General features: G+C 52.7%; 2 protein-coding genes across 13 annotated transcripts in view; one reads left to right on the top strand and one right to left on the bottom strand.

The window, feature by feature from the left end:
• Cck (cholecystokinin) overlaps nt 1–3494 on the top strand; it is a 6162-nt gene extending 2668 nt beyond the window's left edge. For both annotated transcript variants that reach the window (XM_051173646.1, XM_051173636.1), the window contains exon 3: nt 3324–3494. In XM_051173646.1, coding sequence (XP_051029603.1) covers nt 3324–3457 — 134 coding nt within the window. In that variant the 3' untranslated portion in view covers nt 3458–3494. The remainder of the gene's footprint in view (nt 1–3323) is intronic.
• An 18285-nt stretch (nt 3495–21779) lies between these two features.
• Nucleotides 21780–122971, bottom strand: Trak1 (trafficking kinesin protein 1). Of its 11 annotated transcripts, XM_051202594.1 has the most exons (17): nt 122707–122971; nt 96562–96756; nt 62713–62789; nt 54472–54588; nt 52653–52753; nt 52038–52146; nt 49054–49132; nt 48186–48316; nt 47493–47567; nt 46577–46714; nt 43017–43093; nt 41581–41817; nt 40586–40902; nt 35162–35380; nt 25641–25743; nt 24420–24509; nt 22509–22648 (listed from the first exon to the last, which is right to left on the bottom strand). In XM_051202594.1, exons 3-16 carry the CDS (start codon nt 62761–62763, stop codon nt 24440–24442), a joined length of 1824 nt encoding a protein of 607 aa, XP_051058551.1. In that variant the 5' UTR covers nt 62764–62789; nt 96562–96756; nt 122707–122971; the 3' UTR covers nt 22509–22648; nt 24420–24439. The 11 variants fall into 11 exon arrangements, with proteins under 11 accessions (XP_051058473.1, XP_051058481.1, XP_051058498.1 ...); XM_051202549.1 differs by lacking the exon at nt 24420–24509 and having other exon boundaries at nt 21781–22648; nt 35033–35380; XM_051202533.1 differs by lacking the exons at nt 24420–24509; nt 122707–122971 and adding an exon at nt 104916–105013 and having other exon boundaries at nt 21781–22648; nt 35033–35380.
• Between the last annotated feature and the right edge of the window lie 674 nt (nt 122972–123645).

Raw genomic sequence — 123645 nt, 5'->3', positions numbered from 1 at the left:
AAGCAGTTCTAGCAACAGAAAGCCTGGTTGCAGAATTATTTCCTAGAACCAGCATGTGCCAGTGATTTTCCCAGCAGAGGTCTTAGCTGGAAGCCACTCCAAGCTGAGCTGTCTCCTCAGCCCCCGTCTCCCCTCAGCCTGTTGGACACACCCAGCCCAGAAAGAGTTTGTTTGCTCACACCCAGGATCAGGGGCTAAGTATAGAAGAGTGATGCTCACTTATTTCACAAAAATAAACTCAGAATCAATATTGTCAATACTGTATGATTTATTTTAATATTTTATAAATTCTTTTTTATTCAACTCTAAAGCATATTACTCTTAAAGATTTTAGACAAGATACTTGTTGAGTGATTGGGGCTTGGTTTTAATTGGGAGACTGGCCTAGGATGCACAAAATCCCGAGTTCAACTCCAGCACCACATGATACCAGGTAGGCGTGATGCTGCAAACTTGTAATCCTAGCATCGGGAGGTGTCTGTGGGCGGATGAGTTCAAGGCCAGCCTCTGCTGTGCAGTAAGTTTGAGGCCAGCTTGGGCTTCAAGAGATCTTGTATTTAAAAAGAAAAACTAAAATATAAAATAAAACCAAGTTTATCTTTAGGGCTTGCCTGCAGAGCCGTTGGTGGTCCAGGAGGAAGCGTATTCATTCCTGTGGGAGGTGGGGGGGGGGCAGCAGTCAGTGGTCCAGGGGGAAGTGTGTCCTGTGGGAGGCATCAATAGCACTAAGCATCCAATACTATCTCCGTGCATCGCTCTCGAGCCTTAAAACCATTTTTCACAGTACATCTCACTCATGTTTTTCACTTATGGAAGCCTGTGCTAAAGAAAGCAAGTAACACCTGCGCACATGCTGGCGCATCTAGGACGCAGCAGAGAGAATCTGTACAGGTGTGACTTCCCCCAAGGCCTGGAGGCTGTGCAGCTTCCCCAGCTCACCTGTAACAGGAGTCAGATCCCTTTGTTTCTGAACTAAGCCCCTCCACTTCGTAGTGCTGGGGACGCATGCAGCATGAGAAGGCGGCCACACCTGATGACAGATCTGCGAAGGATCTGTGAGAGCCCAGGCATGTCCCAAACACAGCTCCCATGACTGAAATGTCCAGCCAGTGACCAGAAAGCTGCCTTGACGGAAGCATGGATTGTGCTCAGCCCTCACAGTGGACACCAGTCCCAAAGTGGGCCAGAGGACGGACTGAGTTTCCACGTGACTGTACAGGGGGCTGGGCTGCAAGTGTTACTGACTGTGTGTGTGTGTGTGTGTGTGTGTGTGTGTGTGTTTTGTTTTTTACCTGAGTGATACTGAGCAGTTAAGCAGCACGGCCTGTCCTACCCATAGAAAGCAGGGAGTGGACCCTGGGTCCCCAGACTGGGAAGGCGTGGGGTCAGGGAGAGGAGACGTGGGTTGCTAGTTCTTGTGGTGGTTTCAGTTTTAGGTTTCACTGGGTAAATTCACTGTGCAGTAAGTAAGGGTAGCTGCTTCTGTGGGGTCCTTTAAACGCTTTATTAATATGTATTAGTTACGCCGTAGTGGTGAGTTTCACTATGGCATTTAGTGCATCTACAGCACATCCTCATCACATCCACCCTGCGGCCCTCACTTGTCCCCCTCCCCCTCCCCATTCTCTTCCCAACAAACCCCTCTTCTACTCCGATGTCCCCCCCCCAGCGACCCTTAGGGTTGCTTACTGGAGCCAAGCATCCTACTCTGGCTGTGCTAGCCTGGGGGCCAAGAGCTGACAGGGAACAGGGAAGCCACCTGTAAACTTCCCAAAGGTGGGATCACTGGTCCCAGGCAGTGGGAGCCATTGAGAGGGTCCCAGGGCCTCCCTTTGCCCTTAGCCAGCCAGCACAGAAGGCTCTACACTGGTTACATGTCCAGGACGCCATTGCCAACCATCTGCGGGCTGGGACCATGTATCTGCCCGAAGAGGAAGGAATCATGTCACCACGCCCCTCCTTGCCCAGATCACACAGCTGCCACGGGCTGGACCTCATGCAGTTTCCATCATTGTATTTTGGTCAAAAAAGGCTGATTTAAGCTTCATCTTCTGTGACTTTTCATTCAGTTTCTTTGGATGTTGCCAAGCTGCTGGTGTTCCAATCTGACAGGCTGTAGCTTTCAAAATAATAATTTGTAAACAATATTCTTGCAGAAAGAGAACTTGCATTTTTTTAAACATTTATTTATGAGGAGGCATGCCGTGGTGGTCTTGTGGAGTTCAGAGGACAACACATAGGAATCTGCTCTCTCTTCCACTGTGTGGGTTCAGGGGCTCAAACTCCCATTGTCAAGCTCGGCAATAAGCATCTTTACCCACTGAGCTCGACTGGCTCTCATTCTAAAAGGAACCGTTATTTATTTGTGTGTGTGCGCACGCGCACATGCGTGTGTGCGGTTGGTCGGTTGGTTGGTCCTTACCCCCTACCTAGTTTTAGGCAGGGTCCTTTTTATTGTTTGTCAATGCCCTTTGTACTCTAGGCTCCCTGGTCCGCGAGCTTCTGGGGGGATTTTCCTGTCTCTGCCTCCCATCTCAGTCTAGGACAAGCATCAGTATGTCTAGCATGGATTCCAGGAATCTGAACTTAGGCTGTCAGGTTTATGCAGCAAGAGCTCTTACCTGCTGAGCCATCCATCTCCCTCGTGCCTTGATTCTATTTCTAAAAAACTTATCTGTGCATCACGGTGTCCCGGAAAGCTCCCTGATGAGCTAAGCATGCTGGGGTGATAAGTCACGACACCTAGAAACAGTGAGTGCTGGGAAGATCTCTGTGTGGTTTCTGGTGCGGGTTACATGCACTATGAATTGCTGTTTTGGGTAGGAAACCACAGGCAACTCCCAGGCTGAGCAAGGCAAGGAGAAGTGAACCCATCTAAATATTTCCACAGCAGCTCTTCCTCTTCTGTTTGTTTTGGCTTGGCAGCAGCTGTTTGATACCTGTAAGAAGGCCTGGTGAGGTGGCTGTGACAGTAAAGGGCTTATTGCACAAGCACAAAGACCCCAGTTCAATCCCCAAGACCCCACGGGGAAAAGTTGGTGTGCAGTAAGCCCACAACCCCAGGGCCAGGGAGGCAGACACAGGATCCCTGGGGCTTGCTGGCCAGCCGGTCTAGCACAGCCAGTGAGCTCCAGGTACAGCAAAGGGTTCCGTTGAGATGGAAAAGAGATCGAGGAAGACACAGGTGTCCATATGCATGTGTATGTACATGTATGTACACTGAACACACACAGATACACACACATGCACATGTACACGCACACACACCCTGGCTTTCTCCCGCTGACTACAGCCCTTGTCTCCTTCCTCTTTTCTACCTACAGCTCCTTCCGGCCGCATGTCTGTTCTTAAGTCCCTGCAGAGCCTGGACCCCAGCCACAGGATAAGTGACCGGGACTACATGGGCTGGATGGATTTTGGCCGGCGCAGCGCTGAGGACTACGAATACCCGTCCTAGTGGACCCAGCTTCGCAGCCCTGCCTGGAGGAGGCGGAGTGAGGGAACCATCACACAGACAACCCCTGGCCTCTGCTGTTTGACATTTGGAGTGTCTATTTATTAAGTTTCCGATGTTAAATCTGTCTGTCAAGAGTGTGCAGTGTAGCCACACACCTCGGCGCGGCTGTGCTTGGAAGACAGTGTTTTCTCCCGTGTATCCCAGACCTAATGTTGCTATGCTATTAAAGAGATTTCCCTCTGCCCCTCATTCATCATGTCCCACGAGGGTCCCCAGGTGTACAAGGAGGGAGCGTGGTGCATGGTGCCCACAGGGGAATGTGCAGTAGATGGTGCAGGCAAGGGCTTGGGACATGAGTTCAGAGCATGGAGCTGAGCTCCACACTCAATGCAAGTGGCTTGTAGAAGGGCCCTTTGCTCAGCTCCAGGGTCTAGCCCTGGCTACACTGATCCCTGATTTCTTCTCCCAGGCTCTCCCACCCCAAGATTTCTTTAGGGTCCTCTCAACCTTTAATAAGTTACAGGGCAGTGATTGCCGCACAGCCTGTGTTCTACAGACAAGGAGGTGAGCCCCGCCTGAAAGGTAGAAGTGGCTGACCCTGGTACCCCAGCTGCTGAGTCCCAGACTTGAAGGCTGATACACCTAGGACTCCATTACGCAGCATCCCTCAAACCATGGAGTGTAGGGAATCATGGTAAACTACACATTCTGACGTACTGAGATATTCACCCTGTCTCAGTCGGTAGGGCATGACTCTTGATCTCAGGGTCGTGGGTTCATGCCCCATGTTGGGTGCCAGATATGGGTGCACAGAATCAAGATTCATTAGACTCAGCACAGGTTAAGTGAGGTTTTTGGGGGAGAATGCACTTACACGAGAAACTGATGACCCGCAAGTTCTTGCTCCAAGATCCACACACAGGCTGCTCTCAGTGACTCGACCAGAACCCCAGACTTAGCCCCCCCCCCCGTCACATCTGCACCTGTGACCACGCCCAAACAGGCATGGTCAGTGCTACAGGTTGGGCGGGGTAGATATCTCTGACCCAAAAAAATCAGGGTTCAAGTCCAAGCAGATGCCTGGGGAATGCTGGTCTGCCGGCCCCAGACCTTTCTTGGACTTTGACTGACGTACCACATTGCCGATGTCTTCTCCCCGGGGAAACCAAGTAGAGTGGGCACTGATAGACCAAAGTAAGGCTTCCATCCACACCTGCCTTGGTGAATTTATCGGGGTTACTTAACGGAAGCATGGGTGAGTCGGGCAGCTGCATTGCCCAAAAGCATCCCCCAACATCGGGGGGGGCAATCATGAAAACTGCAACCCTCAAGCTCCCTGCACAACCACAGGCAACTCCATGGAAGAGGAAGAGTCTCCTCTCACCCGGAGGCAGTTTTCCATTTTTATAGCCGGGGGAAGGGCCTTTTGCGACTTGTTTCTTTCCAGTTTCATGGGCCTGACGAGCCTCTGTGACCCCTTGAGGAGGCAATGTATAGTCCAGAGGACAGAGTTACCCAACAGCCGGCGACACCTTTCCCTCACCCTGCCACAGTCAGTCAGAGGACACACTGGGGGTGGGGGCCTCTGTCATCCAGAACAGGGTCCAATGTGTTCATTCTCTGTGGGCGTGGGTGAAGGGGTCCAGTCCACACAGACATCCGGAGGTGATCTAGGAACAGCCACCTGCAGCATAGCTTCCCAGACCTCCTGACTGAGGCCTCCGGGACAGGGTGACACAAAGGGACCTACATGGAAAGCAACATGGCTCCATCTGTGTCATGCCTCAGCGGGCCCAACCCCGCCCACCATCACCCACTGGGATACTCAGTGTTTCTTCGGTGGTAGAGAAGGGACTGTTAGGAAGTCCTTCTGGTGACCTCGGGAGGCGTGGTCAGAGCAACCTTTAACCTGAGCAGAAGTTAGAATTCAGTGTAAAATTAAGACCCAAGGAGATACCACAATACACTGCCACACCCCCCCCCCCAGGGTTCCACCTCATTAAGTCCCAACAATTGCCGCTCGGAGACTGCCTCATGTGTTAGACATCCCGTCCCCATGTGTCACGTCTGTTTCCATTGATAACTTGGTCAGCTTTGGAATCACCTAGGAGACGCACCTCTGGGGAATGTCTGTGAAGTCACTTCCGGAGAAGGTTAACATGGGTAGCACCATCCCATGGGCTGGGATCCCAAACTGAATAAAAGGAGAAAGCCAGACGAGCACCATGGTACACCTCCCTCTTCCCGGGTGCTCTCTTCACTACCATCCTTTGCTCACCACGGCAGACTATATTCCTTTAAACCATGAGCCAAAATAAATCCTTTCTCCACGGAAGTTTCTTTGGTCACAGAGAGGGGAATGGTCACTAATGTACCGTGATTCATTCAAACATATGTGTAGGTCGTCTGTGTTTTCCAGCACACCAGCAAGCATGGGGTGGGGGTGGAGTGGGATCACAACCTGTGTGCAGATGTGTGTGTTGTGGGGATGGGCAAAGCACTCAGAAGTGAACACAACACCCACAATAGCCAGTGAATGCAGACCTAACCTGATGTAGCAGCTTTTGAGTCCCCAGGCATGTGAGCGTTAAGTTTCCAAAGAGAAAGGCACACACGACTCTCAGAAATGTAAGACCGAGACATTTCAGTGATGCCATTTAACTCTCCATTAAGAAAGAACCTGTGGGAAGTACAGTCACCTCAAAGGACATACAGACTTTATCAGGAGGACCCTGACCTGGTAAGGTACTCACGTGTGGCTCCAGTGTCAGTAAGACCAATAAAGTCAATGTTTGAAATAACCTGCCCCAGAACAGCAATTAGTTACATTTTAGGATGCTTTCCTTATGTTTCTATAGATGCATCAGCAGGGTCTCAAGAGCTGACAGAGATTATGAACTCTGACATGGGAGAGGTGTCACAGAAGGGCCCCGGTATACTGACTACTTTCCTCCCAGTTCAAGGGCCCAGTCCCTTGGGTGGAGTAACCATGGTGGTAGCAGAGAAGGTGGCTGGTCACATTGTATCTGTCCACAGGAAGCAGAGAGAGACAAGCGCTGGTGTTGAGCTTGCTTTCTCCTTTTCAGGGCCCGGGTCTGCTGGCTGCTGCCACCCACAGCTAGGGTGGATCTTCTCGCTAAGTTAAATATTTCTAGAACATCCTCACACACAGACCCAGAGTTGTCTCTTCTAGGTGGTTCTAAATATCACCTAATTGATAAGACCAGACATGGCATGTGCCAAAGGGGTGTGATCTCTCCTCCTCATTTCCAGGTACCTTCAATATTTTTTCCTGGCACCTTTAAATTTTTGCTCATCCTGGAGGTAAATACAGCGGAGACCAAGCAAAGAGAGGGCTGTGGCCTCACTGATTTCCCCTGGGCTCATGGTTCTGCGAATTTTTGTTACTGAATGTGAAAAGGATTTGCTGTCTCGTTCTGCTGCTGTGGGCTACAGACAGCGTCTGCCCCAGATTCCCAATCATGCCCTGATCCCACGGGACAGAGTCCCTCTCCCAGGGAGTATGGCCTCCACTCCACTCATCTCCTACCCCCCCATTACACCCTAGCCCCCAGCTCTCCTCTTTAGTCCTCGAGAACACTAACTTCAGCCCCGCCTAGGACCCCTCTCTGCCTCATCTTACCCCCAAAGCTTGGCTGAACTGTCCAGGTCCTTCAGCCCTACCTCACCAGCTGACCATCCCCACACCAAACCCCTCCCCCTCCCATGCTCTCTTCTGCTTCGCTTCCTCCCTCCTCAGAGTTACACTGTCTGTTAATTGACTGCTCCTTTCATCTTGTCAACTAGGGAGGGCACCAGTCCCATAAGGGCGGGGGTTTTTGTCTGTTTTCATTCATTTCCATCAATAAATATTTGTATAACGGATTAGTCAGCAATGAAAGGTTCTTAGGATCCCTTCCACTAAGGCTACAGACAGTTCTAGAAGCAATTTCATCAGAAAAGCAAAAGGGGGACTTGATCAATTCCTTCCAATTAGGCATAGGAAGCTGAAAGGCAGGCTGCTCACAGGGTTGATGTCAGGCACCAGGGACTGAGGGACGGGACGTGCAGAGTGACAGAGAACTCCAAAGTGCTCCCCCTCCCTCCTCCCCTCCCCTCTCCCCCCCTCCCCTCCCCTCCCCTCTCCTCCCCCTCCCCTCCTCCCCTCCCCATCACTTCTCCTCCCCTCTCCTCCCCTCCCCTCCCCCTCTCCTCCCCTCCCCTCCCCTCCCCCTCCCCCTTCCCTCCCCTCCCCTCCCCCTCCCCTCCCCATCACTTCTCCTCCCCCCTCTCCTCCCCTCCCCCTCTCCTCCCCTCCCCCTCTCCTCCCCTCCCCCTCCCCTCCCCCCTCCCCTCCTCCCCTCCCCATCACTTCTCCCCCCCTCTCCTCCCCTCCCCCTCTCCTCCCCTCCCCCTCCCCTCCCCATCACTTCTCCTCCCCCTCTCCTCCCCTCCCCCTCTCCTCCCCTCCCCCTCTCCTCCCCTCCCCCTCTCCTCCCCTCCCCCTCTCCTCCCCTCCTCCCCTCCCCATTACTTCTCCTCCCCTCCCCTCTCCTCTCCTCCCCCTCCCCCTCCCCTCTCCATCACTTCTTCTTCCCCTCTCCTCCCCTCCCCCTCCCCTTCTCCCCCTCCCCTCCCCCCCCTCCCCCCTCCCCTCCCCTCCCCCTCCCCTCCCCCCTCCCCTCCCCTCCCCCTCCCCTCTTCCCCTCCCCCTCCCCCTCCCTCTCACACATCCAGCCTTGTTTCTTTTATTCCAGTCAAAACTCAGAGCGGGTTGGTGGTGAGGCGGCTCAGGGAGGAAGGGTGCTTTTACCACCAAACCCGATGACGTGAGTTCAGTATCTGGAGCCCACGTGGTGGGCAGAGAGAATCGGCTCTCATGATTTGGTCTCCACATACACTCTGTGCCATGTGCACGCCCCCAAAATAAGCAAGTGGATTAATATTTTTCAATTGATTTTTTTAAAGTTCTAAGTATTGATAATATCAAGGGCAGAAGACGAATGCATTGGTGATTTTTCTCAGTGGGCTTACTCGGTCTACTAGAGATGTGGGAACTGTCTAACTGCTGACATAGGTCTGAAACCCTAGGTACTTGGGAAGCTGAGGCAGGAGGATTGTGAAGCCAAGACAACTTGTCAGTGCTGTGTCTCAAATTTAGAGAGCGGGGGGGGGGGGCAGCCAGAGATGTAGTTAAGTGATGGAGCATTTGCCTAGCCTGGGAGGCCCTGGGTTCTAGCCTCAGCAACACACACACACCCCTCACACACACACACACACCCCTCACACACACACACACACACCTCACACATACACACACACCCCTCACACACACACCCCTCACACACACACACCCCTTACACACACACACCCCTTACACACACACACCCCTCACACACACACACACCCCTCACACACACCTCACACACACACACCTCACACATACACACACACACCTGTCTCTCTCTCTCACACACACACACCCCTTACACACACAGCCCTCACACACACACACCCCTCACACATACACACACACCCCTTACACACACACACCCCTCACACACACACACACACCCCTCACACACACCTCACACACACACACCTCACACATACACACACCCCTCACACACACACAGTCCTCACACACACACACCCCTCACACACACACCCCCCTCACACACACACACACACCCCTCACACACACACACACCCCTCACACACACACACACCCCTCACACACACACAGTCCTCACACATACACCCCTCACACACACACACACCCCTCACACACACACAGTCCTCACACATACACACCCCTCACACACACACACCCCTCACACACACACACCCCTCACACACACACACCCCTCACACATACACACACCCCTCTCACACACACACACCCCTCACACACACACACCCTCACACACACACACCCCTTACACACACACACCCCTCACACACACAGCCCTCACACACACACACCCCTCACACATACACACACACCCCTTACACACACACACCCCTCTCACACACACACACCCCTCACACACACACACACCCCTCACACACACACACACACCTGTCTCTCTCTCACACACACACACCTCACATATATGAGCACACACAGAGACGCATGCTCATGCAGACACTCACACACAAACACACACAGGCACACACCCTCACATCTGTGCGTGCATAAGCACGAGGAGACCATCTGCTCATGCCATCACTTTAAAGTTCTCTAAAGGCCTCGAGAGTCCTGGCATCTGTGAAATCTGGCGGCGGCGTCTATTGATTGTCTTTTCCAAGGAGAACTGAACGTCTCACGGTACTTTGTCTGCTGTGGACATGGTGTGCGCCCGGAACAGCATGAGCATCCCATTACGAGGCCCTGAATCTTGATGACATCTTAGAACGCATTGGTATTTGTGAGTTATCAGCCTGGTGAAGTCTCCAGAGTTGCCACCCGCCTTCTTTTGTCCATTCCTACATCATTCTGCTTGCAAAGAACAAAGCTGTTCCTTGGCCTCTTTCCTGGCGCTCTGGCTCGTGCAGCAGTGGCCAGCCAGGGGACTGGTAGGGTTTATCCAAGGCCACCATCATCAGGGGCTTTGGTGGAGGAATGAGAGTCGGTAAACATCGTGTACGCACCCAAAATGATCTAGAAACAAACTTAAGTGACGCGGTAATAAGAGAGATGCCCAGGGCATTAGTGAAGCTCAGCGTTTCCAGAGGGCGTTAACTTGGGAGACCCTGCTTGAATGTTGTGTGTGTGACAGCACACACACTGGGAGTCCAGGCTGGATAGGAGGGAAAGACAAGAGCCACAGTCACCCCCCTTACCACCCACCCCACCACAGCACAGCACCACACCACACCACACAACACCCCACAGCACCACACCACACCACACCACACCACCACACACCACCACACCACACCACACCACACCCCACCACACTACACCACACCACACACCACCACACCACACCACACCACACACCACCACACCACACCACACCACACCCCGCCACACCACACCATACCACACCACACCACACCACACACCACACCACACACCACCACACCACACCACACCCCACACCACCACACCACAGCACAGCACCACACCACACCACACCACACCACATACCACACCCCACCACACCACACCACACCACCACAGCACCACCACACCACCACACCACCCCACACCACCCCACCACCACACCACACCACACACCACACCACACACCACCACACCACACCACACCCCGCCACACCACACCACACCACACACCACACCACACACCACCACACCACACCACACACCACACCACCACACCACACCATACCACACCCCACACCACCACACCACACCACCACACACCACCACACCACACCACACCACCACACCACACCATACCACACCCCACACCACCACACCACAGCACCACACACCACCACACCACACAGCACCACACCACACCACACCACATCACCCCACCACAGCACAGCACCACACCACACCCCACACCACCACACCACACCACACCACACCACACCCCGCCACACCACACCATACCACACCACACCACACCACACACCACACCACACACCACCACACCACACCACACCACACCACACCACCGCACCACCACAGCACAGCACACCACACCCCGCCACACCACACCATACCACACCACCACACCACACCACCACAGCACACCACACCCCACAGCACCACACCACACCACACCACCACACCACACCACACCACACCACACCACACCACCACACCACCCCACACCACACCCCGCCACACCACACCATACCACACCACACCACACCACACACCACACCACACCACACCACACCACACCACACACCACACCACCGCACCACCACAGCACAGCACACCACACCCCGCCACACCACACCATACCACACCACCACACCACACCACCACAGCACACCACACCACCACACCACCCCACCCCACCACAGCACAGCACCACACCACACACCACACCACACCCCACCCCACCACCACACACCACCACACCCCACACCACCCCACACCACAGCACACCACACCCCACAGCACCACACACCACACCACCATACCACACCACACCCCACACCACACCACACACCACACCCCACACCACACCACACCACAGCACACCACACCCCACAGCACCACACACCACACCACCATACCACACCACACCCCACACCCCACACCACACCACACACCACACCCCACACCACACCCCACACCACACCACACCACACCACCACCTTGCTTTCTTTCTTTCTTCACTGTGACAGACTGTGCCACCGAAATACATCCTTCCTTGTAAATCGGGCACGCTGTCAGGTTTGGTTACAGTATTGAGGAAAGTACCAGATGGTCTGAATAGGAAGGGCCCCTTGGGCTCGAAGATTGGAATCTTAGTCATCAGGGGGTGGCCTCCTGGAGGAAATGCACCACTGGGGTGGGGCGCTTTGGGGTTTCAAAAGCTCAAGCCAGTGCCCTGCCCCTTCTTGCTGCCTGCAGATTCAGATGTAGAACTCTCAGTTGCCATGTCTGCCTGTGTGCCGCCACATCCCCACCATGACGACAGGGACTGAACCTCTGAGCTGTAAGCCAGCCCCCGATTAAATGTTTCCTTCATAAGAGTTGCTGTGGTCACGGCGTCCGCACAGCAGTGAAACACCGGTTAGGAAAGTAACCAATTCAGCATCCAGAAACTTCTGCCGTGACTCACGACCCTGTCAGTGGAGCTCCAGAAAGGGACCTGGCTCCACTCCCGCAGAAGAACGCAGTAACCTTACCCACACTCCCCAGGTTGCTGGTGTCCTGGTGAGGCCGTGCTGAGGTCTCTCTTATCCAATCAACTGAACATCTTAGACAACCCAGTATGTGCAATTATATTTTCATTGTGTCATTTTTTAAAATTTTTTAAATTATGAGCATTTAACACGTTTGCTATTGCTAAAAGACCCCTGAATTTGGGGAGATCACCCAATAGCTGGGAAGGAAACAAAGATGGCTGTCAAATAAAATGCTTTTTGTAGAGTTAGAACCAAGAGGGGGAAAAAAAATTACCCAAACAACTCTTCAAGATATTTTGAAGGCAACTTGGTAACCATGGTTACCTCTAATTAGCGCGAACCAGTATCTCCTGCCTTCCAGATCCGAGAGGGGGAAACGTGAAAGGAAAAACAACTCCAAAAAAGTGACGACGTTAAGTTCTGTTGAGCTCATAACCCCGTGTTTAAAGCATAAAAACAGGGCAGAGAATTTGCTGCTGGCAAGATGGCTCCCGATTCACCTTCGCAGTCTGAGCTCCTTCTCCCTGCCCCACAGGGAGTCCTAACCGGGACCTGGGGCTTCTACAGTCTCCTTGGAAGAGGGGACACCAGGGGTCAGGGTGCAGGAGGAGAAGTGGCAAATACCAGAACTGCAACTGGCAAATCTGGGCTGCATTAGAACCAGTTTCAGGAGGCCACGTGTCATCAACCCAGAGTCACCTGGGGAGAGGGGCCCTCAAGGATCAGATAGGTCTGTGAGGCCCTTCTCAGTGATGCGGGAGGGCCCAGCCCACTGTGCTTGGTGGCCACCCCGGGCAGGTGGTCCTGGTATCTATAAAAAAGGTAACAAAGCATGTCCTGGGGAGCAATTCAGTCAGCAGAGTCTAATCGAGATTCCCTAAGAGGTGGAGGTCACACACGCATGCACGTGTGCACACACATGCATTCATACACACTCACACATGCACAGCACATGAATGCACATACACACATGCAAGTGAACATGCATACCATGTCCACACACAAAGGAGAAGGCACACCTGTCCTGGAGTCCTTCTGGCCCCCAGACCGTGTTAAAGTCTTTAATCTTTCAGCTGAACAAGCCCACAGCTGAGTCCAGGAAGGTGTAAGCCTTCTGAGTCTCTGTAGCTTTTCTGTTTCCAGGAAGACAGATTTCATTTACAGCTAATGTAAGAGCAAACCAGGTCTCTGGCCACAGCAGACAACATCGGTATTGTTTGCCTCTATTTGGGAAAGAAACATGGTTGTGGAAGCCAGGTAACATGATCCTTGGCCTGCCCTAGAACCTTCTGAGGCTGTTGTTTATTTTTCCATTATCTATTTAAATGCTCTTTACTGGGGAGATGATGGCTCCTTGGTACTGTACCTGCTGCATAAGTGTAAGGACCAGAGTTCAAGTCCCCAGCATCCATGTGCAAGCTGAGCGTGGCGGCATGAGTCTGTAAGCCCGGTGCTCTGAGGGTGGAGACAGGCAGATCCCATAGTGCTCTGGTCATCATACAGAACCAGTGAGCCTTACAGTGAGTAAAGAGACGGAAGGGTAAGATGGAAAGAAGACATCTGAGGTTGACCTCTGGCCTCCTGAGCATGTGGTCACCCTCCAGCATGGAGCACATAACAAAACAAACATACAAACCCACAGCTGTTTCCTGGGATGCCTGTGGTCCCGGCACGAGGTCTGGAGCCCACAGTCCTGACCCCTAGCTTCACCAAGCATCTGCATCATGCCAGGAAGTGCACAGGGCTTGGGCCTTTCTGAAATGGAAACTTCTCTAACCTGGTTTAATAAGCATCAGGAGAAACAGACAGGCTGAGTAGATGTTTATTCAGAGAGAAATAAAAATAACTTACAACCGAGACAGATGAACACCAGCAGGTTCCTGGTCCCAAGGATGTCTCCAGATGCTCTCCTGTCCCCGTGCTGCAAACAAGAGAGCACTCCTGGGGGGGGGCTTTCCTAAGACCTAGTCCCCCAGGCCACATCTGCCCCGTCCTCACCCCCAATGGGCGTGGTCAGTCCACAGGTGTGGACAAAGTGAGTATCTCTCTATACTCCCAACCAGGGAAGAGCCTGGGTCAGCTGAGGTGGTGTGCAGTGGGTGACAGTCATAACCAGTAACAAAGCTCTGTTTTTCAAAGGAGGGGATACAGAAAACTGTGGGTTATTACTGAGGATCGAACCTAGGACCTCATGCATGCTAGGTGGGCTCCATAGCACTGCGAGACTCCCCAGGCTGGAGAACATGGGTATCGTAAGACTGATGAGGAAAAGGGAATTCTGGGATAGCACAGTAATGGCAGGAATCAGAACCTCCTCTTCTGTGGGGCTCGGGGAGTAAAGGGAGCGGGTAGGGAGTTGATAAAACAGATATGGGTGATGGACACTACTGAGAAGGGCAGCCTGGGGTTGTAAGGAGAGCGCCCTGCTGGATGTTATTCCTGCAGCGAGGGCTGTAGTGGCTATTTTGAGGCACTACTCCTGGAGAGACATGATCAAATGTGCCCTCTCCTCCGACAGGAGATAGGGAATCACCAACAGACCAAATAGCACCCACAGTGCAACTTGGAGAGCCAGTGGATTTTAATGGGGTCAGTTACAGGAGCATAAACGAGTCAATGACAGCTGTGTCTCCAAAGCCCACCCAGCATGGGCTGGGAGCCTGGAGCACACTGCACAGTCTACAGGCAGCTCTGCGGGTTGGAGATTGTCCTTTCTGGGTGGCTCAGTCAGCCTGAGGCTTCTGCAGGCAGCTAAGCTTGTCTGGGAGTGACTCTTTTTTTCTTTTTCTTCGAGACAGGGTTTCTCTGTGTAGCCCTGGCTGTCCTGGAACTTGCTCTGTGGACCAGGCTGGCTTTGAACTCACAGAGACCCTGCCTCTGCCCGACAAGTGCTGGGATCAAGTTCAGGACACCCTGTTGCTTTTCCTCCTAACCCTAACCCGGTGCTGAGACACCCTGGCCTCCCTTCCCTTGCCTGAAGTGTCGCAACAGTGACACCGTGTGGTGAAGATTCAGGGAAATCTACACACTAGAGTGAGGTTGAAGGTGCCGGGATGGGGCTCATGGGACAAATCGGCGTGCAGGGAGAGGTGACCCCCCCCCAGGCGTCCCCAGACGCCCAGCTGTTACAAAGCAGAAAAGGTAAATGTGTAGCCGAGAGGCGACTGAATTCCCTAACTTCCCACACTGGGTGTGTCAGCGTGGGTCAAAGACCCGACGGGTGGCTGTGCACCCAGACAGGCTTCGGAAGGACCGGAACACCGGCTGGGCATCTCCCACGTGCCCCGGACTTCCCTTTGGAGGTCACACATGCAGTTTTGTTGGAGGTAAAACTCCCCCACCCACCCCTTCTCTTGCGGCTGAGCCATGGGTTTATTAAATGCCACCCCTCCCCAGCTCATGGTGTTGGACTCCGTTAACAGTGTGGGCTGCAAGGCTGTGGGCTCCCGGTGGTGGCGTCCTTTGCCCTGTTCCTTCCTCCCTGGCCACCAAGTCTGATTCTGTCTTCAGGGAGACTCTTCCGTGTAACCATTATCCCACAATAGGCCCTTTTAAAAATCTGCAACCCATCCTCAGGGGAGCGCTTACATTTGCAACTGTGAGGCCTCGCTCACGTAAATGGCAAGGACGTCCTGTCCCGTCTGTTGTTGTAGTCTCATCTTAAACTTTAAATGCTTCATGAAGATATTTTTTTTTTTTTGTAAGTGCAGGGAAGTAAAGGTAAAATAGGTGAAGCAAGAAGAAATCCACAGAATTCATGCAGAAACGGGTCAGAATCCGGACGGGTGGAGAACCTCCGGGACCCCAGCGTGGTGGATGGCACCGCCCACAATGGGGTGGGTCCTTCCATATAGATTAGCTTAATTAAGACACCGTCTCTTCACACACAGCCACGCCCCCAACACACACACACACACACACACACACACACACACACACACACGCACGCACACACACGCCCCTAGGCCTACCAAATGGAGACAATCGCCTCAACGAGATTGTAGTCCTGGGTGATTCCAGGTGGTGTCAAGTTGACAATTGAAGCCGACTTTAGCTAGGATCATGCCCCAGGGTGGGTGACACCTTAATATCATGTAACATTCTCGTAACTATTTTTAAGGTGTCTTCTGGGTGATCCAGGTGTGGCAGGAGGGTGTGTGAGGCGCTTCCTCCCACTGGATGCTGCTGTGATATTTTCCGCTTCTTAGGTGCCTCTCTCAAGCTCACTTGGGTAAATTTACACTGGTTTCGTGAGTTCCTGGTGCCCCACCCATGGGGATTCACTTAGCTGTACTCCTAACCACCCTCCGCTAGGAGTCACCTGGATCCCCAGAGCAGCCTGGGACTGAGAGCTAGGTGCATGGAGCTTCAGAACATCCCGAAAGAGCTGAGGAAGAGGCCAGTCCTCTCCCTGAGCAGTTCCTCCCAACCCTGAACGAACCCAGGCAAAGCCAATTTGCAGGTGATGACTTGAAGCGGGAGAACAGGCACCTGCCCTTCTTGATTGCAAACATCTGATTTTGGGCTCCAGCCAATGCCCGTGGGTCTTCTTTTGTCCCCGAGTGCCCTCTACTGGCAAGAGCAACAAAGTGCACTTGGCCCATGATGTCACCCAAGAGCTCAGATATACACATCTGTTTCTCCTCCAACCCCTTGTCTTAAATGAATCCCTCCTACACCCTCCCAGGAATTCCTGTTGGCGCATCCATCTGTCAGTCTTCCCCAGATGGTGTCTAGGTTCTGAGTGTCACTGTTAGAACTGTAAGGGAGCCCTGTGCATACTTCCTTTGGTCTCATCCCGGCTCCCAGGCAGTGTGTGGTAGTGAGTCCTCAGGTCTACATGAGACTGGACACTTCCCTCCTGGGATTCATCTGCTGTCATCTCTCCTTCCCCATTGCGCAGTGGAGCCCTGGCCTGTGAGGGAGGTGAATCCCGGGTGGGACTGTGTAACAGCCTTACCAGCCCCTGTTAAACCAGATCATCTGTCCCTGGAGCCCAGGCTTTTCCCGTAAGCTGGAACTCAGACGCCTCGAAAAGATGGGTGTGTCAGTATCCAATGCATAATATGTATTGGGTCCTTTCCTACCCTCTTCCATTCCTTGTCTGCCACACACACCTCTGCTCAGCTCCTGACATGGGTGATTGGCTAGTGAGCCTGGGAGGGAGAGGGTGGGGTATGTAAGGGACCAGCAGAGAGATACACAAAACAAAACAAAACCAAACATGGCCCAGCGAGCTTCCCCTCCACGTCTGGTTCCACAGCAACCGTGCTCAGCCTTTTCTTTCCTGGTAGATGAAAACCTTGAACTTGTCTTTCTTTCCTGGTTCTTGCCTTGGCTTCTTCGGGGTCATTTGTCCTCGGGCTGAACAATCTGGGCTGGGGGTAGGGCATGATTTGGGAGGTGGGTGTGGGCATGGGAGAAGTTGTGACGTTGCCAGTGAATATGATTAAAATATACTGTATGGAATTCTCAAAAGACCAAGATTTTTTTTTTCTTTTTCTGTTTTGATACAGACATGTGGGCCCAACTCAGAGTGTCCCCTGTGCTATCCAGAAACCATACTGACTTAACATGAGCATTTCTGTTCCCTCCAGGTTGCAGGTGCAGAGGGTTCCTGCTCCACACTTGAGAAGCTGAGCAAGCTCCCCTTGGCTTCCTCAGTCTGCTTTACTATTACGCTCTGATAATAAGCCCCTATTCCTACATCAGCATGGGGCTTGGTGCTTAATGTGAGGGGTGCTTAATGTGAGGCGGCACCCGGGGGGCATCAGGGCCCTTGCCATCCTTCCCATGGCGGCTCTCTGCGTGGTTTAAATGTGAGCTGTCCCCCATCCATCCGTCTGTGTTTGAACTCTTGGTCCCCAGGTTGTAGCTGTGTGGGGAGGTTGCAGAGGAGCCTTTTAGCACGTGAGGCCTTGCTGGAGGAAGTATGTCAACGGGGAGATGGGGACTGACCCTGTGGCTTGCTAGCCCAGCCTGACATGTGACCAAATGTCCCCCACAGTCCTGCCCCCCCCTGCTGTGATAGATGGATTGTATTCTCTTGAGGTGCAAGCTACAAGCTGACCCACCTTAAGCTGCTTCCTGTCTCTACTCACACACACACACACACACACACACACACACACACACACACACACACAGGCTGCCCCTCCCTAGCTGCTCCTTCTGCTCAAATAAGCCTCGGGCCACAGATCTCACCCGTAAAGACAATGTCCCTCCCTGGAGGGCTTTTGGGAACTGCTAGTGTGGAGCAGCCCTCACCCCAACCCTCCTGCTAGTGTGGAGCAGCCCTCACCCCAACCCTCCTGCTAGTGTGGAGCAGCCCTCACCCCAACCCTCCTGCTAGTGTGGAGCAGCCCTCACCCCAACCCTCCCCTAGGCTCCTTGTGCTCTGTGCATCCTTTCCTAAGCAGATCAGTCCTAAGAGAACAGAGATGTTCCTCACCAGCACCAAAGATGTTGCCTGTCTCAGCTAGGGCATCTATTGCTAGACTAAAACACCATGACCAATACCATGGGGAGGACAGGGTTTATGTGGCTCACTCGTCCACATCACTGTTCATCACCAAAGGAAGTCAGGACGGGAACTCAAGCAGGGCAGGATCCTGGGGGCAGGGGCTGATGCAGGGGCCATGGGGAGCTGCTTACTGGTTTGCTCCTCATGGTTTGCTCAGCCTGCCTTCTTGTAGAACCCAGGACCACCTGCCCAGAGATGGCACCACCTACAAATGGGTTGGGCCCTCCCCATTAACCACTAATTAAGAAAATGCCCTACAGGCTTGCCTACAGCCACATCTTATGGGGCCATTTTTCTTAATGAGGCTGGCTCCTCTCAGGTCAGCTTGTGTGAAACTGACATAAAACAGTCCAGCTCATTGCCCAACAGTAAGTGCTCAAAAACCGACCCCAGGACATCCGTTGTCCCTCCTCGCAGATTAAAAAGGTAAAGGCCTGCAAAGACAGCTAAGTGGTTTTCCTAAGGCCATCACTACCAAATGGTTGGACCTCGCACCCATGACGCTTGCCCCCCCCCCCGTCCCTGACTACCACTCATGACGTCACACCCCACAATGTCCCTGACACCCATGATGCTATGCCCCCAGACTCTAACACTCATGATGTCATTCCCTGTGTGTTCGCAATGTATATTCCACGGAGCAGCGTGCAGCCCTAAAAAGTGCATCAGGGTCTGGCTGGGAAAAGATGGAAGGGGGATAGTATGTAAAGGACATGCCTTTCACTTACTGTCCCCAAATAGAGAGACATCTGCAGCTCTCAAAGAGGCCAATCTCCTGAGTGAAAAGGTGGTGTCAAGGCAGCGTGAAGAACTCATACTGCTCTTGGAGAGGCCCTGAGTTTGGGTCCCAGCTCACAACCACCAGTCACTCCAGCTCCAGGGGATCCACTGCCCTCTTCTGGCCTCTAAGGGCAACTGCACTCTGCCTGTGCACAGACCCACACACAGGCTAAGTGAAAAGACAAAGTCTCCAGCTTTGAGCTTGTTTTATTGATACCCATTAGCGAATAAAATTTTGTTGTTGATCTTGATGCATTACAACATAGTTTTTGGTAGTGGTTGCTTAATGTTGATCACTGGTTTATTAACTACACTAAGCATCACCTCTGGCGTGCCGGTTTTCACACGGGTGTTTCCAGTGCAGGTGGGTGGCTCCTCTGGACACATCTGTTCAAAGGCGTGTTTGTCATCCTCCTTTGCTGTTCTACCTACTGCTTTAAAATACATTCAGATAAGAAAGGTACATCGCTCGGAGTGACTGCACACCCACAACAGCCGGGAGCCTGACCAACCAGCACCCTTGTGTTCCGAGAATAAATGGTTTGAAATAGCAGGACTACAGCTTGCTGTTTGGGGGACCTTCTTGATGCATCCTCAGTGGACGTGAAGTGAGTGTCTGTCACTCTGTCCAAGGACACACCTTTTGCTGGGGGGAGGGGAGGGTCCATGTGACAATTTCTTGTACACAGGATGCTATCCTTCCACAGATGTCTGGGGCAGGTGACACACAGGTCTACAGTCATATTCAGACAAAAGGAAATAAATATTATGCCTGGGGTGAGATCTCTCTCTCTCTCTCTCTCTCTCTCTCTCACACACACACACACACACACACACACACACTGGCTGGAGCTGGAAGGGGAGGAGTCGTCTGATTAAAATACATCAGACATCAGACACAGATAATAAATAAAAGCCCACAACTGAGTAAGTAACAGCAACAGGCCTAGGCCATTCCTCACGCCTTTTCCATTCATAAGCACCTCTGATTTTTTTTTTCTTTTCCTATGGGCAGAAACAGGATGAGGAGACAAAGGCCTTGGGGGACGGGGAGGAAACTTACTCCTGCTTTGAAAGGAGAGGATAAGAAAATGTGGCCCGTGCCTTTAATCCCAGCACTAGGGAGGCAGAGGCAGACAGGTCTCTGTGAGTTCAAGACAGCCTGGTCTACAGAGGGGGTTACAGGACAGCAAAGGATACACAGAGAAACCCTGTCTCAAAAAACCAAACAAAACAAAACAAAAAAACAAAAAAAAAAAAGGAAGATGTAGCCCCTGAATGGCATCAGAGCCCATCACACACGCTGCCTGAGCTCCCATCAGATTGGAGAGGGGCTAGCAGACAGCAAACCTGATCAATCTTGACCCAGGGTGCAATGAGGTGTGCTCTGGGCTCTCCCCTTTCCTCTACCGTGTGTAGATTTAACCATCTTGTCCCCTTGATCCTTTGACACAGTGATAACTGGTCATACATCAACCTGGCTGTGACACTGGGTCCCAGAAATAAGCTATGTTATTAGCAAATTAGTGTGTGTGTGCGCGCGCACGCCATTTTGGCATCAGAGAACCACCAAGAGAAACTGCCAGTACTGAGACTTCCCTGCTAATAAAATTCTTAAAAATGGAAAAGATAAAAATAAAACGATCACACAGAACACAGAGGGGCTGCCTGATGGTGCATCTGAGTGTAAATACATTCTTCTCAGGTCAGGCTCTGAGCCCGGCAGCTGACGACATCCCAAGAGTGGACAGTCCGTCAGGCCAGAACAGTGCAGGTCTTGAAGGAGTTGGACCACCCACACCAGGAGATGGTGAGCGGCCCTGTCGCTGTCACTGGAGGGCAAGAAGGCCCAGTGACACCCAGGCTGTTGATGCACTGTGACCCGTGCCATGTGGCAGCTGTGGCGTGCGACAGGGCAGTCTTTTGCAGAATTCACCAGATTCCTATCCATGGGATAAGAACACCCCTGGGAATTTCAGTGCTTCTTAAAAGTAAAGAAGAAAGGACGCCACCTTCCCCCCTCCCGGTGAGCTCGGGTGGCATCACGAGAGTGTGACCTCGTAGGGCTGTATCACTTCCTGCAGATTGGAAGAGAGCAGATGCAAGGTCCCCAAGGCCCGCGTACACACCGTGTGGAGTTCTCCTCCCCCCCCCCCCACGAGGCACACGGTTGATTTGTCTAGCTCGGGAGAAGTAGACCTCAGAGGGGAAACGGCTGTGGGTGCTCTGTGCGGGACAGGAGGCTTGGAGCTGCTCTCCTGCATGGCGGCCATCCCTGGGCTCACCGCAAGCTAGTCTGTTTGGGGAGCTTAGCACCCATCAAGATGCCAGAGGTGAGGATCACGGGGGCTCTCATCTGCACACTGGACCCGACCATGGTGGGGAAACTTCGATTCCGCCGGATGCCACTGGGGCACCCCAGAGGCAGGCCCTCAGGGACCAGGCCCCCAGGGACAAAAGCCTGTGCTGGTCCTGTGGCTCCACAGAGGAGAGGTCCCTGATCCTCAGTCAAGGTGGGGATATGTGGTCGTCCCAAGTTCACCGCTCTGGCCACCCCAAACCTCCTGACTTTGTCCACAAGGTTGAGGTTGGAGACAGACACGTCCGTCTGGCTCTCGCTGCTCCTCACCGGTTTCTTTTCCCTCACCTCCCTCAGGATGGAGCTGGCGGGCTTGGAAGCCAGGAAGTTGTTGTAGGGAGGGCTCGTGCACTTGAACTCGAAGGAGGGTGGCGAGGCCACAGGTGTCTGCATAGGGGAGTTTGGTGGGGTGGATGGGATCACAGCCATCCTAGGGGTGCAGGAGTGGAGGAGGGAGCCCCTGCCGGCTCTGTCCCAACTCTGGGGGTCGTACACAGCCGCTGAGATGCCTCGTTCCTTCAGCAACCATACCAGTCCGAGGGATGTGCTCATGGTGGTTGTGGACTCTCGGATGTTTGTGAAGGACTCGGCCAGGCTCAGTCTCCGGGGGGTGCATGGAGTGGCCACTGGCGTAGACTTCAAGTGGCTAGTGCTGCTACAAGCCGGAGCTGGGACTGAGTTAAGGCTGCAAGAGAAAGGGCTGGTTACTCATCAGAAAGGTCACAGGCTTCTTTGGGAGGATCAGCGGCCCTGCCTAGGGCAGAGTGTGCAGAAGGAGCTTGGGGTGGGAGAAGGCACCCCGTGCCCTCAGGGACTCTCTGTCTGCATCTGCCACTCATTTCTTATGGGGGGTATCCCCTTACATACGATTGTGCTCCAAGTTAACAGGAAACTGCCGTGGTCCCCTCTGTTTAGCCTTGGCTGGTGCTTGAGCTGCTCCCTCTCTCTGTACATAGTGACCTGGGTGACCTGGGCTCCAAGGTCAGCTGTGGGCTCACTCAGTGTGTCACACTGGGCCAGGAAGTGGACAGTCCTGGATTTGACCCCACTATCGTCAGGGCGGGAGGCGGACCCTTCAACAGCTAAATCACCCCAAACAGTTCTTTTCCCAGACATCTCGATCTTCCCGAGACATGAGCCAGAGCTCTGAGCATGAGAGCCCGCTACAGGACCAGCAGAAATGGCCACCCACGGCACAGCACTCACCCCCCGACCCGCCACTGTTCCAGCTCCTCTTTCCTGTTGCCCAAACTGCTCGGGATATGGTGGAGCAACACCTCCCACAATCAATTTGTCTGTAATGCTCGAAGCTCATCCACCGTGCCCTGCTGACCAGGGCCTCTGAGGTCTCAGCACCTGTCCTCCAGCCGAGCAGGCCACGGGGACAGGAAGAAGCAACAGGCTGCGCTGACGAAGAAGACTCTCAGGGGAGCACAGGGGCACAGAGGACATGCTGCCATCACTTCGTGGGACCCATGCCAGTGGCTGCCTGTTCCAGGCTTCAGGTGCAGTGGCCAGCTTCCCCTGGTAACAGGCCAGCTGAGTGGTCCCCAAGACTCTCCCTAGGAGGCCCAGGTACTCTGGGCAGGCACCAGCTGGCAGAAGGGAAGGAACAGGGCGCCCATTCTGGAGAAGGTCCTCCTCCCTAGACACAGGCAGCTCAAGGGCAGGTGCAGGAGGCCACACCTGTGGCTGGTCTCCCCAGCGGGTCGGTGGGCACAGGGTGGGAGTCAGGGGAAAGTTCATCTCACACTGGCTCAGCAGGGGGAGACTCTGCACTTGCAGAGACCACAGCAGCTCCTGGGATGGGAGAGGTGAGGTTTGCAGAAAGCACAGGGAGGGTGGTTTTTTTTTTTTTTTTTTTTTTAAACAAATGTTGATGGTTGCTTGAAGGTAAGCGTGCTCTAGACTAGAAGGCTTATTAACACAGCCATCCCCAGAAGGGCCTTCAGGGTTTTTGTCCTGCTGTGTTTTTTCCCAACTCAGGCAAGACAGCCCCCTCTTACTCCTCACCTTTTGGTCCCCAGTGCGGCCACATGGGACTTGTGGGGGAAGACATACTCGGGGGGGGGGGGGCACTCTGAGGCCGATAGCTTCAGCCAAAACTACAGTTACTCACAGCTTTTAACGAGGGACATCCTGTGACTTTAAGAATAACCTTTTATAAACAAAGTCAGGCCTGGAAGCCAGCATCTCCCTGGACAGCAAGGGGAGGGGGGGATGGAAACAAAGCAGAAATCCAGGGATCCCGACGGACGGGTGAGACCTTGGTTAGGCCTTCGTTAGTGTGGGCACTCAGCTGGGTTAGGAGGAATGATAGTCAAGGCCAAGTTAACCAGGCACAACCACAGAGACACATCAAAGCCTTTGTCCCCGGGTTAGTGGCAGCCACAGTTGCACACACAGCTCCTTGGGTGTGGCCCTGCAGGAGCAGGGTCTACTGGCCGTGTGCTCACCCCCTGCCTTTCCCGTGGGCTCAGACTCTCTGCCCTACATCTCTCAGATCAACGGGGCATATGGCTGCTTCGTCGGCATCCTCACAAGACCTGTGGAGAATTATTCACGGTTTAAGGTGCTCCTTGGGGTGGCTGCTCTCACCTCCCTCCCTACACCATACACTAACTCTGTGGTCTTGTTTGGCTGTGTCATGCACGAAGGGGTAATGGGGGAGGTTGCTCTCCTCTGCTGTGAGAGGCCATTCTCCTGGTTTTTTTTTTTTTCCCCCTGTAAGGCCACATGACTGCAATCTAGTCAGACATCTCTCCAGATGGTGTGCCCGAGCGAGGGATACAAGCCAGAGTGGACATGTGACTCCACCACAGAGTTTTTCCCATACTGGCCATTAGAGTTTGGCTGTGACGACTGTTTCCTGGAGTCTGCTCCAGGGGGTGAGGGTTTCCACAGAGCTCAGCAACTCTACCGTGACAAAAGCCCATGCTCCATTGGCAAGCTTTGGGTCAACACCATGCCGGGACATCCCCGGTGCTTGCCCAAATTCTGGCTTCAGCCAGGAAAGGGGAGTAGCATCCACAGGGGACAGTGGCAGTGGCTTTCCTAGGCACTGCCCCCCACCCCCACTCTGGATCTGAACAAACAAAGGCTCAGAAAGAAAGACAGGACCTAGAATGAGTGGCTCCATGTGCTTACACCTGCTGGGCTGGGTCTCCCTGAGCGTGCTTATGCATGCGAGTATCTGAGTGTGGGTGCAGGAGCATGCACAGAGGCCAGAGCTACTGTTTCTTAGCTACTGCCCCTCAGGTACCATCTACCTTGTGTTTGAGACAGGGTAAGTCTCTCTGGCCAAAGCCTCATCAAGTGGGCTAGGCTGGCTGGCCAGTAAACCCCAAGGGGCCATCCACCTAGGATTAGAAGCATGTAGGTGATGGAGATCAAACTCAGCCCCTCCCCCTTTTTCTTAATTGTTTCTCCTTGACAGGGTCTTACTATATACCTCTGGCTCACTTGGAACTTACAAAGTAGATCAGACTGTCTTCAAACTCACAAAAGACCCACCTGCCTCTGCCTGCTGGGATACTGGGATTAAAGGTGCGCAACACCATACCTGGCTTGGAGCTGGCCTTCGCACGAACCTCTTAACTTCCACCATCACACCTTGTGAGAAAGGCCATTCTCCAACTTGTATTGCTCCCACCCACCCCAGAGCCATAGTCCCTTACCTCGGCGTGACCCGCGTGAGCTCGTCTGAAGGGTGGAGGATTCGGCAGGTGGTGAAGGTGAAGGTGGAGTTGGTCTGGGACATGCACTTCCCAGGGTAGTGCGCTAGATCAGGAGAGGAAGAACAAACACATTCCTCGCACCCAGATAAACCACAATAGATGTTAGAATCCAGCACGACCCTCCACAGACGTGAGAGGCGATGGGCTACCTTGTGAACTGGATCTGGGCGAGGAAGTCAAGACACGATGTTCTGGACTGAAGGTGGTTCCTCAGAAATAACCATGTTTTTGAGCACTGGTCTGCAGAGCATCGAATCCCAGCTTCCGGCCCAATCCAGACAGGGTTCCTCATCAGAGTTCTTGGGCCAGTAGTGAATCCAGGTCCCAGGGGACGGGGGGGGGGGGGGGGGGCCAATGGGCCTTCATGGGTTAATTTAGATTTCCACTTCAGGGCTCGGGCCTGCTTTTTCATCCAGCATCATTTGCTGCGCATGTCTTTTCACTGACAAGTAGCTGCCAATGCCCTGCCCGGAGGGAGGGGTGGAGTGGGCAGGTAGAGGTGCTTGGTGCCTGGGATCAGGGTGCGGTTCACGAAGCTCCCTTTTCTGTTCATACAGAAAGGGTCTCAGGGAAGCTGGCTCCACTACTGACCCCGTGCCATGGTCAAGGTGGGAGGTGGCCTTAGCAGCCCCAACAACACCGTCCAGGAGAGATCCAGAACCCAGGCTGGTCTGACATACCCGCCACTGCTGCCCTACGCTCCTTCCCCATGGTCGCTACGAGCCCCCTTTTTACCAGAACTGAGACAAGGGTGGTCTCCTTTGATGTCTCTAAGCGTTGTTGTTAGGGCAGCTGATGACCAAGGCTGCAGCAAAGCAAATCATGTGAGTGTAAGGACCATGCACCAGAAGCCAGCGAAGGAATGGGTTGGGAGTCTACCAAAGACGTCATGATTGTCAAGGTCGTCCTAGCTCATAACCTGAGCGTCAGGGGGGAAGACAAAAACAAAAACAAAAACCCCCAAAACCAAGTGTGTGTCTGTGGAGGGGAGCATCAAACACATGCATGATGGACTCATGAGAGGTCACCCACCCCATTGCTCAGCCCTGCGGCAGCGCAGCCCCCAGAGGCCTCCTGGGAAAAGACTCCAGACTTCAGAGACCAAGAAACCCAAAGACTGTGTGTGAAGATTCGAACTACTAGAATCTTCTTGCAACAAGGGTTCTCTTGGATTTGAAAAAGGGGGGAGGGGGCAATCTGGCTTTGTCTTAAAAGAAAACCAGAAACCAAGTGAATCAAACATAAGAAAATTAATAATAATAATAATAATAGTAATAATAAAAAATAGGTGAGAATGGGTTGGAGACACAGATTGAGGCGGGACGGACAAATCCAGTGCACAAATATATAGATGATGGCTACAAGAATAGGGTAAATGTAGTTTCTGTTGGAAGCATGTCCCAGCTCTGTGTCCACGAGGGCCCAGTGACTCTAGGGTGGCAGCCAACTTTGAGCAGAGCTTCAGTGGAAGGCACAGAAGGGAACATAGCAACTAAGACACAGACACGGCCTTCGTGGGAGCTGGAGAGATGGCTCGGTGGTTAAGAGCACTGGCTGCTCTCCCAGAGGACTTGGGTTCAATTCCCAGGACCCACAACAGTGGCAACGGTGACTCCAATCCCAGGGGACCTGACACCGTCATGCAGGCAAAATGCCAATGCACATAAATTTAAATTAAAAAAAAGAAAGGAACAATGGCTTTAGCGTTGGGTGCAAGCAGAGGTTCCCGAGTTCAGGTAGCCGAGAACGTGCTACAGAGCGCCAACAAAAATGGACCGAGCTATAAAGAGGAGGCAACCAAACAATCACAAGTCTTGGACAGCAACAAAGTTCAGGAAAAAGAAGAACAGGAAGTCTGAGAAGAGGGTTATTGAGGAAAGACAGAGAGGGAAAGGGGTAAATAGATCATTAAGACAACATGGTAGTAGGAGATAACATTTAAAAAAAAATAAAGGAGTCAAGGAGGGATTAAATTTAGAAGTGCATCCCCATTTGAGCAAATGGTCAGAGTGTGCAACTGCCCCTCCCCAGCCCATTAGGTGTGCAGTTACCAAGAACATTTTAGAGAGGGAGTCAAATCATCAGAAGCAAAACCCATCACATCCAAATGAGATTGGGAGATAAGAAAAGGCTGCTAAAAATTCACGTCCCCCACTCCCCGGGAGCAATGGGCGGCTGTGAAGACCAAGGAGACTGATTATCTGAAGAGCCAAAGCCAGAGATTGGGCTCCTCCACAATACCACTGGGATGCCTGGGCTCTCGGGCTCTCGGTGTCACCACGGACTGCCGGGACGCAGCTGCGCCTCCCTTCCTTGGGACACAATACAGAGACAGTGAGTTTCTCTACGAAGGGGCTCTCCAGTAGCCCCTCCTGTCCGTCCCAGAGAAGCAAACATTGAGCCCTGATTGTTGGCTTCAGGATACAAACAAGCTAGACATGAAAACACACTTTGCTGAGCGGGAGCTTGGGTTCAAACCGGAGTTGCCAAGACCACACGCTGCACGCCACAGCCCAATGCCCAGCTGAACTGCAAGTCTGCTCGTTTGCCTCATGGGCCTCACTTGGGGGTGCAAAGGGCGGGGTTTCTTGGAATGGCTCCTGGTGCAATCCTTATTCTCATCTTAGCCACACGGGAGGGTTTCAAGCATCATGGGGCATGGACAGATGACTCATTTATTGCAGCCAAAGGCTGAGTGGCAGGTTGCAAGCAGGTTCAAGGTTACTGCTCCTATCCAAGCGAGCCAGGCACTCTCAGGGGTAGATTCCTGTGCTGATTTGGGCTTTGTGCTCACTAAGATGATAGCCCACTCTGGTTTTCTGACCACATCTTATATTTTACAATCCTAATCCTTATTGTCTAGCTGGTCTCTTGCTAGAGATTTTGATGCTGACTGGTAAGGTTTAAAATCAACTCAACCATAGCTGCGAGAGACCCACAGGGGTGAACTACAGATGACTGGCACACCACAGGCACCCACTCTATGCTGTGTTGGAGCGTGTGGGAAGGGCAAAGCCCACTCTGCTCCTGTTTGCTGACGTGGCCTGTGAGCTTCTGCTTGGAGTGGAGGTGCTTAGGAAATGACCCTACCTGCTTGCCTATGGCTAAGGACCCATGATGGGTCATCCCGGACACAGTTCTGGGTCTCCACAGAGCTGGGTGGTGGTGAGCGGTGCTACATAAACCAGGGTGGCTGTTGCCCTGCAGAGTGCCTAGCCTCCCAGCACGGCTGCTTCCCCACAGCCCCAAGTGCCGAGAAGAGAGGACCATGGCCAGACGCTCTGCTGCTCTCAGGGGTCCTACAGAGACTTAAAGATGACTGGGATTCTGCCCATCCTGGCAGACACATTCGGCCCTTCCTTCCGTGCGTCCTCTGGGGAGGGGCCAGTCCAAGCTGGCAATGCACCGGACTAACAGGTTTCCTCTCTGAACAGCACCCTAGAAGCCATCGGGCACACGCAGAGGCGCTGAAGCCTGTGGCTGCAACTGCAGTCTTGAGTTGCTGATACAAACCTAAGCTACTGCACAGACCTTCGAGAATGGGGAACGCTGGCTAGGCCAAACACTCATCTATACCTTCTTTTATTTTGAGATAGGGGCTCACGTGTCCCAGGCTGCCTGGAGCTCACTAGATAGCCTAGGATGATGACCCTGACCTTGATGCTCCTGACTCCACCTCCTAAGGGCTGAGACTACAGGTGTACATCACCTCCCCTAGTTTTACGGAGCTGGGGATGGGACCCAGGGCTTTGTGCTCTACCCACTGACCCTTGTCTTCAGCTCCAAGGCATGTCTGTCAAAGATTGCATAAATAACTCCTAAAAATGTCAAAAAACCTTTTTTTCAAGTGTATCTGAAAATCTTGAGAAAGGGACCCCATCTTCACAGGGCACAGAGCGCCTGCTACGCTCCCCCTGTGGGGAGTGGGCAACTTGGGTGAAGGATGGACCTAAGTGTACCTGCCCCCTTTCTTGACTTGGCCATGTGGGTGTGAGGCTGCTGGCATGTGATTCCAACCTGCTGTGCACTCTCTATGAACGCCTTCTACACACACGCACACATACACACACACCACAGACACACAGTCTCTCTCTCTTTCTCACACACACACACACACAGACACACAGTCTCTCTCTTTCTCACACACACACAGAAAGACACACAGACACACAGTCTCTCTTTATCACACATACACACCACACCACAAATACACACACACATACAGTCTCTCTCTCACACACACAGTCTCTCTCTCTCACACACACAGACACACAGTCTCTCTCTCACACACAGTCTCTCTCTCACACACACACCACACCACAAATACACACACAGTCTCTCTCTCTCTCACACACACACACAGTCTCTCTCTCTCTCTCACACACACACACAGTAGTCTCTCTCTCACACACAGACACACAGACACACACAGTCTCTCTCACACACACAGTCTCTCTCTCACACACACACAGACACACAGTCTCTCTCTCTCTCTCTCTCTCTCTCTCTCTCTCTCTCTCACACACACACACACAGAGGAGTGGCCACCACATCAACGAACAGTAGCACCCAGGGGCCTTTCCTACCAAACCAAACAAACTTGCTGAAAATAAAAGTTGTCATCTTCAAAAACGGCCTGCCTGGCGTGAGCTGAGCCTAAGCACATGGGCCAGGTTTTGCTTTTACAGAGCGCCCATCTTGTACGGCACTGTCCTGCCTGGGATGGAGAGGCTGCCTTGCCACGAGGCTCCTTTTCATGAGCCAAAAAAAAAAAAGGACATGAAAGCAATGTTTTAGAGCTCTTCCTACAAAGGCGAACATCAGGGCAGGGGTTCGAAAACGCTTCATAGCACAACAGTGCCTGGGAAAGATCATGTATGAAATCATGTGCCCAACTGCCATATTCATACAACACGGAGCAAAGGATGTTGCATTGTTAACCTGCACTTCCCTCCACAGGAGGTCATCGCCACACTGTTTTAAATGAGGCTATGCAAAACGTGTTGTTTTAACAGTCTATTTATGTAGCTCAGACTAGCCTCTGAATTCATAATCCCCCTGTCTCAGCCACCTGAGTGATGGGATACCAGATGTCTACCCCCACTCCCCCCTCCAAGATAAAAGTGGTTTTAGACCATTAATTGCTGTTCTTTTGCCAAAACTTTCTATCTAAGCGAGTAGCTTCTGGCTTCCCTTCCTTCTCATGTTCCTCTGCTTACACAGCCCTAGTCTTGGTCTCGTAACTCTGAAGGCCCCTGGCTCCCAGTCCATTATACCCCGGTCTGGTAGGTTTTCTGGAAGGTTCCATTGTGGAGACAGAAGAGAATCATAAGATCTTTTTCTGATTCTATACAATGGACATTTAGTTCTTGAGAACTTAAAAATTTTATTCTCACCATGGCAAACTGTCTGTTGTCTGTTTCGTCAAAAAAGTATGCATGAATTAGGAGATTAACTACTTTACAGCATCCTGCAGAGAGGGCAGGGTCAGTTTGAGTGCCTCTGAGGTACCCTCTGGAGGAAAAGGCAACTTTGGAATAACATAAACTATCAAAGGGAGTAAATGCAAAACTCTCTCCGGATCTCTTTCTACAACAAGGCCCAGACCCCATGCCACTGGCTCATCCTCCCTTCTGGGGCTCACACAGAGAGGCCAGGAAGAACCCTTGCCTGCTCGGGCAGGTTGGAGGGTAGTCCCCCATTCTCCCTGGGGTGGGGGGGCGGCTGCCTTGTCTGAACATCCCTGTGTGCTCATGAAGGCCTCTCCACATGAGCAGACTCACACAGATGCCTGGGCAGGCCACACGGCAGCTCCGGTGTCCTGGAGGAATGGATGCCAGAGAGAAGGCGTTCCGCAGTAGGCTCTGCTCTGAATGTTTTAGGCAGGGCCATGGCTGCCTGTCCATTTTTGAGGAATCGGCCCTTCCATTCGGTCAGCTGCTTCTGGGCTGCAGCTGACCTGTCCTGCTCAGTTCACCAGACGCTCTTAGAAAGGGTTCTAGGTCTTTTCTTAGCATGTCCTGACCCAGGTGGCTGTGAACAGACCATTCATTCAAGGACTCAAGGGTGAGAGCCAGGACTGGGGAAATGTCCCCTTCCCACGGGGAACACGGAAGGCACTTCCCTCTGCCAGAGATACCGGAAGGTCTGTGAGCCAATAGTGCCGGCATTCCCTTCCAGACCCTGGGCCACGGGGCCCAGCTTCTTCATACAAGCTATGCGGACCCTCTTGTGTGGGCAGAGGTGGGACAGACTTGCTCGAATGGGTTCCCGCTCTGTGACTGAGCTGAGGGAATGCTTCACTGACCACACTTCCTCCTCTCCGTGGGGGGCTATTATTTTCATTCCTTCGCTCTGCAGAGCTCCAGGGATAGCTTGGGTCTCTGTTCTAGATAAGGAAGCCGCAAAAAGGGTGTTTCCTGATGTCTGCCTCTGGTGGCCCTGGGGCTTTGGGATGTAGGGCATCTGTTTTAAATGAGTGTGATTTTAACGGTCTACACTGATGCCAGGATCTGGGGGCCCTGGCGAGTCATGTGCACTTCCGGTGGACACGGGTAGATAAGGCATGAGCCAGCCTCAGGGCATTATCTCCATGTATGTGAGTGACAGACTGATAAAAAACTGACTTTTGACTTCGTCTCTGGTGTTGGTTTAATCCCATCTTTTCCTACCCTTTGGGTCTTCAGGGGAATGCAACTGAGCCTGAGCAGTCCTGCAGCTCGGTCCACCGGACCAGCTGACAAGTGGGCTTAATTAACCCTTCCCTATGCAGGTCGTCCTCAACCACAAACTAAAACAGAGTCCTGGTAGGACTAGGCGTTGACTATCCTGGAAAAAAAAAATGTGCTTCCTCTGTTAATTCGGGACATCAAATACTCATTAAAATGAAGTAAAACTATGACCTAAAGGTTGTTTTCAATAGTCCATTTTAATCTCTAGACCATTTACAACACAACAACATGGAACCCGCCTTTAAGACATGGGATTAAGGGGGGGAGGAGTCAAAGGGTGCTTCAAGAGACACGTTAAAATGCACTAATAAAAATGTCTACCAGGTGAGTCTCTCCACTCTTCAGTCCTGCTGCCGCCTGCCTCCTGCTTCACACGTCTGCCCTCTGCCCTCTGAGATGTCCCCAGGCACACAGCCGCTTTGGGAGCTCAGGTGTCAGCGCTGGGCCAGCAGGGACCAGGCCGGTGGGATATAAATCCCGACAGCGTGGAACCCAGGCCTTCTCATGGAGACCCATCAGCCTTTACCCACCCTCGCCCGCTGTGCACCAGGAGCATTTGGGGCGCCCAGTGTGACTCGGGGTGGCAGAGTCCCAAACTCCACTCCTGCAGCAGAGCAGTCCTGCCATTTCAGTGGAGGAAAGCAGCCACGGCCTGCGCGGCTCTGCACACCTTCCCTCTGCACCCTGCTTCCAGAGAAGAGATTCCCACGGAGGAAGCAAGCTCTAGAGAACTCGCCCCCAAATGAGACACCTTTCCTGAATGACCCCGAGAAACTATCGATTCCTGGGGACACACACTGAGACCCAACTTTCTATTGTTTCTTCTCTACATGTGTTTGGCTACCCCAGATCAAGTTGCTGAGTGAACGTATGTTAAGGTTCAGCAAGGCCAGAAAGGCCACTGTCATGGAAGGGCAGAGGTCACTGTCACAGGAAGGAAGGGCAGAGGTCACTGTCACAGAAGGGCAGAGGTCACTGTCACAGAAGGGCAGAGGTCTCTGTCACAGGAAGGGCAGAGGTCTCTGTCACAGGAAGGGCAGAGGTCTCTGTCACAGGAAGGGCAGAGGTCACTGTCACAGAAGGGCAGAGGTCACTGTCACAGGAAGGGCAGAGGTCACTGTTACGGAAGGGCAGAGGTCATTGTCACGGAAGGGCAGAGGCTGGGCCTCTGGTCCTCATAACCAGGGCTTTTACCCTCTGACCTCTCACACAGCTCTTGGTGCAATGATTTTACTCTTTCTGGGGTGTGCCTTTCACCTCCCAGGATGGGCATTCCGGCTACAGGGAGCACCTACATGACCTCTCCCTTCAATACTTTCCCATGGTGGTTAGCCAGACGCTGGTGCTGTAGCTTGCTGTCCCTTCTTTGTTTTGTTGAAACAGAGTCTCACTCTGTAGCCCAGGCTGGATTTGAACTTGAGACCCTCCTGCCTCAGCTTCCTGGGATATAAGTGCCTGGATGGTAAATATGCACCACCAGGCCTAACTGAGTGTGCAGATCTCACCGGATGAACGGTTTCATTCCCTTTTAAAAACTCAAAACAAAATTTTTGTGATGGCGCCTCTAAAGTTGACAATTTAAAGAAACAACCGGATCAGGTCAAGCCCCTTGACCACCGCTGTCTACAATTAAACCTATGTACAGGCAACATTACCGAAACCCCGGCCTTGGCTTGGATTTCATGGCAAATGTGTGTCCTCTACAATTATAATTATGAACCAGAAAGAAGACTATCCTTGCTTTGCATTTAGTGATCTGGGGATGTCACAAGGTTGATGGCGCTGGGACCATTCATCTCTCCTCTCACACCCTGAGTTCTTTGTCTTCCCAGCTAACGGAGCACATGGATTAGCAGTAACCACCTAACACCCCAGAGGTCCCAGGAGCCCTGAGCATAAACTTCCCATCCCAGTGCGGGAGGTCTGTGGGTTACCCGGTAACCCGAGGTCACACTTCTGACACCTGGTGGTGGGACTTGTCTAGCCAGAGCACTTAGCTTCCTCTTTGTAAGAAGTTGATGCCATCTCTCAGGGTGTAACTGGTTAAAGAGCGTCGCTAAACACTTATAAAAAACTCCATTTTGAATACATGAAAGAGCACACGCCCCTTCACTGAAGTTGACGTGACCTTCCAGGCACCATCTACCCAGTCCCCAGACTTCAGCCTGATTTCCTCACATCCTACTGCACCATCATCTCCCTGAAACTGCCCAGCTTGCTCACTTTGGAAATCCCAAGGTGATAGGGAAATGGCCCATCAGAGAGGGTCGGGGCAGGCGCAGATCCCAGGAGCACCTGTTCTCGGGGACCCATGGATTACTTTTTAGCAGCCTCTCCTGCTCCCACACGCAGGGCCCTAGCGGGTCCTGCACCTCCAGGATGGACACAGGTGCCCACCCGTCACAAAGTGGAGGGTTTGGTCTCTACTTTAGAAGCAGAACCTGGCGATGGGAAAGGCTTTTTGCTATCACCCACACAGACGAGCGGAAGCTACAGACACAGAGTTACTACGGATGGTGCCAGGAACAGAGGTGAGCAAGGCCCAGAGCTCTGTCTCCGGTAAAGGTGTCAGGTTTACAGGACTAATTGAGGTGCCCTCACCAGACCCCTCCTCCTCCTCCTCCAGGCCCGCTGGCGCTGGCGGCTTGTGCATCTCCTCTGGGGAAGCCTGAGGCTGGCTGGAGTAACTTCTGCTGCCTGAGACAGTCACACGTGCTCGAGACCTCTCACCTGAGGTCTCCGGGTGCTGAATTGGCGTGGAGGTAGCTAGGCCGGTGAGAGAAATGTGGTCACCTGTGTCGTCTTCCTCAAAGTCGTTAAGGCAGTACACTTCATCCACGTCAACGTCCAGCGTGCGGAAGCCCTTGGTGACTACACCAGGACGAGGGTCCAGGATGCCCCCGAGATGAGGCTGGGCCAGCTGCTGCCAGTGGTGAAGTGTGGCTGAACCTTGTGGGAGAAAAGAAAGAGAGAAGAGAAGGGGAGAAGGAAGGTTAGGGTACCAGCTACAGTACAAGCTTCCCACACTCACACCTGAGCTTGCAGGAAGGAATACATGCCATACACGGCGTGTCAGTGATGCTTGCTTACAGAGTGTTCTAAAGCACCCAATGCCAAACTTAACACATTATCATTTCTCTGACAGAGGAGGGCGAGAAGGGTCAGACAAGAGTCACGGGAATCTTGTAACAACAGCACGGAACCAGAAAGCCATGGGATCCTCGGGTACAAGCCTGCAGACCCCCACAGCAGACACACCTGTGAACAGAATGTTACATAAGAGGAGGAGAGAACCAGGAAGGGAGGTAGGCAAGGACAGGGGTTCAAGAACCAGGTGAGGCGCCACAGAGGCCTAAAGCAGTGGAGCCATCTCCAAGGTGACACCAGACCCTAGGACTCAGGTGACAGACAGCCCGTGAGGTTTGTGATAACACCAGAGTGTGCATCTGATGACCTCAGGTGTCCTAGGCGGTTTTTTACCAAGAAGGTGTGCAGGAGTGTCTGGAAATGTGGGTGAAGATTAGCTAAGTGACATCTCTGACAGAAAACTGGAGTGGGTGAGGGGCAGCTGAGGCTTCCGTGAACCTGGGTGGAGACAACTTGCCAGGGAGGTCTTAGGAGGGTTCTGAAAATGGACAATTTCAGTCCCATTTAAATTGAAAACGAAAAGAACACATCACGAGCCCAATCCTCAACAACCCTTCAAGGTCCAGACCAGCTTTAAGGACACAGACTACATTCTCCTTAACAGACTTGGGCCTACTGAACAGAGAAAACAAAAACAAAAACAAAACAAACAAACAAAAAGCCAACAGGCCAGGCACTGGTGGCACATGCCTTTAATCCCAGCACTCAGGAGGTAAAGGCAGCAGATCTCTGTGAGTTCGAGGCCAGCCTGGTTTACAACGCAAGTTCCAGGACAGCCAAGGCTGTTACACAGAGAAATCCTATTCTCAAAAAACCAACCAACCAATCAAACAAACAAAAAAACCCAAAACAAAACAACAAGCGGTTTAAACAAAACAAAATGGTATTCGAACCTGTAAGAACTTCAGAAATCCTCAGCTTGGGACAAAAATACAAGTATGGGAGAAGACAAGGATGCTATTGCCATCTAGTGGCAGGAATGAGGGTGTGCACTTAAATATTCCAGTGATGCTCAGAGTCCCCAAAGGCAGAAGATGCAGGTTCCAATGTCATCTGATGCTGAGACCCGAAAACCATCCTTAAGGACCACATCTGTTGAGGACCTGAGGGAAGCCGCTGACCATAAAGGGAAATGCTTGTGCCAGGGGCACACAGGACTTGTGGAGTCCCAAGGTGCTACTGTGTCATAAATCTAACTTACACCAGAAGTGCAGTGTGGTGTGCCTGCCTGACTTACATGTGCGGTGTTGACAGAGGATGGCAGAACAGAGGCACGTTTACTGTCTATACTCTTCTGTTTATTGTTTCTCCGTGTAACAGCCCTGGCTATCCTGTAAATCATTCTGTAGACCAGGCTGGCCTCTAATTCAGATCCACCCGCCTCTGCCTCCCGAACCCGTGAAAGTCGCATCCCAACTTTATATTGTAGCATTATCTGCAGGGTACATTGTAAGCAGCCCTGCGTGCACACACTCACGCACACACGCACGCGCACACACACACTGTAAGGGTTTCTTCGGCCTAGCTGCAAAGACCCTCACTACACAGATATAACGTAGGAAGAGCATCACTAGCAACGGGAACACACCAGCACTGCGAAACACAGAGACAAAGCCGACTCTCTGGCCAGAGGAGCCAAGGCACCAGAATGATTGGCTGCCTCAGTTTGCCCTCCTTGTATAACTTGCTGGCTGGAGATGAGGTGGACGACAAATCCCTGGTGGGTTAATCTGCTGTCCTCTCTACTTTAGGCTCTCTGAATAATGACAGCTTGAAGCCTCTGCTCCTGCCTCTGCTCACTGGCATTTGATTGACATGATGGCAGTGCGAACTCCACATTCCAACAAACGCTCACCGAGCTCTACACGGAGGCAGAGGAGTGCATGCCTCCAACTCCCCAGCAGGGGCTCTCGCTCACTGTACAAATGAGGTTCCTGAAGCTGAGTGACTTGACTAGTGCTGTGTGAGAGTCAGAACATGAGCGTGTGGACCGGGAATGTGCCTGGGTGGCAGCGGGGAGGGGCTGGCCACCAGCTAGCTGTACAGGTGGTGTCAGTGACCCACAGCAGAACTTCCAGCAGGGTGAGCCTATCTCAACTCTGCTACCTCTGGCAATCCTCATCACAATGTCCGTGTGCGTCCTCACAGGTCAGGGGGAGAGCCCTCTACAAGCCATCATCATGGCATCCCCTACATCAGCATCAGCGTACCGTTTGATCAGGCGCTTACTGAGTGCCGGCTGCTCTATATGCCCAACCCAGCCCCTCCAGTTTTCAGGACCACCCTGCTATCTCCGGTGAGCACGGGGAAAGAGAGGGACACTCGCCAGAGGTCGTAGTATGCAGCAAGCAGCCCATCTGGGATTAAAATGAAGTCCTCTGGCGCCATTCCCTGAAGCTCTCGGCAGAGAGACACCCCCCCCCCGAACCCCCACAAGTCCAGGCAATAGCAAGCCCAGGTGGTGGCTGTGATGTCAGCCTCAGCTGTGATTTTAGTTATGGTAACGGTACTTTCTCTCCCTGGCTGGTCCTGAGGCCCCAGGTATTGAAGGAGCCCAGGACCCGAGAGGAGGAACATTTCCTCCCCCTCCCCTTCCCCCTCCCCTCCCAGCTCTGTCAGTCATATATGAAATCTTTCCTTTGACATAGGGAGCAGGGTGGAAAGTTACCCTTACCCAGAAGCACACCTTACCCAGAGGCGAGCACAAGCCACCTCTCCCTCTCCTTTATCCCTGCCTCCCTCCCCAACCTGGCTTCTTTTCCTTACCCAGCAGGAAAAGCACTGTGCTGCTGGCTACCATCCATCTGAGACCCTCCTCCCACGTGACAGCAGGCTGGGACAGGCAGAATGTGGAGAGGCCCTACTGCCCGCCCAGTCTTTTTCAGACGGGTATCTTTCTTGAATATCCTGTTCTTTGCTGGCAAGGTGGTTGAAAGCAGAAAGGGGGTAGTAGATGGAGAATGCTGATTGGCCTCTGTGATTGGCCCCGACAATGGTCTCCAGGGACCTCACCCCAGGTGCCTTTACCTGGACGCCTAGAGATCAAGGATATTCTATCGGGGTCTCACCGGGCCAATGGAAGCACATGTTAGAACATGACCCCAGCATAATGAAGGGTCTAGGTGTCAACTGCCTGCCGTAACTGGGCCCTTTAGACCCAGGGGGCTGAATCTGGGACGAATTTGATATGCTTGTTGGACAGCTATCGGGAGACAGCTCAAAAGGAGGGCTACCTCACCCAATACAAGTACAGAAGTTGTAATTGGGGACACAAGCCCGCTAAAGTCCCATCTTAGAGCAAACACGGAGATGCAAATATTGACTGTAGAGGGAAAGAAGGAAAGAACATATTGGTTGTCTGCTAAACATCCAAGAAAGAAGTCTGAGACACACAAAATGAAGCCAAGGGATCCGTATCACAGGGTGTGTTACAGAACACGTCGGTAAGACATGACTTTTTAATGGGAGGACTTGAACTTCCTGGGGAGTACTGATGCCACAGGTGGAATTCATCTTACAAACGTTGTCAGAAAAGTAAGGGCACAGATAAAGAAATAATGATGAAGTGGTCAAAATAAAGCTTTCAAAATCTCACCCTGCAGCGCACTTGAAAAAAACGAACCCAAAACGAATCATAGGTCACCCACCCAGTGAAACATAGCCAGGTATGGGGGGCAGAGAGAGAGATGGTCAGTGTCCAATGAACTTCCAGAGACAAAAGAAGAAAAGGACAGGAAGGCGGGAAGAAAATTGCAGAAATGGAAGGTTTTATTGAAAGGAAACCAGACATAATTGAAGGTCGGCAAACAGTCACCAAGCTCACAACTGAACAAGCAATTAAAAAGCAGTGAGCTGTCCCTTTCCTGGAAGGTAGGAAGGACCTTCTGCACAACAATCCGTCATGGCAAAATGAAAACCCAAAAAATAGCACATCCTCTTTCTTTGGGACTGTGGCACATGGCATGTCTTTACTAACCACGGCCGCGGCTCGCAGGCTGTCTGCTCCTGTTCTGTAAGGCTAGCACCGTCCCCGAGGCAGTAAGCACAGAGGCTCCGGAGAGGAAAACAACTGTCTTTCTCTAAGGCACAAGTCGGCACCTGTGTGACAGAAACTATCTGTCGTTATGGTGTGGGGCTTAATTAGAGTAATGCATCCAGAGATGCTCCTTAGAGGGGATAATGACAAAAGCCAAGGGAAAAAAAGCAGATGTGCAGACATCTGGGCTTTACACCAAAACACCGCGATACGCGGTTCTGAAGCAGTCTCCCAACTCACACGGGCTTCAGACTAAAGAAGGGAAAGCAAAAGCAGCACACACTCGGTGGCTCCTACAAAGCAACGGGACTGGGGGGGGGGCATCTGTGACATGCAAACCAAAAAAAGAAGAAAGAAAACGATGAGGTTTTCTAGGAACTCTGTGTCTGAGGAGCCCAGCACTACCCACACAGGAGGCTTACTGGGGTCTAGACAGGCTGACCTCCACCTCTATCTACCTCCTTCCTGCCTCCACGCTGCATGTTGCATGGGGCCTGGCTCCCTCCCAACAGAGCACACCTACAGAAAGCCGCAACTCAGAACACGTGAACACACACCACCTCCGCGTGGCTGGGGGCGGTACTCCCGAGGCTCCGTTGGCTTGTGCTGTTTGACAGTGAAAATCCTGAGAACCCTAAGCGTTCATCCTCTGCCTCCCTCCTCCTCTACCTGCCTCAGACCCTTGGGTTGATCGGGAAGTAGTTTGCTGTAGGGAGGGAAAATGGCCACGGCAGCCATCAGGGAAGGGTCTGAATGAAGCTGTGCACCTGCCACTAGGCTAGGCCCCTAAGGCACTAAAACCAAAAGCCACAACAGACCACCTCAGAGGAACTCAAACCAGCAGCGTGGGTGGCTATCTCGAAAGAAAAACGAGTAGGTGTGACAGAGGTGGCTGGCTTTCCCATGGTGGATCAGGGCCCAGAGCGAGTCACAGAGGAGGACAGAGAGGGGCCGAGGCCCCTGGTGGTCACCTTCAAGCGGCTTCACAATCTGCAGCTTCTCGGGCAGGTAGGAGCGACTGCTGAAGGACATCCCGGAGAAGCCCGTGAACTCGGAGAAGCGCGAATGTGTGCCCAGGGACATGATGCTCTCGGTGGGCGTGAGCGAGCCACTGTGCAGCTCGCCTTTCTCAGCCAGCTCACGCAGCTTCCTCTCCTGCTCCTCCTCGAAGAACCTCCGCTCAGACAGGTAGTTCTCCCGGCGCAGGGACAGCCGCCTAAGCGCTGTCTCCAGGTCGTGCGAGCCTGGGGTGCCTGGGGTGCCTGGCTTCTTATTGCGTTCCTCATTCCTGCGGAAGACGGGGGATAAGTACCTAAGGCCAGCAAAGGGCACCGAGGACCCCCTAGGGCAAGGCCACTGCTCTGCCTGGAGATGGTCTGTAAGGACACCCGAGGAGCCAAGGTTGGGGCAGACACCTGGAGGAGTCCCTTCTGTGGCTCTGAGCTGACTTTCTTAGAGACAGACGGTTGCACACTGCAAATGTGTGTTTTCGTAAGAATCTCCCTCCTGGTTATTTCGGAAGACCTTTTGCGGGAGGCTATTCCTGGGTGGGAGCTGATTCAGGGGGACCCCCTTCTGCCTCTTAGATCAAAGGGCCTGGGCTCAGTTCTGAGTGAAACCAGCTCGGCTCAACTGGCCCATAGCAGCTGTTTTAGTCAGTCAGAGGGACCAGAGTACACAGATGGAATGATGGGATGGGGATTGTGTTCTATAGGGCTTGAGGGCGGAGAGGAACTGACCGTGACTAAGGGCGGCCCTCTTTACCCGACCCTCTGAAGCAAACCAGAGAGCCTGAGTCCTCGTCACCCTTTCCAGCATCCAAGCTCCCCGGGGGTCACAGCGCTGACTCATGGGAGACGTCCCCTCAGAAAACAGTGGTGCCGTGGCTAAGGTGGGTCACTGCAGAGAAGTCTCGCCCTCACCCCGTCCCCTCCCTGTAACACAAGGAGAAGAGCCCGCTGCTCACCCCAGCTCCGCTGCCTCTGTTTCCAGGAGGATGCTGTTGGTCTTGTTGTCAAGGACCACGTTGCCAACGTCGCTGCCGTAGAAGCTGGAGCGGGGCGTGCTGACGCAGCTGGACAGGAGGGAGTTCATGGCTGAGGACTGGTTGGAGCCGGGGATGTTCATAGGGGAAGGGGTCAATGATCTCTGCTTGACCACTTGGTTGATGTTTCTCACGGTCTCAAAGACACGCTTCTGGTGGCTGGGGAGGACATGGCGGCCTTGAGAAGGCATGTCCAGGAAGAACCCCGGAGCTTCCCCCTCCACAGAGGCACCTTAGGGGGCCTGCTGACATAGGCTCCACAGGCTCCTGAGGGTGTGGGCACCTCATCATAGCGTGCCCTGGGGAGAAAGACGCTAGCCCAGACGACACCGACCGTCAAAGACCCAAAGCCTGCCCTGACGTGTGGCTTTTGTCTTTAGTACGCTCTGCACTGGAATGCAAGCTCCGTGAGGGCAGTACCTAAGGCACAGACATCTGCAGAGTGAGTGTGCGTCACCATCCACGGGAAACAAAAAGGCGAAACTCCAAGCCAGGCTCAAGTTTCTACCTTGAGATGATAAACACCTCACAAGGCTATTTTCAGAAGCGGCCGTTTGTAAGTGCAGAGCCCACGGTTTCACCTGCACGGGGCTCCTTTTAAGGAAAAGGGCAGGCACATCTCTGGACCGGGGTGTCAGGCACGCACTCATACCAAAGCCGTGAGGACACTAGTCACTGGGTCTCACATAAATTCTGCCCGAGGAGTTTGGGGAGAGAGAAACGACAGTCCCCAGATTCCTTCTAGATGCTCCAAGGAGCTCAAGCCTGAATCTGGAGTTAGCAGGGGGAACTTTAGGGACAGGGACCCCCCGGAGTCCTCAGAAGGGAACAGAGGCCTGGCTCACACCACTGAGGAGCCCGTCTCCTTACCATCGACACTTCCCTCCTCAGAGAGGAAAGCTTTCCATTAAGGGGGACGTGGAAGTTGGCAGGGGCAGGGGCAATGCCGCACCCTTCCCACCTCCCTGGAAGCTCATCGAGTGATTTCTTTGGGTGGTTTGCTTTGTTTCTTGAGACAGAGACGCGCTCACACAGGCTGTAGTTAGAGGCAGCCTTGGACTCCTGAGCCTCCCACCTCTATTTTACCAGATGGTTAGCGGTGCTGGGCACAGGGCTCAGGGAGGGCTCTCATGCATGCTAGGTAAGCCCTCTACCAGCTGAGCTATAGCCCAAGCCATCGTCATGAGGAAAGAGCAGAGGGAAGGGTCAGTCTGACGTGTCACATAGTTTCCCTTAACCGGACCGGGGAGGGGCACACTGTGGCTAGTGGTGTCTGAGGTCACGCACTAGAGGTCAACACTGAATCGGTCCTGAGTCAGTTTGTGGGAACTTGAGGTTTAAAAACCATGCAGCCTTACGTGATGTCCGGGGACTCCGGCTCTTCCAGCTGCAGCTCCTTACGCATGGTTCCCTCGATTTCCGCCGCCAACGAGTCCTGGGGAAAGACAGAGATGTGTTAGGTGAGCAGGGGCATCCATTTCTACATAAAGTCTGAGGCTGCAAGAGAAGAAACAGGGGGTCCAGGAATCCCAGACTTCTTGCCACACCACACAAGGCAACACGGTCAAGGCAGGTTCTGAGCACACAGCAGCCCTGGCTGAGAGTGAACAGTCCCTAACACACATGGACTTGTGTCTGTAAGACAGTCAGTTCCAGGCTCCGTTGGCCCAAACTACAGAGCTAAAATTGTGGCTACGACGCGGGTCGGGGAACGCAATGGGGGCATAGGAAAGTCTCTCCAAATATCGGAGGCTTCTGAAAGGTCCTACGTGGCCTCAGCCCTCGCTGGCCACACTAAGCTACTGTCCTTCCAGGCCACCAAGTCTGGCAAACGACACCCGGGAGGCCGAGGCTGCACCTTTGACTCCTAGCCAGGTACCTGCCTGCCAAAGGGTCTGTGGCTCTGCTGGGGAGAGGTCCCTGCCTGGGTAAACTGAGTCATGCACATTGTTACCTCTGCTTTCTCTGGAAGCTCCTCACCCCACCAGCTAGCCACGACACCCCACCAGCTAGCCTCGACACCCCACCAGCTAGCCTCGACACCCACGCTCATCATGTGCTTGGGAAATGGGAACTGTTATTCCCAGGCATCCCTCCTTTGTAAACACCCCCTGCCCAGTCCCACTCCTGACCCCATGGCAGCCCATTCTTTGCACACATGTACCTCCCAACCCCTTAATTCCTACTAGTTTTCTCCAAGTATACCGCTGCCCTTTTGAGGGGCTGGGGAGGGTGGCGTGAGCTTTAGGGTCAGGGGAAGGCTGGCTCTTGAATGCTACTGACTTCCAAGGTGTACCCAGAAGGTTGACTCCCACATGCGCCCCGCCCAGCCCTCCAACTTGAGGAAGATTTATCAATTGAGAAGACACAGTTCCCCCACCAATGTCCACGGGTCCCCAGAGTCTATCCATGGATTACAGATTAAAAACTCCCGCCACTGACAGTCGTTACGGCCGAGAGCAGGAGGCTCAGCTCCAGGAACACGGGCATGCGGCGGCCTTTAGACGGCTTTAACCGCCTCCTACGCATGGCACCCTTTCAACACTGCCCTCAAAACCTGGGCTTGCACGAACTTCAAAGAAAACAAAGGGCAAACAGAAGCTTTCGGGAACTGAAAACTGAGGATCCTTCCGGAAGCGCGTGCGCTCTTCAGCTTCCCTCGCGCAGTGGTTTAATTTCCTCCTTTTTAAAATTGTACTTGCTATGTATCCTGTGTGAGTGTGTGAGCGCATAGGGTCATGCGTGGGTGCTTGTGCGGCAGGGTACACCCGCCCTCCGAGGTCAAAGGACAACCTTTGGGACTTGTTCTTTCCTTCTGCCTCTCCTCGGTGTGTCCCAGGCTAGCTAGTCTGTAAACTTGTAGCCAATCATCCTGTTGCCACCTCCCATCTCTTAACGCGGATGAGAACGGCAGCCGGATGGACACCACCAGACCCGGTTTCCGTGTGGTTTCTGGGGATCAAACTCGGTTGAGCAGGCTTGCACGGCTAGTGTTTATAGGTGCTGGGCCATCTCTCCACCCCTGGTTTTGCAAGAGTTATAATACCTCAGCAGTAAAGCCTTTGGCTCACGGAGCTGGACTATCCTCTTTGTCCGAGGTGAACAGACATCCAGGAAAACTATCACAGCGAGAGGTTCCTCCCTGAAGCCCTTCTGGGCTGGCAAGATGCCTCAGTGAGGGTTAATCCCGGGGCCCACGCCAACGTGGAAGGAGAGGATCTCCTCCACACACACAGCTGTCCTCTGACCTCCACACATGCAGTGTATAGTGTGTGTCCTCTCCCACCATCACACACAAACACAGCAATAATAAATAAGCATTCTGAAAACTGGGACACACACACACACACACACACACACACACACACACACATACACAACAAACCCTGTTCTCCCCTCAGAATTCTCAGAATTCATTATTCTGCCAGACCACTGGAACAAAGCCTGAATATTCATCCAGGCACTCTGGGAAGCCTGTTCTCGGGCCATCCGGCTGTCATCCACCATCAGTCCCTGCTGGGAGGCTGCAGCTCTACACAGCCACGCACTAACATGCATAGCGCTGTGGGGTGCGGCTAACGCATGACCCCACCTTTGAGACGCTATGGTCTGCTAGGAGTGAGCAAGGTCACTTCCACGTAAGCAGATGTCATGGGGAAACACCTGGCTAAAAGGCTCAGCCCTCGTGTAGCCCAGAGTCCACGGAGATTAAACTGGAAACCCCCTTTGTTCTCCATGTCCCCTCAAAGCCTGGAAACTGAAGAAGCCAGGCCAGGACTAAAGAAATAAGGTCCCGGGCGGTGGTGGCGCACGCCTTTAATCCCAGCACTCAGAGGCAGGCGGATCTCTGTGAGTTTGAGACCAGCCTGGTCTACAAGAGCTAGTTCCAGGACAAACTCCAAAGCCACAGAGAAACCCTGCCTCGAAATAAAACAAAAAGAAAGGAAGAAAGTAGGTCGTGAGGAAATACTGTTTTTTTTAAAATGCTGATTCAGATCCCAGACTCTAAAAGATACCAAGAGAAGGGTTAATAAAGAACCAGGGGAACTGTGGGCTCTTTAAGACACGGGGGAGGTGCTTCAGGGCAAAATAGCACACAGAGCAACAGCAGCCATAAGTAACATCTAACTGGACCAAGTTCCCATAAAATCATCTCTTAACGGCAGGAATAGAAAGGACAGATGGGCAGGTCCAGGCCCAGTGGTCAGAACAGGACAGGAAGCAATGGTCTAGGGCACCCTCTCACCATGGGGACAGGAGCACTCTCTCACCATGGGGGCAGGGGCACTCTCTCACCATGGGGACAGGAGCACTCTCTCACCATGGGGGCAGGGGCAGGAGCACCCTCTCACCACGGGGGCAGGAGCACTCTCTCACCATGGGGACAGGAGCACCCTCTCACCATGGGGGCAGGAGCACCCTCTCACCATGGGGACAGGAGCACCCTCTCACCACGGGGCAGGGGTAGGAGCACTCTCTCACCATGGGGACGGGAGCACTCTCTCACCACGGGGGCAGGGGCAGGAGCACTCTCTCACCATGGGGACAGGAGCACCCTCTCACCATGGGGGCAGGAGCACCCTCTCACCATGGGGACAGGAGCACTCTCTCACCACGGGGGCAGGGGCAGGAGCACTCTCTCACCACGGGGACGGGAGCACTCTCTCACCATGGGGACATGGGCAGGAGCACCCTCTCACCATGGGGACAGGAGCACTCTCTCACCATGGGGACAGGAGCACCCTCTCACCATGGGGACAGGAGCACTCTCTCACCATGGGGGCAGGGGCAGGAGCACTCTCTCACCATGGGGGCAGGGGCAGGAGCACTCTCTCACCACGGGGACGGGAGCACTCTCTCACCACGGGGGCAGGGGCAGGAGCACTCTCTCACCACGGGGACGGGAGCACTCTCTCACCATGGGGAACAGGCCCAGGGAGTGGTATCGCCGGGACGTGGTGTTGGGCATCGTCTTGTTGCGCAGGTTCTTCAGCTCCTCCTGCGCCTCGTGGAGCATTTCCATGCACTCGGCGTACTTGTCCTCCAGCTCACGAAGCTGCAGGCAGAGGAGGAGGCTCAGGCCTGAAGGTACCAGAGAGCGCCCAGGTGCCGGCACGGCCACCAGCCCTCCTGCCTGACAGGCAGAGTGACACAACCATCTAACCCAATCCCCGGCACCTGTGGGCCCACAGCAAAGAGGGCTGGACCCACAAGGCAGGCTTCTCCTTTCACTCGGGGAAGGCCTGCACACAAGAAACCTGCTCAAATGTTCACAGCGGGCAAGCTGGCTAGACACTAACCGGGAAAGGGCAAATCGGTTACCCTACTTCTGGGCTCATGTTTCATTTCTGTTTGATACAGGGGGAGGGGGGCTTTCTATGTAGCCTCGGGCTGGCCTAAACTCATAGCAATCCTCCTGCCTCAGCAACTCATGGACTGGGATTGTGGCATGTACCAGACTCAAGCCATATCTTTGAACAGCTCTTTTACACATGCCTGTGGCGTAGTTTGTTCACCTATTTGGTATCTGTGGGATAGTAGAATATGCCAAGCCCTGAGCTGGTACTGAATTCAGCCTCCTTGTACTGGGAACACCCACAGAGGCCGTAGGCACAGGACCCAGGTAACGCAGTATTAAGCTACTTCGATATTAAAATGTTGGTTATGAGGGGAAAGACCAAGGCCTGTTGTGTGTGTGTGTGTGTGTGGTTGTCTTCACTGTTGTGTGTGTGTGGTTGTCTTCACTGTTATGTGCGTTGGGGGGGGGGGGGGAAGGGTTGCCTCCACTGGAACCTGTAGCCCTGGAGAACCGGCAGGCAGGAACACACACGCACCTCTGCTGTGAGTTGCCGCTGGGCGTCCTTGGCTGCACCCAGGTGCTGGACAAGCTCTTCATTTTCCACTGCACACTAAACACGGTGAAAACAAGTCGCCTCTGTTAGACACCCAGAGAAGCCCAACTTCCCCCTCCAGTTTCCTGTCACAGCCCCTCCTGTGAGGACCTCAGCACCTGTCAGAGGAGCGTGCACCTGATGCTGGAACAGAACACGACCTTTCATATAATTAAAAAACAAACAAACAAAAAAACGTTCTTTTAAAAAATGTTTTCAAATGTGTGTGTGCACATGCGTGAGTGTGTGTGTGTGTATCTGCCCGCAGTGTGGGGGCCAGGGAACAACTGGTTCTCTCTGGGGTTGGAACTCTGGTCATCAGGCTTGGCAGCAGACCCCTTTATCCACTGAGTCATCTCACTGGCCCCGCGATTGGTGAGGTAGCGCCCAGGACCCCACACAGCACTGTTTCCTGTGTGCCCTGCATGCCAATAATTTACAGATCACCCCGAGAAGCCATAAGGCCGCAAAGATCATGACCCCTCTGCTGACAGAGGGCAGCGGGGTTGGCCCCTGAGCTTGCTAAGCCAGAAGAACGGTATGCCTGGCTCAGGTAGGGAGCCATCCTCTCTAGTAGCCACCATCGCCAGCTCGGCGTGGCCGCCGCCATGGCAGCTGAAGAAACAGAAGTCTTACAGATTTCGCCTTCTTCTGTAAGTCCACGATCTGCGACAGCAGGTGCGTGATCTCCTCCTGCTGTCGGGCAGCATCTTCTGTCTTCTTGGCCAGCTCCTCTGAGATGCTCGCAATCTGGACATTGGCATCCCCTGCGACAAAGTAACGACAGGAAGTGGCTGAGCTGGAAAGCGCACACAGTCCAAAGTGAATACAGTCTTCACGGGGAGGAGTGGAGATGGAGATGGGCGTGAAGGGAGTCACGGTGTGGACATCTTTTCAAATGGTGATGTGGTCCTTCAGGCCTTCTCCTGGGCTATCCCTCCTAGCAGGGCTGACTCTAAACCACGAAGGCTGTCCCCAAGGCAGGTCAGGCGGGCCCCAGAGACAGAGCTGGAAGTGACACCCGCCAAGTATGACTGCACTTGGCCGGGCTCCAGCGTCCCACCATGAACAGATGCACACCATGACAGAAACTGCTCACGGTGCAATTTCCCCATGGCTTTCCATTGTATTTGGAGCGGAAGCCCATCTTACCCGATGAGAAGATGAACCGTTTCTTTTCACCGAAATGCCCTTTCTCTTATCTTACCTGGAAACTTGTTACAGAGGGCATGGGGAAAGTCATTGATCTGAATAACAAAGCTGAGAGCTCCGGCCTTTGATCTGGGTCTAGCCTGCACCAATAATTCCAATATTCCAATACAAAGTTCACATTAAAATTAAACTCCACCTGGCTTTCGCATGGCTCTTGATACACAAATCAGGCGAAAGTTGCCATGCAGTCTGGCAGAGGCCTGCTGCTTTCAGAAAAAATGCCACTGAGCTATGGGCGGGTAGGGAAGGTGATGGGAGTCTGAGGAGGGGGGGGAGGGGTGGCAAGACTTACTCAGCTCCTTCACGCAGTCGTTCACCAGCTGCTGCTCCTTTTCTTCATAGGTGATGGTCTCCGTCTTCAGCTGACAGGCCTGTGGATGAGGCTCAGTCAGGGAACACTGCTCACACGGTCAGGCAGGCCTGGCAGGTGGACCAGGGACCAGGCACAGAGCTGGGCAAACCCGGTTTCTGGGATGCTCCCTCCCTGTCAACATCTCTACACCTGCTGCCATAGCACGTCCAGCAGACAAGACACCTCATCTGCAATCCCTGCCTGGGTAATGGGCGAGTTCCTACAGCAGAGTCCTGAAGGCCATGGACCACCAGAGGGCGCGCGCGCGCGCGCGCACACACACACACACACACACACACACACACACACACACACACACACACACAGAGTATCTAAGACACAGCCCTGCCTGGAGCTTGTGTCCTACGAACAGCAACTCAGAAATGGAGCTGCTACCACGCCAGGCAGAGCTACCAGGCTCTGAGAGTCATTGACTCTGGGGCTCAGGCTGCTAAGAGCAAACTTGCCTGATCTCAAGAGCGTTCACAAGACAGGAATGCCAACCCTAGAACCCCAGCACTTGGGAGACTAAGGCAGGAGAGCTGCCCTGGGCTCCATAGCGAGCTGCAAGCCAGCCTGAGAGCCTATCTTTAAAAAAAAAAACCTGATGTGATGGTGCACACTTTTAATCCCAGCACTTGGGAGGCACAGGTGGGCAAGTCTTTGTGAGTTCAAGGCCAGCCTGGTCTACAGAGTGAGTTTCAGGGGAGTCAGAGCTACATAGTGAGACCTTGTCTCAAAACAAAAGTCACAGAGAGAGGGGGGAGGGGGAAGGAGAGAGAGGGGGAGAGAAAGAAAGATGGGAAGGGTGGAAAGGGGCAAGGGACACACACAAAGAGAGAGAGGGAGGGAGAGAGAGAGAGAGAGAGAGAGAGAGAACACAGCTACCATAGGTCTACAGGGCTACATAAGTGTTAAGGATTTAAAGACAGGTGTCTCTAAGGCTCTAAGGGCTTGGGTCCGGGCCACAGACAGACAAGAAAATTCTGAGAGCAGACATGGGCCATCAGGAATGCACACCTGACTCAGAGTCCTCCCGCTAGCCCTTGGGAGAGGAGGGCTGGCTGTGTGCCTGGGACTGGGGCAGCCCCCTGGGCCAGAAGCCGGAAGACGGCAGCTGAGAGGCTCAGTGTTCCGAGCCACGGCCAAGCTCACCAGACCTGGGTGACCAGACCTGGGTGACCTATGTGGTTGTCTTGCCTTGTGGTTCCATTCCTGAGAAACAAAGGGCTGGCGGGGGTAGGGTCTACATGGACAGGTCCTGCAAAAGAGCTCCTCGTGCCTGGTAAGGCACGTGCCAGACAGGAGGCTCTTTGCAATGTGTGGCAAGTCCCGTGAGGGGCTCTGGGGAGTCTGGAGCCATCTTAGGAAGGCTCAGGACCCAAACCTGACAGACAAGGGCCTGGTAGACAGGGTGGTGCCATCTCGTACCCACAGACCATCTCGACGCTAATTAAGAGTAAAAGGCGCCACATCTGTTCTCATAGGAGGTTTCAGAGAGTGGTGTCGAGAAGGAAAAAACTATACTTGGAGCCAGAGGTGCAAATCCGGCCTTTGTCATCTGTTAACCCTGGCGTCTTCAAACACTGGGCAGCCTGGTACAAATGACATTCAGAGTAATCAACCAGCCCTTGGCCTTGCTGTGAAGACTAGCAGCAGTAACAACAACAGTAACACATAGGGGTGCCTGGTGCAGCCACTTCCTTTCCACACAGGAAACCCTTGGAAGCCAAAGTTCCCAGCTGCCTCGGCTCAGCCTTTCCAAGGTCAGGAGTAAAACTCTGCCTCTGTGCTCTGGTGTTTGGTCTTCTTGGAGCAAACCTGATCCTCAATAAAGTGACAGCTGGTGTCACACCAGCCTTTAGGCCATCACTCAGGTCAAACTATGGGAGCTGGGGGACACTGTGGAAGGCATGGGGTGAAGGGAAAGGCCTGTACCTCCTCACTCTTCACCCACTGTGAGGGCCGGCCCAGAAGCAACACCCACACATGGCCGAGACTGCATCCGGGCACCCTGGCCCGAGAGCAAGCTCAGGATCAGGACACCCTGGCCCAGAGAGCAAGCTCAGGATCTGGGCATCCTGGCCCAGAGAGAAAGCTCAGGATCTGGGCACCCTGACCCAGAGAGCAAGCTCAGGATCAGGACACCCTGGCCCAGAGAGCAAGCTCAGGATCTGGGCACCCTGGCCCAGAGAACAAGCTCAGAATCTGAGCACCCTGGCCCAGAGAGCAAGCTCAGGATCTGGGCATCCTGGCCCAGAGAGAAAGCTCAGGATCTGGGCACCCTGACCCAGAGAGCAAGCTCAGGATCAGGACACCCTGGCCCAGAGAGCAAGCTCAGGATCTGGGCACCCTGGCCCAGAGAGCAAGCTCAGGATCTGGGCACCCTGGCCCAGAGAGCAAGCTCAGGATCTGGGCACCCTGACCCAGAGAGCAAGCTCAGGATCAGGACACCCTGGCCCAGAGAGCAAGCTCAGGATCTGGGCACCCTGGCCCAGAGAGCAAGCTCAGGATCTGGGCACCCTGGCCCAGAGAGAAAGCTCAGGATCTGGGCATCCTGGCCCAGAGAGCAAGCTCAGGATCTGGGCACCCTGACCCAGAGAGCAAGCTCAGGATCAGGACACCCTGGCCCAGAGAGCAAGCTCAGGATCTGGACACCCTGGCCCGAGAGCAAGCTCAGGATCTGGGCACCCTGGCCCAGAGAGCAAGCTCAGGATCTGGGCACCCTGGCCCAGAGAGCAAGCTCAGGATCTGGGCACCCTGGCCCAGAGAGCAAGCTCAGGCAGGACACCCTGGCCCAGAGAGCAAGCTCAGGCAGGATTTCTCCAGGTGGATGCTATGCAGATGTACTGTCACCAAAACTTTTGCTGTCAGAGGGACACCCCAACCCTTCCCAGGGGGCAAGAGCGGGATGTGATTGTCACCTCAGACCGAAGGACAACGTTCTCCTCTTCGAGGTCCTTCAGCTTCTTCTGAAGGGAATCCAGGTGGAAGTAATTCTGGACAGAGGAGGACGACTCATTTCTCTTCAGTCTGGGAGAAAAGCGCACTCAGTTAGGGAGGCTGTGTGGAGGCCGGGAAGAGCTACCCCAAAGCTGTAGGAGCCACATTAGTTCAGAGCCGGGGGTGGGGGGGTGTCAGCTATTTAACCAATGCAATTCCGAGAGTTCGAGTGCATAACTCTTGAGATGCACGCCTATTCACCAGGAGTGTGTTACGGGTCGGTGAGATGGCTCGGGGACTAAAACGTCTTGCTGACACACCTGCTGACCCTCAGAGAAGCACCCAGGCCTCTGCCCCAAGGACCTGAGGCTCCGGGGTCTGTGCTCCCCCACAGCTGAGCCCATCCTATTCTCACAAATGTGCCAGGGCAAATGGCTGCTCTGGCAAGCCAGCGCCGAAACACCGCAGTCTGCCCGCAGCTCCCGCTGAAGCAGAGAGGGAGATGGCTTCATTTGAGGCCTTTAGATGGCTGACCCTGCCTAGACGCCTCCCAGGACTCCCGCCCTCGGGCTCCAGGGACCTGCGCTGAGACTTACGGGGTTGAGCAGACGGACTCGGGCTCGCTCTCCTCGGCGGCGCTGGTGTAGAACTGGAGCAGCTCATCCTTCATGGACAGCTCGTGTCGGAGCTGGGATACCTATGGGGGCCGGGAAGAGCAGGCTGAACCTTTCGGGGAGGTGGCAATGTCCCTTATGTGCTCCAACGCGTACTGGTGAGGGGTGGCGACGCCCCAAATGAGGATTGCTTAGCTACTCAAAACGGCAAGGTGTTGACTTTGACCCCATTAAAAAAAAAAAAAAAAAAAAAAAAAAAAAAACCCAACCAATGACTTCTGAGTGGGAAACTGTGTTTATCATGTTGAGTTACAAGAGCAGACAGGGAAGCAGAAGGTTCTGGAATGATCACAGGGGGGGGGATAGGGGTGAGGCTTTGCAAGTGGCCAGATGACCAGCTGGGCACGTGGCCAGAACAATGGGCCATATATAATACTGAATGAAAGAGAGGCCACTGGCCTTGTCAGAACTCAGTGTCATCTCAGAGCAGCTCTGCGCACATGCTGACTCATGGGCTGCCAGGAGCCGTTCACAGAGCCCTGCCCCCCTCCCGTTGTGTGACAAGCACACCTCACAGTGCCCCTGGACAAGCTGGTCAGGCCCTATTCTGCACACAGAGGTTACTGGGAGGAAATGATGAGCTGTGAGGGAAGCCACGCTGCCGACCGATGAGGCGGCTTTGCAAATGTTGCTGATTTGGGCTCAAGGCTCTCAGATAAGCAATGGTTACTGTGAAATGTCTCATCTGTCCTTCCAGCATTCAGTACTGATAAGCATGGGACCTAGCCGGGAAGGAGAAAGGGAAGTCTGTTTTCTGGTGTGGCTCAGGGTTTGTTCTAACTCTCCCACACCACACAGGGAGTGACTCTGTCTTCTCGGGGGATGCTGCACAAGGGCCCTCCTACCCCGAGGGACCACTCAGTGATTCTCCAAAGGGAAGCAGGACCTCAGAGTTTTCTCTGCATCCCACGGCGGAGGATGCTCTTCACGCAGGCTGAGGAGGTCTCATCTCACACCAACAGCCGTGGAAGGAGGCCAGTGGGCGGCCATCGCTCGCCGCCTCCTAAGCGGTGTGTCCCTCTGCTCAGACCAGAAGGGCACCCCAGCCTATGTGCTTTCTCTCCTAACTGAGGCCATTTCCCTGGGCCAGAGAAGGCAAGAACAACTCCATTTCTCCCACAATGCTACAGCAATCCAGCCTACCATCTCAGAAAGCAAGGTGGAGATAAGGCCCTTTCTTACAGGTCGACTTAAAACAACCGAGGAATCGCTTTAATAAAATAAAATAAAATAAAGAATGACTGACTACACCATAGGCGGATGGAAAAGGGCGCCCTTTCCCACTGAGGAAGGCACTGATGGACAGTGAGAAGGAAGGGTCCTCAGAGCTATAACTTACTTGTAGGAAAACAGGTCGAGGGGAGAGAAGCCCCGAGTCCCTGCTCCATCAACGCCATCTGACTGTCTATACCTCACTTCCAGGAAACCAGCACCCTTCCTCCTGCCTGTAGGTTCGCTTTGGAGATGCTGAGATGACAGTCTGCCCCCTTCTCCTCTGACAGCCATGAGTGCATACAGTGAAAACTGCAGGCTGCGGTGTTGCATCGTTTTCTGCACTTACACGCTGATACTGGCGTAAGGAATGAATGGGGTGAGAACCACTGGCTCCTCCCCTGCTTGCTTCCTCCCAGCAGCGCGGGGCTACGTGTTGAGTCCGGGCTCTCTGAGGACGCGGTCATGCCCACGCCTGCACACATGCTCCCACCTGCCTGCCTAACATCTCCCGGCTGGGGGTCCTCACCTCCTCCCGGATGTGCTCCACTTGCTCTTCCAGAAGTTCGTTCCTCTCAGTTAGGGTCTTGTTCTTCTTCAACAATGACTGGCCGATACGCGCGGCCAGCTCCAAATCCCGCTCTTTCTATGGTAGGCAAGAGAGAGAATGGGACTTAACCGGGTGCATCCTACAAGAGCCAACAGGGCTCAAAGTCAGTATCCCCAAAACAGTGGGAAAAGTAACAATCCTCCATCCAGGTCCTTGACGCCTGTAAAGAGCGATGGCTTTGCCGCACATCACAGGAGCTACACAGGAAGGGTTGATGAGACCCAGGAACACGGAGGGAAAAGATGATTCGTTTAATCACCGAGTCACTGATAACACTTCTCCCCACTTGAGGGCCAGCACATGGGAACACAATTGACTCAGATGGATGGACAGACGGATGGATGGGTAGGTGGATAGATAGATAGATAGATAGATAGATAGATAGATAGATAGATAGATGGTGGAAAAGCAGGTGAGTAGATGGATTGATCTGGAGGATGGATGGGTGGTTGGGGGATGGATGGATGGATGGATGGATGGATGGATGGATGGATGGATGGGTGGATGGGTGGATGGATAGATGGGTGGATGGGTAGGTAAATTGATGGATGGATGGGTAGATGATAAATTGATGAATCAATAAATGGATGGATGGGGCGGTCAGTGGACAGATGGGGGAGAATATGCTCCCAAATAAAGCGAAGGACTGGCAGTAGGAACACAGGCCTCTCTAGCTCACACCAGGCTGGACTCTATCAGGACATGCTGAGTCCATCATTCCAACCTACAAAATGAAAATGTTTAAAATAACTCAAATGTGATTGCCTATTTAGTTTGTTTCACTTTCGTACTCAGATTTTATTCAACTTTATTTTTTAAAAAAGAATTTTCAAAGTGCAGAGAAACCATAGCAGGTGGTCAGCGGCAGTGTTTAGGAACAGGATGTTTTGCTAGTTCAGCCATGACAACGGACAGAGCAGACCACACAAAGACATGACTGTCTCTGTGGGAAGAGAGATGTCCCAGGTAGGGGACAGATGCCAACACCAAATCCATCTCCATGAGATCCCCCTGATTGCATTAGATGGGAGGCTGGAAGGAGAAAGATGTTCTAGAAGACCAAATCATTTCACAGTCTATGCCGAGTACCTGTTCACCTGCTCTAGGAATTGCCATCATAGAAACGGCGGGCGAGCTGTTGCAGCAACCATTGGGGGCCCTGACTCCACGGGAGGTACTAACTACCCTAAAGGCCTGGGACATCTGTTCTCTTCTGATCCAGGAATACTATAGCTTTGTTCAAACCACAGGCTACGAGCTGAGAAATCAATAAAGTAATTGCACTTGATACCTTGTTCGTTGGAAATAAGATAATAAAAAGTCTAAGGCGTAAGTGAAAATGAATCAGTTTCTCACATACCATTGTGCAGAAAGGGATGCCAGCACGGAGAAAGGCAAATGTGGGTGGCGTGCTGATTTGGCACAAAACAGTCATTTTTTTTTTTTTTTTTTTTTTTTTTTTTTAAGTCGTGAGAAATTCCTGCCCTCTTCTCCCATAAGCCGGGCCATCCCCTTTGCAAATTCCCCATCTCATTGATCCGGGATACCTGGCCTTATTCAATGAGCAATTTGGAGTTTGAGATGCCCCCCTTTGCTAACAAACCATGGCCTGTCGTGTAGCCGAATGCTACATTTTCCAGAGCATCTGGGCTCCATTCCCTACCCTCATAAGGCTGCTCACAACCTTTTGTAACTCCCATCACAGGGGATTTGATGCCCTCTTCTGGCCTCTGTGGACACGAGGCACATAGTGCACAGACAGGCAAAACACCCGTGCACATAAAAACAAGCCTTTTATAAAAATCAGAGAAACTCAAGTGTGCCCATCACAAACGGTATTACCTGTAACTTTCTAACTCTGTCTTGAGACAAGCCGGCACCAGACACCAGCTAGAGGAGAGAGGGGCCTAGAGCTGCCCATCTGTGACGTAAGGGGCTCTAAGCATGCCTCACACCGGAAACGGGGCAGTAAAATATACTCCTTACATTGTCTCAAGTGAAAAACAACAGCTCAAAAGTGAACATATCAAAACGCCTCCCACGCGGCATGAGTGTCAATTTGTGTTCAAGCTTTGGTCTGTGTTTATAGAGGTGAGCAGTAAATACCCTATACCCAGCCCTACCTGGCCTCTTTCCCACATGTGGAGAAGGCTCGCCAAGGTGGCCAAGGGACAATGACAGCCCAGGCATCAGTCTCAACCCTGCGTTTGTCCACGGGGGCCACGGGGAGACAAGAAGACTCCTCACTCACCCGTGGCCCCTTATCGCCTCTCAGACTCACTGGCTATGCTCGGCTGAGGGAAGGACTCGAATATGGTGACTGAGGACCCAGACGCAGTCGGGATTAGAACTGAGTCTAAATGGTTTCAGTCCTCTCACCGGGGGAGGCTAAAACTGCAATCACAATGTCCGCACCTCTGCAGAGGTGTGGCCTCCCTGAGCCCAGCTCAGACCTGTTAAATTCCTTGCTAGACCCAGGCGGGACGGTCAGGTCAGCAGGGGTTCAGAACCCATCACTCACTTCCTGATCCCGCTTCTCACTGCTTTACCCCACCAAAGCTGCTGACTTCCTACAAGCATAGGAGTTCTCAATGCGAGGAGCACTGCGGGCGGTGTGGTGGGGAGCACTGAAGGGGTGAGGCAGGGAGCACTGCGGGAGGTGACGCAGGGAGCACTGAAGGGGAGCACGGCAGGGGTGACACGGGGAGCACCAAAGGGGGTGAAGCGGGGAGCATTGAAGGGGGTGACACAGGGAGCACTGCAGGAGGTGAGGCAGGGAGTGAGGCAGGGAGCACTGCAGGGGTGAGGCAGGGAGCACTGCAGGGGGTGAGGCAAGGAGCTACTGGAGGACATGAAGGACAAGGCTTCCCAGGGGACAGAGAGGGCTGGCGCCTAGGAGGGAAGAGGACAGAGAACAAAACAGTCCCGGAGCAAAAACAAGGGCAGTTACCTCACACAGGAAGACCTTTGCCCCACTGGCCACACCCCACACCTCTTGCTCTCTGCCCTGCTGAGAACAGCTATCTTCACAGTGATGACCCCTGCAGGGCATGTCTACAGCATGAAAAGCAGGAAGGGGCAGAGAACCCCTTATGGGCGACTGGAAAGCCCGAACCTGCTGACCATCTCCAGGCTCTCTTGTATAGCTTGCTTCTGCCTCCGGGTGTCTGCTATTGTTGTTTTGAGACAGGGTCTAGGTATGTAGCCCAGGCTGACCCCGAATTCCTGGTCCCCCTGCACAGCTCTGTCTAGGTGTATTCAGGCAACAGGCTACCTAGGTTTCTTTTGAGAAACACAGGTATGGGGCAAGGTGTATGTGTGCACATGTGTGTAGGGGTGTGTGGGGGTGTGTATGAGTGTGTGAGTGTGTGCACATGTGTGTAGGGGTGAGTGTGGGGTGTGTATGAGTGTGTGAGTGTGTGCACATGTGTGTAGGGGTGTGTGGGGTGTGTATGAGTGTGTGAGTCTGTGCACATGTGTGTAGGGGTGAGTGTGGGGTGTGTATGAGTGTGTGGGTGTGTGCACATGTGTGTAGGGGTGAGTGTGGGGTGTGTATGAGTGTGTGAGTGTGTGCACATGTGTGTAGGGGTGAGTGTGGGGTGTGTATGAGTGTGTGAGTGTGTGTAGGTGAGTGTGTGGATGTGTAGGGTGAGCATGTGAGTGTGTGCATGTATGTGTAGAGGTGAGTGTGTGAGTGTGCACATGTGTGTAGGGGTATGTGAGTGTGTGTGATTGTTTGGGGTAAGTGTGTGTGTGCTTGTGTGTGGGGTGTGTATAAGTGTGTAGGGGTGTTGTAGGGGTGAGTTTTAATTCTAAAATCAAGAAAATAGTCAGGGAATGAGCTTGGCTTTAACCGCAGTGGCAACCAGAGACTATAAATAACTAACTCAGGCCCCAGTACAAGCAGTCAAAATCTAGTTCTTTATTCTCTGAGAAATGAATCAAGGTGGCTTGAAAGCCTACAACCTGATATCCACCCTTGGTACCAACACACACAGGGCTGGCTGGCCCTCTCCCTGCAGACACTTAGCCTACCTCCCACACTCAGCATGACTCATCTCATTCACCAATTTTAGGGTAAAAAGGGTAACTATGGACCAACGGAAAGCACGCTGTTACTGGGGCAGAGAAATGAACTCTGGGTACATTCCCAGTCAGGCAAGCTTCAGGATCTCCTTCTAGTAAGGACCCTCCCCAACACAGAGACACACACAGACACATACACAGACACACACACAGACACAGACATAGAAAGACACACACAGAGACACAGAAACACAAAGACACACACAGAGACATATACAGACACATACAGACACACACACACACAGACATACTGACACACAGTTACACACACAGATATAGACACACAAAGACACACATACACAAACACACACACAAAGAGACATGCACACACAGACATACAGACACACAGATACACAGACACACAGACACAGAGACACACATAAAGACATACACATACAGACATGCACACACAGACATACAGACACACAGATATAGCCACACAGACACAGATATACACAGACACACAGACACACACACGACACACAAAGACAGACAGACAGGCAGACAGACACACACACACAGTTTGCAGCTGGGCCTGTACATCCTGGGAAAACCCTACAGCACTCCTGAGTGCAGCAGGACAGATGTACACACTAGCACTCCTGAACAGAGGCCCAGAGCCCGAGCAGGCTCAGCCTGGGGTGACTGTCACACGACTGACTGTGGCAGCCAGACTCTACGACGACACCCAGTTCCAGAGAAAGGCAGGGACTTCCTTGTGATCGCGTCAGGGCCAAGGACGAAGGGAACAGTTGCTATTTATAAAGCACGGAGGTGCAGACGTGATTACCGATCAGGAAGGCACTACAAAGAGCCAAGGAAAGAAACTGCTTTATGGAGATGACATTCTTTCCGTCAACTCAAACTTGTTTTTCAAGTAGAGCTCATGTCTCATACAGCCATGCTCAGTTAGAAAATTGAACAGAAAAAAGTGAAATTAAAAAAAAAAAAATCTTTTGAGACAGTCCCATGTAGCCCAGGCTAGCCTCAAACTCACTGGATAGCTGAGGATGGCCTTGAACTCCTGATCCTCCTCTACCTACCTGGACCTTCTAAGTGCTGAGGTTACAGGCTTACACTACCAAGCCTGGCCAAAAAGAGAGTTCTTCATACAGGGCCCCTACATAAAGGGCAAGAAACCTCAGCCCTCTGGAAGTGGCCTTTGGATGTCGCGGCAGAGACGAGGGTGGTAGCCCATGGAAGGCCGCCCCACAGTGAGGCCTCAGATGCACCATAGCCAAGGACTATGGGCTGTGGAAGCCCAGGGCAGCGGGGCACACTCTGCGGGTGGAAATGTCCTCCTCAAAACCAACAAGCGATATTACCCGAGCCTAAATAGCAAAGGCAACAGGTAAGGGGAAAGAAGCTTTTCCCATCAGGAAGGGAGTGGTTACGAGCCCGCCCTCCACTGTTAACAGCATCCACCGTCAAGAGCGTCTGGAATTAACACACCAACTGGTGGGGGGCACCCAGCTGCTTGTCACGTTCCACTCCGGAAAGTGCAGCCGGAGACAGATATCCCACCGGAGGTCTGTGAAACCACACGGCAGGAGCTCTGCCCTGGCAGTTTCTAAGCAACCCAGACACGGGACTGACTAACACAGCAGCAGGTTCCAGAGCAGCTTCGCGGGTCCTGTGTGCCTGTAGCGGGACAGTGAGAAGTCGAGAGAAGCTCACGGGATCTCCAGGTGGGAAACCGGGGGGTACGGCTCCGATGGCAGCCGGCCGGTGCAGACCAAAGAACGTGAACTGAGCACAACCCCAGGGGCTCTACCGGCCAGGAAGGAAGAGTGTGAGGTTGTGGGAGAAACCAAGGACTTAGCACAGGGCGAGGGCAAACCCCACTACCAAGGCTCAGGAGCCCAGAATAAAGATGCGGGTACAGATGGAGACACCCCACTCCCCCCACCCCCGAGAATCGGCGGCTCCGTGTACCTGGGGTTAGGGACAGATGCCAGAGATACTTGCTCCACAGTGGATCCCACAGGGAAAAGTCAGCAAGGTCGCTTCCAAATCCAACGTGAGGTCAGTGTGCCTGCTGCCGGTCCACACCAGCCACAAGACGCTGGCAACTATAACGTCACCAGAAGGCCGGAGGCCGGCGTCTCAAAGCACAGGCACACAGTCCCAAACCCTGATGTCACCTATGTGGAACCGGGGGTCGGGGGGTGGGGTGGGGTGGGGGTAACTTTCTTTTCTCCTCCCTCAGAATAGACAGATGTGTTCCGGGGTAAGCGGAAATGTCACATATGCTCAAGGAAGAAACAAGGTGTGTGTGTGTGTGTGTGTGTGTGTGTGTGTGTGTGAGAGAGAGAGAGAGAGAGAGAGAGAGAGAGAGAGAGAGAGGGAGGTGAGGGGTGGAGGTGGAGGGGGCTGCAGGAGCCCCGAGTCCTGCCAGTGTCTGGGTCTGTCCCTCCTCTGCACCCACCATGCCTGAAGTGGTCACGGTGCATCCTGTGTTTCCCTCCACGACCCTATCCTCTTCCTGGGGAGATGCTAAATAAAAGCCACTGGACCCAGAGTCCCTGCCTTCCAGGAACAAGGCCCTAAGGCCCCCGTGCGTGAAGGTCAGGTCTGTGACGAGAGCCAGTGTTGAAGGGCGGGCGGGCGCTGTTAGGGTCTGACCTGAAGGATGATCTGTCCACAGCTCTTGTGTTTTGAACACATATCCCCCAGCTGGTGGTGCTGTTTTGGGGTGCTGTGCCCGGTTGAGGAGGCAGGCCTGGCTGGAGGCAGTAGGCCACTGAGGGCTGGCTTTTGAAGGTTGTAATCTGGTCCTAGGTTCTAGCCATCCCCATGAAAAACCGCCACCTTATGCTCTCACTCCCACAGACGAAGTTTCTTCGCCACACCTTCCCCTGACGGGCTACACTGAGATCCCTTGAAACCGTGAGCACGGATATGAGCGTTTCCCCTCAGGCTGTTTCTGTCAGGTTTGGTCATAGGAATTAAAAAAAAAAAAAAAAATTACAATACTTCTCCCCACGCCCTGCCCACCCTGGCCGGCAGACATGGGGTGTGACCCTGCATCCTTACGAAACTTCACAGCCCCTACTCCCAAAGGAAAACAAACGCTGAGACCAACTGAGCCACAGTCTCCTGAGGGCCTGCAGCCTGCCGGGCTGAGTGACTTTCCCAAAGTCAGCCACCACAGTCCTGCTTGTTGACGCTGCGTTCCGCTCCACGAACCGGACTAAGCAAAGGGGTAAAGTACATTCAGAAGCCACAGGTAAAGACACAGTCATCCGAACCGGACTAAGCAAAGGGGTAAAGTACATTCAGAAGCCACAGGTAAAGACACAGTCATCCCCGGTAGACAGTTTAGGTTTCTCTGGTCAGAAACTGAGGATGTGTGTGTGTGTGTGTGTGGGGGGGTGTCCCAACAAGTACTTAAGTGGCATTGTATTTCTGTGTCATAAATGCATAGTGGCAAAAATCTAAGAAGGTGTGTCTGACCTTCAGCCTGCCGACTGACTGTGCACCTCCTGGGGGTAGTTATGAATGTGGGCTAACACACTTGTAGATGGCCATGCCATGCTGCAATGTCAGAAGGGTGGGCCATCCCACTCTAAAGTATCAGCGGGAGGTAGCGGTCAGAGCAGAAGGAGTTCTGGGCCAGCCTCAGCTGCACAGCAAGTTGGGGGCCAGCCTTGGCTATACAAGATTCTCTTTTCAAACAATAACAACAAATCTAACACATGTACACAAAATCAACAGGGGGAAGACCTCGGCACGTAGTTACTAGCTAACAGACAGAGCTACTGGGACTCACAGTGACTATCTTTAATCCCAGCCTTTGGGAGGCCAGGGCAGGCGGAGCTCTGTGAGTTCTAGGTCAGCCTGGTCTACACAGCAAGTTCCAGGCCAGCCAGGGCTACACAGTGAGCCCTGTCTCAAAACAGATAAATAACAAAACGAAACCTTGTCCTGAAATAGGCAAGGAGCCCGTGTGAATCCACCCCCTATAAAGGACCCCCTGCATCTTCCCCAGACAGACACTCACCTCCTCAAGAAGCCTTGTGAATCCACCCCCTATAAAGGACCCCCCTGCATCTTCCCCAGACAGACACTCACCTCCTCAAGAAGCCTCGTGACAGCATCTATGTCATTGTATGTCTTAGTCATCTGGCCAACTCTCTCAGCACATAGAACTGCAAGAAACAGAAGGAATGGTAAGATGGCTGATGGCATCGGGAAGCTGCCAACAGGTGATCCACGGGCCAGGGCTCCTCAGCTGTGTCTGACACCACACACCCCACCCACACTGTCCTTGGCATCACCAGACCCTGCCTCCGGTGACACTGGATTATGGATTACTAGGCACTGACCACACGGTCCCAGCAACATCAACGGTAGCAGCTTTCAGGAGTCGGCTGTCCGTATGATTATTAAACAACAGTCTTAAGTGGGCAAATTCACAGGGACACACACACCTTCTTCCCAACTGACCTAAATTCTAAAGCTATGCCGTTTCTGTGTCAGCAGCAGGAGGGTACTAACTAGCCTTGGAAAACCCACTCCACAAACATGGCTGCTGCACAGGCATGCACACCAAGCACAATTTCATTACACACCCAGCCCGTGAACCACTTTAGGGCTGTGCCTTCTCGCCCCTTCTACTGGTGGAGGAAGGGTTTAGTCTACTAAGGCGTCTAGGGTTGCTTTGCTTCAGGACAATGGCAAGGGACTTAATGGTTCAATGCATACCAAGTCCCAGGACTTTCCTCTTGTGACTGTATTTGAATTTAGCGCCAATGAGAAATGTTTTTGGAACTGTCACTTTGGATTAAATAGAAGTACCCTAAGAGTAGAAGCTTTTCAGTTGGTAAAGTAGCAAACGCAAGGATCCAGGTTCCACCGCAAAACCCATGTTTTTTTTTAAAAAAGAAAGAATATAGGCATTGTGCTATCAGTTTGTAATCCCTGTGCTGAAGAGATCCACAACACTGGACATTGACCTCTGACCTCCACAAGCATCACCGCTACACACACACACACACACACACACACACACACACACACACACCCCTTCACAACGATGCTATGTAATTAATTCTATGTAACACAGACCCTGGAGAATAATTCTGTTACATTGACCTCTGACCTCCGCAAGCATCACTGCTACACACACATACACACATACACACATACACACACACACATGCACACACACCCCTTCACAGCGATGCTATGTAATTTTATGTAACACAGACCCTGGAGAATAATTCTGTTAAGAGTGAAAGCTTTTTTAATGACGCACTCCACCGATAGCTCGTGAGAGGCACCTGGGACCCTCAGACTCTCACCAAGTAGCACCTGGACCCTTGCTAGAGAGCTGCTGCAGGAATTCAATAGCCTCTAAATATTTTAGCAGTGCAAGCAGAGCTGATCCTAGAGATGAGCTCAGGGAAACCTGATCTGCTGGAATGATTTCCTAGCTCAGGTTTTCAATCTGAGACATCAGCACCAGAAGCAAGAGCCAGGTCCCCGGCATCACCTCTGCACAGCCAGCCCTTCCCCCCCCCCCCCAGGCCCCTCCACCTTCGGGGGAGCAGACACTGCCTGGCTCTAGAACCTTTCCCCTTGCCTTCACGTTGGCCAGCATGGGAATGGCAGGGACATGTGTAAGGGAAGGCTTACACCTACTCTAATTTGATGTCCATGGACGCCAACTCCAACCATCCTGGGCGGCTCAGCAGTTCAAGTCAACAAGTCGTCTCTGCTGAGCAGCCCCAACGCTTGCCTGCTTACATGAGGGGCACCAGGGACATCACACAGGACTCAGGACCGCTGACTGAGCCAGGGGCATCACACAGGACTCGGGACCGCTGACGGAGCCAGGGGCATCACACAGGACTCGGGACCGCTGACGGAGCCAGGGGCATCACACAGGACTCGGGACCACTGACTGAGCCCAACTACCCAAGTAAAGTACTCAACTTAAAACCACTGCTTGCCCTAAGCAAGGACTATATGAAATATTCCAATGTTTATGCTATACACACACACACACACACACACACACACACACTGATAGTACACAGAAAAGAAAAAGAAAACAGAGCAACCAAAAAAAAAAAAAAACAAAAACAAAAAAAAACCAACATTTGCATAGGATCATAGGTTTTAATTTTCTTATTTGTGCTTTAAAATGACTCTAAAAATATTATAGTAATGCTTCACGAATGAGGGAAATAAATATCTATAAGAAAATATACAGTTGACTAATGTAAGGACATGGGGCCTGACTTTTTGTTTTGTTTTATTTTTTGGCTTTTGTTTGTTTGTTTTTTAGAGACAGGGTTTCTCTGTAGCTTTGGAGTCTGTCCTAGAACTAGCTCTTGTAGACCAGGCTGGCCTCGAACTCACAGAGACCTGCCTGCCTCTGCCTCCCGAGTGCTGGGATAAAAGGCGTGCACCACAACCGCCCGGCCCTGAGCTGACTTTTCAGACAGTAACAGTAGCAGGCATGTTCTTAATTTAACGGATAACAAAAACCCACCCTTACCGGGTGCAGCCAGTGAGATGCTGGCCACATCTGAACATGGTGCACAGATCCAGGCTGCTCTGCAGCCCTTTACTGAGCGTGCTCACTGCGGTCAGGTACTGACCACATGTGGCTGTGTAGCTCATGTAATCCTCAGAGCAGTTCAGAGGTGGCTACTCAACTCACACTGTTTCACAAATCAGAACCCAGCCAGGCCCAGAGAATCTCTAGGTAACTGCCTGCGCGGCGCAGCACAGCTGGTAGCCGCGGAGTGCGGTGTGAGATGGACCCAGGAGGGCAACAGCTAAGCTCTGTGTCTGGAAAGTTGGACCCTTTCCCATCAGCCCTTCCCAGCAACCCTGAAGGTGACACCTGTACACGAACGGGACACCAAGGGCGCTGTGAAGGTCTGCCGTACAGCCCGGAGAAGGATCTACAACGCTCATGCTTTGGCTTTGCTCGGGTGAGTTCATTAAGTGTACACCTAGCCACAGTAAGCGTGTGAGCAGTAGATAGCATCCTCAGACCCAGCAGAAAAGAACCAGGGATGCTGAGGCAATCAGCGGAGTCCCTGGTTGACCTTTCTGTCCGCACATGAGCTTCCTACGGCTTTGCATTCCCACTGTGGGCATTTTCATAGCACACGACACATGACAGCAACATTTGCTAGAAACGGCTTGCCTTCTAACTGCCTGCAGTGACATAGCACATTCACTCTTGGGATACTGGGCTTTCCTCTTCCCTCTACCCATCACAGGGCAGGGGGACAACTCATGCCTAGACATGGAACCTTGGAGGACACTTGACACAAACACACTTAGGTCTGACGTGGGGTGGGGCAATCCGGCTTCCAGAGCCAGCTTCTCCATGAGCTCAAGCAACACACAGGAATTTGCACACATAATGTACGTCACAGGTCTAAGGGGATGAGGGTGCATTGTAGGAGCTGAACCTTGGCCAGTCTGGCTTCTAACTCAAACAGGGACACCGTAAAGGACAGAGCAAGCCGGACGCCAGGACACGGCAGCAGTCAGTGCTCAGAACCTGCGGAGCACTGACTGCGGAGCGGAGAGCACCCTGACCTTGGAGGAGGTGTTCACAGAAGGTGGGGGGCAGGGAACCCCAGGCTCCAGGCAGGCTCCTCAATGGTCTTTGGTTTTCTCTTCCAGAAACTGAGAGGGCGGAGCAAAACTAAGGAGGCCTAGAAAAGACCCAGTCTACCTTTCAACCAGAAGGTGACTGAACAATGGCTCTGCTTTTTAAGTTTCACTTCCTACACATGACATACCATAAACTCTGGTCAAGTTCTGTCTCCACAGGGCCGTGGGCTATGCTATCAAATAAACGTATTTCCACCCCAAACTGTGTCCAAAGAGAAAGTAGAGAGGCAGCTACAAATCTCTACAATAATGAATACATGTATTTCGATGTATTGCACATGGAAATAAAAATTCAATTTCCATTGAATACCATGGAAAACTATGGTCCCAATACTAACACACGTTAACGGTATCCTGCGCCAGACAGCCAGGTAGATATACAGCACACATCCTCAGCCTTCTGTGCTATTACAAGTTCTAGGTGATGCTGTCAACCTGCACTCGCCTCACGAGCTCTTGGGGTGCACAGGAGAGACATTGGAGATAAACAGTTTGAAGGGTACAGGGGTATAAGCCCCTTCCAAGAGCTGGGAATGTTAGCCGGGCACACACAGACACATGCATCTGTGATCCCAGCATGCAAGTTAGCCAGATCTCTACACAGTGAGACCCTATCCTCCACCTGTCCCCAAAAGCTAAGGGTCCTGGACTTATGGGCTAACAGGAAACCACTAGAGAGTTTCCATAGGAAAGCATCAGTGTGTGCTCGTATCTCAGAAAACATTCTGGCCCAGTGTGGAATGATTGGGTGTGAGGCCCAGAGCAAGCCAGTGACCTGTGTTAAACCTGCTGGATTCTTCCAGAGGGCTCCTTCCTGGGTGACAGTAAAGGAACTCCTTCACAGGCAGATTGTGAGATAAGACTGAGTAGGAGGTAGAGCAGAGTGTAGGCTCTTCCTTCTGGCTGGGACACAGCCAGCAAGAGCAATCCATCCCCCCTGGATCAGTAGCAGGATAGGCTGCCAACGAAACCGATGGTCTCAGGACGATCACGGCACTGTGGAGTGAGGTTCTTAGCATAGTACTGACCACTCCCAGAGCAGGAGGAGACCCAGTGACAGAGGAGCTCTCCAAGGAGCTGGCTGGGCTGTACTACATTTGGCAGATTCCACTCTTGAAGCCTGGAAGAGACCAAGGCTGACCAGCCCTGAGCTGGCTGACCAGAGCAAGGGCCATCTAGGACTAGGTTGGGGTTCTAAAGGCTTGTTGGATCAAAAAAAAAAAAAAAAAAATCAATGTGTAATATTTATGCAAATTAAGCCATACAACCAAATGGATTTGAGAATATTCTGGCAGACTCCAAACACACACACACACACACACACACACACACACACACACACACACACACGCACACACACACACACACACGCACACCCGCCAAACCCCAAGCATCTGCGTGGATAGGACATAGTGGCAAGATCTGATCTCAGCAAACTCGGGGGTGACCCTGGCTGAGGCCCAGACACGAACCCTACTAGGGAAGGCTGTTGGGGTCACTGGGTCAGACATAGGCTGTCAGGGGTCGGATAAATGAAGGGGGGGGGGTACGAACTAGATGCTAACTGACAAAGGCTGGTGCAGACAGCAGAAAGTTGGGGGGCTCCTGGACAGCAAGAGCAGAGAGGAGGTGAGCCGAGGGTGAGGTAGGCATCGAGGGGCTCACAGATCATCGCCACCGCCTGAGCTTCCCAAGGGACCCTTGTCATCATGCCGCCTTACGCCTGTCACGCTCCTGGACACCGTGGCCTGATTGGTTGTCTTTGGAGTTGGGAGACCTCATCCTTCTTCTGTGGAATGACTACATGCTGTCACTTCTTAGCCTGGTTCTGAAAACATCCCCCCACCCCACCCCCAGCAGCATCGGCATCGGTGTATTTTGGGCATGAATACGTTATTTCACACATATGCGCATGTGTGTGTATGCATGTGTGGGTGTGAGCATACCAACAAAGGTGGTCCTAAGCCTCAAGAAAATGCCATTTCCTCATAACTCAAAGACCATGCAGCCAACATCCATGAATGAAGGCTACTCAGGACCGCCTGGGGTTGCCGTCACTCTGCCTTATGTTTAGGTCACTTAATTAAGGCATGCTTTCCACAAGGTGTGCTTTAGTAGCCAGGTTCCACCCCCCAGGAATTTTGCTTCCTGTCACTTATACCTTATCATCCACTTCTTAACAAAGTTAAGTTCTATCTTTTATAACTTTTATTATAAGGAGTGCAGGACGGCCAGCAAGATGGCTCAGTAGGTAAAGGGGCTTGGTGCCAAGCCTAATGATCTGAGGTCAGCCCCACGACATGTGTGGTAGGAGAGAACCCATTCCAGGAAGTTTCCCCTGACCTGCACAAGCATGCTTGAGGCATTATGTGTGCACGCGCACACAAATATATAATGTGAGAAGATATTGTCAAACTGAGACATCCTGGATATGCATTTAAGGCAGATGTGTGCCCTAGAAATTCTGCTGTGCCCCGTGGAGGCAGGGCAGCTAACTGGCGTGTGAAAACTGGAGCCATCCACACGTGGCTGGCTCGGCCCCTCTCTGTCCAGCCCAGCAGCAGGTGTCACAGTGAGAAGTATTGCTGCATTGCAGCCCTTAATCCAACAGGAAGCAAGCATGATAGAGCCTACAGACTGCCCTGTTCACAGGGGTGGTGGGCGGGGCCCAGAACCTGTGAGCCTTAGCCTAAAGGCTCCCATCAACTCCTCCGAGTCACCACACATGCCAAGTTTCCAGGCCTCACAAAGCAAGCATCCTCTAAAGCATGTCTACATGCCTTTGATTTAACACGTCCACGTCCTGCTTTAAAGTGTCCCCAGCTTTCTGCAGCAAGCAGCCTCCATACACAGAACACCCAGGACCAGCCTCCTCTGGTGCAGCCAGCCCTTTCCACCTCCTGGCCAGGTACTCACTCATGCCCACCTGGTGATGCCCCCCTTGGTCTGCCCTGGCCTCCACACCTGTAATTTCCTTCTGGGAAATAAGACTCCCTTTCTCTCACGTCTCCATCCGGGAAATTATTTCCTGTTCTCTCCATAGCCCGGCAAGAAGGAAGTCCCTCTGGCTATCTGATACCCATATCTCACCTCTCATGCCCAAGTCTGTGAAATTGACCAGAAAGATCTGATGAAGAACCATTGGCCACAAGAGCATCTTTGCATGGGTATTGTGAATGGGCGAAGAGTAGCAACCACAAAGAGACACAGTAAGCCAAAAAAGTATTGCAAGCCAGGGAAACCAAGGCTCTAAGAAGCTAGATTACCTAAGGTCACCGAGTCTTCCAGAGTGGGAGATGAAGGCATGCCTCCACCTAAACTTGAACACGAGTGTCCATGGCAACAATCATCATTACAAGCAGAAGTTAGAAACCATATACATTAACTGGCAAAAGAACAAAGTGTGGTGTTTCCCTACGGTGGAATATTGCTTAATCATGAAAAGGAATGCGGGATGAATACATGCCACGACATAGTTAAACCTCAAAACCCAAAAGAAGACATCAGATGCTGCTTTGTTCTAGGATTCTGTCCATGTAGGAAGTGCATTAGCATTTGCTTAGGACTGATACTGAGTGTAATCAGGCATGAGGGTTTTTACCAGGAAGGAAAGGGTGCAATTAGAATAAAGGTTGTGCAATCTGGGGCATTTATAAAAACCATGAAACTGCCCAGTAACAATGGGTGAATTTTATAGGATGTAAATTCCACCTTAGTATTTTTCAGTAACCAAATACATGCAAACCAGGGCCCCTACACTGCACCCTACCCCTAGCTAGCCCAGCCTATAGCGATGTGTAATATAATTCTTTTGTTCCCTCAGTCCTGACTCAGCCTTGCTGGGGTTAAATGCCGTTGCCAGGCAGGGAACCAGCCAGAAACAACAGCAAAGGAACCAGCAGGAACCACAGGAGGTCTTGCCCTGAACCTGAACCGGGGTGATATCCAGAAGGAAACTGGGAAGATCCTACCCAGAGCTCCAAGAGGGGTGCAAGTATCTCATCACACATGCAGCTGAGTCCCTCACTTGGTCTTGAAGCTTCCTGCAAACAAGCTCAAGTCAAAGGTGACGACAAAATGAAAACAGGAAGGTTGCAGGGAAGATGTATTCTCGAGCAGGTGTCACAGAGCAGCTGTGGCCTTAGCAAGCAGGAGGCGGTGGTCATCCCCATACTGTAGGAGCTGCTTCGGGCTTGCTCACTAACTATGTTCCCGGGACAGCAGCATGGGCAGAGGCTAGCCTAGAGCCAGGCCCACTTCAACAGAGACCCACTAAGCCTTGTCTGTGGTGACGGAGTGGGTGTGAGGTATCAAGATTGCTCCCAAGCGTCATCAGTTGCTGAAGTGGGATGACTATTGTATTGACCAAGCAAGCAAGGAAGGGTTGGGGAGATGACTCAGGCAGTAAAGCGTGTGCCATGTAAGCGCGAGGACCTGAGTTTGATCTCCCAGAAACCAGGTGGAAAGCTAGGTATTCCTCACACTGGGGAGCAACTGAGTGTTGCTGGGCAGATAGTCCAGACAAATCAGTGAGCCCCGCCTCAAAAAAACAAGGTAGAAACTGACTGGTAAAGACACTCAATGTCAACTTCTGGGCTCTACACACACAAGCATACAAGTATGTGCACCAATGGGTACACACACACACACACACACTTACACACACGCACACACACACGCGCGTGCGTGCGCGTGCACACACACACACACACAAGGCAGAAGAAAAATAAGAGCTGCCCATCACTGAGATTGACAAGATGCCGTCAGTGACCTGGGCATTTTCATAAACACCATTCCACTTTAAACCAGAACAAACCTACAGTGCAAACATACAGCAATTCAAACAGAGAGTGGAGCCAAGCTTCTAGTTCAAGGACAGGTGAGGTGTAACTATGGACTTAATGCAGCAGTCACAGACCTCACCCCAGACTGGAACTCTTGGTGTTGACCTATGGCGGCCACTTATCATGGGACATTCAGCGAGGAGATAACCAAATTGCTCATTCCTGGGAAGGCACCCTGGTCCTGGCACTTGGCCAAGTGTACAGGTTCACGCTCTCCTTTGTGGCTGATACCCAGCCCAGAAGAAGAGCCCGCCCCAGTGTCTTCAGGCTGACCTGTTTTCCCACAAGCTGCCAGAGGCCACAATCTTTTGAGCAAATAAACAGGCCCCTTAAGGAATTCTTGACCTGGCGGAGAAGGTTAGTTAGGCACAACACGGAGTGGCTGGCGGACAGGCAGCGCCAGGCAAAGATGCTACCGGGAATCTGGAGGGACCAGGAACCCCAGAAGTGGGTGGATCTGCCAAACGACCCTACTACAGAGACCCTGGGTGATCTCCACCCAGGGTTGGCCTGTGGCGGGGTGGGGGGATGCTGCTGGTGCCCCACAATGGCTCTGATAAACGAGTTAGTTAGTTTTTCACTTGTGATTCTACAGGGACGTCCAAGTCGTGTGGTCCACACAATGTTACATCCCACAGCCAGCAGGACCCAAGGCTTCTCAACTTTGCACCCGGGCCCATGTGTCCTCGGTGAAGTGAGCCCAGGAGGCTCTCTGAACCGGAAGAAAATGCTCAATGCTACCTCTCAAGCTTCACCTGGACACCAACTGGAGACCTTGGCTAGCAGAAGATACTGCCCTGAATGCTGACTGGGGGCTGGCTCAAAGTACAGGGTGGCTACCATGCCTTCCCAATTCTGTCTGTCTAGATTCTGGCCTCTGGCTAGTGCTCACAAATGGAAAACTTCACGCAAGCGACCGATAACGCCTGTCCTGACTCAGGGCCCACGGTGAGGACAGTGGGATGCATTGCTGTGGCTTTGGGGACCCTGGACCTGATTGTTACCAGAGCCTCTTAGTGTCAGAGCCTGGACCCTGGCAGTCCTGATACACCAAGTTCAGCTGTATGTCTGTCCTCAAGAGGCCAGGTAAATAAGAAATAGAAAAACAAGAACGGAGCGTGATTCAATGCGGTCCACACAGGGGAGAAGAAAATAAAGGGCCCAGCGACCTCCGAATCCACCTTCAGGGTCCCATCATAAGCCTGAGATTTAAACAGGAGGCGAGGGCCACGCTCAGCCTTACACCCAGGGTCAAGGCGTGGTCCCTGACATCACTGGTGGTCCCACACGCTATCATCCTCCTTCCTGTGGCTGGCACCAAGCTCCCGCCCTTTCCTTGTTCCCACACAGGACTCCTGGAGACTTCCCACTCTTGGGGCCATAGTCTACAGTCCCAAGAGGGGGCACAGCATCTCTTTGGGACATCTCCCTGCTTACCAAGATGGCAACACACTCATCTCAGTCTGAGCAGGGCGACGAGCATTTTCTTCACAAACCCTGACTTCTGGGCGATCCCGGAAGACACCGGCCTAAGCTTTCACAACTCACTATGCAACCAGGGACAGGCCGAGAGAAGCAGCCAGGCGGGAAGCCAGGCTTCCGCGGGCGTCTTCTTGAGAAAGCCATGGGGACCTGCCAAGAAATACTCCTCAGCCTTATACCAGTGTGAGTCTCAGGCACAGAGAGGGTGTGAACACTCCCTCACACCGTTCAGCCCTGCCTGCCTGAGGTCACCCCAGGAGAGAATGGGGTGGGAGTTGGGGCATTGGCAGAACAAGGGGAGCCCCTCTGAGCGGGTCACAGGGCCCCGATATCAACTGCGTTTGCTGCAGTGTCACGGTGGCCCGAGCTACAATGGCCCCAGTCCTACTAGAAAGGTTGTGAGGGCACAACGGCGACTTCTACTAGACGGTTAGGAGTCACACACACTGTGAGGAGGTCTAGGAGGGCCCAGAGACGTATGAGAAAGAAAGATCCTGGGTGTGTAGCAGAGGGACTCACAAGGCCCTGCTCGGTTAGCCTCATTGGGGTCTGAAGTACAGCATTATCCTCCCAGGTCCCAGGCAGGCAGGCAGGCAGGCAGGCAGCAGGCAGGCAGGCAGGCAGGCAGGAGGCAGCAGGCAGGCAGGAAGGCAGGCAGGCAGCAGGCAGGCAGGAAGGCAGCAGGCAGCAGGCAGCAGGCAGCAGGCAGCAGGCAGGCAGGAGGCAGCAGGCAGGAGGCAGGAAGGCAGCAGGCAGCAGGCAGGCAGGCAGGCAGCAGGCAGGCAGGCAGGCAGCAGGCAGGAAGGCAGCAGGCAGGCAGGCAGGCAGGCAGGCAGCAGGCAGGCAGGCAGGCAGGCAGGCAGCAGGCAGGCAGGCAGGCAGGCAGGCAGCAGGCAGGCAGGCAGGCAGGCAGGCAGGCAGGCAGGCAGGCAGGCAGGCAGGCAGGCAGGCAGGCCGGCCCGCTGGCCAGACAAGAGTCGATGTTCCCTCATAGGAGGAGGAGGAGTGGTTGACAGCCCTCACCTGACTCTCTGGCCTCTTTCTAACCAGTTGTATGAGTTCTGTCCTAATTGCATGTAGCCTTGGGGGCTCAGGGAGGGGCTAGGGCACACTGGCTTGGGAGGACTGGGGGGACAGGGCTCCTTCTGTGTAGCCATGGGGAGCCACCATCCATGCTGGGTGCAGACCTTCTCATGCGGTTGCTTTGGGGACACCATGAGGGCATCTATGCCCTCAGTATGCTCACTGGTGTCCCGGGGTGAATGCTGAAGAAACTGAACTTTGGTCCCTCATTGGGACCCTACAAAGAAAGGGCAGAAGTTGTATCATGGCCCTCAGGATCCCTTAGCTGTGAACACGGAACAGGACCCTCACCCCAGGTTTACAGTTGGGGAACCCCCAGGACATGGCCAACCTGACTAAGCCTCCTGTGTTTTGATTGCAAACATGGGAATATTTATCTCAACCTGTGTGTTTTTTTCTTAACTGTGATTTAATCAATATATTTCATATGTATGCAATGAAATACCACACCACACACCAGACTTCTCTAGTGAAGATTAACTAGCCAAGACCAGAAAGTGTGCCTTGCACCCTCAGGTGGCTTGGAGGGAACCATGAGCTGAGGCACACAGCACCCACCATTATGTGAGCAACCAAAGCACAGAGCACCCAGACTGACATCCTCACCCTGGGTTGGGAACAGGAGGTGTGAGGTCTGGGGTAGGGACAAGAATGCTCCTGCCTTAGAAGTGAGGGTCTGAGTTCCCGGAACCCATATGGTGACTCACAGCTGTCTGTAACTCCAGCTGCAGGGGATCTTCTGTGAGCACTGCACACGCATACGCGCACATGCACACAGATATACATACACATAGACACACACATCCCAGAGTCAAAATGAGAAACCCCCAAATAAAAATCTTTTAAGTTGGATGTGGTGCTGCACGTTTTTAATCCCACCACATGGGAGGCAGAGGCAGGAGGAGCTCTGTGAGTTCGAGGCGTGTGTGTGTGCGTGTGTGTGTGTGTGTGTGTGTGCGCGCGCACACACGCGCGCACATGTGTCTGTCTCTGTGTGTGAATGTATATTTGTATGTATATGCATGTGTATGTGCATCTGTGTATGAACGGCAGATTTGGGATCACTGGCTCTTGGTCAGTGGCTGGGTTTCTGTATCAGCTGCCAGGTGATGCTGGCATCAGGCTTTAAAGGTCAATAAAAGGAGCCAGTGACATCTGGGCTGGACCTAGTCCACAAGCACAGACCACGCCTTTCTTCTGATCCTCCCAGGGCCTCAGCAACTGCTCACTCCATCAGAATCAAAACCAGCCTGTCACCTGTCACTCCTCCCCTGACCCTACAACCTCAGCCTGTCACTCCTTATCCCCACCACCACCAGCCCGTCACCTGTCACTCTTCCCCGACAGGACACTATCCCTGTACCCGTCACTCTTCCCCTACCTGCTGTCTAAGTCTGGCGAGGAGACACCAGACGAGCTGCAGCTCTCAAACTGAGTTCTCACTCTCTCTGGCTTGTCCCATTTCCCTTTTCTGCGGTCAAGCCCATGTAGCTCTCGAGGGATAATGTGGCAATGGTCCTCTGAGGACACTAATTCGGAAGAAAAGAACTTGAGCTATTAGAGTGGCTTGGGCAGTTCTGAAAGGTTGCCCTGAGATGTGAAAACAGAGCATTTTAAGGCACTCTGACGGCTGTCACGCAAAAGGCTCAAGGATACCGCGTAGTCTTTGCTTAACAACTGCTTTTCACGTCCGTCCATAACTTTTTCTTAGCCTTGCAGGTGAAATCCAGAAGCCTGACTGGAGTTAACCTGCATCACTACTTGGGCATACATCACTGAGTTTGCCCTCCCACCCCCCCCAAGAAAGCTCAGGTCAGGTGACTTCTAAGTTTTTGCTTTTTTTTTTTTTTTTTTTTTTTTTAATTCCATGTGGCTGCAATGGTACACTCTGGTAATCCCAGGACTCGGCAGGCTGAAGCAGGATGGTGGACAATTCTAGGATAGCCTGAGCCACACAAGCAAGACCTTGTCTCCCAAAAAAAGAAAACAAAACGTACATTTCACAGGAGTGATTAGCATTTAATACACCCTGCTTGGTAGGAAGGACGACCGGCTCTCTTGAGCCCATCTTACTGAAGACCACTTAGTCACCAAATTACTGAAACCCTACGCCAGTGCCGCCACCACACAGGCGAGCGACCCAGACCCTGTGAGCCTGGGACTGCAACCCACAAGCCTAAGCCACAGAGTCGGGATGCAGAGCCACACGCAGTACTTAAGCTTACAGGGGTGGGGAAGGGCTGAGGCCGATCCTAGCGGGCAGAAAGTCGGAGCTGTGGTTTCTGGGGAGGCTGGGGTGAGCTAGAAGAGATGCCCCAGGAAGCCCAGGGCGCTGCTGTACCTGGTGTCCTACCTGGACACCAAGCCATTTGCATGCCTGCTCCGTTAAGAGCAGCTTTTAAAGTAAGAGAACGTGCTAACATGAGTGACCAATCTGGGCTGTCTAGACACCAACAGGAAGAGGCTCAAACAGGAGTAAAACGTAGAATTTACCTTCCTCCACAATGTCCAGGGAGTCCTGCTGTTCCACGGTGGCTGCCTTCTCTTCATCCTGACAGTCACATTCAAAACATTCCTCTTCCCCTCCCACATCTCTCGGGGACATTGCTGAAGTCGCCCCAAATTCGAAACACTGTCCTAGGGGACTGTCCTTGGGAGAGCCTTTGGCCACCTGCCCAGAGGAGCCATTGGGGCCTGTGCCCAAAGGGCACATGCTGGGCTCCAGACGGGGTGGCAGACATGCCCTGGCTGGGCAGGAGTGGACGGGTGTACACAGGGCTGCCCGCCCAGCATCACTCAGGGAAGGAAGGAAAGGGTGGCTCACAGGAACCTGGAGGAGGAGCGGGCAAGCACCTGTCAGAATGGCAGGGCCCTGCCAAACGCCCTTGACACAGAGGGGAGCCAGGAAGGAAAGTATGTACTTGAGGCAAGCTCTTGCTTGGCCTTTCTCCCCGGGGAGAAGAACAGGAATGGTAGCTCCCTGGAAGTTTCATAGCAACTGAGAAAACACCAGCCACGCCTCAAGTCTCAAGCAGGTACACCTGTCTGAAGGAAGGCGCTGGGCTGGCAGTGATGGAGCTGCCCAGGTGAAGTATTGCCCAACACCTGAGAGACTTCCTGTGGGTGTGCTTAGGAATCTGAGGAGAAGGCGCTGGGCAAAGAACTGTGGGAACCAGGGAAGGCAGGGACCCTGACTTCCAGCAAAAGGAGGAGGATGTGTGGAAACCATCCATGGCCCTAGCTAAATGTACCCCAGACCTTCTTTGTCTTAAGAAGTGGTACGTATTTTTCTCGTTACACCTTGTTTTGTAAACCTCCACATTCCTCCTCAAGCTGTGTCCACAAATCCAAAAAGATTCCTCTCACTGCTAGAACAAGACAAGAGAAAAATCGAAAGCCTAATAGCTTGCAATGGCGCCCTGAGGAAGAACACATGGTTTAAGGTGTACCTTGACGGCAATTCCTCTGCATCACTTGATTTTGCCTGTCACAGTCACTAACGCAGACGCTCCTATCAGATTCTCTCTGAGGCAGCCGAGACCAAGCGCCAGTCTCTTGGAGCATCGCAGCCCATCAGTAACTCCCAGGCTTCAGCCTCTCTGAGCTGTGATGTGGTTGATCCCCTGGCTCCACAAATCTATGCCCACTGACCTTGGGCTGTTGCCCTCTGCCAAGTAACCAGGAAGGGAGATCTGGGCATCAAGGGCATCTGTGCGAGCCTGAGGTGTGTGTTTCCTTCAGCCTGGAGGCTGAGGGCTCTCTGCATGGCAGCCGAGACTGCCCTGCCACTCTGAATCTCTGCCTTCATAAAGACTAGCGTAAAAGCGCAGGGGTGCCCAGGCAGGAAGTCACAAGAGGGTTAAGACTTTCCAACTAGGGGTAAGTTATACCCCTGTTTAATTCTTAGAACTTCAAAAGGGCTGCTCTATTCTGACACATTAAAATTGTGTTATTTGGAAAAGATGTCACAGAAAATCACAGGCAGATTTCAAAATTAGAATTTCAGATCTTTTGAGAAATGATGTAAACAAGCTCTAAAGACAATGCTTTTAAACACATGCCAAGAGCCAGGCATGGTGGCGCATGCCTGGATTCCCCGGACCTAAGAGGCTAAGGTGGGGGGGGGGGGCGGTGAATCACCATGGGTTCAAGGCCAACATAGGTTACACAGCAAGACTGTATCTCAAATATACACACTCAGTAAAAAAACATAGTTTAGTGTCAATAAGCAATTATCAAATCAAAGCACGCTTACTAAGTTCTAAAGATAGGAGCGTGGCTATTGGGGCTTCTCTGCATGCTAAAACTGGTTGGTTACTCCAAAGTGTGGGACTGGATGGAACCTCCCCACCTGAAGCATGACTCATCCCTTGACTACTGTTAGGTAAACGACAACATCTGGAAAAACTCAAGCGGTTTTACCAATCATTGAATTGTTCTCATTCGTCTTTTAGTTTAAATTGATGGTATTTTTTTTTTTTTTTTAAACAATGCTGCCCATCCAAGTCACCCACCTATCCACCTATCTCTACAGACACTTGCACACATAATAAACATTCAGGATATCAAAGTTTAAAAATCTTTCCCCCAAGCTGGGTATGCTGTCTCATGTCAGTGAACCCAGCACTTGGCAGGATCAAGCAGGAGGATCGCCTCAAGCGGACTCAAGCAAGGCCCTACCTTTACCTTCGATTGCGGAAGCACATAAAGGCACAGGACACTTCCACAGAACTAAACAGTGGCTGCTTCGTATTTCTCTGGACCAAGCTGGGGGTTACAGAAAAGCTGTGAGAAAAGAACCAAAATCTTTTCATCCAGAATCCCCAGAAGCCAGCACTTTATCACACTTGTCCATCCCTCTCAAAAGAGATGCTGTCCTCCTCAGCCTCCTCAGAGTCTCTCTAGTTGTCACAGTGACATCTCTCTAGTTCAAGATGCTGTGTGAAAGGGCAGGGCTTATGTCTACTGTAGCCTGGGTCAGCTGCCCCTACAGAGCATGGTTGCCCTTTTGGGGGGTCGTTTCCCCCCAAGAGTCTTGCTTCTGACATTTAAACTGTGATCCTGGCACTCTGTAGGTGAAGACAAGAGGATCAGAAGTTCAAGGTCTCCCCTGACTACAAAACAAGTTTAAGGCTAGCCTGGGCCTCAAGAAAAAAAAAAAATCTACTAATGAGACTTTACCCAATGTAAGTTACTAACACATTTTGGCTCAGAGTTTAGACTGTAAATTCTGGGTACATGGGATGTGGATGGATTCTACAATGGCTAACAATGCCCCAAGTGTGATGTGTTGCAGGATGGATACAAATCACTCTAAGGCACTGAGCAACGAACATCTTCCGATTCTTCCGATAAGCAGACGCCCGGACCCTCGTCACACTCCTTAACATCTGACTGTGTGTGCATAAGCAAGACCAACACTTCTGGAACTGGGGACAGAGACAGACACAGTAACTCAGCACCAGGTGGAACTGTCCTGGACCTCAGAGATCGGAGGGAACAATACTGTCTATCATGTGTGGGTCAGGACCTCCAACGTAAGTGATGACTTCTCATCTTTTCCAGAACACTGACTGACTCACCTTTTGCTATTATTGTCATGGGACGTCCCTTGAAGCTTCCCTCGGAATTGATCCAAAGGCCAACTGATAGGGGCAGATAAAGCAGTGTCTAATGCTGGGCTGCATGAGACATTCACACTAAGAAGGAAAATGTTATCTCCAGGCTAACCTGCCTGAAGCCAGGAAGAACCCAACTCGCTAGAAATGGTAGCCCCGGGCCAGTAGATGGCTCGGTGACTGCAAGCCTGGCAACCTGAATTCGACCCCTAGGAGCCACACTATGGTGGGAGGAAAGAACCCATAAGGCACTGGGCCCGTGCATGCCCGCGCACATACAAGAAGGAAGAAACGGTGGTTAAACGACCCCACGTCAGCATGTGCGGGGTCCCTAAACAGCTAAGTTCTAGGCCCCAGAGCCTTTCACCCTATGTTTTGCTAGCTTTAAATGGGATTCAGGACATGCTACTTGTTCCAGTCTCCTCCCCTTCACCTGACAACAGGGTCAAAGTTAAAAGGTCAAATCGCGTGCTCTCCACATACTCAGATGGCAACAACAGTCAACTGGCAATCAATATTTATTGACCCTGGGGTCATGAGCTACCCCCTCTTCTATTTCCCCACTCTTGGAAAGGATCCCAGCAGGTCACCTAGAGCCAAAAGGTTTCTGAGAACCCGAAGTCGGAAGGTCCTGGTGGGAGGAGACAAGAACGGACCTTCCCCGTTCTCCAGACGGGCACCGAGCAGCTGGCCTCAAAGAGAACTGGGCAGCAGGGCCAGTTCTCCTCCACAAGTCTAACCGGCATTCTTAAGAGTCACGGAGCATCGAGTGACAGACAAGTCACCAAGGAAACCAGAAGGGGTCAGTGGTGGCTTCCAAAGGGCAGAACACCATACTGCCTCTGGCAGCCGTCGTAAGTAACAGACTTGGTTTAAAAGTCATACAGCCAAGAAAAGAATCTATCCATCCTCTCCCCCAAGACTACAGGCGCACCTCACTCTCCTCGTTACCCAGAATGCTTTGCAGATCAGACAGACCCACGTTGCCAACTCCACCCACTGCCAGGAGACGGGGAAGGTAAAGTTTCTCTGTGCTTTTTAAGAGCCCAGGAAAGCCTCTTGGGCTCCCTGTCGCAGCGCACAGCCAGGAAACCACAGAGCTCTTTAGGTGACTAACTAGGCCAGTTCTGCACTGTTACATCACACGGGGTCCTCAAATGCAGGTGCACCTGGAGCGACCGGAGACTTGTGAGTCAATTAACAAGCGCTCAACCGTACCTGCTACTGCTTGGGGGAGCTGGGAGGACTTTACTGCTGAAGGACAGACTTCCAGCTGGGACACACTAACTGCCTCTTCTGGCGAAGGCTTGTGGTTTAAGGGTCATTTGCAAAGAGTGACTAAAGAAGGCCAGGGTACCTTACCATCCACAACACTGCCTCCCAACAAGGCCCTTCCTTCGCAACCCATCCCAGAATGCCTCCCAACAGTTCCCCCTGTACTTGAACACTGCTGACATCTATCCAGCCACACACCTCAGCCACCAAGCAGCCTCCTCAAAAATGGGCCACGCCCTCCACACAAACCTAGATATCCCCAGAAGGGCCATCTCTCTCTTTGTCCCTTCCATGGTCTCCTAGGGCCCTATCTGTGCTGAAAGCAGCCAGCAAAATTCATTTGAATACGGTTCCTGCCTTCCCCCAGCCACCCCGTACACCCAGTCCCGAGGTCTGAGCTTAGGAAAGGGCAGGTCCTTCCAGGCCTACCCACTGCTGACCTCTTCAACACACGCTCCCAGCCTCTAGTGCCCTGAGCCTGCCACCAGAGCAGAGCACAGGGGACACACAAAAATTCAACCCGACAGAAGTCCCACGATCGCAAACGCAGCACCCCGCACGCCAAAAGACATTTTATCTCCCCGTTCCATGCAAATGTGACTTGCGTGGCAAGAAACACCCACCCACCGCCAAGAGCCAGCCCTGCCCACCTGCTATACCCTCTGTTATGCTTGCTGCGCCTTCTGGTGATGCCGGTTTCTGTGCCCCCCACCTCCCCAGGGAAAGACTCGGTGCTGCCACACACACAGAGACCCAGAGATACAAAGCCGCTGCTCATCCCGGCTCTCCCTCGGGGGCCTTAATTACCGTCTGAGCATTCTTCATAATACCAATCCAGTTCGTAGTAATCCGTGTCGGTGAATTCCTGCATAGTCAGTATTCTTGCAGGGCAAGGAACGGACCTCAGGGCGCCATGGATTGTCAAGTCAAGCGCTGCCATGCCTCCCGGCCCTTCCAGAACACCCGGCAGAAGAGCATCCCCGAACACCGCAGAACTTGACTGTGCATATTCTTAATGGTCGTCGTCCGGAGCCAGGATGGGCGAGGGGACAAGAGGCATGGAAGACTCTGCAGGGGCGGGGGTTGGGGGAGCGGAGGCTGTGGGCAGAGCAGTGGAGAGACCCCGCGGGCAAGCCCTGCTGATGGATGAAACGCACTGGACAGCGGCCCTGAAAGGGAGTAGCTGGAATCGTCCTATCCAGACGCCCCGAGGGTGACGTCAGAGACACACACCACCAGCGGCTGGCTCCCTCAAGCCTCGCCCCCTGCTCAGCTTTCAATCTAACTGTTGCCATAGAAACTGGCCAGCTCTGAGAAATGATACAGAAAAAGAAGGAAATGTCTTCTTCCAAGGATGCTGCTGCTGGGAGCAGAGGCGCCGGCGCAGGCAGAAAGGAATGTGGGCGGGGCTTAGAGCCACCCCACCCCACCCCCCACCGCCGTCTTCCAGGTGGGAGGCCAGGCGGCGGTGCCTACACCTGGGCCGCCGCATCTGAAAACGGCCACCTTTTACTTTGTAAAGGGTTGCTTTTGGTGTTCTTCCCTCAACTTGATTTAAAACATTTAACACCCCTCCCTAATTTGTTTTTCTTTATTTTAAAACTTACAAACACCAGTCGGAGGGGCCTTGGATGACACAGAAAATGAAAAACATCTTCACTCACATTCAGCGTTTTTTATGCCCGTGTCTTTATCCAAACTTCTAGCAAAGTAACAGCCTACAAATGGAGGAGACCGCCCGCCATTACAAAGGGCCTGCCGCTTAGGTGTGTGGCCAAGCTCCGCCACGGGGAGGCGGATGCCCTGCGCTAGAAGGAGTGAGAGGCAGCGGGGATTTAAGACCACTTAGGGGCACAGGGAATGGTTTCCATCCATAAAAAGCAGTGAATGGGCTTAGTTCTAAGCATTTGGCCTGCTTAATATGTTTCACTATAAAAATGAAATGCTGGAAAATGGGACGGAAATTTTAGACTTCCTATAGGTTAAACTCCACCCCAGAAGCATATTGTTTTCCCTCAGCACTCAGAGAATTCTTTATGGAAGCCTGCCCTTGGCACTGCAGAACATGCCAGCACAGTAGCTCCATCCTCTGATCTCCAAATTTCACCATCAGAAAATGGCTTCCACCTCTCCCCCCACACACAAGAAGAAATGCCTTTGCAATTCTGAAACTGCAAACTTGTATTTCAATGCTCAACTATGAGAGATTCTGTGACTATGTTTAGTAAGTATCACTGGGTAGGTGGCTTCATAAGTTCGCTGCTCCTGCAGAAGACCTGGGTTTGGTTCCCAGTCCCCACACCAGACAGCTCACAATCGCCTGCATAACCCTAACTCCAGCCCCAGGGATGTCTGGCGCTCCTTCTGCTGGCCCCCATGGGCACTGACACATAGGCCAGGTACATAAACTCACACAGGCACATGCACATAAATAAAAATGGCTTTACTGTGGACAATGGGTAGAACTGGGAGATTGCTACGGCATAGTTATACTATCTGTTCTTGGCCTCATGCCTGGCTCCAGACCCCATGGATGCCAACATTCAGTATGTTCCTTCCTTTTGTTAAACACTATAGTAACTGCTTATGTGGCATACCCTCACATAAACACAAAACTTCTTACAAAAGATGACAGGCTTCATAATTAGATGAACCATTAACAGACTCCCTAAAGGTCAACAAGATCACCTCATTCTATCAGCTTGGGAAGCTCCAACAGAAACTGAAAAGGGGGTAGGTGGGCAAAGGGTTAAAAGGGTTGGGGAGCCGGGCGCTGGTGGCGTACACCTTTAATCCCAGCAATCTGGAGGCAGAGGCAGGCAGATCTCTGTGAATTCGAGGCCAGTCTGGTCTTCAGACAGAATTCCAGGGTAGCCAGGGCAGCCAGGGAGAGAGAGAGAGAGAGAGAGAGAGAGAGAGAGAGAGAGAGAGAGAGAGAACAAAAAAGAAAAAGAGGAGAGAAGAAGAGAAGAGAAGAGAGGATCTGGGGCAGAAACTCAGAGAGTAAAGTGCTTGCTGCATAAGTACAAGGACCTGAGTTCAAATCCTGCGGCACCATGGATTTTTTTCCTTTCATTTTGAAAGCTAGAAATGGCCCCCCGAGCCTATAATTAGCAGCACTGTGGGGTGGAGACAGGGGAATCACTGGTTGCTCACTAAATAGCTAGTCTCTAGTCTGTCCAAAATGGCAAGTTCGGGCTCAAAGAGATACCCTGTCCCCAAAAATAAAATGGATAGCAAGAGAAGTAGGCTCAGGGGTTGACCTCTGGACTCACAGGAACGCAAGGGTGGACACAGTTGCATACACGCACACAAATGAATAAAAAATGAGATACAAGAAAATGAAGATACTTAGAGCTCCGTAGAAATCTCCAGTGAAGCGAAAAGTCCTTCCGATTATAGCAGGCCACATGGGGCTCATAGTGCTACGAATTTCATTAATATTTCTCTGTGCCCACCACATACACAGACAGAAGCTAACAGGTGGGTGGACGGCAGTGTTACTCCACAGATAGAGCCTGGATTGTGGAGTCAGTCGGGTGGAGGTTTGGTTCAGGCACCTTGATCAACATCTCTGACCTTGGTAGAAACACCAGTGATGCTTGTTAAGTGGAGGAGATGCCAGTGCCTGCTCCAGGGATGGGCGGGGCTCGAGTTGTTAGACGCGGGCATGGGTTCAGGACAAGACGAGTTCCCCAATCACTAACTCTTTATAAAGAGGAAATGACCCAGCATGAGCAATTATGGGTACAGATCCTCAGCTGTAATTAGGGAGAGGAGGCAGAGGCACCGTTTGTAAGCATCCGCGGCGCACACAGCCAGCCAAGCACGAGGATCTCAGCAGCAGCAGCGAGGACGGGATGGGCTGGCTGGGGACAACAAACGCCGCTAAGCGGTAAAGCAAGGTGGTTTTGACCACAGCTTGCACCACGTCCAAGACTGCACACACTCATTCCAATGCTTAAAAGAGTGGGAGAGAGGGGTTGGGGACCCGTGGGTAAAGCGCCCGCCATGGGTTTGGAGTCCAGGCACTGAGTTGGAAGTCAGGCAGGTGGAGCGGCCTGCCTGTAACCCCAGCGCTCTGAGGTGGGGAACTGAGGGGTGGAGAAAGGGTTCCCTAGGGAAAGCTGGCTGTGCAGAGTAGCCGAGCAGACCAGCTCCTGGCGCGTGAAAAACCCTGCCTCAGTCAGGGTTTCTATTGCTGTGGGGGACACGGTGACCACAGAGACTCCTATAAAGGAAAGCATTCACCTGGGAAGATTACACTTTTAGAAATGTGTTCCATTATCATCATGGTGCTACACAGCGGCGTGCGGGCAGACGTGGAGCTGGAGAAGGAGCTGAGAGTCCCTCATCTTGACCCACGGGCAACAGGAAGTGGGCTGAGCATCACACTGAATGCAAGGTGAGCAGATGACACCTCAAAGCCCACGCCCACAGTGACACACTTCCTCCAACAAGACCACACCTACTTCAACAAGCCACACCTCCCAATAGTGCCCCTCCCTATGAACTACATTCCAATTACCACAGACCCTGATTCAGTAATAGAGACTGACCAAGGAAAACAACCAATGTCAATATCTGGTCTACACACACACACACACACACACACACACACACACACGCACACACACATATGCATGTGCACCTACACACATGTGCCTACACATGTTAACATACCAAGGAACAGAGCATGAACGCATGCGTGCATTCTCTCTCTCTCTCTCTCTCTCTCTCTCTCACACACACACACACACACAGTACACAGGCACGACAAAACACTCAATGTAATAGATAAATCTAAGATAAAATCTGGAAGTGGGCACACTTTCTACCACACTTCGTCCTCAGACACCACAATTAATCTGTTCTCCTCTTGCACAAGGACATGGGACTTGGATGGCAAACACCACTTTCCCAGGACCCACAGCAAATACCCAGGGCAGCCGTCATGAACAAGTCTGCCGGCTCCCTCATCGGTGACCCCAGAGAACACCCGGAATGCGGTTACGGGGTTAAATTGCAAATGCAATTCAAGGCAGGAAGAGAGCTGGGTGAGTGAAGATTAACAACCTCAAGTTAGAGGCTCATGGGGAACACAAACTGAAGCAGGGGCAGGTCACCCAGTTCTTACACTTCAGAGGCAGGGGGATCACTGCAAGCTCCACGCCAGCCCGGTCTACACCGGAATAAGGTTAAGTGATAACTTGCAAAGACTTCTCCAGCCAGGGCTACACAGAATACTGTTGGCAGGAGCAGATCTTGGGATCTGTGTCATCGGTGAGTGACGTACGCAGACCTTCATATTTTTTATCTTGAGACAAAGTCTCACTAAGTTGCCAAGGCTGGCCTTGAACTTAACTACGTAGACCAGGATAGTCTCAAAATTGTGATCCTCCTGTCTCAGCTTCACAAGTAGATTGGATTACAGGTCTGTTCACCAACATGGGTCAGTGTGACTTCTTTATTGCATGTGTATGTAGTGTGTATGCATGTTCACACGTATGTGCAGCCACATGTACATATGTGTGCACATGGAGACCAGAACTACATCAGGTGTCTTGACCACTCTGCATCTCAGATATATTGAGACAGGGCCGCTCGTTAGAACCAGAGCTTGTGATCCTTGCTCCAGGGAACCCTGGTTTCCACCTGCCGAGAACTGGGGTCTGCGGGTCTGCCACAGCTGCCTGGCTTCGTATCTGGGTTCTGAGGGTCTTAATTCGGGTCCTCATGTATGAGCAGAAAGCGTGTCACCCCTGAGCCGCCTCGCACGTCCTTGCTGGGATTTCCTGATAGTGAAAAGAAACCCTATTTCCAGCTTTGCCATAGTGAGGCCCGGCGAGGGCATCCCTCCCCTACGACAGAGCCGCTCACTCCACAGCCTGGAGCAGGGAGGAATCATGATGGCTCTGTAAGCCCAGGGTCTTAGGGAGCGAAGGCCACCCCCAAAGGCGAGGAGAGAGAATGGACAAAGCCTGGACTGGACCACATTGTGACAATTCAAATAGTGTAGGGGGAAGTGTGGTTATCTTTAAAGGGAGCAGGTGGTGTCAGTGACAGCCAAGACACCACAGTGGATATCCAGGGAAAGGCAAGCAGGGAGCATGCCGACCGATACACAAGGCAGAAGGCTAACAGCTATTTTAATCCATCTTAGGAAGTCGGGTAGGTGGACCCCGCCACTCCTTTCCTGCCGCCCAGCCTTCTGGAAGATTGTTCAGTGCATCTCTGCGCAGGGTGGCTGTGAATGCAGCAGCGGATGTGGATGAGGACACAGGTGACAAGAACAGGAAAGCCTGGCATTGTGGGCACAGACAACACTCAGAGAGGCGGGTCAGACCCAGGGCAGCAAGACGGTGGACTACCCAGAAGGCTCCAGAGGAGAGCAGACTGACTGCCCCACGTGGGGCGGGGTGGAGGTAAATTCTTGAGGTCAGAGTGCAAAGGACCCAGTTGACACAGACACATCTGTACGTGGATCCCAGGATGGGGGCCTGAAAGTTGGGACGGTGGGGGTTACGGCAGAGCATCCGGGTCCAAATCCTGTGTCCCTTCGGAGAGCACCAGATCGAGGGCTGGAGGTCTGTGCCAAGGTTTACCTCCTGGGCCATCAAGACAGTTCAGTGGGAAAAGGCACCGGCCATGTAGCCTGACAGCCCGAGTTCAATCCGTGGGACACACACGGCCAAGGGAGAGGACCAATTCTCACTGGTGTGCTCTGATCCCCACGTGTGTGCTGCCGCACGCATGACCCACGTGTGTGCTGCCGCACGCGTGAACCCCCACCCCACCCCACGAGGGAGAGAAAGACAGAGAAAATGTAATTTAAAAGAAAACAAAATTACCAGTGGAATCTATGAGTCTCAGTTAAATGTCTAAGATGACATCATCCTAAATTAAAGGGGACAAGATCCAATGGCACGTGTCCTTCACACTGGAGCAGTGCCTCCCATGGCTGGGGTGACCAGAGCTGCAGGGTCTGAGGTCTTCCTTGGAGCACCCCGAATGAAATCATGGCTCCCTGGGCTCTGGGCTCCTGACCTTCAGAACCAGAAGTGACCGAGTACCTACTGCTTCAGGTCACCAGCTGTGTGGCCATCTGTCCCAAGCACTGGGGAGCTAATGTAACTACTAGGGGTCAGCAACTTCTTTATCAGCTGTAAGACTCCTGAGGGCAAAATGGGCTGGGCAATAACTCAGTCTGTAAAGCGAGGCCTGGACTTGAGCCACAGGATCTGTATTTAAAAGGCAGGGTGTGCGGGGCTGGAGAGAGGATCCCAGGGGATCTGAGTTCAATTCCCTGCACTCACATGATGACTCACAATTGTGTGTGGCTCCAGCTCCAGGGGGTTTGATGTCCTCTTCTGTCCTCTAAGGGTTCCAAGTACGCACACGGTGCACAGACATACAAGCAGACCCAACACTTGTAACCCTAGTCCTGGGGAGATGCGTGTAGGCAGATCCCAAGACTCACTGGCCAGCTAGCCTAGACTATTTGGTGAGTTCCAGGCCAATGAGAGACCCTGTCTCAAACAAAACATAAACAGAGCCTGAGGAATGATGGCTGACACTGCCCTCTTAGCCTTCCCAACACAGCACAGGTATAGCCACACACATGTAAACACATATATAAACCCACATATAAACATATATATAAACACGTGTAAGCACATATATGAACACACATGTAAATGCATATACACACATGTAAACACAGATATGAACACACATGTAAGCACATATATGAACACATATATAAACACATATGTAAATAATATATGAACACATGCAAGCACATATATAAACACACATGTAAACATGCAGGGATTAAACAATTACTGGAAAAGAGCGAAAACGTGAGTTGACACTTGACGGGCCATGCTTAAACCTCAGTACCAGCGGCCCTGCGTCACATTCTCAGGGTCCCTATCCTCCTCTGAAATGCCCTCCCCGGCTCTAGACATTCCATCCGGTAGACAGCACTCTCAGTAACCTCTGCCTATACCCAGCTGGAGCCAGGAGGCTTGAGGCAGAGGAGAGGGAGGGCGTGACCAGGGAGAGAGAGGGCTCGCCAACGCTCAGCGAACACGGCAGCTTTCACACTCCAGTCTTCCGTGCTGAAAAAGTGACTGTCAGCCAGTGAGACCTCGCGGCAGAAGGCGGGCCGCAAGAACAGCCTGCTGTCAACTGCTCCTTCCGGTGAGGGGGCTGACGCTAATGACAGCAGCCCAGAGACCCAGGCACTGGGGTGGCCACTGGAGGGGTAGGGAAGAGAATGTATCTTGGCATCGGTAAGAAGCCTAAGTGGGTCTGAGCTCACCACCTGTCAGCACAGACGGTCTGGGGGGAGAAATCTCACGCTCGTGGCCAGCCTGATACACAGCTGATGCCGCCACGTCAAAACACACATGAACCACAGGTTCAAAAGACCCCAGATGCCCCTCCTGCCCGAACCCTGCTGAACAGCGGAAGCCTGGGAAGAGTTGAACTGAAAGCCAAGCTGTCCTGTCGGTTTCCCACCCGAGTTGGGGCCAGCTCTGTCTCAAACTTGCAGGATTAACACAAGAAGAAAACAGTCTACACAGAACAGCTTGCCGGCCGTGTTGTTCGTGAGCAGGCAAAGATATTGCTGGAATCTGGTTTGATCAAGAAAGATGAAAGATGCCAGGTGACAGACGTAGGACCATGAGTGTGGGCTGCTCTCCAGACACCGCGCCCAGGAATCTGAGGGCGGCCAGACAATCCCACGCGAAGCAACTTTTGATCGCCTCCTCTGATGGGGAACTCCATTCCCCCAGCACCAGTGCCCAGGCCCACAGCTGGGTGGAGTGGCTGACGCACGGGCTGTGATGATGGCCCGTGCCAAGGCGCTCTCTCCTGGGAGAGCACAGCAGCCTAGTCAAGGTGTCAGAGCAGGACCCTACAGACGAGAGACCAATGCCCCAGAGAGGAGGCCACTGCCCTCACCACCCCCCATCCTCACCCCACCCCACCCCCCTCGTCCTCACTACCCCCGCCTGGAACGTGCACACACCACAGTTCTGGGTGAGGACATGGAGAAGATGAAAATAGCAGAGCTGTGCCCACCGCCTGAGTCAGAAAACCTGGTCAGGAACTCGAGCACCCGAGCACCCGAACGATGGAAGCACGGAAGGACGGAAGGACCGCTGTGCATGCCCTACCCCGGACGCACTCACTGGCTGGGTTACTTCACACTGAAAGCAAACACTGGGCCAACACTCTGAAACCTATCTGCCTGGGGGCCTGCTCTCTTCCAGGTCACCTCAGAGACAGGGTGGTCAGCACATCTGGTGTGACACAGAGAACTTGTGTTAGCCCTACGCGGCCAGAGAAGAGCGACCCACGGGAGCGTGACCACCTAACAACACTCATGGCGGCCTTCCTGCCTGGCGGCTGCTGAGTGGGACATGACTATGGGACACAGGACACCATCAGACCACAGGAGGCAGCTGGACGTCACAGAGCAATGGCGCGAAGCTGTGTCCCGCCGTGTAATCACGTGTTATGTGACCCACAGAAAACCAATGCTGTTGAGTAAATAATTTATAACTAAACAAGCTTTTAACACGTCCTGACATGGAGGTCTTGGAGAACTGAGCTCTCCCCTTTGGTGTTTTACCCGGTGAGTATTGCCTTGCGTTTCTCTCCCCGTTTGCTTGCTCTGAGGATGAGCAGGACGGGACCGGGTAACAGGTGTCTGAACGTCAGCATCCCTTTTTGCTGTGCCGCCTTGGGGAGGGTTTCCTAACCTCTGTGGTTCTGAGGGTCCTCCGCTATGGAACAGGGGCAGCAGGAGGGAGGGTGAGGAGACCCTGCACACAGGAAGTGCTAAGCACGGACCAGTCTTACTTCCTGTCCAGTCATCTGACCTCATGCCCATTCTGGTTTGCGCGGGTACTTTGTAAACCATTCTTAGTCTCTGCACTTCTCAGGACGGCCAGAAGTTAGCTGGGGCTGGAGCGACTCTGAAAAGGTCCGTGTGGAGGAAGCAATGTCACTCACGAAGGAAGGCGTGAAAACGCGCCCTCTCGTCGGCCAGAGGGGGACAGAGCGTCACCCCAAACAGCCAGGAAGACTGGATACCCAGTAAGACATAACTACCCACTTCTGGTTTCTCATCTTAGGGAGCCCTGCACCCCCCCAACTCCCCCGCAGCAGAGGCCACCGCCCTACAATGCCGATAGTGGACCCAGGAGGAACAAGAGGACGTGTCCTCCGCCAGCTCACAAGCGGCCTGGCACCGTGACTCACTGTGCTGAGTCCTGTATCACCTGGGTTACAGATGTGTAAACAGACACACAAAGCCCAAACAGGGCAGGGATGATGGCAAACAGGAGGGCCGGAGCACAATTCCTGGCTCCCACACAAAAAGCCAGGCATGCTGGTGTACCTGCCATCCCCGCTCTGTGAGAAGGGGAGAGGAGGGTCCCTGGGGCTCCCTGGACAGACAGTCAAGCCGAGTTAGTCATCTCCAAGTACAGGGAGAGAATCTGTCTCAAAACCCCAGGAGGCCCGGCAGGGCGGCGCCCCTTTAATCCCAGCACTTTGGAGGCAGAGGCAGGCGGATCTCTGTGCTTTCCAGGCCAGCAAAGGACACATAGTGTCTTAGTTTGGGTTCTATTTCTGTGAAGAGACACCATGACCAGAGCAACTCTTATGAAGGAAGGTACTTAATTGGGGCTGGCTTTCGGTTCAGAGTGGCGGGAAACGCGGGGCACACAGGCAGACAAGGTGCTGGAGAAGCCGCTGAGAGCTCTACATCTGGATCCGCGGGCAGCAGGAAAAGCCAGTGAGCCACTTGGCTTGAGTCTCTGGGAACTCAAAAGCCCACCCCCAGGGACACAGCCACACCCATTCCAACATGGCCACTTACCCTAATAGTACCACTCTCTAATGGCCTACGGGGTCATTTTCACTCAAACCGCCACACCCAGTGAGACCCTATCTCAGAAACAACAACAAAAAACCCGAACCAATGTATGTTGGGGGTGGACAGACGAAGATAATGCCAACCTCTGGCCCCTACATGCACATACATGTATGCACACACACATATGAACACACAGATACCACACAAAAACTAAAAACAAAACAAAACAACAACAACAAAAAAGTAGGGCCAGACATGGTGGCACACGCCTTTAACCCCAAGACTCGGGGGACAGAAACAAGTGGGTCTCTGTGAGTTCTGGGCCAGCCAGGGCTATAGAATAAACAAACAAACAAACAAATAAATAAAAATCCGGGACACTGGAGAGAGCAGGGCCCGGGATTTGTGCCTTCTACACACCACCTGTAAAGGGAAACATCTGTGTCTTCCTAGTTACTAAAACCCGAGAAGCGCTAAAGCCACGGCATAAGAGCTACCTGATAAATACGTTAAATAACAAGGGCTACTGGGCTAGGAACAATACCAATACCTTTACCCAGTGAAGGGCAGAGGCCTATTTCAGTGTCTTCTCACTGCCGGGCGGCATACAAGCACCCCTGACCTCCACTGGCAACAAAGTTGCACATCCTGATGCTGACACCCTGCTTTGTCTGCAAGTCTGACCGTGGAGGAAAATGCTACATTTGAGTCAGAAGTTAGTAAAGTAACTAAATTCACACAACTCTAAATTCTCTTTACAGAACATTTGGGGCTCCTAGGACTTCAGGCTAAGTCTTGCATTGCAAAGTCAATGCCTGCTCGTTCAATGAGGATACGTTTTAAAAAGTATTTGTGTTGTGGAATAATCCTCTTGTACACTGTAAAGATTTGTCATTAGAATTGGCCGGTAGCTGGACAGGAAGTTAGGTGGGAAAGGAAAACTGAATGCTGGGAAGGAGAAGGGTGGAGTCAGTAGTCTCCAGCCAGATGCAGAGGAAGCAAGATGGGAACGCCATACTGGGGAAAGGATACTGGGCCACGTGACTAAACATAGATAAGAATGATGGGTTAATTTAAGTGTAAGCACTAGTTAGTAATAAGCCTGAGCTACCGATCGAGCATTTGTAAGTAATATTAAGACTCCCAGTCAGTTATTTGGGAAGCAGCTGAGGGGTATTTGGGAATTACTGGCAGGACAAAAATTCCCACCTGACGTGGGATGTCCTTCTGTGCACTGTGAATATGTGTTGCTTTTATTGGTTGATGAATAATGCGGCTTTGGCCTACGACAGGGCAGGATACAGCTAGGTGGGAAATCCAGGCAGAGATATAGGGAAAAAGAGGGTGGAGTTTGGAGAAGATGCCATCAAGGCACCAAAGGAGAAACATGTCTGAGCATCACCAGTAAGCCACTGCCATGTGTCAATACACAGATTAATAGAAATGGGTTAATTTAAATGTAGGTGACAGTCAATAATAAGCCCAAGCCATTGGCCAACAGTTATAATTGATATTATGCTTCTGAGTGGGAACTGGTGGATGGGAGAGAAACATCCAGCTACATCTGCCTACAGATGTCTTATTTCTAAGTTATATGTGTCCTTGCATTTGTGAGTGCAGTTCCTGCAGGGTCCAGAAGAGGGCGCCAAACCCTGTGGAGTTGTTGTGAGTCAGTGCTGGGACTGAACTCAGGTCCTCTGCAAGAGCAGTGAGTGCTCCTAATTGCTGAGCCATCTCTGCACATGGATTAAGTCATCAGGCTCGAGGGCCCAGAATCCACGGGAGGAACTAACTATAGGACCTGGACACACCCACTACAGGCACCTGTAAGATCTGCTCTGGGCTGCGGTACCACTGGTGACCCTGACGAGGATTCTTTTGGGTTTTCTTACACACATAACTGAGAACAAATGAGAGACGAATGCCGGTCTGCGTCTCCTGATAAAAAGACCTTAGGATCTGCGCACAGGAGCGAGAGCAAAGCAGCTCTGCCTGCCTGCCTGCCTGCCTGCCTGCCTGCCTGCCTGCGGATGTTTTATGTAACGGGTCAGTTCTGTGACAGTGCTGTAAAACGGCCTGGTGCTGCCATGAGTGGAGCTCCAATTACACCGCGTGTGCCCACGGCTAATCCATGTGTGTGCGGAGGGGCCTGGAGCCTCCCCTGGCAGAGATAGCAGGGAGGCTCTGTGGGAAGAGCAAGTCACACAACAGACGTCCTCAGAAATAACTGTTTCACATCATACTGTGGACCTCTACAGTAGACACACATACACACACACACACAGACACACACATGCACACACGCACAGAGACACACAGACACACATGCACACGCATAGACACACACACACAGACACACATGCACACACAGACACACACACAGACACACAAACACACAGACGACAGACACACACAGACACACATGCACACATGCACAAAGACACACACAGACCACAGACACACATGCACACACACACGTGCAAGCACACACACACAGATCCTATAAGAGCAGTGACTTGGCCTCCCACACACAACCCCACACTCCTTGCTGGGGAAGATGCCCTGGCAAAGCATAACTGACTTGTTATGGGAATTCTTTCCACCAACAGCTTTGGGGTGCCGACCTTAGGGTGTGGCCTGGTGCTCTGTGAGGACCAAAAAGCTGGAGGAGAGAGTGTGCTCAGTCCAGCTGATGCCTGGTGTGGCGGAAGACCCAAGTGGTGGCGAGGCTGTCCAGGGGTCAGCCTCTCTGAGGAGTTTGTCTTCCCGCTGCAGCACCTAGAAAGTTGGTTATTATACCGTTTGTAAATTCTTGCTTCGCTGACTCATGAAGAGCTTCTGACTGACTGTCAAGCGTGCGAGCTGATGCTAGGCGTGGGATTGTTCTATTTTTGTTCCTATTGACACCAGTTATCAGCAGTGCTCAAAAAGACACTGCGTTCATTGCATCGAGGATAAACTCACAGGTCAATTCAAACACAATTCCTTTCTTGTCAGTATCCACTACAGAGAACGGATGGGGGATGGGGCGTCCTTCTGCACATGTGCTCCTTTTAGTGGTTGATGCATACAACACTGTTTGGCCAATAGAGGCAGGGAGACAGGCGGGACTAGGAGACAGGAGAATTCTGGGAAAGGGGAGGTAGAGAGGCACTGCATGAGACGCCATGTAGTCGCCGCCAAAGGAGTTACAGGTCCGGGCATTCTCCAGTAAGACCACGTGGAAATACATAGATTTATAGAAATGGGTTAATAATTAAGGCAGGGCTGGCCAATAAGAAGACCTAGCCATTGGCCAACATTAATATAAGTGTCTGTGTATTTATTTGAGGCTGAAGCGGCTGCGGGACCTGGCAAGAAAAAACTCCAGTTGTAGAGAACCGAGAATTGCCCTGCACACACCCTAAACCAGAGGCTTTTAGTTCCAATTTGTTTGTTATAAATGACCTCAGAAATAGGAAAGACTGGTCTACACTAGTGAGACGTAACCCAGAAAGCTCAGCCACGTACCGCAAGCTGGTTCTTCGTGGCATTATCTCCAGAGAGGCACATGGGGTATACAAATGAGAAACAGACAGGTCCGTCAATGACAAAGAAGATATTAATTTCATCTTAAGATTTTTTTTAATTGTGCACATATGTGTGCATCTGTGTGTAGGCGTGACACCAGAAGACAGCATTAGGTTTCCCGAAGCTGGAGTTACAGATGGATGTGAGCTGCCCACATGGGTGCTGGGAACTGAGCTCTAGTCTCCTAGAAGAGCAGCTGTCTCCTAACTGCTCAGTGATCTCTCCAGACCCCGAACATGCATGCTTCTAAAGAACAGAAGTACAGTGATGGCGGGTAGCTCCGTGGAAGAGCATTTGCCTAGCATGTTGGAGGCTCTGGATTCATCCTAACATGGTAAAAAAATAAAGCAGCATTTATTGCCTGCTGTGATGGTGCCTCCTATACTCCCAGTATTTGGGAGGCTGGGGCAGGAGGATCGCCATGAGTTTCAGACAAGCCTAGGCTACGTAGGAAATTCCAGGCCATCTTGGGCTGCCTAGTGAGACTGTCCACAACAAAAACAAACAAACAAAAATTATTTTTAAAAGACATCCCTTTAAGGAGTGGGTGCATTGTGAATTGGTAGAGTACTTGCTTAGTGCCTAGCATGTACAAGACTCTTGGTTCAAATCCCAGCACTGAAAAAATAAAAAAGGAGGAGAGAAGTGGGAAGGAAGAAGGAATAAAGAGCAGCTGTCGTCTGAATAAGCGGTAGATGAAATCATTATCCTCTGCTGTTCTCTCTCTCCCCTCCCTCCCTCCCTTCCTTCCTCTCTCTCTCTCTCTCTCTCTCTCTCTCTCTCTCTCTCTCTCTCTCTCTCTCTACCTCTATCTCTATCCCTCCCTTCTCCCTCTCTGAGGACTCCTTAAGGCTAAGTCCACCCACCAGGTAGCAGTTCTGCCCCCCAGTGGCTTAACTTTATACTGCATTGGTTTGACTCCTGGAATTCCAGCTTGGCCAGTCGATCCTGGTTCCTGCCTTGCTGTGTCTACGTAGAAGGAAGCCGCCTAGATTTCCTTGTGACATTTGTTGTTAAATACAAACAGACTCATAGAGGAAAATGATGGGGCTGGAGAGATGGCTCAGCAGAAGGCCCAGGTTCAATTCCCACCACACACGTGATGGTTCACAACCATCTGTAACTCCAGTTCTAGAGCATCCAACGCCCTCTTCTAGCCTTCTCAGGCACTGCGTGCAACATGATCCACACACCAACAGGCAGGCAAACACGCACACACATAAAATAATGCACAATAAGCATAACAGATAATTGTTTTTAAAAAATAGAAAAGGGTATGAGAATAGTTTTAAGTTAGTCTGCATGGCTCAAATGAAAACATTTAGTCCCCGCTACTCATCCTGACCAAGAAAACCCTCAACATGGCTAACCCACTCCTGAGGCCACGCCCCCCTTGGCCACCCTTCCACAGATGCCAGGCCCGTGTCACCCAATGAGTCATGGCAGGCCCTGGCAAGGAAGGACTGCTCACCACACTGCTTCCGCGGATGAGGGGCCAGCTACTTACGGAAGTATTTTAGCGTCTCCTCAATCTGCTCGGTTGTGAGGTCAATGTTAGCATCGGGGGAAATGAGAGGCGTGTGTAGCCAGTCATCGTGGTCGTAACCGTAGATGGTGTCAGCTCTCAGCTTGTAATGGGGCAGCTGCTCCTCCAGGAGGCTAATGATCTCAACTTCTGGAAGGTTGGTGCTGTTGCACACGTCTAGAGAGAAGAAGACGCAGGAGTAAGCTAAGACACTGCCACTCACGCCTGTGGCATGCAAAATCCAGGCAAGGACACGTCATTTGAAACCTACTCCCGAGACTTAGAATTGCAGGGGCAGAGATGTTTAATGGGCACAGTGGTGCAGACAGAAACTAGCATAGCTTAGAACACTGTACGGCCAAGTGTGGTGTCCTAGCTATGGTGACTACGGCTGTGACGAACATCGTGAACAAATACAAGCAACTGGGGAGGAAAGGGTTTATTTCGCTCACAGCTCCATCGAGCAGTTCGTCTTCAAAAGCACGGAGGGCAGGGACTAAGCAGGCAGGAACCTGGAGGCAGGAGCTGGTGCAGAGGCCATGAGGGTGCTGCTGACTGGCTTGCTCCCCATGGCTTGCTCAGCCTGCTTTTTTGCAGAACCCAGGACCACAAGCCCAGGGATGACCCCACCCACAGCAGACCCTCCCTCCCACCAACCACTAAAGAAAGTGCCTTCAGGCCTGCCTGCAGCCCAATTTTACAGAGACCTTTTCTTCCTCCCTCCCTCCCTTCCTTCCAACTTAAGCCCTGGATATCCTGGAACCAGCTCTCTAGACAAGGCTGACCTCAAACTCACAGAAATCTTCCTGCCTCTGTCTCCTGAGTGCCGGGATTAAAGGCGTGCGCCACCATGCCTGACGGAGACTAATATTTTAAAATTAGAATTCTGCGTGTTGACTGCAAAGACCTACTGTCGGGTGCCTACTCTCTGAGAAGGGAATCCAGCATTCCCCAGCTTTCATCTTCCGAGTTTTACATCCACAGTTCTTTTGCTGTCTTCTCCCGAGTGTTCATGCTGGAGCCAACCCGTTACCATTTACCGATTGCTTCCCGCTGCGTTCACCATATATGCCAACCCCCTCACCTAGAATCTACCCTGCACTTAACTTATTGATCCATCTACCCACTCCATCCAGTCATCCATCTATCCATTCACTCTTCCATCCCTGTATCCTTTATTCCATCATCTGTCCTTCCTTCCATCCATCATCCATCTATACATACATACACCTCCCAGGCACAGCTGGAACAGAACTCTTGCCTATATCCACAGAGCCCTGTCAGAACTATCACTCTGTTAGTAGTAGGTTCCACGTTCTGAGTGCCACAGCACGCAAACTCACGAGGCTAACGAAATGCAATCTTTGCCACATGGGTGGCCTCGATTCGCCCCTGGACCCACAGCTCCAGGCCCACCGTGTTCAGAGGGGAGTGTAGCAAAGCCTGGGATGGTGTGGTGAGGCACCTTCCTGCTGCTGTGACCAATACCGGACAAGAACCAACCTAAGGAGGAAGTTTGCTGTGGCTCATAGTTTGAGGGGACACAGTCTATTGTGGCAGGTAACGCACAGTCGCACAAGGTGGCTGACGGCAGTGCGTCCCCAGTCAGGAAACAGAGATGAACGAACACTGGAGGGAGGCTCACTTTCCGCTCCTCACAGCTCTGGGGTCCAGTGCATGAATTAGTGCCGCCCACACCCAGGGCTGGTCCCCAGAGCATGGATGGGTTAGTGCAGCCCACATCCAGGGTCTTCCCACTTTAGTGAGACCTCTCTGGAAACACCCTCACAGACATCCTGGAGGTGTGTTTCCACGGTGATTCTAAATACAGTCAACTGATGGTGAACGTCCCACACACACAGCCCACCCAAGCAGGCTTTTTGAGTTAACCAGCAGCTCAGCTGTGACACACAGAATGAGGACACAGACCAGAATACCCTGCAGACTTTTCTACCCCGTGCTTACTCACACGAACCGATAACGATGAAATCAACATGACTGAATTCTGGCATCAGCCATGAGCTCAGAGCATTTAGCAGGGAGCCTACAACAGCAAAACTGTTGTGGCTACAGCAGGGGTCTTGCCAGCCCAGAAACCAACTGCTCTGCACGTGGACCCAGCCGGAGAGAGGGTGACGAACTCGGGCTTTTGTGCTAAGACTCAGTCTTCAGATGGGAAAACACACCAGAAGGCAAGCAAACGCTCGGAGTGGACAGTGGAGGGGCTCGGGAGCCTGGGTGGATGAAGGTGGGGATGAGGTCCGTTCGCCTTCTGACGAGCTCCAGGTGGAAAGGGCAGGGGAGACGCTAACGCTAACGGGGATACTGGTAAACCAGGGAAGATGGGGGACTCCAATTAAGGGGGAACAGCCAAACCCTGACCACACACTCAGAAGACACGATCGATCGATAGGCACCAGTGCTAGGAGCAGGGGAAGCAATGATTGGAGGGGAGGCCACTGGGGGCGGGGCTAGGAGCAGGGGAAGCAATGATTGGAGGGGAGGCCACTGGGGGCGGGGCTAGGAGCAGGGGAAGCAATGATTGGAGGGGAGGCCACTGGGGGCGGGGCTAGGACAGGGGAAGCAATGATTGGAGGGGAGGCCACTGGGGGCGGGGCTAGGACAGGGGAAGCAATGATTGGAGGGGAGGCCACTGGGGGCGGGGCTAGGACAGGGCTTTGCTGGAGACGTACGGGAGGACGGCAGCTCGTCCTCCCCCGGGGACGCTGAGGCCGTGACATGGGTCGGGGGAGGCAGGTGTCTGGTCAGGCTAGGTCAGGCTAACACCAATCCTGCTCCACTGTACCTGAGGTGTCCCGACAGCACCCCAAAGTGTATGACATCGCTGAAGAAAACCCATCGCTCTCTAAGCCGGAACCCAGCTCTCCACACCCACCCCGGGATCCCACACGGCCTCTCTCAGTTCAGTTTGTAAGGCCTCAGTGCAAGACATTCTCATGTAAGAAGCCATTGTGGCCTCTAAGTTCTCAGAGAAGGGTTAATGACTGGAAAGTAAGGCTCTGGGGATTTTATGGTGCTCTGGGGCTGCAGTCCAGCCCTGCGGAGGAGGAAGGTCTGCACCTCTGCCGAGCATGAGAAGGGCCACGCCTAGCGCATCTGGCATCTGTCTCAGCTAGCAGAGACTAGATAGAGCTGTGTCCCGATGAATGTCCTCAAGACACGGACCTTCTCTTCCTGCTCAGCTCCCAATGAAACCCCGTCCACATCAGCCCTCAGGGAGCGACCTCCTCTTCTCACCATGAAGCGAGGACTCTGCTGCCACCTCTGCAAGACCCCTCTCAGCCACGGCACGGCCACCGTATGAGGAAGGGGACCTGGCGTCAACACGGCTGCCGCCAGTCAGTGGCATCTTTTGGCTAGGCAGGGGTCTGACCAAACCAGCCCTGCGCAGTTGCTCCAAAAGAGGCAGCGGACAGACCACATTCCCACAGAAAGGCCCACGTGACAGGCTGCCGTCTCCATGATGCTTGACAGTGAGGAAGAGAACGGAGCCAGGGCTGGGTGGAGGGTGGAGACCCCTTCTAAGCACAACGTGTCGCTTGTGTGAGCTGCCAGCTGCTCAGCCACCAGGACTTGGCCTGTCCGTCCTCCCAGGACTGGGCCGAAATGCATTCTCAAACATCAGAGTATTTGATGTTTTTGCAGTGTGGCCCACCCCATCTAGAAATACGCAAGGTTTCAGTTGCCTTCAAATCCCAGAAAATTAGGATGCAGCCAAGTCAAGTTGGAGACCGTCAGGGCGCTCTCCTTGACCAAAGGCTCCGGGGAGCTCCTACGGAAACGGACAGGAGTGTGTTGGCTAGACGGAGAAGACACGCCAAGGCCCGAGGCTGGGTAAATGTAGCATAGACCACTGTCAGGAATCCCAGGATAGAGGCTGGAGTGATGGCCCGTCAGTAACGTGCTTGCCCGACAAGCGAGAGGAAACCCCAGGTCAATCGGCAGAAACCATAAGAAGCTGTGTGTGGAGGTGCAGGCTTGTCATCTGCAGTCCCAGACTGGGGAGGCAGAGACAGGTGGGTCCCTGACGCTTGCTGGCCAGCCTGTTCGGTGACATCTAGGCCGGTGAGAGACCCTGCCTCAGCAAACAAGGAATGACACCCAGGGTTGTGCTCCGGCCTCCATACCCATTGCGCGCGCGCACACACACACACACACACACACACACACACACACACACACACACATGAAGGGTTACAGAAAGAACCCACAGGAATGTGGCCAGCACTCAAAACCCACAGCCAGGTACTTGCAGACTGTCCCGCCTAGAAAGTGAGGACAAAGTATTATTTGCCCAGCTTCACAGGTGAGGGAGCTGAGATTCCCAGGCGCATGGATGGCCTTGTTTAGTCAAGGTCATGTGACTAAGCAGGTGGCAGATCCGGTCTGAGGAGCCTCCGTGGCTAACTTGGTACCCTATGCCACCACAGCCCATCTCTGGAAGCATGTGTGTGAAACTTGGAATTTCCCATGACACACACCAACAGCAGGTTGAGGGCTGCACACGTCGGCCAAGGAAGGTGTGTGGGGCACATGGACAAGACTCTCCTGCTATGTCCTGGCCACCTGCCCAGCTGCAGGTGCTAGCGTCTTTAGCCATGCCGGCAATGCCAAGGGCGTGGTCATTGCAGCCCTGGGTGCCTGGACAAGGTGAGGAGAGAACACCTTCCATGTAGACTTCAAGAGAGGAGCACGTGAAGCTCTGCCTTAAGGGACACGATCCACAAACAGCTCTGCCTCCAACAGAGCAGCCAAGCCCACGCCTGAGCCACACTTCCCAGGTCAGCCCTGCCGTTTTCTCTAGCTTCCCTTCAGCTAAGACACGCCAACCTCTCAGCATTCTTCAGGGCCCCCACTCAACACACACACACACCACACACACATGCATACACACACTCAAGCACGTGCACATGCAAACACACAACACACACAAAACACACACATGGGCGTGTGTACATACACACAGCACACACATACAATACACACACATGCACACACACACAATACACGTGCCCATGCATGCATGTGCACATACATACACTCTCTCATACACATACACAGACACACACACACACACACACACACACACACAAACACATTTTTTAAAATCAGCTGTTTTAGACAACTCTAGAATGTTCATGGCCCATACCACTGTACCCTAAAATGTCACTCAAATGCCAGCTTGTGTCTGTGAAGTCTGGCCTGACCAATTCCTCCAGGCTCCCGAAATGCACACTGCACAGCCAAGCCAGGCTTTCTCCGTATCTCCTCCCCGACAGACAAAAGCAACTCAGGAGAAAGGACTCAAGTCATAACCCAACCTCAGACCCAGCCCTGAGGACCTTGCTTCAAAAATCAAAATGCTTGAAGTGTTGGGATAAACAGAGAAGCCAGGGCAGCCGGGGTGGCAGGCCTCATCACCAACCCCACCAACCCAGGGTGAACTGCAGCTCCAGCAGGCAGGAGGCACATCTCATGTCCCTGTCTCCCTAGTACTGAAAAAACTGTCACAGAGCAGTGGAAATACCTTGAGTCCTGGGGAAATACTGACACGATCCCTAGGGATTCACCAAGCCCTAAAGTCTGGAGTGACCCACCTTCTAAGATAAGGAACCCCTCAGAGCTGCCTAGAAAGGATGGCAGGGGCAGGCAGATCTCTGTGAGTTCGAGGCCAGCCTGTTCTACAGAGCGAGTTCCAGGACAGACTCCAAGGCTACGGAGAGAAACCCTGTCTCGAAAAACCAAACCAAACCAAAACAGAAGTCAAGTTTTCCAGGAGGGGTAGCTCCTCTTCTGCAGGACACATAACTGCTCTGAGGTGGCCACCCCAGATGGAGAAGGGATTCATCCTCAGGGTTCCCGGCCCTAAGAAAAAGGTACCAGCTGCACAGCTGTCAGGGGGCAAAGTACACAAGCACTCCTCAGATCTGCAGGCGCAGGGAAACATCAGAGGAGGAAGGGATGAAACCGGAAGGCAGAAGACGCGAGCAGGAAGAGGAAGTCAGCGAGGACAAATGGGAGGAAGCCAGAACCACACTGCCACCTGCTGGACAGCCAGCCTATAGCAAGGCTTCAAGAACACAGTCTGCAGGATTCACAAAAGCGAAACCAAACCGACCATATGGCCAGCTCCTACCACGCCTGGGTACTTCTCTGAAAAGCCTCCAAGTCAGCACACCCCAGAGATCCTTGCACGTCAGCTCTGGCTGCGGCAACATTCGCAATGGCCGACCAGCCTAGGTGTCCGGCATCAGAGGACGGGTTACAGAAAGAGTGCTTTCTATGCACAATGGGCTCACTGCTTTTCAGCCCCACGGAAGAAGGAAGCGGTATCATCTGCAGGAAAACAGATGCACCTGGAGATGTCATGCTGACAGTCAAGGGGGTCTCAGACAGGCAAGTGCCATGCGTTTCCTCCCATTTTTAGCTCCTAGATTTCATACCGATCATAAAGTGGGAAAGGCACAGACAGGTAACATATAGCCGACACAGACCGGTGTAGGCCCTAGACAGTAAGGGACAGAGCTGATGGATGGAGGTGAGAGACAGAGGAAGGAGGGGGAGGGGTACAGGGTGAACACGCTCAAAGTGCACTGCATGGAAAGGGCCTTGTGTAACCCTGTACGTGGGGTGAAACAGTCTGGGGGAGGGGCTGGTTCTGTCCACACTGCTCCATGTAACCCCCCATCCAGTCCACCTTTCTGGACTCAGTTTCTCTGTCTGCAGAAGAGCAGCAGCATAAGTCTCTCTGCCCACCAGAAGCCTCTCTGGCAGCTACAGAAAGGTCACAGGCTTACAGAGCCTCTGCGGGGCAGCCCAGCACCCATAACCCTCCCCTGCCCTCCAAATGCTGACTTCAGCTGAGACTCGGCCGGGTCCGAGTGTTTACACAAGATTCCCTGACTTCTTAATTTTTAAAATCACATTTATCTATCTGTTTGTTTGTTTATTTATTTATTTGGGGACACACATGTCACAGCGCTCATGTGTGCGGATCAGTTCTCTCCTCCACCACATGGGTCATGGTGCCCAGACTCAGGTCCTCAGGCTTGGTGTCGGTGGCGAACCCGCCAGCCCTCAAGTCCCAGGATTTCTATTGCTACGCTAATTTAGAAGTTTCGAACACCCAAGGGCGAAGTTAAACAAGTCTGTATGCAGGAATTTCCCACCACCCTGTATGCGGCTGCAGGCCTTGGGAGGGTCTCATGGCTACATTTTAACAGTGACAAGCAGGGGCCAATAAACGAGCTACATACAGAACCAAACTGCAAGTTCTGTCTGTCTCTGACCTTTCCTCCCAGCCCCTCCCCCATTATACTGCTCACCCACCAAGTTTCCCTGCGGCCATGGGCCATGACTGGTGAGGAATGAGCCAGCCTGGCCCCAGGTCCAGCTCCAGGAGTTGTTGGCTGGTCTGCCACCCTTGGTAACGGCTGTGACTGACCCCACGTGTCCAAGCCTCACAGGGCCCCTCGTCCACCTCCTCTCTGCACAGACCTAGACACTGTAAGGGTGAAGGATACAGACCCGAAGCCACGCACAATCCACGCAGCGCAGCATCCTCTTGTCGCTGGCTCTGGAGTCTGGGACTACACACTGAGGCCACCGGCACTTACCTTCTATAGCACGGCTGGCTTGACTCCACAGATTACAGGGGACCATCAGAGCCATCGACTGCTTCAACCACTCGAGCTAGTGACAGCAAACGGCCCAGAGAGGCTGTGCAACCACACAGCAAAACAGAAGCCAATCATGGGCCTTCCAGACACTGGCCTCTGCTCTGTCTCTGCAGCCTCTAGAACCCGCTAATCCAGAACCTCTGCAAGGCTCTGCCAGACTCAGCAGAGCAAACAGCACTGGCTCTAATGGTCCCCCGAGAGTGCAGGACACTTGGAAGCACTTGGAAGCACGCGTTAAAGGCAGGAAACAGGAGTGGGCAGAAGGGGACAGCGAGGCCTCAGAGCCCCGGGGTGCCGGTGAGCTGGCAGCTGAGCAGCCACCAGACAGAAAGGCAGGACTCGGTGTCTGAGGTCTCCAGATCGCAGGACAAACATGTAGGAAACAGAAAGCAAAGGCCAACAAAGCTAAGCTGCAGAGAAACAAATGACGCTGGAGAATTCTCTAGAATGGTTGCAGCAGCCTGAAGCACCTGCAGAACTCAGTATCCCCCAAAAAACAACAGTGGCCTCAGTTCATGTGCATGGATCAGCCCACCACCCTCAACACACGCATACACATGCATGTGCACCCACACGCACGTGTGCACACATACACACGCACAAACACAGGCCCTCACACAGGCGTAAGATACGTACCCCTGCCAAGCAGCTGAACTAGACAGTCAGTCCACCCACTCAGTCACATTAGGAAACAGTGTTTCCAGTGTGAGGCTAAAGGTCGACCTTGGCCCACGTGAGCATGGTGGTTTCTTGTGCAACAGGGCAGGCAGGAAGAGCGGACCAAAGGGAAGGGGGAGGGACCTGCTGAGAAGCCTCCTCCAAAATGCCCCAAGCAAAGCAGATGGGCTCAGGCTGGAGATGTCGTGGCCGCCCAACTGTGGGCCAGCATGCGCTGGAATGCCCACACGTGGATGCAATCATCTATGGACACATTTCCCTGGATGCAATCCTGTCACTAGGTGAAGGTGCATGGCAGTTGACTGGCGGTGAAAACGTTGGGCAACCAGGCAGTGGCGGGTGTGCTGAAGTGTAAATGCCCTAACGGCACAGGTTAAGGGCTTGCCTGGCACGCATGAGGCCTTAGGTTCAACGCCCAGAACTGCGGGTTTAAGAGGGTGGGGGTGAGGGTGGGAGCCATACATATGATATGCTTTGAACGTGTTTGTTGACAAATGTTTTGTGTGCTCTAACACAATTTCTAAAGAAGTAACCTTGTTCAAAGATGATAATGAAACACCAACACATAAATAGAACGGCTAGAATCCAATGGCAAATAAGGGGTAAGAGACCTCAGGCTCAGAAGCAAAAGTCAGGGGATCCTACAGCAAGTTGGCTACTGAGACTAGCCACATCGGTGAGCTCTGGGTTTGATTGAGAGAACTGCCTCAATAATGACGGTGTAAGACCAATAGAGGATGACTCTTCACATCAACCTTGGGTCTCCACATGAACATGCGTGCACACATGTGCAAGAGCGCCCATATATACATGTGCCCACACAAACATGCAAACACATACAAATATACACTACACCACACATACAGAAACTTATACTATAACACACACAAATATACACTACAACACATACAGATATACACCATAACACACACAAATATACACTACACCACACACACACATACACTACACCACACATATACAAACTTAAACTACAACACACACAAATATACACTATAACACACATACACAAATATATACACCACATGTACACAAACATACACTATAACATACATAAATATATACTATAACACACACTGTAACACGTACACAAACATACACTATAACACACACACATACAAAGATACACTATAACACACACAAATATACACTATAACACACCTACACACATGAAAACAGGAGGCAAATAACACTAGGAGCTGGAGAGCACATGGAGAAGTTAGACACTGGCCCTGGGAGTGGGGGGTAACAATGGCTCTGAAAGCAACACAAGTCTATAATGCACTTAAAAGCATCACTGAAGTCCACATTCAAGGCGGGTGGGCTCCTGATCGCATACTGGATCTCAGTTAAGCTGTGTGGCTCTGGTTTTGTTGAGCGAGCTGAAGGTTATTCCTCCGATACAGAAAAGGCTCTGCTCCCTGGAAGTCTCCCACTGGCTCACAGGAGCCCCTTCCCACCAGGCATGCAGCGCTTCTCCTCACTCTACGAGCAAGCAAGCCTCAGCCGGTATCAGCCCGGGTCCCCAGATTTAGTGCAAGTCTCCACTAGAGACGACATTAGACCCCAGCTGCCACACAAAATGCACCCCTCCGCAATGATAAGGTGTGGGGGACCTTGGCAGATTCCATGACGGAAGAGGGTGACCAAGGTGGGGACAAACACGCCCGCCAGGTGGACAGAACTTTGTGGGAAGTTTTATTAGAAAGGGGAGGAAAGGGAAGGAAAGAGAAAAGAGGTACAGAGGCAGAGAGACGGAGAGAGGACAGGAGAGAAGAGAGAAACAGGAAAAGTCCTGTCTGCCCCAGGGGAGCCTCGGGGAAGAGTGGGAAAGAGATTGTAAGTGAGCATAGGGCGGGGTCATCCTTCTTTTAAAGGGTCCTTTACACCTGCATGCAGACTACGAAACCACGGAACCCCGGGCTGACCAGGGCACTGCCTGAGTGCGTTCTGCCAGGTGTCAGGGCAGGCCAGCGTAATGCCTGAGTCCTTACATCCTCACCTTCAGATCCCTGCTGCAAGTCCCAGAGTCCTACCTGCGCTTCTGGCCGGGGGACTATGAACCTGGTTCCCAAGTCCACGCTGTGGGTTCAATAAATCTGCCTGAACAGCTCCCAGAACTCACAGGAATGCACCTCGGCTTATGGCAGGAGGTGAAGCCACACACAGAGCTCAGGGGTGGCTTCCTGCTGACCCTGCTGTGTCACCTTGTTGGAACCTGATGTCCTGATGTGAGAACATCAAAGAAGCTCGCCAGCCGCATGGAAACATGGACAGGACATAAAATAAGTGAAGACTGGCCACACTGGTCTGCTAGGATTCCTCAACTCTGCTCCCTGATGGTGAGGGCGGGGCCGCTACCAAACAGGGTAACCCTTCTTCTATCCAACAGGAACAGGATAGGCCAGGCAAGACGTGAGGGTTGGGGGTGCCCAGAGGGTGTAAGGGCACTTGCTGCCAAGTCTGTCACCTGAACTCAACCCCCTGAACCCACATTGTGGAAAGAGAAGCCTGGCTCCCTCCAGTTGTCCTCTGACCTCCACGCACAGGCATGGCACACATGTGCACACGTACACATGTATACACAGAATAAATACACAATACACGTGTGTGAGAGAGAGTATGTGTGAGTATGTGAGTGAGTGAGTGTGTGTGTGTGTGTGTGATGTAGCCCAGGCTAGCCTTGCACTCCCAATGCAGCCAGGGATGAGCGTGAACTTCTGCCCGTACTGTGTGTGCATGGGCTGGGATAATAGGAGTAGGCCATCACATCCGGTTTATGCTATAAATTCATCCCAATGATTCCTGTGTCTTGAAAGCCAGGAACACTTGGGCCAAGAGTCACGAAACAAAGAGACATCTCCGAAGTGTAAAAGCCCTTCCTTTGCTAAGTGGCCTGGAAAAGCACAGACAGGCTGCCAGGTGGCTAACGCATCCCGCCCTCCCAGCTTTACTTTCCGGGCGGGCTGCATCCTGAAATCACCTGACAAGGAAGCATGTGGTGCGATCAAAGACAAAAACCATCCACAAAGCCCCAAGGGCAATGCCCTGGGGAGAGAAGGCTACAGACAGGTCTGTCCACAGCCTGCAGCAGGGGTTCCTGGGAGGTCCAGGATAGAGCACAGTTCCCAACAAAGCTGTGGTTGCTCTCTGCCTGTCTGTTTTGAGACAGGGTCTTATTATGTAACCCTGGCTGGCTTGGAACTCCATATGTAGACTCCTTGAACTCAGGGATCACCCTGCCTCTACCTCCCGAGTGCTGGGATTAAAGGCATATACCACCATGATCGAGCTGCCAAGCTTTTTATCTGCCTGCCTGCCTGTCTCTCTATCTATCTATCCATTGTCTATTTAGCCATCGGTTTATCTGTATCTACATCTATCTATCTATGTATAATCTATCCATCCATCTATCCCAACTGTGAGCACAGTTCAGTCCACAGCCTCAACAAAAGCTATTTCATTAGATTATGTTGAAGGTGATGCATACTTTGGTCATAGATTCCAGAGAGACAGAGGAGCTAGCAGGTGCACTGACCCAAGAAGCTAGGGTTCTTCTGCAGTCTTGGTCCTGCTGGAGACATCTGTCGATCATCATCCTAACTTACCTGTCATCTACCTAGCTATCAATCATCTCTCTGTACTTTAATACTAGAAATGCAGAGCAGTGGTTTGCTCACAGTTCTGGCCCTGCCCCTGGATGTCTGTATTCGTGCCCATCCATTCTCTTCCACATCACCATTCTCTTTCATGAGACAGAAAACCATAAAGCAAAGATTCCCTGAGTGCACCTCTCAGAGACTCATCACAACTTCCCTCCCACTGAGGAGGGCACTAGCCATGACCCAGGCATGACAAACCAGCGGGAACCTTCCCAGGCTGGCCGGGAAACAAGTATGTACCCAAGGAATACTTTGCATTCTTGACAGTCCCGCCTCAGCCTTTTACATAGCTCAGATTATCAATGTGTGCCACGCACTCAGTCTCTGTATCATTCCGCTTTTACATGTGGTCTCATACATGCCAGGTGGCCCTGAACGCCCAAGACTCCCGCCTCCACCTGCTGAGGTGGCAGTCCTGTGCTACCACACTTGAAGGAAGCCGTCTCAGGGCTCTGCCTGAAGAGAGGTGCCTGGCCTGACCTGGCCTGGCCACCGGATTCTGCAAGATCCACCTTCCTGTGTCCCTGCTCTCAATGTGCCTCTGGAGCTTCTGAGGCTCCAGCAAGGTGGCTGCCCGCCCAGTGTGTATGTACTCTGGTTACAATGTCGTGTAACTGCCATAAATCTGAGTGTCCAATTCGTAGAATGCACACATTTTCCAGAAACAAATAAACATCATTGTAGTGGAGTTTAATTCTGCATGCTTGCATTAATCAATTTTCCCGTCTGTGTTGCTGGGGATGGAATCCAGGGTCTCTGGGTGCCGAGCATCCCCAGCCCCCATTTTGCTCATGCCTTCCCCATCTCAAGTATTAAAATATTCAGGGATATTTTCTTCCAGAACTTTGACAGCTTCGTTTCTATCTTCACACCATCTGAATTTCACTGGACCCGAAGGAATTCAACAGAGAATCGACTGTACTTTCCAGAAGGTCAGGGACAACATTGGCAAGCACTTATAGAATGCTCTAATGCACTGTCACGGAACGCTGCTGTATATACGCTTACGCTAGTGCCTCACTGGACCCACAACAGCTTTATGAGTCAAAACTCCCTAACTTTTTACACCGTTTATGTGTGTGGGTGTTTGATTGTGTGTATGCCACTCACATCCCTGGGACCACGCAGGCCACAACAGCTGGTGGTGAGTTACCATGTGGGCGCTGGAAACTGAACCCAGGTCCTCTGCAGGAGCAGTCAGTATCTAACCACAGAGTCATCTCTCCAGCCCCAAGAGTCAGGGTTCTTACTGTGCCCTGTGACACAGCAGAATGAAGAGCACAAGTGGACCAGGTCACACAGCTAGGAGGCAGTAGACCCTAGTCCCCAACCCAGATTGGCCCTAGAGGCACCTCCCTAGCCATCACCCCTGCCGCCCCGTCTCCTTCCTAGCCATCACCCCTGCCGCCCCGTCTCCTTCCTAACCATCACCCCTGCCGTCCCGTCTCCTTCCTAACCATCACCCCTGCCGCCCCGTCTCCTCCCTAGCCATCACCCCTGCCGCCCCGTCTCCTCCCTAGCCATCACCCCTGCCGCCCCGTCTCCTCCCTAGCCATCACCCCTGCCGCCCCGTCTCCTCCCTAGCCATCACCCCTGCCGCCCCGTCTCCTCCCTAGCCATCACCCCTGCCGCCCCGTCTCCTCCCTAACCATCACCCCTGCCGCCCCGTCTCCTCCCTAACCATCACCCCTGCCGCCCCGTCTCCTTCCTAACCATCACCCCTGCCGCCCCGTCTCCTTCCTAACCATCACCCCTGCCGCCCCGTCTCCTTCCTAGCCATCACCCCTGCTGCTGAGTGGGCGGGGTTAGAAGCTGACCCACAGATTTGCTAAGGGTGGGGTCTGGGATGGCTCTGTTGGTCAGGTTAACTGGGTAAACGGAGCCTCGGGTATCAGTGAGGCCTCGCTCCAGGTGCTTCTGTAAGGATGTTTCCAGAAAGGATTAACTCAGGGCGGGATGATGCACCCTGAACGTAGGCAGCGCTACCCCACCAGGAAGAGTCCTAGACTGAACAAGCAGGAAAGGAGAAGAGCCAGCCAGCACCCGATCCACCGGGATGTGAACAAGCAGCCAGGCACTCCCCACGACACACTGCACCTCTCTCTCGAACCATGAGCCAGAACCGACCCTTCCTCCCGCTCAGGTGCTACCGATCTGCTCTTCACGTACTAGGCTGGAAGTCTGCAAGCCACAGCCTCCCTGCCCCAGGAATCCAGCGTGTTCTCGTAAGGATGGGTTCTGCCAGCCCTGATTCTGAGCTGCGGATGTACGGAGCACTTGGCCGGCAGCCCTGAAATGTTTGCCCTCTGGCCCCTGCAGAGGCTTGCTAACCCCTGCCCAAGGCCACCACAGCTGTGCCCTCTTCATCTCTCCCAGCTTCTCTGGCCCAGCAGAGCTGAGAGAAGTAAAGGGCTTGGAGGTGTCTGTCCCTGGGGAAAGTCACCTGCTAACTCAGAACCTGCCGGAATCCAGGCTGTGTACTTGTTCACAACCTCGCTCCATCCCCGACCCCTCTGCACTGTGCTGATTCACTGTGAGTGAAGCACCCCACTACACAGGACACACCTTACGTGGCTCGGCGTGTCCTGAGCAAACAGATCCTAAACTGATGGATGGGCCACCGTGAGCTTGGGATGTCACAGAGCCTCTGGGACTGGGGAGGCATCCGTCAGCCCCTCTGCAGAGACACCTGGGAATTCAGATGCAAGCAGAGCGCACCATCAATAGACAAAGTGAAATCCGGGCCGTGGATGGAACCCGGGCCGCAGATGGAACCAGGGCCGCCACCGTCCTTCCCAGGAAAGGTAAGAAACATGAAGTCATTTGATGTTGCCACACCCTCCCGTACAGGACTGACTTCCGCGGGATGGGCTCCAGCACCCAGGATGGCCAGGAAGCAAAGCTAAGAAGGGATGAGTAAGGAAGGTTTCTACATTCACTGCCTCACAGCTTACCTACCCCTCCTCCGAGACATGGGTAATTAGACCTGGGTAATCTCCCCAATCAGGCTGCTGCTGTTGTGCCTTACATATCCACCAGGCGGCGCTGCAGCATCACCCTCACAGCCCCGCAGGGGTCCTCCCATCCCGCAGTCTGCCTACCAATCATGGGCCTGGGAAGGAACTGAGAACCGAAAACTTCCAGGCCTGCTACAAAGCAGGCTTGGCTCTGCTCACGTCTCCTCTGTGCACAAACGCCAAGAAAAGCAAAAAAAAGCCTGCCTACTGGCCGTCGTGTTCAAACGAGAAGGCTGTCTGTTGTGGTGCCTGTTAGCGTACCAAAGCGCACAGCGGCCTCCAGGTTACCTCAGGATTGCAAATACCTGGAGTCCATGCTGGCATCCGGGCCCTCTACCCTCTTCTCTTCCTGACCTCGTCCTAAACCTCTCCAGCTCATGGGCTGTCCCTCCCCCGGCTCATCCTTCCCATACAGCTCTGCCATTTAGGCCTCGGGGGTTCTTGGTTCCATCTGTCCCCTCTCTTGTCCCCTCCCCACCCCAGCCAAGTCCAGTCTGCTGGCCCGGCTCCGTCTACTGCTTTCTCTCCCTGTTCCGGACTCTTCCACCTGATACCTCTAGCTGGTTCTCTCTCTCATACCTACGGTAAAAACCCTCCCTTCCACCACACCTGGAAGTGGCCATGTCCCTGCTTTAAACACTGGCGCTGTCAATGCTGAGCCAAGGCATCCAAACCAGAAGACATGTCTGCAAGGTGGGGGACAGCCTTGGCAAAGCTGTCTGTCCACAGGCTCTGGCTTGTGAGAGGGGTGGTATGAAGGACCTGTCCTCAGGGACCCTGGGCTGGGCGGGGGGGGGGGGGGGGTGGCTCAATCACAGAGCACAATCCCCTGAACTCCAAAAAGCATTAGAAACAAGGCCTTCCCTCCCTCCTGGGAGCTTAGCCTGCCCAGGTTGGTACCTGGGTCTGGCAATCCGGGACAGAGCCTGGAGTGAGACTCCCCTGGGATGTATACTCTGCCGGCACCCAGGTCTCTGTACTGTTGACTCACATCATCCTGTAGAGTCAGATCCTGGGCTTCCTGGTGTCTGCTCATCATCCTGAGTGTTTTCCAACAAGCCGGCCAGACATCCAGACTATAGCCAGCCACCACATAATCCCCACCTCAGTTCCTGGCTCTCCTGAGCAGCACAAGGATCATACTTCTGCTAGCCACACACTGACAAGTTCCAACCTGCCTCTGTTTCTCCCAGGACCCCACATCCAGACCAATGTTTGGGCCACCTGCTCAGCCTGGGCTTGCAGTGGGTCCTGGGCTGATGGCCCTCACACCCGGGTGTCTGCAGGGCTCCCAGTGGGCCAGAAGCCCAAAAACCTGTTTTAGTGTGCTCCCTGCTGCTGCGATAAAACTCTGGCCAAAGGTGACTTGCAGGAGGACAGGGTTTACGTGGCTTGCCTTTCCACATTGCAGTCCATCAGGAAGGGGGGTCAGAACCGGAACCTGCAGGCAGGAGCTGAAGCAGAGGCCATGGAGGAGCTGCCTCCAGGCTTCTGGCCATGGTTTGTTCAGTTTGCCCTCTTATACAATCCAGAATCATATGCCCAGGGGTGACCCACACCCATCATTAATCATGAAAATGCCCCTACTTGTCCACAAGCCAATCTGACAAAGGCATTTCCCAACAAAGGTTCCTTCTTCCTGGATGACTCCAGTTTGCGGCAAACTGAAGATGATGATGATGATAATAATAATAACAATAATAATAATAATAATAAAACAACAGCAAAGAGAACAATGAACTCATGCCCCCAAACTCTCCTTGAAAGTGGGGCTGAGGGCCCTGGCATGCGGTGGCCTACCCGCATTTTCTCAGGGAGGCCAGGGAGGTGGGCAAGATGGATGGAAGGAGGGAAGTAGGAAGAAGATGAAGGGAGACGGAAGGAGGGTAGGGAAGTGTGGGAAGGAGGGGCGGGGGACAGCTGGAAACAAGGCTGGGGGGGGCGGGCTCTCTAAACAGTACCGGGGCCATGCTGCTGCTGCTGCTGCTGTGACCACCATACAACCTTTTGCACACCATACAACACCATGCACATTTCTCCTTAGTGTTGACTGCACATCTGTACAGTGTTGACTGTACATCTGTACATAGTGTGACTGCACATCTGTATACAGTGTACACTGCACCTCTGTACATAGTGTGACTACACATCTGTACACAGTGTACACTGCACATCTGTACAGTGTTGACTGGACATCTGTACATAGCATTGACTGCACATCTGTACATAGTGTGACTACACATCTGTACACATCAGCGTAGTGCCAGACACTTGACAGTTGCCATGGGAACCCCGAGGATGTCACCTCCGTGACTGCCCTAGAGAAGAGGCACAGGTTGAGAAGTAGATGACCAGCCTAGCATGGACAGTAAGGCCACAGTCATCCGTCCGCTCCGTAGCCCTCAGCTTTAGGTCCAAGCTCACAGGTTGCGAAGCCCCTCCCTTGGGAGTACTAACAGACTATTCCCACAGGAGATAAAGCATCTTCTCAGGAGAGAATGCATGACAGCTCCCGGAAGGACAGACAGCCAAGGAAGACCTCACAGAACCCTCAAAATCAGTATGAAACAAGGCCAGTCTGCACACTTATTAAAAAGGCCGGGCTGCACAAAGGAGTTTACCAGAGTAATTATCCAACAAGTGCCAAGGAGAACTGGAGGGAGAGGGGACAAGGAGGGGACATCAGAGGGGAATCCTGCTTCCTTGTGAAGCTTTGGCCCAGCCCAGCCTCAGCCACACCCAGCCCTTTCTCAGCTCCTCCCAGTCCTCTCAGGGAAATGCAGCCAGAGCAGCTGCTCTCAGCAGGGCCTCAGGAAGAGGAGCACACACAGACACGTACACGCACACACGCGCACGCGCACACACACACACACACACACACACACACACACACACACACACACGCTGTGTCTGAAGCTGCAGGGCTGTGTCTGAAGCTGCAGGATTGTGTCTGAAGCAGCTCTGCCAGCCACCCCTCCACTGGCCCCGGCTTCCCCACAGCCCAGCAGCAGCTGCCAAGGTTTTCCTCCATGCCAGACAGACAAACTGGCAGTCAGACAGATGACAGACAGGAAGTAAGTGACAGAGCGACCTGGTTAAACATGTGTGGTGCTGTAACAACGGGGAAGTGCATTAAGTAAGCGCTGACTGCATATTAAGCCTTCCTACTCTGTATGTTATATGTGAGCTACAAACCAGCAGGAAAGAAGGGAAGGAATTTTAAAGGGATTTCATCACCAAAAAAGACCCCACATGTGCGCTACACACAAAACTGATAAAACATGAACAGAAAACATATCTTTCGGCCGGGCGTTGGTGGCGCACACCTTTGATTCCAGCACTCGGGAGGCAGAGGCAGGCAGATCTCTGTGAGTTCGAGGACAGCCTGGTCTACAGAGTGAGTTCCAGGACAGGCTCCAAAGCAATACAGAGAAAGAAACCCTGTCTCAGAAAACCACACAGAGAGAGAGAGAGAGAGAAAGAGAGAGAGAGAGAGAAGGAAGGAAGGAAGGAAAGAAGGAAGGAAGGAAAGAAGGAAGGAAGGAAAGAAGGAAGGAAAACACAACATCTTTCAAAGTCCACCACAGTAAGTTCTAACCCCAAGCAATCCCACCCGGGGCCACGTGCTGGGTGGAGGCATGGCCCTCCCCAGCCCTGCAGAGCTACAGAGCTGGAAGTAGCCCACGCTCCTGTGGAGGGGTAACTAACGATACCAATGACAGTTAAGGTACCAGTGACAGTTACCGACAGAGGCTGCGAAGCAAGCTTGCTCACGGGGAAAGGTCTCCAACCCAGGTAACTGCAAGGAAAGAAAGACGACCAAGGTGCATCGTGTGGAAAGGGGGACTGCAGGGTGACCTCCACCCTCCTGCTGCTGTGACCTTTTAACACAGTCCCTCTCCTTGTGCTGGCGCCCAACCATTAAATTGTTCTGTTGCCACCTCGTACTTTTGCTACTGTTGCGAATCACACTGTATAAACATATTTGAAGATAGAGGTTCGCCAAAGGAGCTGTGACCCAGAGGTTGAGAAGCCTGGGCTGGGGGGAGGGTGGGTCACAGATCTGCTGTGGTGGGAACTCACTCCCAGCCGTGGCAGCTCAGGGTAAGCTACACAAAAGTAAGACTGGCTCCGGTGGGAACAGCAGGTCTGCGTTTCTGCACAGAGAGGAGGGAGAGCTGCAAAGAAATGTTTCCAACTACAAGGAGGCGGGAAACAGTTTGTGAACCGCAGCTCCCCTTCTTGTTATCCGGAACAGAAAACATCCCAGGGATGTCCAGTGACCGGTGGATGGAGGGTAGTTCAGTGATGCTCTGGGGCTCCAACTGCACACCATATATCATGACCTTCCGCCCTGTGGTCTCAGTGCAGAGACCGCAGACGCTAGATAAAACGGCAGAGCCCGAGGCAGGCGACCTGGATTAAAGCCGGGCGATCTTTGCATTTCTGCTTACATGCTCTGTGCCTCGGTGTCCTCGCCTGCAGAGGATGTAAGACATACTTCCAAAGGCTGCCATGCTGTATGACTGATGACTGTCGGCCTCTGAGAAAGCCCGGTGCCCCCCCCCCAGCCCGCCTGTGTGATGCCTATCACCAGCCACACGGCACACGGCTGGCCTGTGAGTCGCTTGGATATGAAGGTGATCCCTTGACTTGTGCAGCTCCAATGTAGAAACACGGATGTCGGCCTGTTCTTGGTCTGGGTGGCCCACTGCCATGACACAGGGCACCCTGACCCAGGCACAGGTCCCCTGCAGGGTAGGGAGGACCAGGTGCCAAGGGGCAGACCCAGACCCTCAGTCTAATTTCCCTCTACTATAACTTATTGCTTGCCTGCATCCCCAAAGGGCTTGAGGTACATGAAGGTTGCAACAGGTGACATGTTAATGAGTCACTGACTACATTAAAAGCCTGTTTCCAGGTAGACCTGACACCAGTTAGGAGGAAGATAAATAAAAATAGAACAAGTGCCTGAGAACTACTGCCCTAGTTACAGGTCAAGAATCTGACTTTTGGGTCACCTAAGGGGCTCAGAGCACAAAGGTGTCTGCTGCAAGCTTGACAGCGTGAGTTCAATACCTGGGACCCACACAGGGGCAGAAGAGAACTCACTCCCACAGGCTAACCTCTGACAGTGCGTGTGCTCACACACATACATACAGAAATACAAAATGTAATTTTCAAAAATCTTCTTTATGTTAAAAACCCTGTGTGGTCAGCGTCTTGTCCATCATCCCAGGGACAGGGCGAGAAGCCTTCGCCCTAGAACAGGAGTGACGCGGCTCTGGGACCAGGCTGGTGGGAAAACTGCTCGAAACAAAATGGCGCACAACGTGGTGCCCAAGAACTTTCACTTGGGCTGGAGAGATGGCTCAGTGGTTAAGAGCACTGCCTGCTCTTCCAAAGGTCCTGAGTTCAATTCCCAGCAACCACATGGTGGCTCACAGCCATCTGTAATGAGATCTAGTGCCCTCTTCTGGCCTGCAGGGAAAGCATGTAGACAGAACACTGTATACATAATAAATAAATATTTAAAAAAAAAAAAAAAAAGAACTTTCACTTAAAACTTGACAAAAAGTTTAAAAAAGGGGTTTTAGAAACAAAAGAACAGAGACTAGCAAGGCTTCTTGGTAGCTCGGGTGGGCTCTGTTTTACTAGAGACAAGCAGAGATTTATTCGGCTCCTTTAAGGGAGGTTTCCTGACTCAACTTAAGCGGCAAACCCTGCTGACAACTGAATGATGTGTATGAGAGCTGGCAATGGCAGTGACCACATTTCCAAGCCGGCAGCATAGACCAAGGCAGTGAGCACAGCTCTCGGTGCTGGCGGTAAACGTACCCACCGCCATCTTGGATAGGCCGTAGCTAATACAGCTGTGACTTTCATTTTAGTAATGTTGCTGTTTACCAGCCCAAAGAAAATAAAGATTTACAATAAAGACAGATTCAGATAAAAAGCCTCTAAAGGTCTGCAGTTTGTTTTAAAATATACTCAGGCTTGGAAGAGAAAAACAAACAGGATACTCTTGCTAATGTTAATAGACTAAATATTGTTAACTATAGTTCTTATTTGATAACTGTTTTGTTATATATTTTACTATGTTAAAGTTAAAACCCTAAAAGAGGAGATGATGGGAGATGTCATTCTGTAAATATGTTTCTCTTATTGGTTAATGAATAAAACACTGTTGGCAAATAGGAAAACAAGATAGGCGGGACTAGGAGACAAGGAGGATTCTGGGAGATGTAGTAGGAGATTTAAGATGTAGGGACTTGAGAGAGCAGAATTCCAGACCCTCTCTCCAATAAGACAAGACCACATGGAAACACTTAGATTGATAGAAATGGGTTAATATGTAAGACAGAGTTAGCCAATAAGAAAGGCTAGTAACCGGCCAACAGCTTTACATCTAATACAGCGTCTCTGTGTGTTTTTTGTGGCTGATGTGCCTCTGGGACCAGGCTGGCAGGAAAACTGCTCGTAACACAGGAGTGTCCTGTCTTTGCAAAGATCAGACTTCAGCTCCAGAAGTCAGCACGAGACTCACAGGAGGGCCTCCATCATCTGTTCCGTCTGCAGAAGCCGACCACCATTAGGCCAGGGCGATTCACAGAGGGAAAGGGCAGACACGGTTCCTAACTTTAGGAAATCCTAGGAATTGCCCCAGATTTCAGGTCTCAGCTTCTCCTTGCCCACACAAGAGGTATGCATTCCTCTGTTCATCCTTTGTTCTCACTCATGGACAAGTGAGTATTGTTCAGATTGTAACTCTTCAAAGAGAAGCATTAAAATTACACTTCTGGAATTACTAAACAATACCTGAGCTAAATTAATGAGCCATGCAGGGAAGCCATATTGTTTTATCTGAGCTAGTCTGAGGCAGGTAAGAGGTCACATTTGGTGGGCTAAGTTAGTGGTAAGGGACAAGTTCCTCGAGCGGCTGCTTCCGGGTAGTGAGGACTGGAGTTTTGGCTGGTTTGTTTTAATCTGTTCATATGTATACATGCCATGTATGCACATATTGCCACAATGGCCAGAAGTCAGCCTGTGTCTTTCCCAGTCGCTGGCTTTTGAGACAGGGCCTGTCATTGGCCTAGGGCTCAATGATTCATTTAGATGAGCTGGCCAGGAGGTCCCAGTGCTACACCTGTCCCAGCTCCGAGGACAATGCGCACCACCACACCTGGCTTGTCTGGGTGGGTTCTAGCAATCAAACTCACACCCTGGTGCCTGAGGGGCAAGCACTTTGCTGACGAAGCCTTCTCCCGGCCCAAGTGTGGTCTCCTTCAGGCGGGACAGATGCCAGAAGCTTCCGGTCCCTGAGCAGTTCTTACTTGTTTTCAGAAGTGTACAGCCGCTCACACACACCCGTGCTCACCTCTGGGCTTTGAACAGGACCATTTCTTACTGAGAAACCCCAGAAATTAACAGACAGACACCCCAGAAATAATAGACACCCCAGCAAGAATCTGGTCCTGAGCCCGGGGGAGCTCAGTGTACTGGCATCAGAAAGACTGTGGGCTTAAAGGGCCATCAGGCTCAAGAGGATGTAAACGTCTAGAAACCTGAACTGTTGGTAAGGGACAAGAAGAGGCCACTCCCCCCTGGAACTCAGAAGGGTTTGGAGTGTAGACAGGAAACGAGATGGTTCATCACGTTGTCTGATTTGAGTCTGATCAACTCAGAGGAAGCCAGAAGCCTGCAGCAAGCAACAAGCCGGAGCAGGCCAGCGTAAAGCTCTGCCAGGGGTGTGGGGACCACAGTCACAGGGCCCAGCTTTGGGTAGACACGGAGGGACAGACACTGAGTAGCTCTGCCCTTCACATTTGAGAAGTCGCCAGCCTGGGCTCTAAGAAACTAGGAGAGAGACTGTTTAAATGCAGAGGGCGAGGCAGGGCAGCGGAAACTCAGGACCTGCCTGAACTACAGAGTGAGTTCTAGGTGGGCCTGGGAGTGTTAGCTAGGCTGTCAGAATAGAAACTGTTTGAAGTGGGAAGGCGGGCTAGGAATGCAGCTCCGTGGAGGAGCGCTTGTCTGGAGCGCACAACCCTGAGTAGCGAAAAGGAGAAAACGGCAGTGGTGGTGCTCACCGTTAATCCCAGTGCCCCGGGGTGGAGTGGGGGTGGGGCAGAAGCAGGGGGAGCTCCATGAGTTCGAGGCCAGCCTGGTCTACAGAGTGAGTTCCAGGACAGCCAGGACTACACAGAGAAACCCTGTCTCAAAACAAAACACAGAAAAGTGAGAGAAAGAGAGGGGGAGGAGGGAAGAGGAGGAGGAAAAGGAAGAGGAAGGGGGCGGCAGATAGCACAGATCTGGGAACAGAGGCTTTAGAGACGGACCCCACGCCAGCCAGCAAGGAACAGGCCTGCACCTTGCCCCGCCCCCTTGAACCTAGAAAAGGGGGTTAGGGATAAGCGGTCCCCACCTGTACCCGTCATTTACCCTGGTGACTCCCGAAGCCACCAGCAACCGAAACCATGGTGAAACCATGTCCCTCTGCAACTTCCTCCCTTCTGGCCACGCCACGAAGCAAATTTATAGCGGACGCTCCCATAAACACACTTACCACAGGAGTTCGTCGCCGCCAGTTTGTGGCAGGGTCCTGGCAAACACTGCGCCCTGGAGGGCTGCCTGAGCTGCAGGGTCAGTGCCATGAGCACACGCAGACTCCAAAGGGGTTTCCGAGAAAGAACGATCCTCCATGCAAGCTTGGCCACAGCTCTGTGTCTTTCTCAGCACTTTTCTGAGTCTGCCTGTTAGGGCAGAGCCGAAGATCCTGCGCTGCCCAGGACGCACAGCGGGTTACGTAACTCCAGCAGCAGCCCGGGAACCCTATCGCCTCATCTTATAAAACCACCCCAAACAGAAAAAGGCGCACCCACAACATGACACCTCTCTAGGGTGGGGTGAACTGGGGGAGCAGGGAGAGAAGGCTTTGGATGGGCGGCTAGCTAGTTCTGCCTAAAATGTAGAGTAGAACAGACAGCCTCTGTTCTCAGGATTCCCTGGGAAGCGAGGGTGGAGGCATCATGCCAGGCAGTGTCCCAGGGTTGTGCTTGGCAAAGCCCCCGGAATCTGCAAAGTGCTCTCAGGCATAGTCAAGGCCTCCCAGAGAATGCGTTTGCGTTTTATGTCTTTGTTGCACTGACCGCCTGATAGGCTTTCATTTGGCAGGGAGGGCCGAATGCCCAGCTCTTCAATGCACCGTGGTGTCTGGATTGGTGCTGCTGTGTAAGGGGCCCGCTGCTGGGCATCACAGGCATGAACTGCGGCTCTCAATGGTCCTCTGGGGCTTGCTACAGGCATCCCAACAAAGGACCTCAGGTTTCCATGCCCCACGGGGGCTGGAAGCTCTCGAATCTCTCAGTGCAAGTTTCTTTGCCCTAAGGGAAACTGGTTGGACGGGATGAGGTTCCAAGGATTCCGCTGGCAGAGTGAGCGCTGGAATCCCAGCTCTGGTCCACCACGGCCTCCCGTGTCCCCTGTACCAACAGTGCAGCCAACTCCTTCCTGTCCCACTGTCTCCCCAGGCAGCTTACCTTCCTGCGTATTAAGAGCATGGACCCCACAGCACCTCCAGACGCCACTGACCCACTCAGGACTCAGTCGGGGCTCAGACATGGACACCATTCCCTCTCACTCAAGACTGAGACCCAGACGACAGCTCCCAACTCAGGGCTCAGAGCTGGACAACATCTCCGCACTACGTTCAAGGACTCAGAGAGGAGGCCCCACACGGAGGCCCCAGAGAGGACATATGACGGAGATGGACCAAAAGGCCAGGGGGGGTCCTATTTGAGGCCGTTAGAGGCAAGGTAAGGAACCTCCAAAACTTAATGGAGTGAAGCCTCTCTCTCTCTCTCTCTCTCTCTCTCTCTCTCTCTCTCTCTCTCTCTCTGTGTGTGTGTGTGTGTGTGTGTGTGTGTGTCTCCCTCTCTCTCTCTCTGTCTCCCTCTCTCTCACTGAGCTGCCCTGTAATGACAAGAACATGGCCTGCAGGTCGCACTGAGATTCTCCCAAGGAGTTCCCAGCATGCTCCTGGACTGAGAAGAAAGATGGATCATGTCACCTGGGCTGTTTCTGTGTCCTGCAAGTAGCAGACACCAGAAGGAATGGAGAGAGGCGTGCAGAGGCCTGGGACACACAGGCACACCTAGGAACGACTCAGGAGCCAGGCGACTCCTGACACACAGGAGGTCCCGTGCGTAACTCAACTGATAACCTGGAACAGGCAGGGAATCTACCGGGAGCCAATGTGTACACGCAAAGTGTCCCGGGACAATATTTGAAAACAGAGGAGGGTAAAAGCGAGACACAGTGAAACCCAGGGGAAACACTTGCTGCCACGTATGCATCGCCCCCCGCCATGCTCACCCCCAGTGCAGGCCCCAAGACGTGTGTCACGGTTCCCTGGGGATGGAGCTCCAGTATAAAGTTCCCACACTATGGACATCCTCAGTGGGCTCGCTGATAACCCTCCTGATCCCGGGACACTGGAAAACACCACATTAAGACCCGCGGCTGAAAATGTAAGCACGTAGCGTACCAAGGCACACACAGCGCGTGGAGCCCTCTCTGTATCCGGTAACGACACTGCATGCGCTTCCCTTACACCCATGCAAGTCTGGAGAAGCAGAGTCCAAGAGAGAAAAGCAAAGGATCGACCTACACTGAGCACCCATGATGGGCTGTGCTCGGGGCTTGGGGCCCATGCAACTGTCCTCAGCCTTTGTGACAGTTCCGCGACATGCCACCGAATGACTGGCAAGTCGGGCTCTGAATGGGAGGTCCCTGACCTCAGATCTTCTCTGCTGTGGTGACGGCACCCTCCCTGCCTGCGTTCATACTGACACCTTTGACGGGCTCTAGTCATCCGGGAGACAGACCTCTGATTTGTCTGCCTGGGGCTTTCTCAATGGGGTCAACTCAGGTTTGAAAACGCAGCCCTGAATGTGGGCAGTGCTTACTAATACACTCCATACCTGCACCCCTTGCCCAGGCTCGATGACCGAAGCCCCTCCCACTGCCCAGCAGGGAAAAGGCCAACATTACCAGTGATGGTGCAGGCATCCCGGTACCCTCTGTAGCTGGGAGCATCTTCCGCAGCCTCGCTCACATAGTACTCTTCAGGGATGCCCGGGCTGCAGGCTAGCACTGCATGGCTGCAAGCCTCAGAGATGGGCGTGGAGCTGGCCGAGGTGTCGTCGTGCAGGGCTGTGGCGTCCAGCTTGGCAGGTTTCAAGGGGAGGTGCCCACTGCCATGGGGGGGCCCCGCTGCGGTAGTGGGGGGCAGTCGGGCAGATGGCCCCCTTGTGGTTCAGTGTGCCGGTAGGGGTGGCTCACAATCTGCGGAACAATCCAGAGAGAAGGACACTTAAATGAGGTCTGCGAATACATCCAGACGAAATGTTTAAAGTCATAGCAGATGTGATTGGCACTGCAGAAATGGTTCACCAGCTAACCAGGCCCAGACCGGCGTGGGCCACTGGCTTCATACACTTAATTCAGCCGTGGGCAGTGCTGAGAAATAAACAGACCGACCTCAGCTAGTCGGGCAGCGGCCATCCTGGAAGGGAGATGCCGGGGCATGTACCAGGTCATGGTGGGAAGAGCACTGAGTGTACATTCTGAGGGAGATGCACGATGCTGGGAGATGCCATGTGATACGGTTATCTGTGCATTCGGCTATATAGGACATGATGATTCCTTAAACCCTTCTCAACACAACCGCACGGAGAACTTTGAGTCCAGAGGCCACCTTGAGCCACAGTGAGAAAAGAGGCGACTCCTTTGGGAACCTGGTAAGTCCAGAACTTATTTTTTAAGAAAGATGAATGCACATGATGCCCATTCACAGGCTTCTGGGGAGAGCCAGGAGCCGAGGGTTAAAAGGATGATCCCAGCCCATTCTCCAGGGGCCGCTGCAGCAACATCGGCCCGCTGGGCAATTCAGACGATCCCTGGAATATGCCTGGGATTAAAGGCACTGCA

The sequence above is a fragment of the Phodopus roborovskii genome, unplaced genomic scaffold, assembly GCF_943737965.1.
Source record: "Phodopus roborovskii unplaced genomic scaffold, PHOROB, whole genome shotgun sequence".
In the NCBI taxonomy this organism is placed as follows: Eukaryota; Metazoa; Chordata; class Mammalia; order Rodentia; family Cricetidae; genus Phodopus; species Phodopus roborovskii.
This window is presented reverse-complemented; position numbering and strand designations above follow the sequence as displayed.

What these genes read in the sequence shown, in the direction of transcription:
- Trak1 (XM_051202516.1), bottom strand. Translation starts at nt 81,527, where the DNA reads ATGGCAGCGCTTGACTTGACAATCCATGGCGCCCTGAGGTCCGTTCCT. An exon ending in AGCGGCAACTCACAGCAGAG is followed by an intron (nt 46,715 to 47,492) that starts GTGCGTGTGTGT and finishes CTCTGCCTGCAG; the next exon opens with CTTCGTGAGCTGGAGGACAA. An exon ending in GATTGTGAAGCCGCTTGAAG is followed by an intron (nt 35,381 to 40,585) that starts GTGACCACCAGG and finishes TTCTCCCACAAG; the next exon opens with GTTCAGCCACACTTCACCAC.